This window comes from Artemia sp. Qi Xiang Cuo, chromosome 1 (assembly GCF_049724085.1).
Source record: "Artemia sp. Qi Xiang Cuo chromosome 1, ASM4972408v1, whole genome shotgun sequence".
Lineage (NCBI taxonomy): Eukaryota > Metazoa > Arthropoda > Branchiopoda > Anostraca > Artemiidae > Artemia > Artemia sp. Qi Xiang Cuo.
Window position 1 is genome coordinate 91547252 of NC_142794.1, and position 144179 is coordinate 91691430.

Below are 144179 nucleotides of genomic sequence, written 5' to 3' on the forward strand. Positions count from 1 at the left end.
TTGTGAATATTTTCATGGAAGATAAAAAGTTCTAGTTCAATTTAAAATTTCCTCAACGAAGTGAAGGAAAGTTCAAGTTCTCTTCTGAAATTTTTCAATGAAAAAGAAATTAGTCATTGATCATTTCTGTTTTTCCAAATAATATAAAAATTTTCCACTTTATTTCAGATCTGGCTCGAAGAGAGGAAAAATTTAAAATACTGTTCCAACTTTTTCACTGAAGATAAAAAAGTTCAAGGTCTCTTCGGAATTTTACCAAAGAACACAATTCAATTCTAATTTCTCCAGAGAAAATAAAAATCTTCCACTTCAGTTCTTTATTTCACAAAGACAGTGAAATTTAAAGTTCAATTCTAAATTTTTCGGTGGAAGATAGAAAAAGTAATACCATGCTTGTGAATATTTTCCCGGAAGATAAAAAGTTCTAGTTCAATTTAAAATTTTCTCAACGAAGTGAAGAAAAGTTCAAGTTCTCTTCTGAACTTTACCAAAGAACACACTTCAATTCTAATTTCTCCAGAGAAAATAAAAATCTTCCACTTCAGTTCTTTATTTCACAAAGAAATAAATAAATTTAAAGTTCAATTTTAATTTTTAGGTGGAAGATAGAAAAAGTAATATCATACTTGTGAATATTTTCAAGGAAGATAAAAAGTTCTAGTTCAATTTAAAATTTTCTCAACGAAGTCAAGGAAAGTTCAAGCTCTCTTCTGAACTTTACAAATGAACAAACGTTAATTCTAATTTATCCAGAGAAAACAAAAATCTTCCACTTCGCTTCTTTATTTCACAAAGACATAGAGAAATTTAAAGTTCAATTCTAAATTTTTCGGTGGGAGATAGAAAAATTAATACCATACTTGTGAGACTAAAAATGAAGATATTTATGCAGAGTTTCAACTAGCTATGGCTAAGTTTGCTAAAGACAAGTTATTTTCTTGCGAAAAAACACAAAATAAGAAATATTGATAAATGTACCAGTATTAAAAAATACCTTATGCTCAAAATTAATTGAATTCTTAAGAGTTTCAACTAGCTATGGATTTTCTTCCGAAAACACACAAAATCAGAAGTAAAATGTTCAATGTTACTCTAGTACCTACTCAATTGGGATTAAATGAAGATATTTATGAAGAGTTTTATCTAGCTATGGCTAAGTTTGCTAAAGACAATCCATTTTCTTGCAAAAATACACAAAATCTGAAGTAAAATGTTCAATGTTCCTTTAGTACATACACAATTAGGCTAAAAATGAAGATATTTATGCACAGTTTCAACTAGCTATGGCTAAGTTTGCTAAAAACAAGCTATTTTCTTGCGAAAACACACAAAATCAGAAAAAATTTTATATGGTCCTGTAGTACCTTCGAATTTGTGCTGAAGTGAATATATTTATGCAGAGTTTCATGAATCTATGGCTCATTTTGATAAAGACAAGATATTTTATTGTGAAAACACAAACGATATCAGAAAAAATTTTAAATGTTCCTCTAGAAAATATGCAATTAGTATTAAATGAAGATATTTATGCAGAGTTTCAACTAACTATGGCTAATTTTACTAAAGACAAGCTATTTTCTTTCGAAAACACACAAAATCAGAAAAAATGCTCAGTGTTCCCTTAGTACCTACACAATTAGGATAAAAATGAAATTATTTATGCACTGTTTTAACTAGCTATGGCTAAGTTTGCTAAAAACAAGATATTTTCGTGAAAAAACACACAAAATCAGAAAAAATTTACGATATTCCTTTAGTACCTACGCAATTAGGCTGAAATGAAGATATTTATGCAGAGTTTCAACTATCTATGGATTTTCTTGCGAAAACACACAAAATCAGAAAAAATGTTCAGTGTTCCTTTAGTACCTACGCAATTCAGATCCTACAATGATGGATGTAAAATCTTTGCTAAAAAAATGGTATTTACAGTGTAAATAAAACATATATATCACTTAAGAAAGAGTAAAAAACAAAGAAAATATGGGCCACAAGGATGGTTCTTTGAAGTTGACGGTCACATTCCGCTGGCGCTTCACGACTCAGTCAAAGATTTTGTCTTTCCCTGTATCAATCGACCGGTGAGCAGGGACTCTCTGAGCCCCTACAATCGTTCATTGGTTGAGGATATGGGGATGCACTGGACTCCCTCCAAACAGAAACTGATTGCTGATTTGGACCCTAAGGAGAATATCGTTGTTCACCATGTGCTTTTGCATTGGATGGTGAGCAATGGTTTCAAGATCACTAAAATACACAGGGTCCTACAGTTCAATCAGCGACCCTACTTGAAAACGTTTATCGACACCTTTGTCGATAAACGCTCTAGGGCAAATTCAAAGGTGGAGAAGGAAATGTATAAGCTCATTCTAAATTCAGCGTTTGGCAAAATGTGTGAAAGACTACGGAACAGATCTCACTGCAACGTCGTGACTGACCCTCTAGAGTGTGCACGAATTATTGCCGACCCCAATTTTACATCATTCACGAGCATAGAGGCCGGCATGGTTCTTCTACACAGGCGAAAGCGAAATGTAGTACTGAACAAGAATATCGCAGGCGGTAGTTCAGTACTAGAAATTTCAAAAAAGCTCATGTTGTCGTTCTTTTACAATGTGTGCAAGGTGCAATGGCCACGGGAGGGGAGGTTCAAGTTTACTATGGGGATACAGATTCTCTGCTGTTAAAGGTAAATGGGACTGAATTGGATTTATTGGGTGATTTGCAAAAGGGGGAACACATCAGCTCGCGGATGGATTTCACCAACTAGAATCCATCTCTCTACCCCGAGCTGGTAAAACGTCAAGCCTCCAACCAACTATTAATGTTAAAATCAGAGATAGGGAGTGAGTTGATATCCAGGGGGGTGTTCCCGGGCCCCAAAGTCTATTGCGTGGAAACTCATAGTGGGGAAGAAAAGAAGGCGTGTAAAGGGGTGCCTACACATTTTGTAAAGAGCAATTTCAACATGAGTGTGTACTGAGATTGTGTAGAAAGTAGCCTAGTGCCGAGAGCACAAGTGCTTGTAATTCGCTCTCTACAGTATAGAAATTATACTGTAAGAGTGGAATAGACTGCAAAGTCATGTATATCTGACAAAGTCTATGTGCTTGAGAATGGTGTGAGTGTCCTACCCCACGGCCACTACCGTATTTCGGATCGAGTTGAATGCATTGACTATCGCAATCAACTTGGTCTGGATAAATTAACCTAATCTGACTAACCACCCCTCAACCTGTTTATAAATTAACCTAACTCAACTGTTTATCTAACCCAAGCACTAACCACCACCACCACCACTTACCCATCCTCAACTAACCTAACCCATAGCAGTGATGACAACTTTTCTTTTCCCCACGCGGTTCCCGGGGGAGGGGGGGGGTCCTTCCCGTGGCTTCCCAGGGGTGGGGTCCCACCCGCGGCCGGCCAGCCGTTAGCCCCGCGGCCCGGGTGGGGGGGGACCCACCCCGTTAAATTCATAATCAAGTTCAACTGTGCTACTAGCAATTCCCCTGAGTGTGTGTGTGTGTCTGTTTTTTCTGTTGTACAAAAAGTGTTATTGTATAGAAAAGTGTGTTTAAGTTGACAAAAAAAAAGTGATGTATAGAAAAGTGTTGTTGTTGATCATGGACAAAAAGTGTTTTTTTTTTTATTTTAAATAATGAATTGTACAGAAAAGTGTTTTTTTAAATACAATAATTGCTTATTTATAAAGTGTTATCATTGCCCTGTGTTCATGTTGAACAAATAGAGTTTTCAATTTTGGCCACCGGAGAAATTTTCTCAACTGTTCTTGTTGCACAATTGTTATTATTATTTTTATTGTTATTCATGTTGACTGCACAAATATTTGTTTTCATGCAGTGTCGAAATAAATACTGCCATGAAATATTGTTTTTTTTGTTGTTGTTCTTGAATAGATAGATCTATGGGGAAAATTACTACTTATTCATTGAGCACAAATGATTTACAGTTAGTTACAGTTTGACTGTTGTCCCCAACAGCATGTATCAATTTAAAACAATACTCATATCGGGTCTGGGTGGACCCTAAATGTCGGGGAAAACAACTCTATTAGCTAAAATAAGTCAAAAGTGCTATCACATGTTTTTGGGAAAACCGAAAAAAATAAACTATTGCTATATCCGCTGGAAGGAATCCTCCGAGCAAATAAAAGCAATTGCCACAACCAGACCAAGACAATTCATACGGGGACTTTATATTTTCACTAGTATTGAACCGAACTCATGGCTAATAATCGATGATGTGGCTGAATCTATTGAAGAGGTATCATAGGAAATGCTAGAATTGGTCACCGTTCGCTCCCACCATGAACAAATTTCTATAACCAGAGTTCTACACAATCTGTTTCATCAGAACAAATGTATGAGAACCCTTGCTTTGAATTGCACCGTCTATATCATCTATCGAGTCGTGCGTGATTATATCGAGCGCCTAAAAATAAAAAATCAGATATAACCCCGCGCCCCAAAAATTATGTTGTCAGCGTAAACACATGCGACTAGCAAGCCCAACGGTTACATTTTGTTGGATCTTAATCAGAGCACGCCCGAGGATCTACGTGTAGTCACCGACATTTTCAACAATGAAATTACAGTATATCTTCCGGTGAACAGTAGAAAAGACTATTAGTCGCCATTATGACACTGAAGAAACTACACGAACAACGGCATCTGTTTTCAGTTTTAAGCACTTCAAAAACGTTGCTTAGGAAGGCTATACTCAAACATGGGGTTGACAATGATTTCATTAATCTAATATCTGAACTTTGTTTAAATTTAACTGAGGTTAATTTTCAACTGCAAGATGGTGTTAGAAAACATAAAACGCAACATCGTTCCACTGTCCGCGCCGGGGATTTCAAAAAAAAGGGAAAAAATTTAAAAAGAAAACGACTCCTTCAGGCGGGCGGTAGCTTTTTCACACTTTTACTACCGATAAGTGCATGACTTGAAAACAGTTTTCTCTAGTGAGAGAGAGAGAATCGCAAAACCCTATAAATTGACACCATTTGAACTTGTCCTCTCGCCCATCGAACATTTTGAAGACAATCTAAGCAAATTCATTAACGATGAGAATATTGCCGATGACAAAAAACTGCGTTTACTTCAAGATGCATTGCGACGTGTGGACAAACATAAAACATATCATGAGACCTGCCACCGTCGTCACTGATCCCCCTACACAGGAAATATCTCCTCAAGAGTCTGCAGCAGCACTGCAATCAAAGGAGAAGTAATCGAATTCAATTGTATTGAAAATTGGAAACCTATTGCCATTGACCTATCGAGAACAGAGTAAAAGATTATCATCATATCTCATGTTAGAAACTGGTGGTGAACAATTTCAACTCGAGAGCACAGGGAAACGAATTATAATTCAGGGAAAAAGTTATAATCTAGTTGATTTAATTTGTGATAGGGTGACGAATCGTAAAGGACTCTTATCCTTTGACAATAATCTATACACCTGTCTGTGTGCGATAAACTTTCCGAAAAGTCTTATTGGCAATAAGCAAATTCTAAAGAAACTAAGAGAATATAGTCCACCAACAACAACACCATCATTTAAAAAAGAAGAAGATTCAATATTTGAAGATACTAGCAGCAGCAGCACTGATTTTACAACACCTGTGGTTGCGAGTTAAAAGCAAAGACGAGTTGATTTGCTCACCCGTGTGCAAAAGGGGAGTGGACATTACACTATGTGTTTACACTCAAAATTGATGAGGTTTTGAATGGTGTTTATGAAAATATTGGCAAGGCGATGAATTTAAGTTCTCCCAAAAAGCTTTCCAAAGCTGTCTCCGGCACCACCACCATCACATTGAAAAATGCAAAAGAGTATCTAGAAAATGAACTTAGTTACACACTACATCGTAATCACAGGATTCGAAGTAAACAATATCGACAAACTAAAGCCTTTTTCCCTATGCATATAATGCACTTGGATCTTGTAACTTTAGATACACTTCAACGGCTTTACAATATCCCCTACCAATCCCTTCTGGTTGCAATCAGTATCTGTAGTCGCTATGCCTATGCCATTCCACTACGGTCAAAAAGAGGTGTTGAAGTTGCTAGGGCCATTGAAAGTCTTCTCGAACAGGATTCGTATAGAAAAATTTAATCGGATCGTGGCAGTGAATTTGTTAATCCCCATGTTCAAAAGGTTCTTTTGAAATATAATACAACACTTTATCATAGTCACAGCCCGATAAAGGCTGCATTGGCTGAACGATTAATAAGAACGATTCGTCTATTAATTTCAAGATATTGCACATTGAAAAATACATCTACTTTTATTCATTATTTAGATACAATATATTTTATTTATAATCATCGTCCTCATTGATATCTGTACAACTCACGTCCTCTGGATGTTTAAAACGATGAAAATACCTTTGACACCTCTCACGAGCAATAATCCCCGGGTGAAAAAGAGAAAAAAAAGAATGAAGTCAATGTCGGTGATAGAATTTGCAGTAATAGAGCCACCAACATTTTTGAAACGTCGACATATTTATGGAGCACTGAACTTTTTAAAGTGTCCAAAATCTTGGACACCATGCCCTCGACATATCGACTGCGAGACACCAAAGATGATGAGATTCTCGGTGGTTTTTATGAGTATGAACTGCAAAAAGTTAGAAACACTAGTGAAATGTATCAAATTGAAAAGATATTAAAGAGTCGTACACGCCATGGTAAGAAACAGTTGCTTGTTCGCTGGCTAGGATACAACTCAGATTTTGATTCTTGGGTCAGTGCTGAAGATATTAACAATGCCCAATGATTTCTATGTGACTTTCATGTCCAATTTTTCTGATCCTCTCTACAATGATCGGAATAGAACAAGTGATTTTTGGACGAAACTCTCCCCCACCATCAAATTCGACGATGGAAAGTATGAAGTGGCTCTTGTTGACTGTATTCTCAAAAATACCTATGACATCCCGAGAAAGGATCATAAATATGAAATAAAAATTAGACCCTATGATTGGCCGCCACCACCAGGTGATCAAGAACAAATTCAAAAGATCAGTTGGATGAATTATCCATATATTGAATTACCCTACAAAGAACTCATCTGTATGAATGATTTATGTCATTCTATCAATAAAAGAATTTTCGATCGTAAAAAAGTTGCTTTTCATTTCAACTATTCAAAGGAGGAGGGCAAGATCTACATTAGTTCACCTATTGCCAGTGAAAAGGTTATTCTCAATGATAATCTAAAGGACGTTCTTGGCTTTAAGCTCAATATAATCAATGGTAAAAGTGCCGGAAACACTAATTTCATTTTCGCTGACTACCCGCCTGCCTTCACCACAGGCACTTGTATATTTCTCTACGCTTCATTTGTGGAAACATCTCGGGTTGGTAATTCAAATGTTCCCCTCCTACGAGTTCTTCAAAAAAAAACCAATCAAAAACATATTCATCACTACAATATAAAGCATCTTCAGTATATTCCCGTAAACACTTCCTATTTGGAACTCTGTAAGTTAACACTAAGAACCGAATTGGGTGATCCAATAGCAATTTCAAAAGGTTTGGCTGTGATTACATGCCATTTTCGACCCATCGTTCAACAGCAAGATGTCTCATAAAAAAGTGGTATTCACTTGTCCTGATATTGACTGCTATGTTAATACTCTTGGCCCAAGACAACAGGGCAATGGAATGGACTATTACAAAGGTCACTCGTCAATGTCTGGATACGGTCTTGGAAGTTGGTTTGCTAAGCTCTTTCGCTCTTCGCTACCACTGGCCAGAAAATATCTTTGACCGGCTGCAACAGATTGTACAGCCACGACGCTAGCTGAGTAGAGCTTTGTCAAGGATTTAAAATAATTTGCTATGGAACATATTGGTTTTTGTTCGCGAAACCTTGGCGAGGGATTACATCAAACTGGTCAAAGCTTAAAAATGTCGCGAAACACTTCATCCCTCATCAGTCTCTGCTCAGGATGGACACGTAATACATCATCCCCTTTGTCAAAGAAAAGAAGGAAAAAGCCAACACGTAGTGTAAACAGAAGCCCCAGGAATAAAAGAAGTGCTAGATCGAAACTAGATTTCGTCTCCTAAGATGTCCTACCTACTACAAAAGGATTCCCAGCCTTCCATCACCGCATCATTGAATCTATTCACTTCTCAAAATGTCGATGGGAGTGTTAAGCGTTGATATTATGAATAATAATATCCGTTGAAGCTCCTCTCTTACCATATCCACTGTCAAATTAGTCTCATGAAGACTACTTTAAGGACTGGTATTCAACAGTAATTGATTTACATATAAAAGTCCGTCAATCCGATAATGCAATGCTAATTCGGAGAAATGGACTATCCTATGAAAATTGTATACTATATAATTTATTTCGTCAAATTAGTGTCTACATCAATGGCACGCTGGTGAGCACAAGCAACCATCTCTCAAATTATACAAGCTATATGCAATTCATGCTGATGACACCCAAGTCATACAAGGAATTGAGAGGCGCCTCAAATGTATATGAATATATTACCAATACTGATAGTACATATGCACTTAAAAATACTAAAACTAGCGAATTACATCTAGTCGGAAAAATATATCATGAACTATTTAATATACCCCACTGGTTGCCACCCAATGTTAAAGTGGATATAAAACTAACGCTTGCACCCTCCAATTTCATTTTGAGAAAAGAACTTGCTGGTAATCCCGATGTAAGTATCTCCCTCACCTCGGCAGTACTTCATGTACGCAAACAGCAGGTTATGAGTTCTGTTGCTTTGGCCGTGGAAAACCTGAGAGCCAATGGCAACAATATTAAACTACTTGTTCCTCATACAATCACCAATCAACGTCATATTGCAATGGGCTCACGCACCTTCACCGATTCATCCTTTATCAATGGTGAGATTCCCTCGAAATTGGCTTTGGCATTTGTAAAAAGCGCCAGTGCAATTGGATCATGGACTGAATGCCCACATAAATTCGAGATGTTTGGACTTTCATCTCTTGCGTGCAAAGTAAACGGCATCCCACTCTACAATCTATCTTTTGATAAATCCTATAGAACATTGTACGAGCTGACCATTCAAACTCTAGATCATGATTCGCAACTATTTGAAAATGGTATAACCGAAGATATGTTTGCTAAAACACATGGTATCATTGTACTGGATTTGTCTGGCACACAGGATATGAGTATAGTACGTACAGGGAGTGTGCGTTTAGAGTGTAAAATTACTAACTCATTGGCTTAGAGTATTGCCCAAATCTCACTAAATCAATACGAAACCTATTGGGAAATCACTCCCGAAGGCAGTGTTCTACTAGACTTGGCGCCATGAACACCAGTCAAATAATCAATGTATTTAATATGGACCCCTACATGTCACAGTACAAATCCTATTGTCTGCCCTCGGACTTTCTTTGGAAAAATTCAACGTGTCAACAATACCTTGATTATTGTTAATAGCAGTCCGTCGACTGTGCTGACGGGTCATTGGCTGTGCATCTTTCAAACACTGAAGACGATTGAATTTTTTGATCCTCTTGGTCTACCCTATACATTCTACACACCTCACATCAGCAACTATATTGAGAGCAGTGGGAAAACTATTATTCAAAATCGAAAGAGGGTACAGGATCTAACGACTAAAAGCTGCGGCTTCCATGCACTACTATATTTTGTGTTCCGATGTCGTGGCTATACTTACAAGCAGTTTCTCCACATTTATGTTGACAATCCACGTCTGAATGACTTTCTAGTAGAAAATAACATCTCAGACCTATATAGCATTGATTTCAGTGCCCTAAGAGTAAAGTGCTTAAAAAATGTTTGTTAATTTGTTTATTAATAAAATGCATATATATATATATAAAAAAAAGTCTTTAAATCTACACTATATATGTATACATCTTCTATGTATATACAACTATCTTGAACCACTAATGCCGATAAATCATTTGGATTCACTGTGTATTGATCCTGATTGACTGCAAAGTCCGGGTCACATTTTCTACAGTATAATGTAACTTCACTCTTGTCATATCTCTTTGTATAGTCAATTATACTATTTGCATTCATATTATGAAATTCAAGAGTTTCAATCTGTCTATTTGAAGAAATATCACATACAATGTTATCAAGGGGTGAATCAAATTCCGTCACTGCCAAATAAAAATCCCTTGGTTTATAGTCATTGTTGGTGGTGTCATCACAGCGATGACGTAGAAACGAAATTGTCTTGTTACCCCAAAAGTTGAATCGTAGACCAGATCCCTCTTCCCAGAATAATTTAAATCCACGACGATACCAATCTCGTAGAAATAAACTAAACTCACGTTTGGGATTCTTTCCAATCATAGCGGGGTAAGTATTCTCCCACTGATCACATTTATCATAGTGACAATTGGAGCACAGGTGCCCTCTAAGATGTGAGTCGCACACCTCCTCAAGACATGAATTACATCCTTTAATTTGTACTGCATAGCCTCTATTTAATTTACATTGATTACATAATCTACACTTTTTGCTATGGTCATCTATAATTGTACAATTCTCGCATGGATTGTAACTGCCAAGAGTGTACATGCACAATGTACATATATAGAACAGTTTTCGGTTTCCGGTGTCAAATCTCTCACAGCTAAGGAGAAACTGATACTCTTCGCTCGATAAATTCTAAGAGAGAGAAATGGGGGGAGAAAGGAGTAACTCTTTGACGTTAACTCTTTCGAATGATGGGGGAGCCTTCTATATTGAATCCATTGGCAATGTTTTCAAAAGTATATCCACAATATGATTCTGCATTGTTCCAATTAATATATCAATAAATTGACTATAAGCATTTGAATCACATTTTAAAAGCTTCATACAATAGTCCAATGGGGGAGAATCACTCCTCATTATATTGTCAATTGTTCCCCGACAAGAGAATATCCTGCGTTTAAGAGATAACTCGAGAACATCATCATCCAAAATCAAATGTTTTTCCATAAACACTGGATTTGATCTTGTTCTCTCTTTCTCAAATTTATTCATTTTTCGGTCCTTTCACTCCGACTGCTGACTCTAGACTGACCCTGATTCGTTAGCCATAACCAGAAAAGAAAGGGGACATTTTCGATTTCGAAACAATTTTATTGAATAATTACAACAACAACAAAAACATCAATAATACAGAGCATGTACAATCAGCGATACTGTTTATTGTCTTCAATATGTTTCACTAATGCACTTAAAGCACATTGAAGTCTATTCGCATGTACTCTATCAACTTTAGCGGTGAAACATAATTGATCCTCCATTTTAAATTTGCTCAAGGATATCACATATCTTGCATATACTGCATCCCATTCCAGACAAAGCCGTGATCCTTTCGTGATTTCCACCGAAATGTTTTGTGCTCTTGTACTATTATCATCAACCCCACTATCAACTTCTAATAGGGCAAACATTCCACTCATCGACATCGTCAACACACACAAATATATATCCAAATGAGTAAAGTCAAACCGTTCTTCTTCTTCTCACTCCTTTGATTTCCATTCACATACTAATAGACCTCTCTAAAAAAGACTTGCTTTATCGTCCCTCCGCCCATAATATGTACCCGACTCGCTGAGTGGCTGAGAAGGGGTATGTAACCGACTCGCTGATTGGCTGAGAAGGAAACACGGGATCTAACTGTTTCCTGTTATCGGATCAAAAAAATTCTCAATCGATTATGTAAATCCAGTTCTCGAAAATTCATGTCCCCCTCGAATCCTAGATCAATAACATTGTTCCCGTTAGAATTCAATGTACATGTGCAACCTTCATCCCGGAGTTATTACACATAGAAACAACAAATAAATCGATCTTGGAAAAAGAGGTCATTGAGCGATTACGTAATCTTTCCCCCTAGAGACTCTATGACCATATTGTTTCATAATTCCCCATGCTCGTGAATCAATAATTCCACCATCGATTATGTAAATCACCCCTCATGCCATTACACGTGGCCAAACAACAACAACAACAGATCGATTGACCTTGACACACATTAGACTCGATCGATAATCCTTGAATAAATTATGTCCCGTCGGCATTAAACTAAATTGTAGATGGCAGCACATGTGTTCGTACGGGGCTGGTACCCCCATTTCTACTTTCTTCAGAGTTTATTGTCCTTGATAAGCTACCCTATGTCCTCCTAAATTCAAAATGTAATGTATAATTCTTCCGCCATCCCCATTCAAGATCCCATCAAAGTTTCAGTTGTGTCTCTGAAGCCGTAATTTATACCATAGCCGTTCGTGATCATGAGAAATTGCAGATACGCCTTTTTTTTTACAACGTTAGTCTATAGCGAAAAAAATTAGTATTATTCCTTTTATTAATAAAAGAAAACACTTATGTCAATTTTAAACTAGCAGAACTTAATTAATTATAACTTTTTTTCAAAAAAGAGTTTGTTTCTGCTCGTTTTTGGCTCAAAATTGCTTTTTACTTTTCTTTAGAAAACTTCTTTTTGAGATTTGTTTTTTAATTAATCCCATTAATAAAACCTATGTATAGACAATAGGCAGCTTGTATAATTTCCAGCCCTTTTCCCAGGGAATGTGGGTTTGGGGCCTTGTTATTCCCAGTCACATTTATTGGACTATTTTGAAAAAAATGGTTATATTAAAATTAAACACTTATGTCAATTTTAAACTAGCAGAACTTAATTAATTATAACTTTTTTGTTCAAAAAAGAGTCTTTCAAAAAAAAGCGAGGATCTACATTAAATCAAAGTTGGACAGGAATTGAGTCCAATAATATTTCAAACTTAAAACTATCTGACATTACTATAAATAAGTAAGTGAGGCCTAAAACGATCAGTAATTACCATGAATGATCGAGTCAAACTTAAAAATAATAGAAGTAACCACAAAAAGGAGTAGGGTTAATGCCCCTCCCCCTAAGCCTTTTACAGACCAGATCATCGTTTCCGTATCACAGAAAACAAAATACATTTTGAACATTTTCTCTTTTATAACTTCAATAAATCCAGAATTGTTGGAGCTTCCAGGAATGAATATCATTATACATTGAACAGTTGTTCTACTGTCATTAGTTCTTTTCAGTGATCTTGGTTATTATCGGGGTAAAATAAAAAAAAACAACAAGTTTTTTCAACTGAAAGTAAGGAGCAACATTAAAACTTAAAACGAACAGAAACTATTACGTATATGAGGGGGTTCGCCCCCTAGTCAATACCTCGCTCTTTACGCTAAAGTTCGAATTTTGTTCGAATCACAAATCCCTGAATCACAAAGGCCGTTTAAATAGAATTGATAGCTCTTTTGAAAGTGCTGAAAAAAAACTTTTGCGTAAAGAGCGAGGTATTGACTAGGGGACGAACCCCCTTATATACGTAATAATTTCTGATTGTTTTAAGTTCTATTGTTCTTCCTACTTTCAGTTGAAAAAAACTTGTTTTTTTTTATTTGATTTCTGATCGTTTTTTAAATAATGCTGGGAAAATTCATAGAAATGTCCCTTCCCCCAAGGAAAAATTCTTCATGGAAAGATACTCCTTCGTAACCCCCTCCTCCGACACCCCCTCCCACCAGAAAAAATCCCTCCAGAAAACGTCTGTATACTTCCCAATAACCAATACTATATGTAAACAATGGACAAAGTTCATAGCTTGCAGCCCTTCCCTCGGGAACTGTCGGTGACTAAGTCATCCTCAAAGACATATTTATAAGGTTTTTGACTATGCTGAATAAAATGGCTATCTCAAAATTTTGATTGAGTGACTTTGGGAAAAAATGAGCAAGGGAGGGGCCAATTTGCCCTCCAAATTTTTTGGTTACTTAAAACCGGCATTAGAACTTTTAATTTCTGTTCGAATTAGCCCTCTCACGATATTCTAGGACTACTGGATCGATACGATGACCCCTGGAAAAAAAAACAAAAAAAACAAACAAATAAACACGCATCCGTGATTCAGCGTATCATAGAACCCTAATATAGAAGTTTCACGCTCCTATCTGCAAAAATGTGGAATTTTGTATTTTTGGCCAGTAGAAATATCACGGAAGCGTGTTTTTTTTTTGTTTTTTTTTTCATGTGTGATTGTATCGACCCAGTGGTCCTAGAATATCACGGAAGGGCTCATTCAAGCGGAAATTAAAAGTTATAGTACCCTTTTTAAGTGGTCAAAAATGGAGGGCAACTAGGCCCCCTCCCACGCTCGTTTTTTCCCAAAGTCACCCATTAAAAAATTTGAGATAGTCATTTTGTTCAGTATAGTCGAAAAACAGAATAACCATGTCTTTGAGGATGACTTATTCCCCCACAGTCCCTGGGGGAAGGTCTGCAAGTTATGAACTTTGCCCAATGTTTACATATAGTATTGGTTTTGTTCTAGTCGAGTACAAGGGGGAAAAGGGATCGAAATTCTAAACTGGTGAAGTGCTTCAGGCGGAGCCAGGTGGCTACACTGTCAATCTTTTGAAACGAAACGTTCCAGCCTGGAGGTTTACGTTTCCGAAAGACGTCCCTACTCCAAAAATTTCAAGATTCCTTTGAATCTAAATATACCTGTATAAATCATCTACTTTGATCTTCTTTTTAAACTTGTGCTTCTATCTTAGAAAAAGACTCATTCATAGGTCTCCATGCCACGGTAAATTGATTTGAGACTGTAGGCATTCCAAAATCACAAGGTCTTCCAAATACAGTGGAAAAATTTCTGTGTTCCAAAATTCAGAGTCTTTGCTCTGTGATTTTTCTTTTTCTATTACCTATCTTGTTATGAACTTAATACTTTATTTTTATTAAGTCCTTTAGTAAGTTGTTGTACTCGACTTAAAAAGATGAGGTATAAGTCTTTCAGTTACAAATAATGCAGGGTTTACGTATAAAGTTAACAAGCTATAGTTTAGGGCTCCCAATTTAAGGGCAGTCCCTTCCCCAAAAATTATCCGAACCTGCAATTCGCACTTATCTTCAAAATATTGCAACATTATTTGGCTTAAAGCTGCGCACCTGGAACATCTCATACGCTTCACCCAGTTCTTTTCTAGCACACCCTTTCGAATAAAGCGCTTTTGTAAGCCAGAACTTGTATTGTCGACAACCGGTATCAAGGTAAGTAAGGAGCAACCCGGCTCAATGGTAACCGAAACTCTAAGAAACGGAATTTTTGATACCAGTAGGTTTAGATACATCCAGGAAGTTGTGGACCTCACCAGGGGTGCAAATTCCAAAAATACTTTTAGGGTTAGCGGCTAATGGTTTGTTTCTTTTTTTAATGATGAGAGAAGAAAGATACTTTCAAAATATGGATGGGGCCTTTTTTTTATATCCGGTCACGATGCCAACAAAGGTATTTTTCAAATTCTAGTAGTGGAGGGGAGGGGGCAAAAAATTTGGGAATAACCCCCCTATCTACTGAGGTCCGCTAGCGCACCTCAAAGCGGTGAAGGGGTGTAAACATCACTGAGCTCCCCGCCGAGTAAGGTGATGGCCAACGCGCTTCGGGTGACGGCAAGACTGGGGACCTTGTGGCGTACCTTATCCCCAAGAAACGCTCAATGATGATGACAAATATGATGATAAAAAGCTTGGCTACGGCATCCCCGGTATTATGGTTCTCTCTGTCCTCCTTTATGGATGTGAAACGTGGTCACGTAAAGCAGCCGAAGCGTTGAGCTTGAATATATTCAACCACAAATGCTTGCGCCTCTCAGATAGAATCTCGAATGAAGAAGTAAGGAGAAGATGTGGGGATCGCCCACTTGTCTCTGACATTGTTAAGCATAGGAGACTGAGATGGTTTGGCCACACAATGCGCAGACCAGATGACCATACAAGCAAAAAATGCCTCAAATGTCTACCATTACCTGCCTGGAAGAAGAGGGCAGGAGGCCAAAAGAAGACGTGGCTAGCAACAGTTAAGTCTGATCTGGAGCCAATCGGAGGATTCTGAAAATACGGCGGTCGCTGGGATCGCCACTGGCTGGAAATGGTGGAGCCTGCCACCCTCGAGCGAAACCTATGGAAGGAGACATGTCGTCATCTGCTGGGCGCCACGATGAGTCTGGATGCGGCTTGAACGTGCAACAAGTACAAGTACAAGTACCCCCTATCTACCCTAATTGGCACCCCAATGCTTCATTTAAAGATTTTGTTAAGTTTCCAATTATCTATTCGACTATTTTTAAGAAAAGGAAAACTTCCTGGTGATGAGTAGAATATAAGCAGATCTAAAAGAAGAAATAGGAATAATGATGAAGATGGCGATTTAGAAAACCCTGAACCTTCAGCCAGGAAGTGCAATTGGGGGGGGGAACTACATAAATGACTCAAGATAAATTCTGTTCCTTCAGCCTCATGAGCAGAAAAAGAGACAATATATGTAATTTACGATTTGATAAAGTTGTCATTTGTTATTTTGCGATCTATATACTTCTTAATCGTATTTCAGTTTAACCCTTTTGGTACCCGGAAATAACATATGACGTTGAAATATATTTTATCTGGACTTACATAGGGATATCTCGAAGATCTTAGGGCCTTGTAAAGTCTAAATCCGGCCCTGGTTACGAACTAAGATTGGGTTTAGTTCTATAGGCCAATTTCCAGGGAGATAATAGGGCAAAAATTGTGACAATGTATCTAAGACAAATTTTGGAGCGTTGCCTTGCAAATAGAATTCTTCAAAATCTAAAGGGCACTGGTGTAACTGTTTTTTTCTAGCTTGCAGAGATGCCATAGGCACTATATTTACAATATAGTAATATATATATATATATATATATATATATATATATATATATATATATATATATATATATATATATATATATAATATATATATATATATAATATATATATATATATATATATATATATATATCTCCTACATTTACAATCCGATTTTCTTCTATCAAGAATCAATCTGTGGCAAAATCATTTGGCTTTTACTGCGATTTTTCTCAAATTTTTATTGCTCGCACTAAAACTAGCAAGACTTATTTTTCAAAGGGTTCTGTTTTGTCCCAGAGTACCACTTGTGCGGGTACTATGGGTCAGGGCGGTGGGTAATTCGGGACACCACGATAAATCAATTAAAACTTCGTATATTTTGTGGCATAAAACTGTAAAAATACAATAAACTTATTTAAAAAATTATTCAACAGAGTATTTGGTCAGGTCTGCAATAAAGCTGATCATCTTCGCAATGCGTTTAGTTCCGCCCGAGACCAGTGGAACTGGCAATTTCATCAATACTTCTGAGCTATCAACAAACGCTTCATCGCGCTCTTTCGGAAACGTAAACCTCCAGGCTGGAACGTTTCGTTTCAAATGATTGACAGTGTAGCCGCCTGGCTCCGCCTGAAGCACTTCACCAGTTTAGAATTTCGATCCCTTTTCCCCCTTGTACTCGACTAGAACAAACCAATACTATATGTAAACATTGGGCAAAGTTCATAACTTGCAGACCTTCCCCCAGGGACTGTGGGGGAATAAGTCATCCTCAAAGACATGGTTATTCTGTTTTTCGACTATACTGAACAAAATGAATATCTCAAATTTTTTAATGGGTGACTTTGGGAAAAAACGAGCGTGGGAGGGGGCCTAGTTGCCCTCCATTTTTGACCACTTAAAAAGGGTACTATAACTTTTAATTTCCGCTTGAATGAGCCCTTCCGTGATATTCTAGGACCACTGGGTCGATACAATCACACATGAAAAAAAAACAAAAAAAACTTGATGAATACACTTTCCAATAGATACACTTGATGAAACTTATATATTTGAAATCAGAATAAAAATCTGATTCTTTTTATGTATCTATTGGAATCAAAATTCCGTTTTTTAGAATTTCGGTTACTATTGAGCCGGGCCACTCCTTACTTACAGTTCGTTACCACGAACTGTTGGATGTGATGATGAGAGGATTATCCATACAGTTTTGTAAAAAAAATGTCCCTGGGTAAAGTCAAAAAATCCAAATCAGCTGAAATTTTATCATATATATATATATATATATATATATATATATATATATATATATATATATATATATATATATATATATATATATATATATATATATATATATGATAAAATATCCAAAATTGGTGAGTGTTGACATTCACTGGTGAATGTCCGAAATAATTTATTTTTCTGCTTGGATTTAGTCAGCGTTGTCAGTCAACTTTTTCAATTTAATCCTAGGTTTGATGATAAGTTAGGTTAGGTTACATTTGGTTGGGTTAGCTTAGGTTTTTAACCCATTTCTGATATTCATAACCAAATTTAACCTAGCCTAACCTAACCTAACTGTTTTACCATACTTGTACAAGACTAAAAAGACTGACTCGCAAAGCTAATTGAATCCAAACAGAGAAAAAAGAATTTCGGATAATCACCGGTGAATGTCGACATTATCCAGATTTCGGACATTCGAAGTTTTCTCAATCAAAATAAGCCAAAGTTCTCTTTCAAGGGAGTTATGTCCCCTTTTTTGTTCAAAAATACGGTAAGCCCTAATTCACTCAATCATAGTTGTGCTTTGAATATATTCTATATTATAAGAGTTCTGTTTATTCTTTTACAATAGCGACTTTTTTAGTTTTTTTTTCTGTTGATTGGATTTCAATGAACTGCTCAGCTTTTCTATAGTTAACACGCATTTCTAAATGCTCTAATAAGCCTTAAAGTTACCCAATATTCCGAAGCAGTTCAACCTGTCTTTCATTACATAAAAGGAACAGGATTATTAGAAACAGAAAAAATATTTAAACTAGGTTGTCCCTATTCACTAAAGGCAAAAACAATTATATTCGTTGATGCAGTTGTGTTTTCATGTGACAGGGACAGTTTTTCAAGATTCCATCCATCTTCATGCTAAATTCATAAGTTTGTTTCATTATTTTTTATTTTATATTCTTTATATTGGAGTTATATTCCCCATATGTCCCCTTATTTCCCTTGTATCTAGTTAATACTTCTGCTCAGATACTTATCTAGCTTCTAGGTTTTTCTTATCTGCTAAAGAGAAAGAAACAGAAGAATCGAAGGATCGAGTTATGTCCCCTTATTATCCCAAATGTCACCTTATTCTCCTTGTTTCTAGTTAATACTTCTGCTCAGATTCTTATCTAGCTTTTTTTTTTTTTTTTTTTTTTTTTTTTTTTTTTTTTTTGCTCAAATTTAGCTTTTCTAGCTTTTGGGTTTTTCTTATCTGCTAAAGATAAAGAAACAGAAGAATCGAAGGATCGAGTTATGTCCCCTTATAATCCCAAATGTCCCTTATTCTCCTTGTTTCTAGTTAATACTTCTGCTCAGATTCTTATCTAGCTTTTAGGTTTTTCTTATCTGCTAAAAAGAAAGAAACAGAAAAATGGAAGAATCTGGTTATGTTCCCTTATATTCACCATATATCCCCTTATTCCCCTTGTTTATAGTTAATACTTCTGCTCAGATTCTTATCTAGCTTCTAGGTTGTTCTTATCTGCTAAAAAGAAAGAAAGAGAAGAATCGAAGAATCGAGTTATGTCCCCTTATATTCCCCATGTGTCCTCTTATTCCCCTTGTTTCTAGTTAATACTTCTGCTCAGATTCTTATATAGCTTCTAGGTTTTTCGTATCTGTTAAAAGAAAGCAACAGAAGAATCGAAGAAACCAGTTTTGTCCCCTTATGTTCCCCACATGTCCCCTTATTCCCCTTTTTTCTAGTTAATACTTCTGCTCAGATTTTTATCTAGCTTCTAGGTTTTTCGTATCTGCTAAAAAGAAAGAAACAGAAGAATGGAAGAATTTAGTTATGTTCCCTTATATTCCCCATATGTCCCCTTATTCCCCTTGTTTCTAGTTAATACTTCTGCTCAGATTCTTATCTAGATTCTAGGTTGTTCTTATCTGCTAAAAAGAAAGAAAGAGAAGAATCGAAGAATCGAGTTATGTCCCCATGTGTCCACTTATTCCCCTTGTTTCTAGTTAATACTTCTGCTCAGATTCTTATATAGCTTCTTGGTTTTTCGTATCTGCTAAAAGAAAGCAACAGAAGAATCGAAGAAACGAGTTTTGTCCCCTTATGTTCCCCACATGTCCCCTTATTCCCCTTGTTTCTAGTTAATACTTCTGCTCAGATTCTTATCTAGCTTCTAGGTTGTTCTTATCTGCTAAAAAGAAAGAAAGAGAAGAATCGAAGAATCGAGTTATGTCCCCTTATATTCCCCATTTGTCCTCTTATTCCCCTTGTTTCTAGTTAATACTTCTGCTCAGGTTCTTATATAGCTTCTAGGTTTTTCGTATCTGCTAAAAGAAAGCAACAGAAGAATCGAAGAATTGAGTTTTGTCCCCTTATATTCCCCACATGTCCCCTTATTCCCCTTGTTTCTAGTTAATACTTCTGCTCAGATTTTTATCTAGCTTTTAGGTTTTTCTTGTCTGCTATAAAGAAAGAAACAGGAAAAACGAAGAATCGAGTTATGTCGCCTTATATTCCCCATATGACCCCTTGTTTCTAGTTAGTACTTCTGCTCAGATTCTTATCTAGCTTCTAGGTTGTTCTTATCTGCTAAAAAGAAAGAAAGAGAAGAATCGAAGAATCGAGTTATGTCCCCTTATATTCCCTATATGTCCCTTTATTCCCCTTGTTTCTAGTTAATACTTCTGCTCAGATTCTTATATAGCTTCTAGGTTTTTCGTATCTGTTAAAAGAAAGCAACAGAAGAATCGAAGAAACCAGTTTTGTCCCCTTATGTTCCCCACATGTCCCCTTATTCCCCTTTTTCTAGTTAATACTTCTGCTCAGATTTTTATCTAGCTTCTAGGTTTTTCGTATCTGCTAAAAAGAAAGAAACAGAAGAATGGAAGAATTTAGTTATGTTCCCTTATATTCCCCATATGTCCCCTTATTCCCCTTGTTTCTAGTTAATACTTCTGCTCAGATTCTTATCTAGCTTCTAGGTTGTTCTTATCTGCTAAAAAGAAAGAAAGAGAAGAATCGAAGAATCGAGTTTTGTCCCCATGTGTCCTCTTATTCCCCTTGTTTCTAGTTAATACTTCTGCTCAGGTTCTTATATAGCTTCTAGGTTTTTCGTATCTGCTAAAAGAAAGCAACAGAAGAATCGAAGAAACCAGTTTTGTCCCCTTATGTTCCCCACATGTCCCCTTATTCCCCTTGTTTCTAGTTAATACTTCTGCTCAGATTCTTATCTAGCTTCTAGGTTGTTCTTATCTGCTAAAAAGAAAGAAAGAGAAGAATCGAAGAATCGAGTTATGTCCCCTTATATTCCCCATGTGTCCTCTTATTCCCCTTGTTTCTAGTTAATACTTCTGCTCAGGTTCTTATATAGCTTCTAGGTTTTTCGTATCTGCTAAAAGAAATCAACAGAAGAATCGAAGAATCGAGTTTTGTCCCCTTATATTCCCCACATGTCCCCTTATTCCCCTTGTTTCTAGTTAATACTTCTGCTCAGATTTTTATCTAGCTTTTAGGTTTTTCTTGTCTGCTATAAAGAAAGAAACAGGAAAAACGAAGAATCGAGTTATGTCGCCTTATATTCCCCATATGACCCCTTGTTTCTAGTTAGTACTTCTGCTCAGATTCTTATCTAGCTTCTAGGTTTTTCTTATTTCCTAAAACGAAAGAAACAGAAGAATCAAAGAATCGAGTTATGTCCCCTTATATTCCCCATATGTCCCATTATTCCCCTTGTTTCTAGCTAACACTTTTGCTTAGATTCTTATCTAGCTTCTAGGTTTTTCTTATCTGCTAAAAAGGAATAAACAGAAGAATCGTAGAATCGAGTTATGTCCCTTCATATTCCCCATATGTCCCCTTATTCCCCTTGTTTCTAGTTAATACTTTTCCTCAGATTCTAATCTAGCTTCTAGGTTTTTCTTATCTGCTAAAAAAAGAAACACAAGAATCGAAAAATCGAGTTATGTCCCCTTATTCCCCTTGTTTTCTAGTTAATACTTCAGCTTAGATTCCTATAAAGCCTCAAGGTTTTTCTTATCTGCTAAAAAGAAATAAACAGAAGAATAAAAAAATCGAGTTATGTCCCCTTATATTCCCCATATGTCCCATTATTCCCCTTGTTTCTAGTTAATACTTCTGCTCAGATTTTTATCTAGCTTCTAGGTTTTTCATATCTGCTAAAAAGAAAGAAAGAGAATAATCGAAGAATCGAGTTATGTCCCCTTATATTCCCCATGTGTCCTCTTATTCCCCTGGTTTCTAGTTAATACTTCTGCTCAGGTTCTTATATAGCTTCTAGGTTTTTAGTTTCTGATAAAAGAAAGCAACAGAAGAATCGAAGAATCGAGTTTTGTCCCCTTATATTCCCCATGTGTCCTCTTATTCCCCTTGTTTCTAGTTAATACTTTTGCTCAGATTCTTATTTAGCTTCTAGGTTTTTCTTATTTCCTAAAACGAAAGAAACAGAAGAATCAAAGAATCGAGTTATGTCCCCTTATATTCCCCATATGTCCCATTATTCCCCTTGTTTCTAGCTAATACTTTTGCTTAGATTCTTATCTAGCTTCTAGGTTTTTCTTATCTGCTAAAAATGAATAAACAGAAGAATCGTAGAATCGAGTTATGTCCCTTCATATTCCCCATATGTCCCCTTATTCCCCTTGTTTCTAGATAATACTTTTCCTCAGATTCTAATCTAGCTTCTAGGTTTTTCTTATCTGCTAAAAAAGAAACACAAGAATCGAAAAATCGAGTTATGTCCCCTTATTCCCCTTGTTTTCTAGTTAATACTTCAGCTTAGATTCCTATAAAGCCTCAAGGTTTTTCTTATCTGCTAAAAAGAAATAAACAGAAGAATAAAAAAATCGAGTTATGTCCCCTTATATTCCCCATATGTCCCATTATTCCCCTTGTTTCTAGTTAATACTTCTGCTCAGATTTTTATCTAGCTTCTAGGTTTTTCATATCTGCTAAAAAGAAAGAAAGAGAAGAATCGAAGAATCGAGTTATGTCCCCTTATATTCCCCATGTGTCCTCTTATTCCCCTTGTTTCTAGTTAATACTTCTGCTCAGGTTCTTATATAGCTTCTAGGTTTTTCGTATCTGCTAAAAGAAAGCAACAGAAGAATCGAAGAATCGAGTTTTGTCCCCTTATATTCCCCATGTGTCCTCTTATTCCCCTTGTTTCTAGTTAATACTTTTGCTCAGATTCTTATTTAGCTTCTAGGTTTTTCTTATTTCCTAAAACGAAAGAAACAGAAGAATCAAAGAATCGAGTTATGTCCCCTTATATTCCCCATATGTCCCATTATTCCCCTTGTTTCTAGCTAATACTTTTGCTTAGATTCTTATCTAGCTTCTAGGTTTTTCTTATCTGCTAAAAAGGAATAAACAGAAGAATCGTAGAATCGAGTTATGTCCCTTCATATTCCCCATATGTCCCCTTATTCCCCTTGTTTCTAGATAATACTTTTCCTCAGATTCTAATCTAGCTTCTAGGTTTTTCTTATCGGCTAAAAAAAGAAACACAAGAATCGAAAAATCGAGTTATGTCCCCTTATTCCCCTTGTTTTCTAGTTAATACTTCAGCTTAGATTCTTATCTAGCCTCAAGGTTTTTCTTATCTGCTAAAAAGGAATAAACAGAAGAATCGTAGAATCGAGTTATGTCCCTTCATATTCCCCATATGTCCCCTTATTCCCCTTGTTTCTAGCTAATACTTTTCCTCAGATTCTAATCTAGCTTCTAGGTTTTTCTTATCTGCTAAAAAAAGAAACACAAGAATCGAAAAATCGAGTTATGTCCCCTTATTCCCCTTGTTTTTTAGTCAATACTTCAGCTTAGATTCTTATCTAGCCTCAAGGTTTTTCTTATCTGCTAAAAAGAAAGAAACAGAAGAATCAAAAAATCGAGTTATGTCACCTTATATTCCCCATATATCCCCTTGTTTCTAACTAATAATTTTGCTTAGATTCTTATCTAGCTTCTATGTTTTTCTTATCTGCTAAAAAGGAATAAACAGAAGAATCGTAGAATCGAGTTATGTCCCTTTATATTCCCCATATGTCCCCTTATTCCCCTTGTTTCTAGTTAATACTTTTGCTCAGATTCTTATCTAGCTTCTAGGTTTTTCTTATCTGCTAAAAAGGAATAAACAGAAGAATCGTAGAATCGAGTTATGTCCCTTTATATTCCCCATATGTCCCCTTATTCCCATTGTTTCTAGTTAATACTTTTGCTCAGATTCTAATCTAGCTTCTAGGTTTTTCTTATCTGCTAAAAAAAAGAAACAGAAGAATCGAAAAATCGAGTTATGCCCCCTTATTCCCCTTGTTTTCTAGTTAATACTTCAGCTTAGATTCTTATCTAGCCTCAAGGTTTTTCTTATCTGCTAAAAATGAATAAACAGAAGAATCAAAGAATCGAGTTATGTCCCCTTATATTCCCCGTATGTCCCCTTATTCCCCTTGTTTCTAGTTGATACTTCTGCTCAGATTCTTATCTAGCTTCTAGATTTTTCGTATCTGCTAAAAAGAAAGAAACAGAAGAACCGAAGAATCGAGTTATGTCCCCTTATATTCCCCATATGTCCCCTTATTCCCCTTGCTTCTAGTTAGTACTTATGCTCGGATTCTTATGTAGCTTCTAGGTTTTTCGTATCTGCTAAAAAGAAAGAAACACAAGAATCGAAGAATCGAGTTATGTCCCCTTATATTCCCCATATGTCCCCTTATTCCCCTTGTTTCTAGTTAATACTTCTGCTCAGATTCTTATCTAGCTTCTAGATTTTTCGTATCTGCTAAAAAGAAACAGAAGAATCGAAGAATCGAGTTATGTCCCCTTATATTCCCCATATGTCAACGTATTCCCCTTGTTTCTAGTTAGTACTTATGCTCGGATTCTTATGTAGCTTCTAGGTTTTTCGTATCTGCTAAAAAGAAAGAAACACAAGAATCGAAGAATCGAGTTATGTCCCCTTATATTCCCCATATGTCCCCTTATTCCCCTTGTTTCTAGTTAGTACTTATGCTCGGATTCTTATGTAGCTTCTAGGTTTTTCTTATCTGCTAAAAAGAGAGAAACTGAAGAATCAAAGAATGCAGTTACGTCCCCTTATATTCCCCATATGTCCCTTTATTCTCCTTGTTTCTAGCTAATATTTTTGCTCATATCTCATCTAGCTTCTAGGTTTTTCTAATGTGCTAAAACAGAAGAATCGAAGAATTGGGTTATGTTCCGTTATATTCCCTATATGTCCCTTTATTCCCCTTGTTTCTAGTTAATACTTCTGCTCAGATCCTTATCTAGCTTCTAGGTTTTTCTTATCTGCTAAAAAGGAAGAAACAGAAGAATCAAAGAATCGAGTTATGTCCCCTTATATTCCCCATATGTCCCCTTATTCCCCTTTTTTCTAGTTAATACTTCTTCTCAAAGTCTTATCTAGCTTTTAGGTTTCTATTATCTGTTAAAAAGAAAGAAACAGAAGAATCGAAGAATCGAGTTATATCCCCTAATTTTTCTCATATGTTCCCATATTCTCCCTGTTTTTAGTTAATACTTCTGCTCAGATTCTTATCTAGCTTAGTAGTATTCCCTTAATCTATTAAACAACATCCCTAGGGAATTTTCATTGAGTTTCTACAACATCCTTACCCCTTTTCCTATGAGAGCCCTCTGACGTCACAACATCCCTATCAAAATTCTCATGACAGCCCTGGCAAAATTCGCATGACACACCCTCACTGGTTTCTGCGACAGCTTTGGCAAGATTCCCGCCCCTTGCAAAATTCCCATGACAGCCTTACCCCTTTTTCTATGAGAGCCCTCTGACGTCACAACATCCCTGGTAAGGTTCCTATGAGAGCCCTCGCTTGTAACGTATCCTTGCTTGTAACGTAATGACAGCTTACACCTTACGTAATTATTATGAAACACTGTCATGTGGTACTTTTTTCGCCCGAAACCCCCAAAGTGTTTTTTCTTCTTCATTAACTTAAAGGTGTTACGCACTTTATGTAAGATCAGCGCATCTTACGCATGGACGGTGCATCCATCACTCCCAGATAATACCCTTTTGACATTTTTCGCCCAAAAGCCCCTAGACATTTTCTGTTTTCGGTGTTTCATTTTTCGCTCGAAAAAGCTATCTTATTTTTTCTTTTTTTTTCTTTCTCTAGAGTTCTTGACCCCGCCAGGACTCGAAAGGTCATTCCTTTCCAATGGTACAGCGCCCCAAGCAACTCGTTCATGAAATCATTTCCAGTATTTTGTAGCTGGAACCATATTCTAAAAATAACCTATTGAATGACAGCTAAGATCCCCCCTTTTTTGTCAAACACTAGAATGACGCTTTACTCTCCCAATTTGATACACCCCAGAAGACATTTGCTCTCAAGATATTAATAGCGATAAAACGGAAATGTATCGTTTCTGTACGTGGGTTATTAGATTTCACACCATCGCGACAATACGCCCCTTTCCTCTAGCATGCAATACCGGAGGAATAAGGTTGATATTAGATGCAAATTTAAGGCATGTTTAGAGCTTTTAAGGATAATATCCATTTCTTTTAGTACCTGTTATATTTTCACCTCTTACATGGGAAAAATTCCCTAATGTCTCCACCCTAACTTTTAAGCTGTAATTCATCCCCACAATGACCTTATATGACCCCCCCTAACCCTGACAAGACATCATCTGCACCAAGACATTTTTTCAGGCATTTCATATTAAAAATTATGTCTTTAAATCCCGTGATTCAATTTTTTTTGCAACCCAAGCCAATCATGATGCCCGATAAAATACTTCACACCACCATGACATTTCACCCATGTGACCCCCCCCCACCTCACCCCCAGGGTGATATATATATATATATATATATATATTATATATATATATATATATATATATATATATATATATATATATATATATATATATATATATATATATATATCTGATATTAGTGGTATATTTAAACCAAATTAAGAGGTATTATGGAAAGACTTTTAATGAAATGCACCGTTTCATTGAGTATCGTTAGATTTCACTCCCCCTCTAGCAAAAAATTCATTTAACACCTCCCACCTTATATTTAAGAGCTAAAGCAGGGGTTCCCAGCCCTTTTTTTACTCTAGAGCACATTCTAAAATATCGGTATGGTTGCGGGGACCACTTATTTTAAATCAACAAGCTCCTTCCATAACTTGTCATTTTCCCATAGTTTGTTTTCTTATAGTCATAATGTATCAATAAATAATACACAAAAATGTTTCAAAATGAATAAATTATTTGGCATTTTTTTCAAATTGTATTCACACAGAGAAATGTATTTACAAAATGTAAAGAAAGTAAACAAAACACACAAATACAAGGAAAACATTTAATTAAAATATATAATAAAGTCAATGGAATCTTTGTTATTGCATTTCATTGGCCAGAGCTTCATAATTAGGAGTGTATGACGATAATCCTGTTAGCAGACAATGATAAAGAGAGTCATCGGTGAGTTGAGATCTATATCTTGATTTTATTAATTTCATATTTGAAAACAATGATTCGCATAAATATGTTCGAACCGAAAAATGATTCAATTTTATATTCCGCTTTTTTCAGCAGTGGGAACTTTTCTCTATCCACTGCATTCCAAGAGTCCGCTGACATTAAGGATTTTAGCAAAATATCATTCTTAACGTCCAAAATTTCTAACTCTAGTTCTTCTGTCTTACCTTGAACAAAATCTGCAATCCATACGGCTATTTCCATGACATTTATTTGGCAAGTAAAAGGATTGATACAGAAGGAAACTATTGGTTCATTATTTTAAACTGCAAAGATCTCTCTTCAAATTTTTTTTAACTCTTGAAGATGCTTAATAAATAATGTTATATTTAATTCACTGTCACCTAGAATTTTCTTCATATGTGGGAAATGCACGAGATAATTGATCTGCAGATGTGATATCAACAAATCCTGATTATTTATCACTGATTATTGACAAAACAACAAAGTGTTAAACTTTGAAAAAAAGGCACTGTGCACTACATAAAAAAGAGAGAATCCTATTAAACATTATACTATTAGAAAAAAGATGTTTCTTATAATTGTATCGACATGACGGAACTGAAACAGAATCTTTTATTTCCAGCGGAATACTGTTCCATAATTTCACTCCAACACGTATTTTATAGAAAAAGCTTCTCTTTGCGTGTGACAAATATCCGAGATAAGAAAAAAAATGTGTAGATGACGACATTGGATAAGCATGATAATATGACGATAAATGAAAAAGGACAAGTTGTGTTAGTCCGGGGGGTGCTAGACTATCTAAGTATTTATACATGAAAAAAGCAGTTTGGAGCTGGAAAATTTGTCTTACTGTTAGCACTTGAGATTTAAGAAAAACTTCTTTAGTATTAAGTTTATTAAATTAAATTGACTTTATAGCTCTATTTTGTAAGATTTGAATTCTTTTTAAATTGTAACAGAAAGAATTAGCCCAAACGCAACAACTATGTTGAATTTAAGGAAAAAAAGAGTAAAATATAGGGTTCGTAAAACTTACTGCGGAAGGAAATTTTTAAGTCTATACAAAATCCCAGCTCATCTTGCAAATTTTATAGATATTGAATTTACATGTTCTTTCCATGACAATAATTCATCAATGATTCCACCTAAATATTTAAATTTTGAAACCCTATATATTAAATGTCCATCAGCTGTTAAAGATAGTTCAGTGTTTACCTTTTTAATAGTAGAAACAATCATGTAATTTGTTTTTTAAAATTAATCAATAAACAGTTACCCCTCGTATATTTTGTTAGATCATTCAACGCGCCCTCCATGGTCTTAAAAAGGGTTTCAACACTTAAAGCTCGGAATAATAAAACTGTATCATCTGCGAAGGATGTTGTCAAACAATCTTTCATCGAATTTCCTATATCTGCGGTATAAATGAGGTAAAGGAGTGGCCGTAAAATCGACCCCAGTGGAATTCCGCAAGTTATTAGGTGCTCTCGTGATCTTTTTGGTCCATTTATAACGACCTGTGACCTATCTGATAGATATGACTCAATCCAACTGACAATCCATGGTGGAAATTTTTTAATTCTTTAACTTTCTAACTAAAAGATTATGGTTTACTGTATCAAATGCTTTCGACAGGTCAATAAATAAAGCTGAGATACAAAAACCCGTATCTAGAAAATATTTCACTTTACAAATAAAATTGGTAATCGCGTGATCTGTCGAATGCCCTTTCTGAAATCCATATTGGCTAGGTGGTATAATTTCAATTTCTTCCGCAAATTTACTTATTTTATCATACATTATTTTTTCTAAAATCTTTGAAATAACTGGTTAAATTGACATAGGGCGGTAATTATTTATATCTTCCATATTTCCATACTTATATAAAGGTATAATACGGCTTTTCTTTAGATCTTTTGAAACAATTCTTCTTTGAAAAGACAAATTGATTAAAAAAAAAAATCAAAATATGAGATATCGCCGGCAAAACATGTTTTAGAACTCGTTTCGGCATGTGATCAAATCCAGGAGCCTCTGATGGTCCCAAGGAATTCACTATCTTCTCCAAATCACCTGTGGAAACCGTTCCAATAACAAAAATGCTTCCATAATTATCAAAATTTAAAGAAATTTGACTTTCGTCTTCTATGTCAATATCATTATCAAATTATGGTGAAATATTTTAACTAATTTCAGTAAAATTTTTACAAAAACTATCAGCTATTGATTGATTATTTCCTATTCTTTCCCCTTTCGGGTTAACTATCTCCATAGGGATCTCATTATCTTTATGTTTATTTGGTCTCAAAATTCGATTAATAATTTTCCACATTGAAGATACATCATTCTTCGCAAGTTCAAAGGCATTAAAAAGTAACTCTTCTTAGCATCTTGTTATTTCTTATTCAGAACATTTCGATAACTAACATAAATATCTCGCTTTTCATTTTACGGTTTTTTCAACATTCTACTATAAAGATTGTTTCTGAATTTTATCATGTTTTGTAATTCCTTTGTTAACCACGGAGGTTTAAAAGTGTTTTTCTTTCCCGATCTATTCTCATGTGGTCCCTCAATCTTACAATCTTACAGGTTTAAAATTATTTTTCTTTCTCGATCTTTCTCGTTTCCTAAATGATCTTTTAATTTATTTAAATTTGGTTCATTGAAAACAAATATTTTCTCTTTAATTTTATGATGGTCATTTGAATATCATGATAAATCGCTAAACCACACTGTTACAAATGCAAGGAGATGATCCGAACCTGGCACAATAAGGACATTTGATGATTTCAGCCGGTCACAAATATCTTCACTAATTAATATGTTATCAATAAGCGTGGTCGTGCGTTCTGTAGTTCGTGTGGGGATATTAATTGACAGGAACAAACTAAATGATAGCATAGTTGTTAAAAATTCCGCATTCATATTATTTCCTAGCTCCAATAAATTATGGTTGAAATTTCCCATTAGCATGCACGGCTTTTTACCCGACCCTAAATTCTGACAAATATTCTCAAAATGCTGAGACGTTTCCGTTGGGTTAGAAATAGATGTCCTGTAAATAATAGCAATCCAAATTTCAAGATCATACTTATTAAAATTAACAACAAAAGACTCAAACCGACCTTCAACATAAACACCTAAAGTATCTTCTACACTTACAGAAATATCATCCCGCACGTAAATTCCTAATCTACCCTTCCGCATCTGTGTTATATTTTTATAATAAAAAGAATAACCTCCTAGTAACAAAAATATAAAGGCGAAATTTCACTCAAGAAAGTCTCGGTCAGTGATATTACATCAAAACAAAGATTACTTTCATTAACTGTGGTAAGTAGTGTATCAAACGCAGTTTCAAGCCCCTGACAATTATACGTGGCTACGACAAAATTACTCTATGATTTAATTTGCCTCAGATCACAGGGATCAATATACTTAGAAACCGGAATTTTCAGGTCTGAACTCACTTTCTTATTCCCACCACCACGTTAACAAAGGTCTCGTTCACATAAATTAGCTAAATTAAAGTATTTTCATGCAAGATCAGATAGTCTATTAGTCAGCAGAGACATTTTGAAACAAAAAATTCTCCTTACTGTCACCATAGCAGTTTTGTCACTCTCTTGTCTGTTAGGCAGAATCCTGGCTTCTTGAAGACGCCTCAGCGAGACAACTTCTGATGGGTCCTTAATTCTAACTACTTGATCGCCAGACTTTGCAAGGATATGGCCCTGCACTGAACAAGCATTTCTCTTACCCACTACATTCCTAGCAGCATTTTAGAACTTCCTGTCTAATACGAGTAAGGCTTTTATTTACAAAACATTGCGATCCTTTCAGCTTGCTCCGATTTTTCAATACTTCTCTTGCAACTGTTTGGCTTTTAAATCTGACTTCAACTAGGGGGTTTCTGCTACTACTGGGCTTCCCCAAAATATTAACATCCACAATGTCAGACTCGGACACCAATCGTAGACCTAGTTTGTTTGTTATTAAGTCTAGCACTTTATTTATGGGATGTCTTGTTGTTTCATTCAGACCAGGTAAGTGGTATATAACTACGCAGGAAGACGTGTTAGCTTGATGCATTTCATCGAAGTCATACTGCAGGTTTGACAATGCTTGTGCTAAGAAATCAACTTTAGAGTCCAGCGCTCCGATTCGGTCCACTAATTATACGTGGCTACTTTTAAGTTCCAACATAACGGATGAATAAACAGTTTGTGTTATTTTGTCAAGGTCATCTTGTGAGAGTTTGACCTTACCGAGCTCCTTTGCTGTATTTTTCTTAACAATATCACTAATTGAGTCATTATCCTGTGAAATTTTCGCTCTTAGTTCAGAAATCTCAAGCCGCACTCCCTTCTCAATTCCAAGGCTAGCAGTTCCATGTAAGAGTTTGGATTTTTATTCAGGTCAGCCATTGATTTTTTGATGGATGCATTTTTACTAGCCCCGCATGCCTGTTTATTATTTTCAAAGTCCATCATATTTTTAATCGTAGCAGTTGCTGTTTTACGATCCCCGTACTTGAACACTAGAAATTTCTTTCCGGGACTAAGAACACTAAGTATATTTATTGACCACCATGGAAATCCAGGTAACCGAGTGAAAGCCAGATCTCCCGGCTTCATTTCTGAAAGAAAATTCTCTAGCAATCAAGTCTAAAGATCCAAATAATAATAAAAAAAATGTCTGAATCTGTATGTTTGTATGTTTTTTAGTCTCTATCACTTTCTTTGCCTGTGTGTCTGGGTGGGCGTTTGCCTGTCACAGTGTTTGTCTTTGTTGGTTTGTATGTCTGAATCTATGTGCTTGTATGTGTTTTTATCTCTCCCACTCTCTTTGTCTATGTGTCAGGGGCGGGTGTTTGCTTGTCCCAGTGCCTGTCTTTATCAATTTGTATGTCTGAATCTATATATTTGTATGTATTTACTTTCTCTCTCTCACACTCTTTACCTGTGTGTCTGGGCAGGTGTTTGCTTGTCCCATCGCCAGTCTTTGTTGGTTTGTCTGTCTGACTCTATATAGTTCTATGTGTTTTTTGTCGCTCTCACTCTTTTTGCTTGTGTGTCTGGGTGGGTGTTTGCTTTTCCCACTGTCTGTCTTTTTCGGTTCGTATGTCTGAATCTATATATTTTTATGTGTTTTTGTCCCTCTCACTCTCCTTGCCTGTGTGTCTGGGCAGGTATTTGCTTGCCCCATTGCCTATCCTTTTTGGTTTGTATGTCTGAATCTATATATTTAAGTGTTTTTATCTCTCTCACTCTCTTTGCTTATGTGTCTGGGCGGGTGTTTGCTTGTCCCACTGCCAGTGCTTTTTAGTTTGTATGTCTGACTCTATATATTTTATGTGTTCTTTGTCGCTTTCACTGTTTTTGCTTATGTGTCTGGGTGGGTGTTTGCTTGTCGCAATGTCTGTCTTTTTCGGTTTGTATGTCTGAATCTATATATTTGTATGTGTTTTTGTCTCTCTCACTCTCTTTTTCCGGTGTGTCTGGGAGGTATTTGTTTGCCCCATTGCCTATCTTTGTTTGTTTGTATGTCTGAATCTATAGGTTTATATATGTTTTTATCTGTCTCACTCTCTTTGCTTGCGTGTCTGGGCGAGTTTTTGCTTCTCCCACTATCATTCTTTGTCGGTTTGTATGTCTGAATCTATATAGTTGTATGTTTTTTTGTTGCTCTCACTCATTTTACTTGTGTATCTGGGTGGTTGTTTTCTTGTTCCACTGTCTGTCTTTTTCGGTTTGTATGTCTGAATCTATATATTCGTATTTTTTTTTGTCTCTCTCACTCTCTTTGCCTGTGTGTTTGGGCAGGTATTTGTTTATCCCATCGCCATCTGTGTTGGTTTTTATGTCTTAATCTATATATTCATATGTGTTTTTGTCTCTCTCAGTCTCTTTGCTTGTGTGTCTGGGTGGGTGTTTTCTTGTCCCACTGCCATTTTTTGTCAGTTTTGTATGTCTGAATCTATATATTGGTATGCCTTTTTGTCTCTCTCCCTCTCTTTGCTTGTGTGTCTGGGTGGGTGTTTGCTTGTACCACTGCCTGTCTTTGTCCCTTTGTATGTCTGAATTAGGGCTTACACTTTCAAATCTTAAAATTCGGGGAGTTTCCGCGTACAAGTCTTCGGGATTCGGGGAATTTTCAGGAAAAAACAAAATGGAATTTTATTACAAAATTTTGCGAGCCAAAATGTGTTTTAGCTTCGTTTTAAGCGTCGTGGTAAATCAAGCCTTTTACAGAGTAGGTCTTAGAGCCAGAGCACAGGATTGGAAACCACAGCTGAAAACGCTTATTTCTGATATTGCGGCAAAAACTTCGAAATTGTATTCAAATTTAAAAAAAGTATAGTGAACTGAAAATACCAGCAGCAGTTTTTCATTAAGTCATTAATCTCAGTAATTCATTACTAATATTTAAAAGCAAAAACAAATATTGTTTGAGGTTTCTAGATAGGTAAATTAAATAGACAAAAATTCAACCTATAAGTATGGGACAACATTAAAACTTAAAACAAACAAGAACTAAATTAAACAAGTAAAATTAAACTTAAATTAAAAAGGGAATTTTGATGACAATTGACACATTATTGGTTTTTCATGCTGATTCTAATGTTTTAGGTGATTATCCCCTTCCCCCTGATAATCCCTCCACGGAAAAAACTGAATATACTCCCCTCAGAAAGTCCCCCCGTGGAAAATACCCCCTCGACACATATATTGTTTTCACTGTTTGTTTCTACTATGCTGCCCTCTCTTTTGATTACCTCATAATTAATATATAGTCACCGATTAACCCCCACCTTTCCCAACCACCCTGCAGCCATCCATTTTCCAAATATAGTGCTTATTGCAGTCTCAATTTTATATCAGCCCATCTAAAGCGTGTACATGACAGCTATAGGCTACAAATCAGATAAAAGTTACTTATTCCATTTCTTCACACTAACATTATTTGGCATTATTACCCAATCTTTCATGATAAATAAGTCTGAAAATAATATAAAACTTGACAAGAAAACTATATGATCCAAATAACCAAATTTTTACTTTAAGCTGTAGTGGAAATTTTCTTATGAATAATATTTTTGGGGTTACTTCTATTTAAATCCCTTATTCCCTGACCTTGTACATAGTCTATAGCTAAATTTTGCCTCATTAGGAGAGAGAGGGAGTGTTTCATTTTTTATGGTAGGAAGATTGTATTTAGGGATATTTTTCAAGAAGAAATAAATTGTATCAAAATTTCTTTAAATTCTTTTGTTTTATCTCAGCATTAACCTTTTAATTTTCCTTAAAATTTTAATTTCCTTCGCCTAACTAACAGCTTTGCAAGACCGTAAAAAGATTCTAAAAGTGCAGTTTAAAATATTACGCCCACTGAAAATATCACACGACTGACGAAACCAGAATTATAATTGTGAGGGGAGTGCTGGGTGAACACGTTTGATGATAAAAGGTGGCATGACAAATACAATTCTCAGATAAAAAGAAAAGAACTTAAATTTTACACACCAAATGAAACAAGAATTAAAATGGTAAGAATTCCTGGCAAAAAGATAAATTCCTTCAATATATTATTCGTTCAATCATTTAGTATTAAACATTAATACTAAGCCTTGCATTAAAATTATCAATCTGTTTTATAACGGCCTGACATGGTTCTGTAACTAAATAATAAAGGCTAATATACGAGTTACGCGTCCGCAAAGGTAGTCTCAACAGATACTTTGCATAACAAAAGTAGTAGGACCGAATTTGCTTAATGTCTGATTTCTGAAGCATTCTCCAGAAAGGTACAATATATAGAGTATGCCGCAGCGCTGTTGCGTTATACAACCTAGCTAAAATAATTTTAACGATTTTTTTTTTATTTTTAATGAAATAACAACCGGTAGAATATTAATACAAAATGTGTTACATACATTATTATACATTATTAATATGATTGAACAACTTCAATCTTCAATTTGAACCTGTTCCATAAAATAATTCATCTAGAATAATCATTAATTCATTTTGAGTCATAGACTAATTTTACTGGGGTGTCACTCACAGGTTCAATATGCGTTTCATCTTTGGTATTATTAGGTTCATTGACTATATGATCAATAGTAGTAATAATGTTCACTCGCGCTTTATTTTCCATCAATTCAGCTTTGTATTCATTAGTGATATTGTCTACCAATGCCCTTTTTATTTTGCCTGTGGTTTCACTGTCTATAATGTACCACTGGGAAAGCTGCATAGTGTCTATGAGCAACCATAGAGTACGATTGATGTAGCCGCATAAATGAAAACAAAATTTAAAAAAAAATTGAATAATTTTCTAAGTCCAAAAATTCCATGTCAGAAAAAAAAGAAAGAAAAGTTTTACTACAAACATTATTTTTCTAACAGTAAAATTCACGAGTAACATATCTATATCATTCTCATTTTTATTTCAAAAATATTAAATGTTATGTTTTTTTAAGTATATTTATGTCATTTTAAGTAATATAAAAAAAGTTGTAAAATGTCCTGGATGTAGTAATAAGGCCTCCACTAAGGCGTTTCCACATCTTTGTAAACCAACTGCCAGGACCTTAGCCCGTTATTGATGAATGATCATGGTAATAGTTCGTTCAATCGGCCCTTGGTCTTGGACCAAGAGTTACAACATAGCAATCAATGTCAGGACAAATGAATACCATGCTCATTTTTATTAAATATGATGCAGGTGTGTATTCTTCCAATGTACAATAATACTGTTTGATAATATATACTAAACTATGTTGTGTCAATGAGCAGCCATAGAGTACCACTAATACAGGTGCATAAATAAAAAAATAAAAAAAAGTTGAATGATTTTCAGTCAAAAAAATTTCGAGTCAGAAAAAAAGTATTACTACAAACATTATTTTTCAAAAAGTAAAAGTCACGTCTAACATGTCTATACCATTCTCATTATTCGTTTCGAAAATACTAAATGTGTTTTTTGGGGTTTTAAGTATTTTATTTCCTTCTAAGACATGTAAAAAAAGTTGAAAAAATTTATATGTTACCAAAAAAATAATAAGAAATAAAAGGTAAAAAATTAAACTTAAAGTTAAAAAAATTAAAAATGGGGGGGGGGGGGAGGGGGGACCTAAAAAGTTTGGGGGGGGGGGTATCAGAGGGTGGAGGAGGGGGCCATTGGAGGTTGAGTTCCTTGGTTTTTAGGGTCTTTGGTAGTTGGGGACCTTGATGGTTTAAATCCAAAACCACCTCACTACTTGACTTCAAAGGATTTCTAAGCATTGTTCTAGATTTCTATATTAAAATTTTTTTCTCGGCACCTACGACTTTATTAGTTTCCACTTTTTAGCATACTCCAATACTAAAGAATATTTTATATTATCTGTACTCCTCAATTGGTTCTTGTTTATTATACCAACCACAGCGAAGAAGTGAAGCTAGGTCAAGTCGCAAGATCACCTTGTCACCGCTAACCATTTCCACAGACTGGTACCCGAGACTTTATTCTAATATTCTAACATTTATATCACGTTGCGCGAGAGTTGTCATTCCCTCAGACTTACCTTAACTGGTAAGCAGTTTTAACCCTTTTCCACTTTTATTCAATTCATATAAAAATATTCTTATTAGCCTCATTTATTTTTATCCGAATATTTATGTGCCTAGTTTAGACTATTTAATGTTATGCGATACTGGGCATAATTTGGGTCATTGACCTACATAAAAGACATGCTTAAAAATCTAGCTCTATATTGTACATTTTTATATGACTAATATAACATGTCTGGTAGGCTCGTGTCGTTGTTCGTGTCAAATGTTCTCGTGAAATGTTCGCGTCAAAAGTTCCCCTCAATGTTCCCCTCAAATCTGCACCTAGGTTGCTACTCATAATTTCCAGATCTTTCAACTACGTTGAACAAAATGGCTATCTAAAAATTTTGATTGGATGTGTATGGGGAAATGGTGGGCGTAAAAGGGGTGTTAGTTGCCATCCAATCACTTTTGGCTATTAAAAAGGGCACAAGCCTTTCCAATTTCCAATCAAACGAGCCCTTTTCGAAGTTTCTGCGACAACTCCTTCAATATGAAGTGTCCTGGGCTAAAAAAAGCAAAAAATAGATAAAACATTGTGCTAACATCGTTCTTTACTTAAGCAGCGCTATTGCGCTGCCTATGATTGCTGATACACCATTTTGATAATTTGGATGTATGAAGCATCTTTGATTTAATTCAAAATTAATTAAAAAAAATTCTTAACTGAAAGTAAGGAGCAACATTAAAACTCTAAATGGAAAAAAATTATTCTGTATATGAAGCAGCTGCCCCCTCCTCATTACCTTGCTCTTTACGCTAAAGGTTTAGGCAGTTTGAAAAAAGCTTCCTATCCTAATTAAACGGCCTTTGTGTTTCAGGAGTCGTTCTAAAAAAATGGGACAACTTTAGACAAACTTTAAAAAATTAGACAAAACTTTAAAAAATGGGACGACTTAGTCAAACTTTAGAATAAAGAGCAAGATATTGAGGAGGCGCAACCCCTTCATATACGGAATATTTTCTGTTCGTTTTGAGTTTTAAGGTTGCTCCTTATTTTTAGTTAAAATTTTTGTTTTATATAATGCTTGTAAATCTGGCTCACCTTCCATGAAAATTCCCCCCTGCTCTTATAGTAAAATCTTCCATGAAAATTTCCCCCCACATAAAATACACCCCCCCCCCCTAACCTTCCCTCTGGACAGTTCTATTCTTGCTGGAAATCCCCTTCCCTGTAAAATTTTTTGCGTACGATTCAGCCTAAAAAATTTTCCTTAGCATACTTTCATTTGAAAAAGACTTTAATTTCTAATCGCGTTTTCGGTCACCTCTGAAATCCCCCCTTCCGTGGAATTTTTCCTGAACATTCAAACACGCTGAAAATGGCCTCCGGACAATTCCCCCGGAACACTTCCGCATGCAAAACTGAGTTGGCAAAGAGAAAGTAAGACAAATAAAAAGAATTTCATATAGAAGTTCTGTCAAGTCTCCCCCAGTGCATAATTCTCCTGTGAAGTTCACTCCGTGGATATTTTCCTCCTCACGGAAAATTCTCTCTACGGAAACCCACACCAAGCACAAAATCCCCCCTGTAAAATGTCTGTATACTTCACAATACCGAATAATGTACGCAAACAATGGACAAGTTTCGTAACTTACAGGCCTCTCCCCACGGACTGTTGGGGGCCAAGTTACATCTAAAGGCATAGTTATTTGATTTTTCAACTATGATGAACAAAATAACTATATCAAAATTTTGATCAGATAACATCGGAGAAAAATGGGCATCAGAGGGGGGCTAGTTGTCATCCAATATTTTTGGTCACTTCAAAATCGGATTATAAATTTTAATTTCCGTTATAATGCTCCCTCTTCAAGTCTTCTAGAACAATTATTTCGATACGATTATCCCTGGCAAAAAAAAGCAAAAAAAAAAAACAAATAGCCTAAATACACATCCGTGATCTTTCCTCTGGAAAAAAAAATATATGCAAAATCCCATATTTTTGAATATAGGAGCTTTAAACTTTGACAGTGGTGTTCCCTGATGCGCTGAATCTGATGGTATGATTTTCATTAAGATTCCTTATGGGGGTGTTTGTTTGGGGGGGTGTTTCCTCCTTTTTTGAAAATAAGACAAATTGTCACAGGCTCATAACTTTTAATTGGAAATGCTAAACATGATGAATCTTAGATATTAGGAATCAGCATAATGCGCCAATTGTTTTGATTTAATTTCGCATCTTCCTCAATATTTCTTGAAAGTTTTAACTTAATACTCGTAACTGTTCTTGAGATATTGCGGATACGCTCTTGTGATGACCTGAATGCATATTGGGTCTTTTCATTTAGTCCAATCCTCTCAACATTCGTTGTAATTATTTACTTTGTACCCTTAACCACCCTTAAAATATTCCCCGTACGCTTTTTTGTTAACCTAGATGCAAATAGCGTCTATTTGTTCAGTACATCAACCTTGACATCCCCTGAGCAACTTAATACCCTTAGCCGTTCATTAGCCGTCGCGCAAGACCATATTTTCATTATATAGCCTATACTTAAATAATTGCCAATTTCCAATATTTATGGCCCTTGCCCTTGGGTCTTTAGGGAATCGCGTCTTCCCCATAAGCATATTTGTTGAATCTTTCGACTGTTTTGAACAAAATGACCATCTCATTGTTAGTATAAATATCACTTCTTTTAGTTTTTTGGTTGAAAATAACACGAGTTACTCCTTTCTTACAGTTCATATGCTCCTTACCCCTTACTTCAAACTGTGTAATTTACGATTTTTTTTTCCAATTTTTTTTTATCTCTACCATCTGATTTTTTTTTATCTTATCTCAATCTCTCGCTAAATATAAAATCCCCCCTCCCACTGAAAAAACTGACTTGTTACATGACTTTTTAGATAGAAGAATATAAACATCAAATATATCGCGTAACTTAATTTGGAAGGCTATGAGACTTGTCTTTCTTATGCTCATGAGCACAAATTAAAAAGGAGAAGTAAAGATAGATTTGTAACAAATTTTCTCATTTGACAGTTGCTTACTAATGTATTTTCACCTACTTTCTAACCGTTTTATGAACGGCAACCAAAGTTCTAGTTTTTTCCTCCTCAATTCTGTTTCTGATTGATTCTTATTCGATAAAGAGATCCCCAGTGCTATTGAAGCTTTTTATCATAGAAAATTCTCTGTATGAGCACGAATACACTGCACATGCGCCCCTCGACCTAGGAACAGAAGACATGATTCAGTTTAGAGGAAAGACTAGTGGAATAATGGTAGAAGTTTGTTAAGTTTTATTTATTGTTTTGTTTTGCTATCAGCCTGTAGAATGAGGAGGAATAAGTGATAATTCGGCAATGAGCTGGTTTCCACCCTACTTGACTAGACTAAGATCAAATAAATTATGCTGTGAAGTCAGGCCTACTGACTTCACCAAGTCAGGACAGGCAAGTTCTGACAATGGTGATAAGTTTTGGATTGCAGAATGAATATTACTTATGTAGTAGTACAGGGCATTTTGGCTCAGCAATTTATCAGTCAAAGCCAGGAACTAATTATACAAAATATTATCATACAGGTGACTGCTGTAATAGAGGCTCTTTGATAACCCATGGTTATGATAGTGAACGCCATTGTTATTCAGTATATTATTCGGAAATTCGATTGCAGAGAGGAGTGGATACAAAAACTAGCAGAACTATTTTGTCCGATAAAAGTAGCAGTAGAAGCTTATTCATAGTGCATATAATATCTCAGTTATTATTGTTATTTGTTAGGAAATGGTGCAATTTTCGATCTCAACAGTTCAAGTTTGGAAAAGAGCATGTCCTACGGGTAGCTGCATTAAGTGCTTTTGGACGTGCAAACAATTTGATACAATGGATTAAAAATTTTTCCGTGGTTTTAAGTATTATAGGAATTAACCGGCAACATGTACTGACAAGCGGTGTATTTAAGTCTTTCAAGTCATTTCTTTTGATTATGCTTTTACTGAAAGCAGGCTTGGCTGATGGCAATCGCATAGCAAATGAAATAGAAGACATTTTAAATCCTTGGTTATCCATTGAGCAATACTTAGTTTTAAATACCCAAACAATGATGCCCGGAATTCGGGATAAATGCTTACCTAGCGTACCGAAGCCCGCATGTGATGCAAACAAACTAAATTGTCAACGCCATGTGCGACACGCGCATTCTAAGCTAGACTCAAGTAGTGCCTATCCCAACCTTAATCGAAATGATTGTGTTTCATTTTTGTACGGGTCACACAAAGAATGTATTTGTCATGCTTCAAAAGGTACACAACGTATAGCGGCACTTAGAAAATATAAACTCTTCCACTGCTACAATTATAACCTGTGGGATGTTTTAGATAACAAGGCAAAAAAAGGAATTCTAGAGGATTCTGATTCATGCTTAAGGTCTCTTTCTGCTATAGAAGCTCTGGATGCAACCGCTGGGGCTCTTGTATGTGAATTTGAAGAATTATTGGCTCGCTATGATTGCTCTCAAACCTTCTCAACTATGTCCAACTGTGATCAGTGTAAGGTACGTAAATCATTAAATTATTCGTTGCTTTAACGACTTATTTTTGCTTTTTCTCTTTTCAAATATGTTCTTGCTAGTTTAAGTCTACTTGCAATTGTCATAACCCTCTAAACACAAGCTGCACTAATGGATTTTAAGATTTTAACAAGCACTGAATGTCGAAATTAGACATTAACGCAAACGGCATTTCATCACAAGAAGATTTCACAAGAAGAACTTTTTCACTAAATTTAGGTCGCTGATGGTCGGCCCAATACTCCTTAAGATCTAGAGTTAGGGTAGAAGCCTTCTAAATCTAATACCCTTGGGAATTTGATAAGTGCATAGAATTTTTTTCTGTTTGTATATACGATTCTTGATAGGAAACTCAGGGAAATGTTTTTCCTGTCTTTTCTCCCGGTTTGAACTCCCATGGAAACAAAGTGTGAAAATAAATCATTAGCCAGAGAAGGGAGGAGGTTCAGAAGAAAGGAGGTTCAGGGAGGAGGCTCAAACATTTGTTTCTAGTTTTCTTTCATCCATATTACTGACTTACGTCTCCCTAGAATACTAATTCTTAGCAAGTAGCTATCTCACAGGAAACCTTTAAGCATAGGGGCATTAGCATATGGTCTACATTAAGGGTTTTATTGTCTACTGAAACCAGGAAGCCACATCCTTCTTTTGGATACGGAGGGCCCCAAAACAGGGGCTAAAGAAAACTACTTCAGTTTTACCACAAAACAATGAATTAATTGGCACTGTTCTATTAGCTGGAAAACAAGCGAGAAGGGAAGTTTGGTTAATGCTAATGAAATATAACAAAATAGGGTAAATAATAGGTAATATAATAGTTTAGAAACAAATATCGGCTATATATTTGTACATCAGGTGGGTAGGGCTAAAGCATAACATACATTAAATACGTAACCTAACCTAGGTACCGTTTCCCCCCCTAAAACTCCAAAAACTAAAGTTTAAATTATAGTTCCCGGAGTGAGAAACCCCTTGTTTAGCGTCAGATAGGAATTCACCAGATAATGCCTATTTGATGTTTGCTTTTCACGAGTGGTTGTCTCGCGTGTTTTCCAGCTAATAGAACAGTACCAATTAATTTATGGCTCGAATAGTAGAAATCATCCTAATCTGGTACATTTCCTGATTTGTTTGAATAAGTTTGATTATATTCTTAGTAGTCTCTTAGGCTCATAGTAAAACTTTTATAATTGAAATAACACAAGTGGAATCAACAGAGGACAAAGAGTGATCTCTATTGGCTAAAAGAGTTCAAAGGAGGAATTAATTTATGGCTCTAATAGGAAAAATCATCCTGATCTGGTGTATTCCCCAATCTGACTTAACAAATTAAATTATATTCATAGTAGTCTCTCAGGCTCATAGCAAAAGTTTGTGACTGAAGTCCCACTAGTGGGATCAATATAGGCTAAAGAATGGCCTCAACTTGATAAAATAGGCCAAAGGACGAATTAATCTATGGCACGAATAGTGAATAAATCCTGATCTGGTTTATTACCCGATCTAACTGAATAAATTTGATTATATTCTAAGTAGTCTCTTAAGCTCATAGCAAAACTTTTATAACTGAAATCCCACAAGTGGAATCAACAGAAGACAAAGAGTGACCTCTATTGGCTAAAAGAGTCCAAAGAAGAAATTGATTTATGGCTCTAATAGGAAAAATCATCCTGATCTGGTGTATTCCCCGATCTGACTTAACAAATTAAATTATATTCATAGTAGTCTCTCAGGCTCATAGCAAAAGTTTGTGACGGATGTCCCGCTAGTGGGATCAATATAGGCTAAAGAATGGCCTCTACTTGCTAAAAGAGGCCAAAGAATGAATATGACACGAATGGTGAATAAATCCTGATCGGGTTTATTACCCGATCTGACTGAATAAATTTAATTATATTATTTAATTATATTCTTACAAGTCTCTTTGGCTCATAGAGGCCAAAGGATGGCTTGTATCATAGGCAGCGCAATCGCGCTGCCTAAGAAAAGAACGATGTTGGCATAATGTATTATTTTTTTGTTGGTTTTAGACCAGGGCATTTTGTATAGAAGGAGTTGTTGTAGAAACTTTAAAAAAGGGCTGATTCGATTGGAAATTGGAGTGGCTAGTGCCCTTATTAATAGTCGAAAGTGATTGGACAGCAACTAACACCCCTTCCTCGCCCACCATTTCCCCAAACATATCCAATCAAAATTTTAAGATAGCCATTTTGTTCGGCATAGTTGATTTTAAGATAGAAATCAAGTTTCTGAGGAGGAACCTCCCCCACAGCCCTCAGGGCAAGGGTTATAAGTTATGCCCTGGGGGCATATAAGGTTTTCATAGAAAGCGTTGTTGTATAAACTTCAAAGGGGGCTCATTCGACTGGAAATTGAAATGGCTTGTGCCCTTTTCAATAGTCGAAAGTGATTGGAAGGCAGCTAAAACCCCTTCTATGCCCACCAATTATCCAAATACATCCAATCAAAAATTTGAGATAGCCATTTTATTCAACGTAGTTGAAAGTTCTGGAAATTGGGTCTTTGAGTATGATAGCCCCCTCAGAGCCCTCAGGGCAAGGGTTATAAGTTATACCCTGGGGGCATATAAGGTTTTTATTGAAAGCTTTGTCGTAGAAATTGGAAAAAGGGCGCATTGGACTGGAAATTTAAAGGGCTGATGCCCTTTCTAATAGTCGAAAGTAATTGAAGGGTAACTAACCCCCCTCTCACGTCCACCATTTCCCCAAACATATCCAATCAAAATTTTGAGATAGGCATTTTGTTCAACTCAGTTGAAAGTTCTGGAAATTAGGTCTTTGCCAGCGTTGTCGTAGGAACTTCAAAAATGACTCATCAATGAGGAATTGAGAGGGCTAGTGCCCTTATTAATAGTCAAAAGCGATTGGATGGTTAATGCCCCCCTCCCACACCCATCATTTCCACAAACACTTCTGATCAACATTTTGATATAGCAATTTTGTTGAACGAGTTGAAGGGTCTGGAAATTATGTTTTTGAGTATGACAACCCCCAACAGCCCTCAGGGCTAAGGTTGTAATTTATGCCCTGGGGGCATGTAATGTCATATAGAAAGTGTTGTCGTAAAAACTTCAAAAGGGCTCTTTCGATTGGAAATTGAGAGGGCTATTCCCATTTTTAATAGTCGAAAGTAATCAGTTAAAGAATTCCCCCCCCCCCACCAACGCCCATCATCTCTGCAAATATTTCTGATCAATATTTTGATATGGCCATTTTGTTCGACGTAGTTGAAAGGTCTGTAAATTCTGTCTTTGAGGATGACAGCCTTTTTTATTAGTCGAAAGTGATCAGAGGGCAAATGTCTCCCTCGACGCCTATCATTTCCCCTAACACTTCCAATCAAAATTTTGATATAGCGATTTTGTTAAGCCTATCAGAAAGGTCTGGAAATTATGTCTATGAGGATAACAAATCCTCCCAGCCCTAAGGGCAAGGATTTTAAGTTGTGCCCTGGGGACATAGGGTTTTTATAGAAATTCTGGTCATATAAACTTCAAAGGGGGCTCATTGGATTGGTAATCATACGCTTTAGTACTCTTATTATGAAAAAAAACTTGGCTTGGTGTAATTTCCCGATCTGACTGAATAAATTTAATTGTATTCTTAGTAGCCTCTCAGGCTCTATTTTATAACTGAAGTCATATTAGCGGATTCAATAGAAGCCAAAAGGTGACTTTTATTGGATAAAAGAGGTCAAAAGATGAATTAAGCTATGGTTCGAATAGTAAAAACCATCCTGAACTGTATCCTGACGATCTGACTTAATGAATTTAATTATATTCTTAGTAGCCTTTCAGGCTCATAGCAAAAAATTTGTTGCTGAATTTTCCCTCTTGCGGTCAATAGAGGAAAAAAATGGCCTCTATTAGCTAAAAAAGGCTAAAAAATAAACTAATTTATGGTCGGAATAGTGAAAATATTCCTGATCTGGTTTCCCAATCTGACTTAACAAATTAAATTATTCACAGTAGTCTCTCAGGCTCATAGCAAAATTTTGTGACTGAAGTCCCACTAGTGGGATCAAAGAATGGCCTCTATTTGATATTAAATAAAAAAAACAAGTTTTTTAAACTGAAAGTAAGGAGCGACATTAAAACTTAAAAAGAACAGAAATTATTCTATGTACGAACGGGGTTGTCCCCTTTTAAATGCCTTACTCTTTATGCTAAATTTGTTATTGTTTTAAAAAGTAGAGTTATCAAAAAGAGTCAAATTTTAGTGTAAAGAGCAAGGCATTGAGGCAGGGACCGTCCGGGGCAAATACGGAATAACTTCTGGATTTTTTAAGTTTTAATGTTGCTCCTTACTTCCAGTTTAAAAAACTTGTTTTTTTATTTAATTTCTGATCGTTTTTTAGTTAATGCAGCTTTTATTTGGATGAAAGTTTTACTTTTCTTTTGCTAAACGGATGTCTTTACAATTTAACTTACGTAACTAACTTCTACATTCGTATACTTTTCTTCTGGCAAAAAATACAAAGTTGCAGATTTTTGCACATATGAAGTTGAAACCTATATAAGAGAGTTTTATGATACGCTGAATCTGATGGTGTGATTTTCATTAAAAATCATTCACTTTCAGGGGGTGTTTCTCCCCACTTAGAAAAATTGAGTAAATTTTTTCAGATTCGTGGTTTTTGATAAGTAATACTAAACTTAATAAAATTTATATATTTAGGATCAGCATTATAAACACATTCTTTTGATACATTTATTGACATCAAAATTCCGTTTTTAAAAGTTTCGATTACTATTGAGCTGTATCGCTTGTTTTTTTATTGTTTTTTTATTACGTATATGTTATTACGTATATGAAGGGGTTCTCCCTTAGTCAATACCACGCTCTTTACGTTAAAAGTTAAAAAAATTTTGATTCACAAACCCCTGAATCACAAAGGCCGTTTAATTAGAATAGATAGCTCTTTTGAAAGCACTAAAAAAAAAACTGTAGCGTAAAAAGCGAGGTATTGACTTAGGGGAGAACCCCCTAACATGCGTTTTAATTTCTGTTCTTTTTAAGTTCTAATATTCCTTCTTACATTTCAGTTAAAAAAACTTTTTTTTTAATTTAATTTCTGCTCGTTTTTTAAATAATGCTTGGAAATCCGGCGTCCCCGTCATAGAAAGCGCCCGGACTCCACCTAACATGCAGACCCGTAACTTTTTTCAAGAGTAATCCTAGCCTCTAGCCCCCCCCCCTCCCAAACACATCCTTCTTGGAAATGGTTGTTTACGTTCCAATACCCAATAAATAATGCTAGCAAGTCCGGCGCCCCCTTCATGGCAATTTCCCTTCCCCTATGAGAACTTCCTTCATGAACAGATCCTCCAACATAACCACCGACCCACCCATCCCTCCCACAACCACAAAAAAAACCACCAGAAAACTTCTGTATACTTACCAATAACCAATACTATATGTTAACATTTGGTAAAGTTCATAACTTTTAGCCCTCCCCCTGGGGACCTCGGGGGATTAAGTCATCCTAAAAGACATATTTATCATATTTTCGACCACGCTGAACAAAATGGCTATCTCAAAATTTTGATCGGTTGACTTTGGGAAAAAAATAAGCGTGGTAGGGGGCCTAGTTGCCCTTCATTTTTTTTGGTCACTTAAAGAAGGCACTAGAACTTTTAATGTTCGTTCGAATGAGCCCTCCCGCGATATTTTAGGACCACTCGATCCATACGATCACCCCTGGAAAAAAACAACAAAACAAACAAACAAATAAACACGCATCCGTGATCTTTCTTCTGACAAAAAATGCAAAATTCCACATTTTTCCAGATAGGAGATTGAAACCTCTACAGTAGGGTTCTCTGATACGCTGATTGTGATGGTGTGATTTTCATTAAGGTTCTATAACGTTTAGAGGGTCTTTCCCCCTTTTTTTGAAAATCAGCCAAATTTTCTCAGGCGCGTAACTTTTGGTGGGTATAACTAAACTTGGTGAAAATTATATATTTGAAATCAGCATTGAAATCTGATTCTTTTGATATATCTATTGGTATCAAAAACCCGTTTTCTAGAGTTTCGGTTACCATTGAGCCTGGTCGCTCCTTACTTACAGTTCGTTACTACGAACTGTTTGATTTAAATAGTAAGGAACGACGTTAAAACTTAAAACGAACAGAAATTATTCCGTATATGAAAGGGGCTGTCCCCTCCTCAACGCCTCGCTCTTTACGCTAAAGTTTGTCATTGTTAAAAAAAATAGAGTTGTGAGAAAGTCAAACTTTAGCGCAAAGAGCGAGGCGTTGAGGAGGGGACTGCCCCTTTCATATACGGAATAATTTCTGTTCGTTTTAAGTTTTAACGTCGTTCCTTACTTTCAGTTAAAAAAACTTGTTTTTTTTATTTAATTTTTGAATGTTTTTGAATTAATGCAGGTTTGATTTTTTTGAAAAAAAAAATTTCTGGGGTATATATTTTTATTTTTTGGATATTTTGGATTTTGTTTATGTTTATTCCATAGGTGTCACTACATAGGGGTATGCCAGATTATGGCATGGCGAACTCATATTGCCTGGGTAATGAAATTTAAGTACCGAAACCCATTTAGGCAATGAGTTTTCATCTGATGAGCCCCGATATGTGGTGATCACCTTGGGAATACAATGTTTTTGTAGATTTAAGGTGCTATAGCTTGGTTTGGAACATTGAAGTATACTTATTGATGTTGATTTTGCTCCAATTTGGACTTGATTTTCGGATTGTCGGATTGGATATACTGTTTTGTCCTGGGGAACTGGATGGATGAGTAGGGTATAGACCTTGTTCAAGTGCTCATTCATTTCAGTTACTAAAGTAGGAAGACACTTTTTTTATTTTTTTTTTATTTTTTTTTTTTTTTTTTTGTAAGCCAGGTAATTACCGTAATACACTATTGGCTCACTGCACATGAATAATTAAAAAAATCTGCATATTAATTTTACTTTTATTTGGTTAAATGGCTTTCTCGAAAGTTGTTTAATTTTATTTACGAACGTTTTTATTAGTAATAAATATGCGTAGCTTACGAATTAACTTACGCAACAAACTTCGCCCCCTAGTCAATACCTTTCTCTTTAAGCTAAAGTTCGAATTTTGTTCCAATTCTTTAAAAATGACCCCTTAATCACAAAGGCCGTTAATTAGAATAAATAGCTCTTATGAAAGTACTAAAAAATCTTTGTCTTAAAAAGCGAGATATTGACTAGGGGGTGAACCCAATCATATACATAATATTTTCTGTTCGTTTTAAGTTTTGATGTCGCTCCTTACTTTCAGTTGAAAAACTTTTTTTTAATTTAATTTCTGATCTTTTTCTTTAATAATGATGGGAAATCCGGCGCCCCCTTCATAGCAATGTCCCTTTTAACATTGGGTAAAGCTCATAACTTTCAGCCCTCCCCTCGGGGACTTCGGGGGATTAAGTCATAGTTATCATATTTTCGACCATGCTGAACAAAATGGCTATCTCAAAATTTTGATCGGGTGACTTTGGGAAAAAAATGAGCGTGGGAGGGAGCTCAGTTGCCGTCCATTTTTTTGGTCACTTAAAAAGGGCACTAGAACTTTTAATTTTCGTTCCAATGAGCCTTCCCACGAAATTCTAGGACCACTGGGTCGATACGAGCACCCCTGATAAAAAAAAAACAAAAAAAAAAAAAAAACCAAAAAACACGCATCCGTGATCATTCTTCTGGCAAAAAAAATGCAATTGTTGTTGTTGCTTTTTCCCAAAGGCGATTGCATCGAACGAATGGTCCTAGAGGATCAGCAGAGGGTTCATTTGGACAGAAATCAAAACTTCTAGTGCCCTTATTAAGCGACCAAAAAGATTAGAAGGGAAATTTTACGGAAGGAGGTGGGATTTTCTGGCATGATTTGAAACATATCCATAAATAAAATGGAAAAAAATTCAACTGAAAGTGAAGACCAACATTAAACTTCAAATGAACTGAAATTATTCCATATATGAGGGGGCTACCTTTTCCTCAACCCTCGCTCTTTACACTAAAGTTTGACTATTTTTTTTTACAATTCTTTAAAAAAGACTGATCAGACACAAGGGCCATTGAATTTGAATGAGGAGCATTTTGAAAGAGCTTTTAAGACTTTCTAAGACTTTTTAAGACTTTCGCGGTAAAAACCGAGGGTCGAAGGAGTGGCAATTCCCCGCAATAACGGAATACCGTAATTTCTTTACGTTTTAGTTTTTAATATTTATCCTTACTTTAATTTGAAAAAAACTTGTTTTTCTTATTTAATCAGCATAAAAGACAATTCCTTTTGATGCATACATTGTTATCAAAATCCTTTTTCTTAGAATTTTAGTTGCTATTGGACCGAGTTGCTCCTTACTTACGGTTCGTTACCGCAAACTGTTTAAGAGAAACACCAATTATATTACAACACTGTATTAAGCCAGTACATTACACTGATATACTACACCGACAATTTTAAATAACTTTAGCTCGGTAGCTTCAAGCCTAATGAATTTTAGACGGTTTCTAAGCAGGAATATCTTTGACATATGTATTGTCACCAAAATTGTATTTTGGGGGGTAATGGTTTTTGTTAACACAGGATACTTCTTAATCCATAATTACCATGGATGTGTTTGTATTTTGTAAAATAGAACATTTTGTATGTTTATAGAGGAGCCTGAAACCACAGCTTTAGTAGGCTATTCTCACATTTGTTGAATTTTGAGCCTGAGTTTTTAGTTGAATTTGTTGAATTTGGACCTGAACCCACAGCTTTAGTACTCTCACATTTGTTGAATTTTGAGCCTAAATTTTGATTTGAATTTGTTGAATTTGGGCCTGAAACCCTAGTTTTAGTACTCTCAAATTTTTTGAATTTGTTTTCATTAAAATTGCCTAAAATTGTCTTTTAGGGCGTTTCTCTCTTTTCTATACAATTTGTGTAAAATTAATTAATTAAATTAAAAGTGATCTAAATTTAATAATTATTAAAAGTTATCTATGTCAACTTTTTTGAAAGTAAATATTTTTAGTTTTGTTCTGTTTAAGCTTCATTAATTTTACCTTTTTGAAATCACCCTAAAGCAAATCCTTATCAAGACACAAGCAAGTCATTCTTATTTATTTTTTATTCCACCTTACCTAACGTTTGTTATATTTCGATGGTTTTATCTAAATCACTACAAATTCCAGATTTTTTTTGGCCGTTTTAGACTAAATCTATTCTTCTTAAGCACTGATATATATTTAATCTCTTAAACAAAGGCATTTTTATGATTTTCAAGGGATGTTCTGGGACTAGTCTTTCGTCAAAAGCCTCATTCATAATTTCCAATAGCTTTCAAAAATAATGATAAAATATTTACGATGTTTAAAGCTTAGATAACCGTACATTCTTTTTCTTTGTTGTTAGGAATGATTTTAAAACTTCCAAAAGCACTGGCATTCTGTCACGAAGAAAAAGCTAAACTGTTAGAAGATTTACCTCCTTTTCAATCATGTAAATTCATATCCAAGTATGTAAAGCAAGGGCATATCCAGGATTTATGTTCTTTGTTTTTTTTTCCGGGGGGGGGGGGTACAAAAACTTAAAAAACTAAGAATTTGTTCATATGCATTTTTTTTACGTTTTTAGTCGGACTAAGTCGGACAAAAATTTTGGAGAGGGGTTTTTGGACCCTCTAACCTCCTCCTCTCTGAATATGGCCATGATATGAAGCTAGGATGTGTATTTTGATTTAGGATCAAAAGGAAGGATATAATATTTGTTATGCATATTATTCAGAAATAAAAATTCTTGAATATTTATATTTTGATATTTGCTATGTATGATGACAATTGTTCCTTTTTTCTAGAATTAACTAAAAAAACTTTCCACAAAATAAGTTTTTCAAAGAAAAGTAAAGAACTCCATTAAACCAAAAATGAGCAAAACTAAAATCAAATAATCTACCAAGCATGAAACTAGCACAATTCAGCATCGATAAATAAATGAAACCCAAAACAAACAGAAATAACAATAAATAACCAATTAAAACTCAAAACGAACAGAAATTGACATGAGTTGGGCTCAAAATCCCTGTGCCTTACCAAGGTCGGAACATAATTTGTGCTTTACTACAAAAATATAAATGTTTTTATTTTTATAATTTTAATAAAGCAAATAATATTAACTTTTTGATTACTAAATATCAGTATATGCATATTAAACTGATAATGGACATTCATTTATATTTTTTCAATAAAGTGCAAATTATGTTCTGGCCCTGGGAAGGCCATTGGCATTGTGCAAACATCGTTCTTTACTTAGGCAGCGCGATTGCGCTGCCTATGATATTTGAGTTTTAACAGAACCAAGTTTTAGCCAAACTGCAGGACACTACAATCCAAGACCATTCCAAAATGCGATTTGGGATGTAGCTGATTAAATGGAGGGATTTCATCATTATTTATACTAACTTCAAAAAAAAAATCCACAAAAGAAGGTTTCATAGAAAATTAAATAGCTACATTAAACCAAAATGAGCAGAAATGAAGTCAAATAATTTTCGAAGCGTAAAACTACCACACATTACCATCAATTAATATATGAAACCCAAAACGAAGGAAAATTACAAAAAGTAACCGAGTCAAACTCAAAATAAGCAGAACCTAAGAGGATTAGGGCTGACACCCTCCGTACTTTCTAAAGACCGAAACATAATTTGCCCTTTACTGAAAACAATCCTATTTTCAAACTATGTATTTTTGTTTATCATATCATAACAAAAACATCATAACTAAGATTAGTGAAATAAACGAATTAAAGTCGGTTGACAGTTTATATATATATATATATATATATATATATATATATATATATATATATATATATATATATATATATATATATATATATAATTTTGAGCACTGCTAATCATGATAAACAAATCAAGAGCGAGGACATCAGCGTGAAAATGTTTTTTGACAAATCAAAATATTAAGAACAGACTTGGTAAAAGCTCCCGTAAGCTAGTCGTAATATTTCTAGCCACACTGGCTAATCATGATAAACAAAATCGCGAAGAACAATTTTTCACTGACTGTTAATTGTCTCGTTTCCTTTCTTGCGATTTTTTATTTATTATATATATATATATATATATATATATATATATATATATATATATATATATATATATATATATATATATATATATATATATATATATATATATATATATATATATATATATATATATATATATATATATATATATATATATATATATATATATATATATATATATATATATATATATATATATATATATATATATATATATATATATATATATATATATATATATATATATATAGGCTACTAATATTCATTCCTGAAAGTGCCAACATCGTTCTTTACTTGGGCAGCGTGATTGCACTGCCTATGATATTTGAGTTTTAACAGAACCAAGTTTTAGCCAAACTACAGGACACTACAATCCAAGACCATTCCAAAATGCGATTCGGGATGTAGCTGATTAAATGGAGGGATTTCATCATTATTTATACTAACTTAAAAAAAAAAATCCACAAAAGAAGTTTTCATAGAAAATTAAATAGCTACATTAAACCAAAATGAGCAGAAATCAAGTCAAATAATTTTCCAAGCGTAAAACTACCACACATTACCATCAATTAATATATGAAACCCAAAACGAAGGAAAATTACAAAAAATAACCGAGTCAAACTCAAAACTAGCAGAACCTAAGAGGATTAGGGCTGACACCCTCCGTACTTTCTAAAGACCGAAACATAATTTGCCCTTTACTGAAAACAATCCTATTTTCAAACTATGTATTTTTGTTTATCATATCATAACAAAAACATCATAACTAAGATTGGTGAAAAAAACGAATTAAAGTCGGTTGACAGTTTATATATATATATATATATATATATATATATATATATATATATATATATATATATATATATATATATATATATATATATATATATATATATATATATATATATATATATATATATTATATATATATATATATATATATATATATATATATATATATATATATATATATATATATATATATATATATAAATAGGCTACTAATATTCATTCCTGAAAGTTTTTGGATTTACTGAAGTTAAAAAAAAAAAAAAATATATATATATTTTGTTTCCAGTAAAGTGCATATTATGTTCTGGTCAAATGTACTATTATTATTATTATTTACCAAGGTACTTCGTATGGAAGGAATTGTCATAGAATTTTTGGTAGGAGCTCATCCAATTGGAAATTCAAAGTTCTAGTGTTTTTTAAGTGTCAAAAGGGGTTGGAGGACAAGAAGCCCCGAAAGCTTGTACTTAATACCCTCAGCCGTTCATAAGATATTGCTGATACGTCCTTTGACAACCAACATGCACATAGTGCATAGGCAGCAATAATTTTTTGTTGATATGTTTTTTTTTCAATAAATCCTTCTTCTTCTATAAATGTTTTTATAAATGTTTATATAAATGTTATATTTAAAAAATACAAATGTGATTTTCTTCGATAGAAATTGCAATTTCCACTTTGACTTCATGTATCCTCTGCATCACTTTGGCACAAGATTGCCATCGCACTTCAATATAGTACAAAAATGAGGCATGTAAGTAGCTGCCTTACCGTCACACAGCTTTGTAAATAATCTAACTCATAAGAGACTCATTATATAATTTTATATATAACTTTAAAAAAGTGAGGTATTGAGGAAAGGATGACCCTCCTCATGTATGTAATAATTTTTGTTCGTTTTAAGTTTTAATGTTGCTCCTTATTTTCAGTTGAAAAAAATTTGTTTTTTTATTTAGTTCTATATAAGAGCCGTTTTGTAGAGTATGCAGTGAGTCCAGGGAATGTCGAGTGTTTTTGTTTTAATTAATGCTAAAAGGTGAGTTTTATGTCCTGACATTGACTTTGCACTATATGTATTATTCCACAATATGCCTTTCTCATTAAATTAAAATTGTCAATTATATTAAAATTTCATTGGATGTGGCTTCGCAAGGAATGAGTTTCCAAAAAATAAAGTATCTTCAGTTATATTACTCTCTTCAACACATTGAAAATACCCGATTGAATATGCGGTTTTAGCTACATCTGTACCTTCTTTAACTTTAACCTGCACGTATATAATATGTTTTAATACAGTTCAACTTTCCCCTCAATATTATCTGAAATTGTCACCTTCATACCTTTAGCCTTAGTAGTACTAGTATCACAGCAGTAGTAGTGATAGTATGAGTAGCAGCAGCAGTAGTTGTTGTTGTTTTAATAGTAGTAGTAGCATCAATATTAGCAGTAGCATTAATAGCAGTAGTAATATGCACATATTGCCTTTATGCCAGCTGCACCCCCCAATCGTCATGCTCTGGAGGTTTCAGCTTGATACTCTAACCTGTTCCCAAGATATTGCTGATACACCTTTTTGATAATCTGTATGCGCATGGTGTGATAAGATTTTGCTTAACTTTTCCATCAACATTTCCTGAAATTTCCACCTTAATAGCCTCAGCATGCGTATTGTCTCCATTCCTCTTTATTCTCATAGAGGACTACATATTCAGGCAAATTGATGGATACGGGATCGAAATTGCAGGCAGACTAGTCCAAGATCTCGACTTTGCAGACGATGTTGGATTGATGGAGAAAGACAAAAGCAAACTTCAAGACTTTTCATGCAAGTTAACCAAAAGAGCCGAGCAGTTACATATCAATGCCCCCAAAACCAAAGCGATGTCAGCCACTAACTCACCGATGAATATTCAGCTGGGGACTGAAAGCATAGAGCAAGTCACTGACTTTCCGATATCTTGGCAGCACCGTCTCGTTTAGTGGCGACTCCAAAAAAGAACTGCGAACACGAATAGTCCTGGCAAGCTCGGCATTTCAACGACTTCGACCAGTCTGGAGATCAGCGAAGTACTCACTTCAGCTAAAACTTCGCATTTTCATAAGCAACGTCCTTTCTATCTTTACATACGCGATGTAATTTTTAAAACTCACCGCTCAGCTGGAAAAACGACTCACTGCATATGAAAACAACTGTCTTCGACGTATCCCTAAACATCAACTGGAAGGATAGGATAACAAACACGGAAATTCGCCACTACACAAACCAGCCTGATGTCGCTGATGCAGTCAGGCAACGAAGATGGCACTATCTTGGCCATGTTATCCGTATGCCAAGATCGAGACTACCGAATATGATCCTCCAGTGGCAACCAGACGGCACGCGTCGGCGAGGAAGGCCCAAAAACACGCTTCAAAGGACATATGAGCGGGACAGGAGAGCCCTTCACGCATCCTTAATCTCAGAATGGGAGGACATTTACGCCGCAGCTCATTTGCGAGATGATTGGAGGCTATTAACAGACGCCCTGTGTGCCTCTGGAGGTACAGGAGGAGCCAAGGTCCAAGGAAGGTCCAAGCCTCAGCATTAGTATCAGTCGCAATAGAAGTATTAGTTGTATTAGCAGCAGTAGTAATGGTATTAGTAGTGGCAGTAATTGTAGTAGAAATAGCAGATGTACTATAAGTAGTAGCAGTAGCATGTCCATATTGCCTTTTATTCAATTGGTCATCCCACTTTGTTTTTTTTCGAAAGTTCCAACTTGATACCTTAAGGCTAAGTCATTCCTGAGATACGCCTTTTTGGCAACCTGCATGCACAAAGTGTGTTTTGATGTAGTTCGATATTCTCTGAAAACTTTCCCTGGCTGCCCTTTTTTGGACACCAAGGGTCAAACATGCACCCTTTCCTGATAAGAAATACTATAAGTAAACCATGGGCGAATTGCATAACTTACATAACTTGGCTCTTTACTTAAGCAGTGCTACTGCACTGCCTATGAAATGGGGCCTAAAGGTGCGTAACTAAGACACCTACAAGAGCTATGAACTTTAGAATTGTGAAAATGATTTGAATAAACCAAAAGATTCTATGGTCATTCAGTTCATCGAAAAAGTGTAATGTAATATCTTAAGAACGGCTGAGGAAATTAAATTGAAACTTACAGGGCATGTTAAAGAGATATTTTTGGTAGGGGGGATAGGGGGAGAGATTAGATTTTGGAAATTTTAAAAGTAGGTGTTATTAAGTTACAAATAATATCAGAAGGTTCGTCCAGGTAGGTATGAGGCAATGTAAAGATTTTCATGAATATTCAGTTTTAGTATTTTGCCATTTTAAATTTTATTGTTGTATTTATTTGCTTATTCGTTGTGTAGCACCCCAATAGGGCTTTAGTGTGAATAAATCTACCTACATATTTAGCTATTGAAAAGTGGCCGAAAACATCCAGGCCACTCATAAAAGGCTTAGTGTGTTAAGGTAAGAACTTCAGGAAATAGGGAGGGGGATATTGAATCAAATTATAGTATGTTCAAGACGGTGGTCCAAATGCCGTATCAGCAATATCTGAAGAAAGTCTCAGGCTATTTAGATAAAGCTTTCAGGACGTGTTGAAGGAGAAGTCGAAGAGGGATCAAAGGGCAACCAGCCTTCCTACTCTTGTTATGCTCCCCTTTCAAATTATCAAGGTATGTTCCTGGGGATGCGCGAAAGGGATTTGAGGGCAGCCAGCCCCTGCCAACTTGACCTGTGCAGAGGCCTCATTTCTAAAAATGATTGAAATTTCAAAAAAAGATCGAGTTTGTTCAAAATAGTCTAAAGGTTCAATAGCTATGCCTCCGGGGATGCCAAGTCCTCCACAGTCACTGGGGCAAGGATAGTAAATTTTGAAATTTGCCCATTGTTTACATAAAGAATTTACCATTGGAAAAGGGAGGGGATGATCCTGGTTGTGTCCAAAAAAGCTGAGGGTGTTAAGGTGAAACTTCAGGGAGCGTTAAGGGGATGCTGAGCTAAATCAGAAGGTACTGTGCAACTTTTTCAACAACTATTACTACTACTACAACTACGGCTGCAACTATGACTGTGACTAGTAGTAACTGTAAATGTAACCACTTACAACCGCAACTGGGACAAATTGCGACTGCGACTTCTTCCACTTGTGACTGGTACTAAGAAATGTTGAGGGGGATGTTGAACAAAATAAAAAAAAATTATGTACTTGTCTGGGTGTCAATAGGGCGCGTCATCAAGATCTCTAGAACGGATGAGGGCATTAAATAGAAACTTTCAAAGCATGTCGAAAAGTGCTTTGAGGACAAAGGCCCCCCCCCTTGTCTTTTTAGATTCCCAAACTCCCTCAACAGCGATAAAAATTCTGAAACAGCAACTTTGTTCGAAATAGTCAAAAGTTCCAATAACTATGCCTTTGGGGATGCCATGCCCCCCACAGCCCGTGGGAAGAAAATTTTGATTAATGCAATGTGCCCACTACTTACATATAAAATTTATCGTTGTGAAAGGAGATGACAGTTTGATCCTGGGTACGTCAGAAAAGGCCAAGAGTATCAAGGTGAGACTTCAGAGAGTGTTGACGGAGATTTGAGATTAAATCAAAAGACACTACGTGCATTCAAGTTATTAAAAGGGCGTACCTACAATATCTTGGGAGTGGCAATGGGTATTAAACTGAAACCTTCAGAACCACTATTGCTACTACTACTGTGACTGCCACTACGGCTACTCGTGACTGCGACTATATGTGACTGTAATTATAACTATTTGTGACTACATGTGACTTAAACTACGACTACTTGCGATTGGAACTGAGACTACTTGTGATTGCTATTACTTGCGAATAGTTGTGACCGCGAATGTAATTGCAGCTGTTTGTGACTCTGACTACTAGTTGCTGCGGCTGTAACTACTTGCGTCTCCTACTACTTGCAACTGTTACTGCTTGTCACTGCAAATAATACGACTGCGACTAATTATCACCGTTACTACGACTAAGGCTACTTGATATTGTAACTGCAACTACTTGCGACTATGTCTACTTCCAACTGCAACTATTTGCGACTGCAAATACGAATATGACTCGACTGTTACTATGGGTACTTTTGACATTAACTACTTGTATTTGCGACTGTGAGTGAGACAACTTACGACTGTGACAAATCGTAACTGTTACAGCTACTACTTACGACTGTCATTAATACTTTTAGAAATGCTACTACTACTGTGATTGTGACTGTGACTGCAAACAATACTGAAAGCACAACTATTGTAACCAGAATTATTCAACTAAATCATAAGAGTGTAACCGCATACTTCTTGTCAAAATAGTATACTGCATCCAGGTTGTCAAAAGGGCTTATCTACTATATCTCATGAATGGCAAAGGTTATAAAGTTGAAAATTTTATGGAATATTGAGGGGAATGTTTTGCTGCATATCTATAGTGATCTCATGGACAACTTCGGGTATTAAGCTGAAACTTTCATGAATTGCTAATGAGGCTGTGAAACAAAGTGAAAAGATACTGCCTGCATCCAGGTCGTCAAAACAGCATGTTTTCATTTTTTCAAGGGCAGTTACAAAAAAAGTATCAAGTTGAAAAATTCAGACAATATTGAGGGATATGTTTAATTTAGAGACACTATGTGCATCCCAGTTGCCAATGGGTGTTGCTGCAATATCTCAGGAACGGTTAAAATTACCAAGTTGAAAATTTCAGGAAATGCTGACTGGGGTGTTGAACTAAATCAAAAGACATAATATGCATCCTTGCTTGGAAAATGGTATGTCCTTAATATCCCAGGAATAGTTAAGGGTATTAAGTTGAAACGCCTGGGACATTTTGACTGACGAATGCAGACGATTCGAACTGGACTTATTAGGAGTTTCAGAAACTCATATCCTAGAGGTAGGGAGCATGAAATTAGGTGATATAGAATTTGTTTACTCAGGCAGGAAGGATGGGGTACATAGACAGGGAGCAGGGCTTATGATAAATAAGGAAGCTGCTAAGTCTTGTTTAGGCTGGGAAGGTATTAATAACAGAATACAAATTGATTATTTTATGACTAAAAAGTTCAGGGTATCAGTTATAGTAGTATCTACCACTGTTGAACTGACTGAAGGAGATACTAGTTACTCAGATGAATTTTACTTACAGTTACAGGAGCAAATAGACAGGGTCCCTGGTGGAAATATGGTGTCTTTACTATGAGATTTTAACGCCCAGGTCGGTAGACATAGAGATAGATAATATCCTAGCCTAGTAAATTTTGTGTAGGAAAAGAAAATAGTAATGGCTACAGACTTTTCCAATTTTGTAGGTATAACGATCCAGTTATAACCAATACGGGGTTTGGTCATAAAATGGCCCATAAGTTTACATAGATTTCACGTGATGGTAAGACAGCAAACCTTATTGATTATGTTATAGTAAATTAAAGACTGCCAGGATCAATACAAGATACTAGGGTATATAGGAACGCTGTTATTGATGTTAAAAGTAAAGATCACCATCTAGTAGTGTCTAGGACTAATTTAAAGCTGAAATTTTGGAAGGGTAACTGCCTCTCTGGAAACTGTGATATTGGTAGACTCCAGGATGAGAAATTGAGAGAAAATTTCAAGGAACAGTTGAACACTAAACTCAATAGTTTAAAATTTGACAATGTCGAAGATGGTTGGGATAATTTTAGAAAAACAATTTGTGAAGTTGCTGACTGTGTCTTAGGGAAGAAAGTTAAAGCTGCAGCTAGGAATATTAGTGAAAACTTTTATGTTTAATAGAGAGGAGAAGGGGTTTGTACAAGCATTCTCTGAATGAATGATCATATGAAAACAAAAGGAATGTAAATAAAGGGGAGAAAGCATTAAAATATGAACTAAGGAGGTGTGAAGTGGAGGCCATGGATAAAATTGTCGAGGATCTGGAAGATGCAACTAGACAGAGTAATGGTAAAGTATCGTATTGGCATGTTAATAAATTAAGAGGAAGCAATCAATCTGGACTTGTCCCTGTTAAAGATAGGAATGGGGCTACAATTAGTGATAAGGAAAGAGTTAAAGAGAGATGAGCGGAACATTTTGAGAATATGCTAAACAGAGATACAGTTGCAGGAAAAAACATCGAGGAAAATGAAAAAATTTTGATACCTTGTATATGAAGGAAGATTTGTTTTGTGAGGAAGAATTAGTGACAGCACTAAAAGGATTAAAAAATAATAAGGCCCCAGGTAATGATAGTTTGGTAAATGAGTTTCTTAAATATGGTGGCTCTGAGGTTAGAAATAAGTTACAGATGATTATGAATATGATTTTTGGAAAAGTGGAAGTTCTTAACGATTTTAGTGAGTGATAAGAGTGATAACGATAAGAATGAGTGTCATAATTATCGAGGCATTAGCCTGGTTTCTGTAGTTAGCAAATTACTTAGTAAAATGATACATTTTAGACTTAGAGATGCTGTAGATAAAGTTTTAAAAGAAGAACAGTGCGGTTTTAGAAAAGATACAGGATGTATTGACCAAAGTTTCTTAGTTGTCAAAGACCGTTGGTCCTCAGTTTTATAGATTATGAGCAAACATTCAATTCTGTTGATAGAAGAGCTTTAGCAAAGGTCTTATCCCTGTATGGTATACCAGACAAATACATTAAAGTGGTCAGTGCTATGTACAAGAATAACACTGCTGCGGTTAAGGTAGGAAATGAGGTTAGCAGCTGGTTTTGTATTAAATCAGGATTTAAGCAAGGTTGTTTTCTATCCCCCTTTATATGGATCGTTATGATGGACATTGTCTTAAGGAGCACACGAAAGGCAATGGGAGACCACGGAATCAAATGGGGAGGTAAAACTCTCCTGGACTTAGATTATGCTGATGATTTAAGCATCTTAGATGAAAATGTCAGTAAAATGAATGAATTGTTGGAGGTTTTGAGAGTTCAGGGTGCAAGAATAGGTTTGAAAATTAATATTAAGAAGACTAAGTCACTAAGGCTAGGAATAAGTGGAGATGAAAAGGTACGCTGGATAAGGAAACGATTGATCAGGTGGGCAGCTTTACTTACCTTGGTAGTATTATTGATAAAGACGGTGGGACCAGTGAAGACGTTAAAAGTAGAATAGCCAAGGCTCAAGGTTTTTTTTTTCACAAAACAAGTTTAGAAGAATAGGAAGATAAGTCTGCTAACCAAAATTAGAATATTCGAAGGTACAGTGATGACAATTGTCAAAACTGAAGCATGGGCGATCCAAAAAGCAGATGAAGATTTAATAGATGTTTTCCAGAGAAATTGCTTACGAATTGTTCTGGCTACCTGGCTGACTGACCGTATTTCAAACTGTAGGCTGTACAAAAAATGTGTTTCAATCCAACTTTCTAGGTTATAATGAGAGAAAGGTTGAGATGGCTAGGGCACTTTATGTAGATGTAGGATGACAGATTGCCGAAGACTGTCCTTTTCTGACAACCGTCTAGGGCCAAACGGAAACCAGGTTGTCCTCGTCTAGCGTGGGAGGATGTCAAAAGGAAAAATTTAGGAAATGGAAACTTCTTGGAAGGGTTTAAAGAGAAAGGCTTTGAATATATTGGGATGGAGGAGGAGCATGTGTAGCTGTGTTGGCCTCAGGCAGCTTGGTGCTGCAGTGAGTTGTTAGTAGTAGTAATAGTAGTAGTATTAAGTTGAAACTACCAGAGAATCTTGTGGGGAATATTTAACTTAATTAAAATGCAGCTATATGCATCACGCCAGACAAAAAGGCATAAGTCCAGCATCTCGGAATTGGGTCAAGAGACAGCAATTAAAACCAATAAATTGGATTCGAATATTTTAGTTCTTAAGTCGAAGAAGTGACTTCTATATCAAACAATATTAACTAATATTAAAGTATATTAACTAAAAAAAGAAATAAAAAAACTAATAAACTAATAAAAAAAAAGTATATTAACTAATAATAAAGCTTTGACAATAAGAAACGAACAAAATTAAATTTAAAAAAATCGAAAAGAAGTTTTAAAAGAACTGTTAAACACCCATATTAAACCTAAGATCAGTAAAAATAAGTCCTATAATAATTCAAACTCAAAACGACCAGAATTGCTATCCAAGAATAAAAGAACCCAAAAACAGTGATCTTATCAAAAATAAAGATAACAGATTCTGATTTAGATGAAAAAACAAATCTTTATACGCGTAAAAATTCAATTAAATTTCTAGTCAAACTTAAAATGAACAAAAATTACTACAAACAGGAGTTTTACTACAGTTAACCCTAAAAGTTCTAAAAACGCATTGAGTCATTTGAGTTTTACAGAAAAAATATTACAGTTTTTTTTTATATTTATGACAAATAAAAAAAAATACGTTGAACTAAAATCCTCAAGTACTGAGATTCCCATGAATTAATATCACACCAGGAGACATGGGCGCCCATAAGCTGAATTCCAGGGGGGGGGCAAACTTCGTCTAATTGCTACTTTTAATGCTATATAATAGAAATCTCAGAACAAAAATATAAAAATAAGGCAGCATCATTCAGCCAGGGGGGGCAAGAGCCCCCCTGCCCCCCCATATGGGCGCCCATGCCAGGAGACCAAGCTTCGCTCTGTCTCTGGTACTGGTAAGCGGCAGGCTTATTTACACGTTATTCTCGCTGTCACTTGTGTATTTATGATTCATTGTGAAGCTCGTTGTTGCAAATCTTCGACCCACAGATTTTGTTGCGCTTAATTTTTGACAGAATTTTTTCCCATTCCTTTTTACTTTAGCTCTTCCGATCGGTCTTGTCGCTTTGTATGGTCCACGTTGTAGGAAAACAAATCTTTGATTTGATTTTGTATATTCACATTGAATTTGATTTCAGTTTTCAGAAAAAAAATATACAGCCCTTTTCTGTAAAAATATATACATAGTAAATGCAAGCATATACAATTATTTATTGCTCTCTTAAGAGAACAAATTATATATTAAACATTCAGTTTATTTTCATTAGCTCTTTTCAATCATCGTTATTATTATAATAGCTTATTTTTATTTCTCGTCAATGTTTTGAAAAATTAAAGCACATTGTTGAAAATATGTATAATTAGCCTGGTAGCCTGGAGAATTTAAGCATCCAGGTAGCCTGGAATAATTTAACTTTAAAAATGCTAGGGATTGCAGTTTTGTGTTTGTTTCTATGGTACCTGTCATGCAACGTAGTTTTTTTGGATTTGCTTTCTTTAATACTTGATTCTTTTGATTACTACTTCTTCTACTAACAACTCATTGCAGCACCAATCCCCCTGAAGCCAACAAAGCTACTTACCCTTCTCCTCCATCCTAATATATTCAAAGCCTCTGTCTGTGCATCCTCCCAAAAAAGTTGCTACTTCCCTTAAATATTTTCTTATGACATCACCCCCTTTATTTGGGGATGAACTGCCTTTCCTTTGCCTTAAATGTTTGGTCGACACGCACGATCTTTGGGATTCTGTCATCCTTCATCGGCAGAACGTCTCCTAGCCATGTCAACGTTTCTTTTATTATAGCCCTAGATATTATATATCCAGGATATATATATATATACAGCCCTATATATATATATATATATATATATATATATATATATATATATATATATATATATATATATATATATATATATATATATATATATATATATATATATATATATATATATATATATATATATATGTATATATATGTGTGTGTATATTAGATCTTTATCACATTTTTGTACTGCTTAGCCTGCTGTTTGAGATACGGACAGTCAGTCAGGTACGGTATCTAAAACAATCCTTAGACATTTCCTCTGAAAAGCATCCAGCAAATTCCCCTCAGTCCTTTGGAGTACCCTCGCTTCAGAACCTTACTTGACCACTGTCATCATTTTCTTTCAAATACTATTTGATTGAATGTTAAGTATTTAAGTAAAAAACATTCTATCTAAACATTTATATATGCTTACCTATTACAATCTGGTATGACCCTAAGTGGGGTCCTGGAGTATTATGAGTAATAATCAATTTTAATTATCTGACTATCTTAAAATGTTTACCATTTTATATTTGTGCAATCGTTCTCTAAATTTGCCAGTGTCTTTAGGTTGTCAATTTGCTTAAATTACCACCGTTTCTCGTATGACTGAACGAATTGTTTCGATCCCATGTCAATTTTTACTGGTTTTGATCAATATTAATAAAAATAGCTGACGTTAAGCTTGTATCGAATGCCATATGGACTTAAAAGGAGGAAACATGCCTTCTCTTAATAAGACAAATTAATGTTTTCGAAAGCAAATAATTGACTGAAATATTTTAAATACTCTAAGCCAATTCATTTCGTTTATATTGTTTAGTTATTTCATTGAAAAAACTATCTTGCTATAATTAGCGGAATGATTAAAAAGCTCATCTTGAAGTTTAATTAAAAGAATTGTTTTTTTAACAATGATAATCAACTAGTTGTTCAATAGTTCTAGCTGTTGTCTTGGCAGCTTATCTTGACACCAACTGTACATTGTTTGCATATTTCCAAGCTTCAGCCAATATCATATCTAGTAGCCCATATGTTCCTCTCTTGAGAGTTTTTTGTGTCAGGCCAGTCAAAATCAATAAACCGAGGGAAGTGTCTATCCGGTCTTGTTAGTGAGAAATCAGAATTACGCTGAAGATTATGAAGCTAAAAACATTATATAGCGGGGATGGGTTTATCCAGTAGTTAGGTTTTCAAGGTTATTTTTTGTAGCAACAAAAAAAGTTAATAGTCTATATACATTAAAGAGTAAGAAAAGAGTCTGCTCCCTCTCTCTCTAGCAGGAAGGACGCATTGTTCCGTTTTGTCACCATGAGCGCTAGTCCTGGCTTTTGGCCATCTCCGAGTTTTTTCTGAATAATGTCTGTGCTTTAATCTTGGTCATTTTAGCAGGCTTTTTTTCAGCGCATGCACGAACATATTAGGACACACGGGCAACATATGCATTAAAAAGAGTTGTAGAATAAGGCTTTTTGACTAGCACTAATAGTACATCACAGTAGCCTTGAAACTAGTGTAAATTGGGAGGGTGGGAGTTCAAGCCACTTTGAGTTCGATGGCGTGAACGATGACCCAGGCATGAATAAGCTGGACGATGCACGATGAAGCAGGGATAAGTTGATGCTGCGCGTTTTTTTGTGTTAGACACAAAAGTCTATGAGATTGGCTCTTAAGAAGACCCTCTTCGCAAACTAATGCACAAATTTGATTAAAGAAAGGAAAAATTAAAGAAATTTGACAAAAGAGAAGGCCATTACCTGGACTGACTGAATCGTTGGCCCGTATTTTTAGGTTGAAGGTCCAAGCGCTGCGACGGATATATTCAAAGTTTGAAGGTCTGTGCACGGCCCAGGTTAGCATCGGCTCTGTTCTGGCTTAAGAAGAATATATTATAAGAAATTCATTTCCACAGAAAAAAAAAATTCAGATAAAGTTCAGGAGCAATAGCAAAACTTAAAATGAGCAAAAAATGATTCACACTATAGATGACAGTAAAGAACGCAGTTGAAACTTAAAATAAAACAAAAAATATTGCTTTGCAGTTTATGCAACATATATCTGAAAAACTCTTTCAATTATGCTATCGTTCCCTAAATTTCTAATTATGCTGGTTGCCCAATTTCATTTTCAATAATTTGTAACATGTCCATTTTTCCACTGAGAAGGAAAACATATATAAATTATACTGACTCATGATATTTTTGCTATATATGAAGAATTCAAGAAGCCTAGCATTTTACTGAAAACTGAGCCTGCTTTTGTTTTTTTATAGTACCATATTTTATAATAAAATTTACTAATTATATTTTATTTCATTTCATATTATTAGTACTATAAAAATCAAATGCAATAATATAATAAAAACAAAATAAATAACAATAAAATAAAATAAATGAATAAATACAATAGTAAAGAACAAAAAAGTAAAAGAAAAAGAAAACAAATACATCAGATATTGGAGCCCCAAAAGTTAAGATTGTAGGGGGCCCAGTCAATACAGCAACAATTTGAAATGCGATAAAAATGACCTAAAATAAAGTTATAGATCAATTACATTACAGAAAGTGGCAAAAGCTTACGGGAAGAAAAACGGGAAAAGAGCAAAATACAGAAATCTCATTACAGTCTAAGAAACCCACAAGCAAAATGAAACAATATCAGAATAGACCTCTAACACGAAATATTGGAGGGAAGAGAATTCCATAGCTTAGTAGCTAGATAAACTGGGGAACGCTGGGGAAAAAAAAAAATCAAAACTGTGGAAGTTCGATAGATAGATGGGATTTACGATGGGAAAGGGAAATATGTGAAGATGGTGCTTTTAAAAAAAAAAACTACACAGGCTTGTAGGAAGGGAACAATGCAAGTATTTATAAGCTAGAAGGAGATATTTTTTTTACCAAGGAATTAAATTTTTTATCCCCAGTATGATAACTCAAACCAACAGAGGGGTACCTTGAGGGAATTTCAAACACAGCTTTCACAGCTTTATTCTGGAGGCGTCTTAGTAGAGAAGAGCACGCCATACCCCAAACAGAACAACTATAAGAAAGTCGTGAATTGAAAAACACATAATACAGCGAGACTACTACCTCAGCGAGAAGAAAGCATTAAACCCAGTGGAGGAAACCAACCTGACAAGAGAGAATACCCAGGAGATAGGAAAGATAAGGCTTATAAGAAAGGTTAAAATTCAGAAACACACCCAAAATTTTAATTACCTGAGCTTGGTGGCTAAGGATATTATCAAAATACAAATTCAATACACGAGAAAAAACAACCAGGGAGCGATGACCCGCCATAAACATTACTGTACCACTTTTAGACGCATTAACAGCCATTTCGTTTGCGAGGCACCGTGAGCTAACTTTATGGATAACCCTCTGTGCTAATGTTACGCTTGCCACATTTTCAGCGCAAACAAAAATGTTTATGTCATCGGCAAAGATCACGAATATCACTCTCTCTGACATACCAGTTTCTACAAGGTCGTCGATGAAGAGAAGAAGCAGTTGTGGAGCCAGAATCGACCCCTAGAGAACTCCACTTTTTACAGGCAGTGTGATTTGATACCATCGATCTCTACATACTGATTAAATAAAAAAAAAACAAGTTTTTTTTAACTGAAAGTAAGGAGCGACATTAAAACTTAAAACGAACAGAAATTATTCCGTATATGAAAGGGGCTGTCCCCTCCTCAACGCCTCGCTCTTTACGCTAAAGTTTGACTCTGTCTCACAACTTTATTTTTTAAAACAATAAAAAACTTTAGCCTAAAGAGCGAGGCGTTGAGGAGGGGACAGCCCCTTTCATATACGGAATAATTTCTGTTCGTTTTAAGTTTTAATGTCGCTCCTTACTTTCAGATAAAAAAAAATGTTTTTTTTTTATTAAATTTCTGATCGTTTTTTAGTTAATGCAGCTTTTATTTTGGCTTACCGTCACTGATTAAGTAAAACAAAATTTGCATATTAATTTTACTTTTCTTGTGCTAAATGGCTTTCCAATAAACCAAAACCAATACTATACAGAAATACCAATACAGAAATTATTCCGTATATGAAAGGGGCTGTCCCCTCCTCAACGCCTCGCTCTTTACGCTAAAGTTTGACTCTGTCTCACAACTTTATTTTTTTTTTAAATAAAAAACTTTAGCGTAAAGAGCGAGACGTCGAGGAGGGGACAGCCCCTGTCATATACGGAATAATTTCTGTTCATTTTAAGTTTTAATGTCGCTCCATACTTTCAGTTAAAAAAACTTGTTTTTTTATTTAATTTCTGATCGTATTTTAGTTAATGCAGCTTTTATTTTGGCTCATCGTCATTGAATAAGTAAAACAAAATTTGCATATTAATTTTACTTTTCTTGTGCTAAATGGCTTTCCAATAAACAAAAACCAATACTATACAGAAATACCAATACAGAAATTATTCCGTATATGAAAGGGCTGTCCCCTCCTCAATGCCTCGCTCTTTACGCTAAATTTTTTATTGTTTTAAGAAAATAGAGTTTTGAGAAAGTCAAACTTTAACGTAAAGAGCGAGGCGTTGAGGCGGGGACAGCCCCTTTCATAAACGGAATAATTTCTGTTCGTTTTAATTTTTACTATCGTTCCTTACTTTCAGTTGAAAAAAACTAGTTTTTTTTATTTTAATTTTTGAACGTTTTTGAATTAATGCATGTTTTGATTTCGGCTCACCGTACATGAATAATTACAACAAAATTTTCATATTAATTTTACTTTTATTAGGTTAAATGGCTTTCTCGAAACTTGTTTAATTTTATTTACGAACGTTTTTAGTAGCAATAAATATACGTAACTTACGAATTAACTTACATAACGAAGTTCTATATTCACATACTCTTATTACGTATATTAGGGAATTCACCCCCAAGCCTATACCTTTCTATTTAAGATAAATTTCGAATTTTGTTCTTTAACAATGACCCTTAATCACAAAGGCCGTTAATTAGAATAAATAGCTCTTATGAAAGTACTAAAACATCTTTGGCTTAAAGAGGGAGGTATTGACTAGGGGGTGAACCCAATCATATACGTAATATTTTCTGTTCGTTTTAATTTGTGATGTTGCTCCTTACTTTCAGTTGAAATTTTTTTTATTTTTATTTGATTTCTGGTCTTTTTTTTAAAGAATGCTGGAAAATCTGGCACCCCCTTCATAGCACTGTCCCTTCCCCCATGAAAGTTCCTTCATGGAAAGATCCTCCCACATAAACCCCAACCCACCCGCCTCCCCCACTACCAGAAAAAATCCCCCCTGAAAACGTCTTTATACTTCCCAATAACCAATACCATATGTTAACATTGGGTAAAGTTCATAACTTTCAGCCCTCCCCCCGAGGACTTCAGGGAATTAAGTCATCCTTAAATACATAGTTATCATATTTTCGACCATGCTGAACAAAATGGCTATCTCAAAATTTTGATCGGATGACTTTGGGAAAAAAATATGCGTTGGAGGGGGCCTAGTTGCCCTCCATTTTTTTTTGGTCACTTAAAAAGGGCACTAGAACTTTTAATTTCCGTTCCAATGAGCCCTCCCACGATATTCTAGGACCACTGGGTCGATACGATCACCCCTGGGGAAAAAAAAACAAAAAAAACAAATAAACACGCATCCGTGATCTTTCTTCTGGCAAAAAATGCAAAATTCCACAATTTTGTAGATAGGAGCTTGAAACCTCTACAATAGGGTTCTCTAATATGCTGAATATGATGGTGTGATTTTCATTAAGGTTCTATAACTTTTAGGGGGTCTTTCCCCCTTTTTTTAAAATCAGCCAAATTTTCTCAGGCGCGTAACTTTTGATGGGTAGTACAAAAGTTTCGGTTACCATTGAGCCGGGTCGCTCCTTACTTACAGTTCGTTACCACGAACTGTTTGATAACCATTTGAAAATTATGATTCAAACCACTGGAGCGACATTCCTCTTATTCCATACCTTTCTGATTTCGGCAACAAAAATGGATGGTTGACCATGTCGAAAGCTTTGAAAAAATCCGGGAAAATACCGATTACCTCCAGTCCAATATCTAGGTTCCGTCTTATGAAGCCAGTTGCATCGATTAGAGCGTTTTCCGTAGAGAATCTAGCTCTAAAGCCAAACTGAAAGTCGGATAATACGGCTGGTAAAAGACTATAAAAGAACTATACAAACGCAAAGTTAGCTCTTTACTTTCATCGATAAACTTTTTTTTTCAAAATTAATTTTTGTGTGAGTTCAGGTTCTGGAAATATACGCAATAAATCCCGCAAAGGATCTCTGTGCTACTTAGGTAAAGAAAAAACACAAGTTTAGTTAAAAAAGGGCATCAAATATAGTTTTTATTGCGCAGCTATCTTAAAGTTTCTTTTTGAAAAAATCGGTAATTTTGTCATAAAAAGAGTCGAACGGAAATGAATCCTTGTATATTTGTGGAGTTGTAGATAAAAGATTCAATTATTTATAAAATATTGTCCTGTATAAAATATATTAAGATTAAAAAAAAACAAAAACTGAAGGATATTAAAATAACTTAAGTTGTGTAGTTAATAATTTACGGAGATTCGTGTTATTATTATTGTAATTTATCTGTCTCAATTCTGCAAATAATTTGGAACTTCTCATAAAAAATGATACTATTTTAACTTCCTAAGCCTTAACATTTTAGGAAAACTGATCATTACAATTAAATTGTCATAGAAAATAAAAGCTATAAGAAGGAAATTCTCCAAATTCAAGGGTGGAGGGGGGTAAGTATCCTTTCTCTGCTCCCATATGACGGATCTGAGTGTGACGTCAAAACCGGTGACCAGTTTATGCACACCTTTATGGGCTGGGGGAAGCAAAACCATAATTGCAAAATCTTCATATGGTTGTATATTTCAGCACTGTTACGATTTCCCAATCCCCCATTAGCGTGGGAGAAAAAATAGGTATATCAGGCCTTCAAGCAGTATTTCAAAATCCTCTAAAATATGTTTTAGTTTTTTGTCTTTTGTTTTAGGACAAACATGAATAATATTTACTATTGGTTCTGAACCTGCTATGAATATGAGTAAAAACATACTTATATTTCGAATATTTTTTAAACTCATTTTTCTATCTTCACATGCAAAGGGAACTGGGAGGGGTGGTGTCAAAGGGGCAGATTTTAAGTGTCTGATTAAGGATGCTTGACCATTGAAATTTCAACGATAAACGGGACAAAATATGCCAATTTTTTTGTGGCGTAGGCTATCTCACACTGGTGATGAAACTAAATATATGTATATATATATATATATATATATATATATATATATATATATATATATATATATATATATATATATATATATATATATATATATATATATATATATATATATATATATATATATATATATATATATATATATATATATATTTAATTCACTGATGATTATTTGGTTTATTTGGGTTTATTTTTTTACCAATTGCGGCTTGATGCAACGATGCTCATATTGCTTATGTTTGTTCAGTACTTGGGAGTTTAAATTGTTTAAAAAGTAAAATTTCTTACGTACCTGTAGTGCAGCGTATAATTGAGTGTATAATTGTAGTACTGTAGTACAGTGTATAACTAAAAAGAAACAATTTTCGGGGCTTTCTGATTACTTTTTTGGAGCCCTAGTGACCCCATTTTTCAAGCTAGAGAAAAAATGAGGACATTTTTGGATCGATCAAAAAATTCTCTGTCGGAGAGACACATTGTTGCTGACATTGGCACTTATATAAGTATTTTATATATTTCATGCCCTTGTTCTCTGCACCCCCAACCCCCGCGCTGCCAGGGGTGTATCAGAGAAAAAAAAATGGTTACTCTACACAGAAGTGGAATTCTCAAACTGACTGGTTCTATTTGTACTATCTTATGCAATGCACCCTACATGCTAGAAGAGTTAAAATCCACTTTCGGCTCTTTCTGCTTTCCGTTTTGGCACACTAGCCGCCCATATTGTTGCACCTACACAAAAACAAATATAACATAGAGAATCAACAGAGATTTGCGCATCTAGTAGACCCCTCTTTGAGCCACTTACCGCCAAACTGAAGAAACGCGCTCTAAAAGCGCGCTTTAAGCACCTAAAGCGCGCAAAGTAGCGCATTGTCAGAGTGGCACTGGTTTCCATTGGATACTCTATAGTTCAAAGCCTATTCCTGGAAATGTTAATGCTTTCTTCACCAATTGCACAACTGTTATGCTAAGCTTCCCTACTACATGTAGTTATTAGCTTTCAATTGATCTCTTAGACAGTTTTTTAGGATTGTAAGTTTTTTTTTTTTTACAATTAAAATCATTTATAAGATTTTGCAGATGCTTCCTTTTGATAACCTAGATACACATGTTGTCTGTTTTTGTTTTGTTTAACACCCGCTCAAAATTTCCTGAAAGTTTCAAATTAATACACTTAACAGCTTCTGAAAAATTGCAAATATTGCCCCAAGTTTCCAAGAGAAAACCCATTTTAAACGATTGCCAATTTGTATGCTTATCTTAAAACTTTGTTGAATGACTTTGGAGGTTACGAGGGTGACGGTGTCAGGTAATTATAAGGACAAAGAAGGGAATCTTGTTGCTCCCAAATCTTTTTGGGACGTATTTCCTGACATTTGTATTTTTATACCCCCCAATCGTTGCTGAGAATCGGTAGATATGTCCTTTTGACTACCTTGATTCACATAGTGTCTTGATTTATTGCAGAATCCCCCCTCAACTCTCCTCAAAGTCTCAACTTAATGTCTTGGACATTCCTGAGGCTTTGCAAAAACCTCCGTTTTAAATTACAAAATATTGGTCTAAACAATAGGCAATTTACGATTTTTATGGCCATTGTTCAATGTCCTGCGGGAGTCATTTTATCCCCAGAGGCCTATTTATTGAAAACTTCAACTATTTTTAACGAAAACCACATCTTCGAATTTTCATAGAATGTCTGTGGAGGTTACGGGAGGTGGTGGTTAGAAAAGAAAGGCAAGAGAGAGGGCTGGGCAATCACTTTCGACTCTTACAAAGGACATTGTATACTCCCAATTTCCATTTGATTGAGCCCTTTCTGAATTCCTAACCACCATCCCTTCCATATGAAGTCCAACCGGGTAAAAAAGAAGACAAATTCGAAGGGTCATTTGCTCTTTTCTGCAGGTATCACTAGAGCTCTGTTAATAATCCGATAATAATCAAATAAAAAAAACTAGTTTTTTCAACTGAAAGTAAGGATTAACATTAAAACTTAAAGCGAACAGAAGTTATTCCGTATATAAGGGGGTTGCCCCCTCCTCAATATCTTGCTCTTCGCACTAAAGTTTTTTGTACTTTTTAAAAAGCTTCTTATCATTATCAAACAGCCCTTGTGTTCCAATTCTTAGAGAACAGGAACAAAAAGTCAAACTAGCATTTAGAACAAAATCAAGCATTAAAATAATAAATGTCTAAATTTACGTTTTATCTCATGTGGACCAGACCATACGACTTTCCAGGAACGAATGCACAACCACACGGTATTACTTTCAACGTAACTGGGAAGCTCAATATATGATCATTTATACTCATACATGGGTTGGCTAATTCAGAATTGTCAATCGATGGCAACTCTGGCCCTCCTTTTGGCCAAAAGGAGGCCTCCTTTTGGCCTCCTTTTGGCCAATACCACAAAATGATAGAAAACACCGTTTTCCCTTGGTACAATCTTTTTGGTCACTGAGAAAGGGCACTAGAATTTTCACTGAAAGAAAAAAAATACCCTGATAATCTAGGATCACTTTGTCACGGTCACTCAAGGGGAAACAAAAACAATGAACACCCACCGGGAAAAAAAATTCCCACCGGGAAAATTTTTTTCTTCCGGGAAAAAAAATTCCACATTTTTGTCAATAAAATCTCGAAACGTCTACATTGGGTTGTCTAGTATTTTGAATCTGACAGTGTGATTTCCATTAAAATCGGTTGACTTTTTCGAGGTCTTACCCCCTTTTTTCGAAAATCAGGCAAATTTTATTAGGCTTGTAGCTTTCGATGGGTAAAATTACACTTAATGCGTTTTATACATTCGGAATCAGAATAGAAACCCATTTTTTTAATGTAATCATTGTTATTGAAATTCTTTTCTTAAGAGTTTCGGTTAATGTTCGGCCGAATCCCTCCTTATTTAGAGTTTGCTACCACGAACTGTTTGACATAAATAACGATCCAGTATCTAAAACCATTACTTAATGTTGAAAGACTTTATATTCCCCCTTGTGCGTTTTTCACTTTTCTTCAGCTCCTAAGTCATCTTCCAATTTATTTTATTTTTTCTTCTCGAAAACAAACTTAAACAAAGGCTTTACTGAAATTTTCGAATGCGGAACATGCAAATTAGAGGATGTTTAGCAATGACTTTTTACTAACATTTGAAATGGATAGGCGATCAATCACATGCTTCATTTACCAACCTGATTTAACCAGAGTAAACCAAGGTTCTTCTCTAAAACCAGACTTAAACAAAGATTTTACGAAATTTTTGAATAATTTTACGGCATGCAAATTAGAGAAATAGAGAATAAAAAGAATTTAGCAAACATTTGATCTGATTCAATCAAAAGCTGATTTAACCAGTCGATTTTTTTTCGAAACCGAAATTTAAGAATAACTTTACCGAAAGTTTTATATACAGAGCATACGAATTATAAGATAAGAAAGAAGAGCTTGCATATTGCATATCAATAAAAATAACGATCAATCTCTAGGGGGTGGCAATCATTTCCAGAAGATAAGTACAGGTCTGCTATGTACAAGGCTTTGACCATTGACGGGTGGGTAATGCTTCACAATTGCATCCATAAATACAAAACATTTTTGGGTAGCTTAAAGTTTAACTATATTTCTTCTTTTTTTAATATGAAACTATAACTCGTGCAAAATCCTCATTCTTGTCATAAATGATTCTCATTGTCTGAATACATCAGGCTGATAACCTTGGAATGCAATTCCCCTCCTACCACATTCCCTTATCCCTCAAACGATTTTAAAAGCTTATCTCGCCTTTATTTGTTTTCTCACCTACTGCGACCCCCGTAAGGCTTCTGTTGTTTTCTGGAATCTAATCTCCAGTAATGGTTTTCTGACAAAAAATCGTTCTCTGTAAGAGGACAGGCTTATTTTTTAGCAATTTCAAATTAGGACTACAAAACCGTCTTTCTTCTACTATTCTGGCTCAAAATTGTTAATTAAATTTTTCATATAACATATTCCTATTCGTAGAAGTAAGGAACGTAGTTGTATTTCCTCCTTCCAGAAAAAATCAAAATCTATCATTGGTATCAGTGTACCCAGTCCTCTGTGCAAAGGCTCTTTTGATGCAATTTCTTATCATATTTGTTGACTTTACCTGGGATTAATTAAAATAAAATTTCCTAAAAATATTTTTTTAAAATAACTTTAATAACAATTTTAAACTTAACCTCAGCAGATACAAATACCAGTTAAAATTAAAAATCAAAACGACCAGAAATTACTATTAATGAATAAATGAAACCCAAAAGGAACAGAAATTAAATAAACAATCATAGCAAAAAACATACAACAAGTAATACTATAAATGAATAAATAGATCTTAAAGCGAGTAATGCTTAGATTGAATATGAAAATCTAGCTTAAAACGAAAACAAATATTTTCCTATTAAAGTATAAATGAAACTTAAAACGAACAGAAATTAAATAAACAATCAATGTGAACAAGACATACAATATATATAAATGTACATGAATAAATAAATCTCAAAACGAGTGAAACTTAGACTGAATATGCAAATCAAGTTTGAATCGAATAGAAATAACTACAAACAAGAGTTTGGTTATCGACTCACTGCAGAAGCCTAAAACCTACTGTGTCATTGGCGCTTTATTGAAAACAATTTTTGGAAATATTTTCACCTTTGTAACTTTAAGAAATCAAAAATTAATTAAGATTTTAGGGAATAAATAGCAGCATATGTATATTAAATTGGCAATGCACATTTTTTTCAGTAAACTTATTTGATTTTTTTTCAGTAAAGTGCAAATTATATTCTGGCTTTTAGAACGCATAGGGGTTTTGAACCCTACTCACATTAATTGATGCTCGTTTTGAGTTTGACTCTATTATTTATTTTAATTTTTGTTAGTTTTGGGTTTCATTTATTTATTGTTACTGATTTGGGGTAGTTGTATGCTTGGTAGATTATATGATAATCCGGACGCCAGGTTTTGAAAATATGAACCATACCACGACGGAATGGGGCTGCTACGTGACTTAGCCTACCCTATACCCCCTAAATTGACCATGCGGATTCAAAAATACCAATGGCACTTGCTTGCGAGTGGTGGAATATTTTGGTGTTTCATGCAAGAAAATACATGTTCCACAAAGTTTGACGTGCAGTTTTCCGCTCAAATAGAAATGCCTAGAAGCCATAGAATGTTTTCATAACAAACTAACACGATTAGTTAAAAAAAATGGCACAGTTAAAAAAAAAATGGCAAAGCTTTATGAGTCTTGAACAGTCTTGGAAAGTATAAACAAAATCAAGTTGAATATTAGATATATAATGATATTAATTGTTGAAAGATCAATCAGTTCAAGTTTTTTTTTTCACTGTAATTTTTATTTTCATTTTCAATGTTGTAAGAACCGGAAAATAATAAATTTGTAATATACAAGCAATTCGTTTTAAGTGAAGAACCAAAGACGCAGAAGGCTTTAGTTTTTTACAGTTAAAGAAGGGGGCAGTATCCAAATTTTGCTTGTAGTGAAACTATATTTGTCTTGACCAAACTTGAAAAGAAATAATAAATTAAATTAAATATTTGATGTATAATGATGTGAATTACTAAAAGCTCATAAGTTCAAAATTTTACTGTAATTTTAATATTTATTTTCAATATCAAGTACAAAAGAAAACATTTGTAATATAATTCGTTTTCAGTAAAGCGCCAATGACGCAGTAGGTTTTAGGCTTCTGCAATGAGACGATACCCAACATCTTGTTTGTAGTTATTTTTATTCGATTCAAACTTGATTTGCATGTTCAATTTAAGTTTCACTGGTTTTAAGATTTATTTATTCATTTACATTAATATATATTGTATGTTTTGTTCGCATTGATTGTTTATTTAATTTCTGTTCGTTTTAAGTTTCATTTATACTTTAATAGCAAAATATTTGTTTTCATTTTAATCTAGATTTTCATATTCAATCGAAGCATTACTCGCTTTAAGAGCTAGTTATTCATTTATATTATTACTTGTTGCATTTTTTTTGCTATGATTGTTTATTTAATTTGTGTTCGTTTCGGGTTTCATTTATTCATCAATAGTAAGTTCTGGTCGTTTTGAGTTTGAATTTTAAAAGGTATTTGTATCTGCTGGTCTGAAGTTTAAAATGGCCTTTACTTTTCTTTGAAAAACTTATTTTTCGGAAAGTTTTTTTAAACTATTTTTTGTTCGTTTTTGGTTGCAAGAGGTCTCAAGTTTGTTTTGGCAGGGGGGGGGGGGGTAGTTAGGGTCCGATTATTCTTGACTTTAAAAAACGGTTCTATAACTTTCAATTTAAATCGAATGAGGCTTTTATCAAAGTCTATACGATTACCTCTTTGATAAAAACCTTATAAATGTACAATAGACAGCTTGCATAACTTGTGGACAGCGATTGACAACAATGAATGTATTGAAAAAATAGCTCCGTTAAGGGAGTTTAGACCATTTCACTTGCTGACACAAAGGGATCATGGCTGTTTGGAATTGACCTTAATAGGAATTTGTCTGCCGAACCAATTTTGCATCTATCACAAGAGTATGTATTTTAACCTTATAATTGGATAATTATAATAGATTTTCTATGTGTTCTTCCCATACAAAACCCCTTCCCATAAGTTATAAACCCCCCTTAATAAGTAATGCCCCAGGGCATAACTTACAACGCCTACCCCTGGGCCCTGGTGGGCTGTGTTGACACCGGAGTTTTTGTTATCAGAACTTCGAACTATTTTAACAAAATTTATATCTCAAAATTTTTATCTGATGCATTGAGGGCGTGTAGGAGGGAGAGGGGCTAGTTGCCCTTCAATCTCTTTTGACTCTTAAAAAGTGAACAAGAACTTTCAATTTCCAATCAAACGAGCCCTCTCTAAAGTTTATACGAGCATCCTTCCATAAGAAATAGTACGAAGGATTCGGAGAATCCTTAAATTACAACTGTTGCCCTGAGGGCTTTTGGGGAGTTGTAATCCTCAAAGACCTAATTTCCAGAACTTAAAACTACGTTTAATAAAATAGCTGTCTTAAAATTTTGATTGGATGTGTTTGTGGAAAAGGTGGGCGTGAGAGGGGGGTTAGTTGCCCTCAAATAACTTTCGACTATTACAAAGGGCACTAGCCCTCGGAATTTCCAATCGAATGAGCGTTTTTTGAATCTTTTACGACACCGCCTTCTATAAAAACCTTATATGCCCCCAGGGCATAAATTAAAACCCTTGCCCTGAGGGTTATGGGGAATTGTCCTCCTCAAAAACATATTTTCTATCTCGAAATCAGCTGCACTGAACAAAATCCCAAAATGTTGATTGGATGTGTTTGGGGGAATGATTGGCGTGGGGGGGGGGCTAGTTGCCCTCAAATCACTTTCGAATATTAAAAAGGCCACTAGCCCTTTGAATTTCCAATTGAATATGCCTGTTTTGAAGTTTCTACGACAACGCTGTCTATAAAAAGCTTATATGCCCCCAGGGCATAACTTAAAACCCTTACCCTGATGGTTCTGGGGGAGTGTCCTCCTCAAAAAAATATTTTCTATCTGGAAATCAGCTATACTGAACAAAATGGCTATCTCAAAAGTTTGATTGGATGTGTTTGGGGAAATGATGGGCATAGGAGGGGGGGGAGGGTTAGTTGCCCTCCAATCACTTTTGACTATTAAAAAGGGCAATATCCCTGTGAATTTCCAATCGAATGAACCTTTTTGGAAGTTTCTACCATAGAGCCTTTTAAAAAACCTTATATGCCCATTGGGCATATCTTAGAATCCTTACCCTGAGGGTTGTGGGGGAGAGTCCTCGTCAGAAACATCTTTTCGAGCTGGAAATCAGCTACACTGAACAAAATGACTATCTCAAAAGTTTGATTGGGTGTGTTTGGGGAAATGATGGGCGTAGGGCGGGGGGGGGGGGGCTAGCTGCCCTCCAATCACTTTCGACTATTAAAATGGCACTAGCCCTTTAATTTCCAATCGAATGAGCCTGTTTTGAAGTTTCTACGACGACGCATTTTATAAAAACCCTAAATGCGCCCAGGGCATAACTTAAAACCATTGCCCTGAGGGTTGTGGGGGAGTGTCCTCCTCAAAAATATTTTTTCAATCCGTAAATCAACTAAGCTGAATAAAAATATCTATCTAAAAATTTTGACTGGATGTGTCTGGGGGAATGGTGGGCGTAGGGCGGGGGGGCTAGTTACACTCCAATCACTTTTGACTATTAAAAATGGCACTATCCCTTTGAATTTCCAATCGAATGAACCTTTTTTGAAGTTTCTACGACAACGCCTTCTATAAAACCTTATATGCCCCCAGGGCATATCTTAAAACCCTCGCCCTGAAGGTTCGGGGGGAGTGTCCTCCTCAAAACATATTTTCTATCTGGAAATCAACTACGCTGAACAAAATGGCTATCTCAGAATTTTGATTGGATGTGTTTGGGGAAATGATGGGCATGGTGGGGGGGGGGCTATTTTCAATCCAAACACTTTTGAAAATGAAAAGATGCACTATCCCTTTGAATTTCAAATCGAATGAGCCTTTTTTGAAGTTACTACGACAACGCCTTCTATAAGAACCTTATATGCCCCCAGGGCATGACTTAAAACCCTTGCCCTGAGGGTTGTGGGGGAGTGTTCTCCTCAAAAATATACTTTCTATCTGGACTACGCTGAACAAAATGGCTATCTTAAAATTTTAATTGGATAGGTTTGGGGAAATGATGGTCATGGGGGGTGGGGAAGGGGGCTGGTTATACTCCAATCACTTTCGACTATTAAAAAGGGCAAGAGCCCTTTAATTTCCAGTCGAATGAGCATGTGTTTTGAATTTTCCACGACAACGCCTTCTATGAAAACCTTGTATGTCCCCAGGGCATAACTTAACATCCTTGCCCTGAGGGTTGTGGGGGAGTATTCTCCTCAAAAATATATTTTCTATCTGGGATTCAACTACGCTGAACAAAATGGCTATCTCAAAATTTTGATTGGATGTATTGGGGGGAATGAGGGGTGTGGGGGGGGGCTAGTTGCCCTCCAATCATTTTGGACTGTTAAAAAGGGCAATAGCCCTTTAATTTCCAATCGAATGAGCCTGTTTTGAAGTTTCTACGACAACACCTTCTATAAAAACTTTATATGCCCCCAGGGCATAACTTAAAACCATTTCCCTGAGGGATGTGGGGGAGTGTCCTCCTCAAAAACATATTTTCTATCTGGAAATCAACTATGCTGAACAAAATGGCTATTTGAAAATTTTGATTGGCTGTGTTTGGGGAAATGATGGGCGTGGGGGGGGGGAGGGGCGCTAGTTACACTCCAATCACTTTCGACTATTAAAACGGGCACTAGCTCCTCAATTTACAATTGAATGAGCCTGTTTTGAAGTTTCTACGACAACGCCTTCTATAAAAACCTTATATGCCCCCAGGGCATAACTTAAAACCCTTGCCCTGAGGGTTGTGCGGGGGTATCCTCCTCAAAAATATATTTTCTATCTGGAAATCAACTACCCTGAACAAAATTGCTATCTCAAAATCTTGATTGGATGTGTTTGGGGAAATGATGGGTGTGTGGGGGGGAGGGGCTAGTTACACTCCAATCGCTTTCGACTATTAAAAAGGGCACTAGCTCTTTAATTTCCAATTGAATGAGCCTGTTTTCTACGTCAACCCCTTGTATAAAAACCTGATATGCCCCCAGGGCATAACTTAAAACCCTTGCCCTGAGGGTTGTGGGGGGTATCCTCGTCAAAAATATATTTTCTATCTGGAAATCAACTACGCTGAACAAAATGGCTATCTCAAAATTTTGATTGGATGTGTTTGGGGGAATGATGGGCGTGGAGGGGGGGGGGGCTTGTTGCCCTCCAATCATTTTCGACTATTAAAAAGGGCACTAGAAATCTCGATTTCCAATCGAATGATCCCCTTTTGAAGGTTCTACGACGACCCCTTCCATATGAATTGCCTCTGGGAAAAAAAAAATACTAAATAATAAATAATAAAACATTGGAGCCGTATGGCCTTTACTATAGGCAACGCTACAGCGTTGCCTCTGATTTATTAAAAAAAAGAAATCCACAAAGAAGCTTTCAAAGAAAAGTAACGATCTACATCAAATCTAAGAGAAGCAGAAATGAAATAAAATAATAATCCAAGAGTTACATGAACATAAATCACTATTAATAAATAAATGAAACCCAAAACTAACAGAAATTACAATAAGTAATCAATTGAAACATAGAACAAACAGGAATTATCCCGACTAGGAGTATGCCTAACCAACGTAGCACTCAATATGCCTTCTAAAGACCAGAAAAAAATCAGCACATTGCTGAAGACAGTCTTTATTCTGATCTGTGTGTTGTTGTTTCTTACAATATAAAAAAAACTTAATATCCAAGATAACTGATACGAATACAACGCAGATTGACATTTTTCTTTATATATATATATATATATATATATATATATATATATATATATATATATATATATATATATATATATATATATATATATATATATATATATATATATATATATATATATATATATATATATATATATATATATATATATATATATATATTTCTGACGTTATAAAAGCAAAAATGTTTAAAATGTATTTTATTTTCAGTGAAGCATAAATGAAGTTTTGTTACTTAGAAGACACAGCCGGTTCTAGCCCTACTGCTGTTTGTGGTTGACTGTTCATTTAAAGTTTCACCTGACTATTTATAGTAATTTTTGTTTCGGGTTTTATTTATTTAATGATGCGGATTTTCAATGGTTTTTTTTCAGTTTTTGTTCTTAAGACTGAAAAATTCGGCCCGCTAATTCATTTCTGACAAAATTTGTGAGAAATTTCAATAATATTTCTACTATATAGTTTTGTATGGTTGGGTACGAAAAATGCTATTATAATGAATGATTGAACATCTGCATAACCTCCAGACATATACAGGGCTGAAGACATACTGCCCCTCATCGTGATAGAACCTTTAGTATAGACTTAAAAAAAAAACTTGACATTAATATATTATCCATCAGGAAGTAAATAATAAATTAATACTATATAACAATATTATAAATCGTATTAAAATTCGCTAGCTTAGAGATGACTCTTAGCTAAATTTCCTAAATCGTAATTTGACTAAGCCTGTTTTTCAGGACTGAAGACATGCTAATCACCATAGGTATACAACTTTGAGTATAGACTACTATTAATCGACAATCCCCTTCAGTGCCCTAAATATTTCAGCTTAGTTCCCAAAACTCTTAGAGATACTTCGTAGATAAATCTTTTTGAAAAAAAAAACATGACTCTAACATATAACCCATCGGGAAGTAAAAAGGGTAACGACCATTTCAGAAATATAAACTGAAAACACCACTTGAAAACGGTTGACTTTGTAAAGATTTAGAATATATAGAGTTCTGAGTCCTCTCTAGGAATATATAGACTTCTGAGTCCTGTCTAGGAATATATAGACTTTTGAGTCATCTTTAGGTATATTAAATAAAAAAAAAAAAAAGTTTTTTTTAACTGAAAGTAAGGAGCGACATTAAAACTTAAAACAAACAGAAATTATTCCGTATATGAAAGGGGCTGTCCCCTCCTCAATGCCTTGCTCTTTACACTAAAGTTTTTTATTGTTTTAAAAATAGAGTTGTGAGAAATTCAAACTTTAGCGTAAAGAGCAAGGCGTTGAGGAGGGACAGCCCCTTTCATATACGGAATAATTTCTGTTCGTTTTTAGTTTTAATGTCGCTCCTTACTTTCAGTTAAAAAAAACTTGTTTTTTTTATTTAATTTTTGAACGTTTTTGAGTAAATGCAGGTTTTGATCTTGGCTCACAGTACATGAATAATTAACAAGGGTGGATCCAGAATTTTTTTTCGGGGGGGGGGAGTTACTAACTTTTGACTCAGTATTTGACTAATTTTACTGATTTTTACCTAGGTTTTACTAATTGTCGACTTGTTTTCGACTCGGTCAAAAATTTCGGGGGGGGGGGGGGTCAAACCGGGTAACCCTCCCTCTGGATACGGCCTTGATAATTAAAACAAAATTTTCATATTAATTTACTTTTATTTGGTTAAATCGCTTTCCCGAAACTTGTTTCATTTTATTTACGAACGGTTTTATTAGTAATAAATATACGTAACTTACGAATTAACTTACGTAACGAACTTCTATATTAATGTATTTTTAATACGTATATTAAGGGGTTCGCCCCCTAGTCAATACCTTGCTCTTTAAGCGAAAGTTCAAATTTTTGCTTAAAGAGTGAGGTATTGACTAGGGGGTGAACCCAATCATATATGTAATATTTTCTGTTCGTTTAAAGTTTTGATGTTGCTGCTGTTGCAGTTGAAAAACTTGTTTTTTTATATTTAATTTCTGATCTTTTTTTAAACAATGCTGGGAAGTCCGGCGTCCCCTTCATAGCAATTTCCCTTCCCCCATGAAAATTTCCTTCATGGAAAGATCCTCCTACAAAACCCCCGACCCCAGGCACGTACGCAGGAATTTGTTTTGGGGGAGGGCAATTTGTTTCGGGGGGGGGGGGGGCAAATCCTTCAAACCCATTATTCTGTGAGAAAAATCAGAAAATTATGGGAAAATGAAAAAAATCGTGAGATTTCGGGGGGCCCGGGCCCGGAGGCCCCACTCCCTGCGTACGTCCCGGGCCCGCCCCCCCCCCCACTATCAGTAAAATCTCCCCTGAAAACGTCTGTACTGTATACTTCCCAATAACCAATACCATATGTTAACATTGGGTAAAGTTCATAACTTTCAGCCCTCCTCCCGGGAACTTCGGGGGATTAAGTCATCCTTAAAGACATACTTATATTATTTTCGAACATGCTGAACAAAATGGCTATCTAAAAATTTTGATCAGGTGACTTTGAGAAAACAAGGAGCGTGGGAGGGGGTCTAGTTGCCCTACATTTTTTTTGTCACTTAAAAAGGGAACTAGAACTTTTAATTTCCATTCTAATGAGCCCTCCCAAGATGTTCTAGGATCAATAGGTCAATACGATCACCCCTGGGGAAAAAATAAATAAAAATAAAAACGCACCCGTGATCTTTCTTCTTGCAAAAAATGCAAAATTCCACATTTTTCTAGATAAGAGCTTGAAACATCTGCAGTACGGTTCTCTGATACGCGGAATATGATGGTGTGATTTTCATTAAGGTTCAATAACTTTTTGGGGGTCTTTCCCCCTTTTTCCGAAAATCAGCCAAATTTTCTCAGGCGCGTAACTTTTGATAGGTAAAATTTAACTTGATGAAACTTATATATTTGAAATCAGAATTAAAATCTGATTCTTTTGATGTGTCTATTGGTATCAAAATTCTGCTTTTTAGAGTTTCGGTTACCATTGAGCCGGGTTGCTCCTTACTTACAGTTACCAGGAACTGTTTGATATAGACTTTTGAGTCCTATCTACCAATAACTAATCACTGTGCTTCAAATTTCGCATTGAAATGTTGAATTTTTATCTCATTCTTGCCTTTGTATACTAATTGGGGGAATCTTTATTAGAGAAAAAGGAGGTAAGAAGAAACTTTCCCTGGCTCCTAAGAATTTAATTTTTTCTAATTTCATTTTAAATTGTTCGAGGTATATCATACATTTGAAGATCTTCAAAAATAAGAAGGCTATTAGGATCCCCCCCCATAAAAGTGACTGATATTATACAAAATAATGTTTGAAATCAGATATTGAAAGTACACATTTCAAAGATAGGGAACATGCTTTACCTTACTTAAGTGTACAATATTTTCTTACTTAAGTGTACTTAATTTTCTTACTTAAGTGTACAATATTTCTCCAATTCCCTCGTTTGTACACCAATCGGTGGGATGCTTTTCCAATCAAAGGAGTTAATCTGGGTACTCCAGACCTCCTGAATGCTAAGAAATTTAATTTGTTTCAATAATTTCTAATTTTTTTTCATTATAGTCTTATCGTATTTCTACTCTTCTTTGGTTTGATGTGGCTCGTAAAATTTCTTTGAAAAAGTCTTTTTGACAATTGTTTTTATACTTAAAGAGGAAACTACACACCAAAACTCCTTGTTGAACGTAAAAATTTTTTTGACACCTTGGTCTTTTTTTACTGATTGGGAAGGCACTTGCCAGAGAAAATCTGGTAAGGAGGGACTTCAGAGCCCGGCTCCCAAAAAATTTTGGGGTTTTTCAGGGTCTGGAAGATGAGTTTCTAAAAGTCCCAATAGTGTCGAGGTCAAAACCTCTGAATTCCTCAGTCCAAAATGAGTGAATTTCCAGCACAAGCAATCTCAGGCCTATCACCTCTGACTCATTAGGCTATATATTCTGCCTACAAATATTATGTTACAATGGGGAGGCAGCCCATAACAGATAACATGGCTAGAAAGAGGTGATTATAAAGATTATTAGAGTGACTTATCATAGCAGATTGTTTATTGACTTTAAGTACAAAGAAATAAAAATTAACAACAGAAAATAAAAAGGTCAAATTTGTAAATGTCAATTTTTTTCATTTAGTTAAACTATTAAAAAGACGCTGTGTGCATCCTGGTTGTCAAAATAATGCATTCAACATGACAGGAACGGTTAATGCATGAAGTTAGAACCCTCAGGTGATGCCTAGGGAGATTTTGAAATAAATCGAAAAAAATATCCGATCAAGGCTGCAGCGATAGCTGCGACCTTGATCGGCAATTGATAAATTATGCAAAGTGGCAATTATGTTTAAATTACGGCATTTTTTTCAAAACATTATTTAAAATTTTGGTTACTATGGAGCGTACTATGGCTTGAGCTGTCATAAGAATGTAAGGTGGGTGGATTCTATTTATAAGGTTTTTGAAGTTTTTTTTTACTATATAGAAGGATAGTTTGCGTAGTAAAACTTTATTTTAAGACAGTCATTTAGTGAAGGTATTTTCGACCTTTTGTCATTAAATAACTGCTCAAGCGAATTACAGCTGTTTTATGCACCGAGTATAATTTTTTTTTTTCATTTTTTTTCGTTGGTACTAATTTTTTTCCGTTTTTCCGTTGGAAAAAAAAGAATTTTTTTCCGTTGGAAAATTTTTTTTTCCCGTTGGTACTAATGCGATGGTTTGCAAGAAAATTCCCCAAATTGGCGTAGTTTAGCCTGGTTAGAAAAGTATTTTAGAAGTGACTATGTTTTCAGAAATTTGATTCACCTAAAGTAATATAGTTAAATCATTTTAATTTGTAATTTTACATATATATTAATGTTTTGATGTAAGTTCTGTTACCATTGCCGATACTCTTATACTTTTCCGTCTATACATCTTGTAATAGCTTTGTTTTCACTTTTAGTTCTTAATATTTATTGCAGCAATTATTTTGTTTTATCACAATCATTTGTCATTACAGCTAATAAGTCGTCCAACTAAAATGATAATTTTATTATCTACTAATAAATTGTTTTATTCTCAAAATAATTGTTTGATGTTTACGTTTTATGATTTGCTTTTCAATACAATTTTTTCAGAACTTAAGTGGGCCAATTGAAACTAATAAATTGGCCATTCAGTGCCACAGGTCATAGATTATTGACCTCCGGTATACTGTATTGGTGACAGCTCTCTTAGAAGTTGCAACATACAACGAATTAGTGAATAACACATTAGGACCTAATTAAAATACGAACAAAATTTTATTTTCTAAATATATACAAATTATTACGCCACAGTTTTTTACTGTTTTTTACAGTAAAAATTCGTTTTTACCTGTTATATCTATAATATAAAAAAAATATTTTATACAATATTTTATAAGATATAAAAAAAATATTTTTGCCTCGGATTCTGACAATAACAATATCTGTGGTGTGCTTTTTATTGAAACTTGTTGTCATTATCAAAGAAATTAGTCTCTTTTTGAAATTTCGACAAAATCAAAATCATTCCCAATTTTTTTTTCTTTAAGTTACATCTGGAAAGAAATAGCAATTTTCGAATCAGTGTAAAATTATCAGTCTTTTGACTAGACCGTCTTATGAATTTCTTCACCACATTCTGTTATTCACACTTATTTCATTACACCAACTGCTACGACCTTGATCGGCAGTTAATGCTTCTGTCCTCAGATGTCTTAATTGGTTCAAAACATACTCGCTTGCGAGAACATTCATAGACAAGATGGATGCGTTAAGACATGGCTGCTTATAACCATTGATTTTGGCATGGTAGTCGGAGAAAATCTTTATGAAGCCAAACCTTCATGTTCTATCCCATTTACAACCGCGTTTTTTACTTAATTTACGCTTTTAAAACTTTTTTGTGCTATAATGGTCCACCAGAGTTAGCAAATAAGTTTAAAATTATTATATTCACTGACATTTGCATGGAAAATGGAAGTGATAATTGCACACTTTAGTTTACAACAATTGTGTGAATTAAAATTCGTTATATATTTGATTTAGAATTCATTATATGTTTATAATGCTAAAGTTTATGTTACCAAATGACACATGCAATTTTGCATATTCCACATGACAAGCCTAAAACATTAACTTGTACAGAAAGACTTAGACACTTACATCACTAGACAATAAGACACTTTCATTGGTTTCATTAAATAAAAAAAAAAGTGTTTTCGACTGAAAGTAAGGAGCAACATTAAAACTTAAAAAGAACAGAAATTATTCTCTAATATGAAAGGGGCTGCCCCCATCCTCATTACCCCTCTTTTTGCGCTAAAGTTTGATTCTTTATCACGACTCTTCTTTTTAATGTTGAAAACCTACTTACATTTCGTTACCACGATTCACCAGGCCAAAATTATGATATCACTTAGATTTTTTATTAGAGAATCGTCTAAACTTACTTGAAAAACAGGGGATTTGTAATATTTTTTGTATTTCTTTTGTGTATTTTTGTGCTATAATGGTCCACCACAGTTAGCAAATTAGTTTAAAATTATTGTTGCTTGTTTAATTTTACTTTCGCTAAGACCAACTCAAGGATTTGTAATATTTTTTTGCATTTCTTTTGTGTATTTTTTACCATATTAATTAATATAACTAATAACATTTTAAGTAAACCATGAAATGCCAAGAACCTGAGAGTATTTGCCAAATTTTCAAAAAACGGAGAAAATTCCTATAAAACGGCAAGTGATCTTGGTGGAAACGGCATCTTCAGATTGCCCACATCAGAGGATTATCGTATCGATCTAATAGTCTTAGAACAAGGGAGACGGGTCGTTTGAAAGGAAATTAAGAGTTTTAGTGTCCTTTTTAAGTATCTTAAAAGATTATGCCACAGCAAAGTACTGTTTGCTTTTATTTTGTTGCACAGAAATTAAGAATCCTGATTCGGCTTATCAATAAAAAATTAGCAGAAAACACAATATTGAGCTTCCCAGCTTCAAAGGCAGGAATTGCCTTCATGTGTGTCTCTTGATGTTTGCTAAGCTTATGCACGCTGTGCATAATTACGCATTCGATATTATAGAGGAGGGCCAGTAGGTAATTGCTTAGGAAAGGGAAGCGTGCCTGATGCCTCAAAAAGTGTGTCTTTATGACCAACTTTTCTAAGTTGCCACACATTTTTAGATAAATATAGAAGAGGGTATTAAAAATGGAAGTAGAGGGTTAGAAATTAATCTCTAATCTCGTGTCAACTGGCCCTAGCCTGAATTTGGGTTCTGGGATGTGATTGCACTCATCGTGTTGGGGAAAAAAGTTCCTTGTAGCAAAATAAAGATTACATTCACATGCTTTCCGGCACAAAAATCAGAGAGTTGTGTGGGCGGGTGTCAAGAGCGCTGTCAGGGAATTTACCGGGAAGAGTGAGCGATGCATAGCCAGGAAATTAGTTTTTATAAAAGTTCAAAGGTAAATATTTGGTTTTGTGTTTATTTTTTTTATATATTAAACAGTTCATGGTAACGAACTATAAGTAAGAAGTGACTCGTACTATTAGCAACCAAAACTTTGAATTTTGAAACATTAAATTTGACAAAATTTATTTTGACCAGCGTTAAAAAAGTACAAAGGGACCCCTTTCACTTCAAGCACTATTCAGCATGACCTAAAAGTTACAACTTAATGGCCTCAGCCGTTCCTAAGAATGTTTCTAATGCGCCCATTTGGCAATCACCAAGCACATAATGTGATCTGATTTTGTTTAACATCCTCCTCTACATTCTCTGAAAGGGGTCGTAAGTAGATGTGGTAGCAGTCGCAAGCAGTAGTAGTCACAGTTGCAAGTTGGAAAGTAGTCACAGTCACGGTCACAACCAGTTTCAGTCGTAACCAGTCTTATTTGCAGCCGCAATAGTATAAGTAGTGTCCCTGAAGGTTTTAAAGTCAATACCCTTACCCTGTCCTAAGGTATTGCATAGACGCCTTTTTGATAACTTGGATGCGGGAGATTTTTTTTCTTTAGCTCTACATACCCTTCAACATTTTCCAAAACTTTATCCTAATAACGTTAGCCTTTTCGAACAAACCCAGGATCAAACATTACCCCCTTTCCCAATAATAAATCTTGCTTGTAAGAAATGGACAAATTGCCTAATTTACATAACATTCCCTGAGGGCACGGCAATGACGTATTTAGAGGGGGTCAGGTGGCCTGGGCAACCCCAAAATTCCCAAAGATTTTTTTTTAAGAGTTTGATGTCTTGCTCAAACTGAAAATATGAAACATGGTTGACAATTATGCAGCCGTGAAGGTTACAAGAATAGAAACTCCATTTTGGAATTTAAGGTCATGGAATACAGTTATATTTCATCAAAACGTAAGAATATCATTTATTCGCTTTTTAGGTCGGAGTCTGAGGAAAAAGGCATCTCAACTGTGTTAAAAAAAACAATAAAATTAGCAAAAAGGGAAGAAGACATAGGAGGAAGGTCTGTGGTCATTTTGAATGAAAAATACGAAAGCCAACTAATGCCAGGTCCATTTCGCAAACTATTTCGCCAGGTCTAATGGTAAAAGCCAACTCCTTAACTTCTACCTAGTTCAGCTTCATTCTCCCTCTGATTCTTGTTAAAAAAGTGAGTTCGATTCTTCTTTAAGCTTTTGCTGATCTGCAGATGGAAAATTTAGATCTACTTGCCCACTATGAAAATATCGATCTATGCAAGTCCGTATTAAGAGAGCTAGTGGAAAAGGATTTCCCTTCTTTTTATGGAAAAGCAGTCCAGACAGCTGAAAGTTTTGGGACACTCGCCTTAATATCAAGATGCCAACGTCAATGATTCTCCGCTTCAGACACTTCTCTCTTTTAAAAAGACTTTGTCTTTCCCCCACAACTCGAGCAGAGCTTTTTGTCTGAGACTCCTTTCTTGATTAGCCAACTGTCTGGCAAGCCAAATAGAGGTCTATAGGCGAGTGTCGTCATCACATAGAGTTTCTACATCTCTTGGCGCGTGCGACAGCTGCTTTTTCCAACTGTGCATTTAATCTTCATTGTCTTCTCCTTGTTACCAGACATCTGCAGAGCATATATTTACCACACTAAAGCAGCTAAAAACATACCTCCAAAATCAGAGAGGAAAGGACAGGTCGAATAATCTTGCACACATGTATATCAATTGCAACGTCAGGGTAGATACCGACGATGTTTTGAGCGACTTCGGGAGGAAATCAAGACGGATTAAAATATAAGAAGTATTAACATTGCTTGTGTTGTTTTGTATCTGATTCAAGGATTAGCAAGATTAGAGCTCTTTAATTTGGTTAATTGAACTCATTATTTTATCTTCTTTAGTATAATAGTGATAAATAAGCTCAAAGGGGTACTATGGTAGTAATACACGTAGTTGCTGGTAAGTTTCTAGAATTACTGTAGATTTTAGCTTGCGACCCTCCCCCCCCCCCACGGAAGGAAATTCTAAATGTGCCACTTGCTATTGGGGCAAGGTATCCCTGCAGGCATAGCTCTTTGACGTTGTGACTATTTTGAATAAATAGACTTCAAGATTTCTTGGAGTGTTAACGGGCGAATCTAAAAGAGAAAGAGGGAAGTGTGTCCTCTGTTTCCTTTTCCACACACCTTTCAGCATGCCTTTAAAGTTCCAACTCAAAAATATTAGCCGTTCCTAAGGTATTGCTGTTGTGTTCTTTTGGCAACCCTCCTCAGTATAGTATTTTGGCTTTCTTTGATATCCCCCTCAACATCTTCTAAAAGTTTTGTCTTAATCCATAACAGGCCCTAAAAGTTTAAAATTAGTTCTCCTTGTCGTTCTTGAAATACTAAAGATACGCCTTTTTGATAAAAAGAATACGCATAGTATCTTTTGATTTAGTTTAATAGGCCCCTCAATATTCCCCAAAGTTTCACCTTAATACCTTTAGCCTTTTGGAACACACCCAGAATCAAAATAGCCCCTTTCCTAATGATTAATCAAAAAAGACTTTTCCACAAAAAAAGTTTTTTTAAAAAAAGTAAAGAACTCCATTAAACCAAAAATGAACAAAAATAGAATCAAGCAATCTACTATGCATACAACTACCACAATTCAGTATCAATAAATAAATAAAACCCAAAACAAACAGAAATTAAATTAGACAACAGAGTCTAACTCAAAACAAACAGAAATTGATACGATTGGGGATCTGAACCCCTATGCTCTCAAAAAGCAAGAATATAATTCGTACTTTACTGAAAAAATTCTCAAATGAATTTACTGAAAAAAATGTGCATTGTCAGTTTAATATACATATCCTGTTATTTATTCCTTAAAATATGAATTAATTTTAGATTTCTTAAAGTTATAAAAATGAAAGCATGTCAAAGTATTTTTTCAATAACGTACAAATTTTATTCTGGCTTTTAGAGAGCATAGGGGTTTTGAACCCTACTCATATTGATTTCTTTTCGTTTTGACTTTGTCTCTGTTGTTTATTCTAATTTCTGTGTTGTTATTTTCTTTTATTATTCATTGATACTGATTTATGGCAGTTGTATGCTTGGTTGATTGTTTGATTCTATTTTTGTTCATTTGTGGTTTAATGGAGTTCTTTACCTTTTTTTGGAAAAACATTCTGTGGATTTTTTTTTTTAAATTCATTTCTGTTCGTTTTATATTGATATAGTGTTTTTAGGGGAAAAGGATGAGCCTCTTCTAAAGTTAAACAACCATCCCTTCCATAAAAACCTTAAATACCCCCTGGGTATAACTTACAACCCTTGCCCCTAATCTCTGGGATTTGTTTCAACCCCAAAAGCCTTGTTGTATGTTATTGAGAATATATTGAATAGAATGGCTACCTAAAAATTTCTATTAGATGCATTTCTGAACAATACCACGTGTGTGTTTGTTTGTGTCGGGGGGGGGGGTAGCCGCCCTCCGGTAACTTTTACTCTTAAGAAGAGCACTAGAGCGTCTGATTACCAATCCAATAAGCCCCCTCCGAAGATTGTATGCTTTCTATAAAAACCTTCTATGCCCCCAAGGCATAATTTACAACCCTTGCTCTGAGGGCTGGGGGGATTTGTTACCCTCAAAGACATAATTTCCAAACATTTCAATTACGTTGAGCAAGAAGGTTATCTAATAATTCTGATTGGAAATGTCTGGGGAAATGATGAGTGTGGGGGGGGTCACTTGCCCTCTGATCACATTCCACTAATAAAAAGGGCACTAGTCCTCTCAATTTCCAATCGAATGATTCCTTTTTGAAGCTTCTACGACAAACTTTCTATAATAACCTTATATGCCCCAAGGGCATACCTTACGATCCTTGGCCCGAGGGCTTTGGGAGGAGGGTTGTCATCCTCAAAGACATAATTTTCAGACTTTTCAACTACGTGGAACAAAATAGCCATACCAGAATGTTGCTTGGAAATTTTTGGGCAAATGATGTGCATGGGGGGATAATTCTCCCTCCGAAAACCTTCGATTATTAAGAAATGCAATAGCCCTTTCAAGTTCCAACCGAATGAGCCCTTTTGAAGTTTTTACGACAACGCTTTCTATAAAAACCTTTTATGTCCCCAGGGCATAACTTACAACCTTAGCCCTGAAGGCTGGGGGGGGTGTCAAACTCAAAGACTTAGTTTCCTGACCCTTCAACTACGTACAACAAAACGGCTATACCAAAATGTTGGTCGAAAATGTTTGAGTAAATGATGGGCATGGGGGTGGGGGTGGGAGAGGAAATTTGCCCTTCGATCGCTTTTGACTATTAATAGCCCTCCCAATTCCCAATTGAATTAACCCTTTTTGAAGTTTCTACGACAGCACTTTCTATAAAAAAGTTTATATGCCCCCAGGGCATAACTTAGAACCTTTGCCCTGGGGATGTAGGGGTTTGTCATCCTCAAAGACATAATTTCTGGACCTTTCAATTATCTTGAAGAAAATGGCTATCTCAAAATTTTTATTGAATGTGTTCAGGGAAAAGGTGGGCGTGAGAGGGGGCTGGTTGCCCTCAAATCACTTTCGACTATTAAAAAGGGCACCTGCCTTTTCAATTTCCAATTGAATGAGCCCATTTTGAAGTTTTTACTACAACACTTTCTATAAAAACCTTATATGCCCCCAGGGCATAACTTACAACCCTTATCCTGAGGGTTGTGGGGGTGGGGGGGGGGGTGGAGTAGGGATTGTCATCCTCAAAGACATAATTTCCGGATCTTTAAACTACGTTGAACAAAATGGCTATCTCAAAATTTTTATTGGATGTTTTTGGAGAAATGATGGGTATGAGAGGGGGATTAGTTGCCCTTCAATCAATTTTGACTATTAAAAAGGGCACTAGCCCTTTCAATTTCCAATCAAATGAGCCCTTTTTGAAGTTTCTACGACAAAACTTTCTATAAAAATTTGTATGCCCCAGGGTATAACTTAGAACCCTTACCCTGAGGAGTGTGGCGGTGTTTGTCATCCTCAAAGACTTAATTTCCAGAACTTTCAACTACGTTGAACAAAATTGCTATCTCAAAATTTTGATTGGATGTGTTTGGGGAAATGGTGGGTGTGAAAGGGGGTTTAGTTACCCTCCAATCATTTTCGACTTTTAATTAGGGCACTAGCCCTTTCAATTTCCCATAGAATGGACCCTTTTTGGAGTTTTTACGACAACGCTATCTATAATAAATCTTATACGCCCCACGGTATAACTTAGAACCCTTACCCTGGAGGTATGGGGGGACCTCAGGGATGGAGGTATGGGGAACCCTCTCAGAACCCTCATGGAAAGTGTTATAAGTTATGCCCTGAGGGCATATAAGGCTTTCAAAGAAAGTGTTGTCGTAGAAACTTCAAAACGGGCTCATTCGATTGGAAATTGAAGGGTCTAGTGTCCTTTTTTAATAGTAGAAAGTGATTGGAGGGCAACTAACCGCCCTCTCACACGAATGATTTCCCCAAACACAACCGTTTCTATAAAAAACCTTATATGTCACCAGGGCAGAACTTACAACCTTTGCCCTGAGGCGTTTGGGGGGTTTGCCATCCTCAAAGACATAATTTCCAGAATTTCAACTACGTTGAACGAAATGGCTATCTCAAAATTTTAATTGGATGTGTTTGGGAAAATGGTGGGCTTGAGAGGGGGGTTAGTTCTCTCCAATCACATTCGACTATTAAAAAGGGCACTAGCCCTTTCAATTTCCAATCAAATGAGCACTTTTTGGAGTTTTCTACGACAATGCTTCCTATAAGAACCTTATACGCCCCCAGGGAAAAACTTACAACCTTTGACCTGAGGGTTATGAAGGGGTTATCATCCTCAAAGACCTAATTTCCAGAACTTTCAACTACGTTGAATAAAATGGATATCTCAAAATTTTGATTACATGTGTTTGGGGAAATGGTGGGTTTGAGAGGGGGGTTAGTTACCCTCCAATCATTTTCGACTTTTAATTAGGGCACTAGCCCTTTCAAATTCCCATAGAATGGACCCTTTTTGGAGTTTCTACGAAAACGCTATCTATAATAAATCTTATATGCCCCAGGGCTTAACTTAGAACCCTTACCCTGGAGGTATGGGGACCTCAGGGATGGAGGTATGGGGAACCCTCTCAGAACCCTCATGGAAAGTGTTACAAGTTATGCCCTGGGAGCATATAAGGCTTTCAAAGAAAGTGTTGTCGTAGAAACTTCAAAACGGGCTCATTCGATTGGGAATTGAAGGGTCTAGTGTCTTTTTTAATAGTAGAAAGTGATTGGAGGGCAACTAACCGCCCTCTCACACCAACTAACACACCAACACAACCGTTTCTATAAAAACGTTATATGTCACCAGGGCATAACTTACAACCCTTGCCCTGAGGGGTTTGGGGGGTTGGTCATCCTCAAAGACATAATTTCCAGAATTTTCAACTACGTTGAACGAAATGGCTATCTCAAAATTTTAATTGGATGTGTTTGGGCAAATGGTGGGCTTGAGAGGGGGTTTAGTTCTCTCCAGTCACTTTCGTCTATTAAAAAGGCCACTAGCCCTTTCAATTTCCAATCAAATAAGCCCTTTTTGAAGTTTCTACGACAACGCTTCCTATAAAAACCTTATACGCCCCCAGGGCAAAACTTACAACCATTGCCCTGAGGGTTCTGAAGGGGTTATCATCCTCAAAGACCTAATTTCCAGAACTTTCAACTACGTTGAATAAAATGGATATCTCAAAATTTTGATTACATGTGTTTGGGGAAATGGTGGGCGTGATAGGGGGGTTAGTTATCCTCCAATCACTTTCAACTATTTAAAAGGGTACTAGCTTTTTCAATTTCCGATCAAATGAGCCCTTTTTGAAGTTTCTACGACAACACTTTCTATAAAACCTTTTATGCCCATAGAGCATAGCTTGCAAGCCTTGCCCTTAAGGCGCTGAGGGGGTTATCATCCTCAAAGACTTAATTTCCAGAAATTTCAACTATGTTGAAAAAAATGGCTATCTCAAAATTTTCATTGGATGTGTTTGTGGAAATAGTGGGTGTGAGAAGGGGGTTAGTTGCTCTCCAATCGCTTTTGACTATTAAAAAGAGCACTAGCCCTTTTTGTTCCCAATCAAATGAGCCCTTTTTAAAGTTTCTACGACAACATTTTCTATAAAAACCTTATATGCCCCCAGGGTATTACTCACAGTCCTTGCCCTGAGGGCTATGAGGGGGATATTATACTAAAAGACCTAATTTCCAGAACTTTCAACTACGTTGAACAAAATAGATATCTCAAAATTTTGATTGCATATATTTTGGGAAATGGTGGGCGTGAGAAGGGGACTGGTTGCCCTCCAATCACTTTCTACTATTAAAAAGAACACTAGACCTTTCAATTTCCAATCAAATGAGCCCTTTCTGAAGTTTCTACGACAACACTTTCTATGAAAACCTTATATGCCCACAAGGCACAACTTACAACCCTTGCCCTGAGGCCTTTGAGGAGGCTATCATCCTCAAAGACCTAATTTCCAGAACTTTCAACTACGTTGAACAAAATGGATATCTCAAAAAATTTTTGCATGTGTTTGGGGAAATGATGGGCTTGAGAAGGGGGTTAGTTGTCCTCCAATCATATTCAACTATCAAAAAGGGTACTAGCCCTTTCAATTTCCAATCGAATTAGGCCTTTTTGAAGTTTTACGACAACGCTTTCTGTAAAAACCTTATATGCCTCCAGGGCATAACTTACAACCGTTGCCCTGAGGGCTGTGGGGGGAAGTGTCCTCCTCAAAGACATAATTTCCAGATCTTTCAACTGCTTTAACCAAAATGGCTATCTAAAAATTTTGATTGGATGTGTTTGGGGAAATGGTGGACGTGGAAGGGGTGTTAGTTGCCTTCCGGCCATTTAAAAGGGCACAAGCCCTTCCAGTTTCCAATCGAGTAAGTGTTTTTAAAAGTTTCTACGACAACATCTTCGATACGAAGTGTCCTGGTCTAAAACCAACCAAAAATACATTGTGCCAACATCGTTCTTTACTTAGGCAGCGCTATTGCGCTAACTATGATAAATTCTGTATATAAAAAGAAAGGCAATTTACAGGATTTACAGTTCTTGCTCCTGGAGCTAGGGGGGGGCATTGCATCACAAGAGGCATAATTACCGGAATTTTTGATCGTTTTGGACAAAATTGGTTTCTTAAAATTTCGAACAGTGATGAGGGAAGGAAGAATACGAAAAGAGCAATGGGGCTCGTTGCCCTCCGATAGTTATATTTATCCCCCCCAATATCCTTTGAAATTTTCAACTTATACTCTCAGCTATTCCTCAGACATTGCTGATAATCCCTTTTGATAGCCAACATGCTTTTGACAAAAGCTGTGGGGGGTTATTTCATCCCCATAGGCATAGTTATTTGAGCTTTAAACTATTTTAAAAATGATGGCTGTTTCTAAATATCAATCGAATGCTTTCGGTATGAGAGTTACTAAAAAGGGCATGGGAAGGGAACTCGCAGCCCTCGAACCACTTGTCATCATTCCCCTTAACATGTCCTGGATTTTTCAACCTAGCACCCTCTCTCGTTTTAAAATATTGGAGATCCTCCTTTTTTATAAACTGGATACATATACTACCTTTTGATTTACTTTAACATACCACTCAGCATTCATCAAAGTTTCTCCTTAACATAACCTGTTTGGATGCCCCAAGAATAAAAAAATTACCCTTTTCGTAATGTCAAATCTTGCATGTGAACAAGGGGCAAAATGCGTAATTTACAGTCCTTGCCCCGGTTCTCAAGGGGGCAGGGTATCCCTAGAGGCATAATAGCTATTAGACCTTTTGACTAGTTTTACAAAATGACCGTTTGAAAATTTTGGTCAGTCCTCAGTAAAGGGGACAACTAAAAACTTATAGGAGGGGGAGGGGGCTGGTTGCCCTCCAAGCTCTCTTCAACACATCTTGAAAGTTTCAACTTAATACCCTCAGCCGTTCCTAAGATATTGCGGATATTCCCTTTTCCAAACCAGTCAGCCCATAATGTATTTTGATTGTGTTCGGCATAACTTTCAATATTTCCTTAAAGTTTCTTATTAACCCCCTAAGCCTTTTTCTAGCCCCAGGACATACCCTCTTTTTAAATAAAAATCCTACGTCAGGAATGGGTAACTTGCATAATTTACAGCCCTTGACCAGGGGGTGTGGGGTTGTCAACCCTAAGGGCAAAGTTGTTTGAACTTTGGACTAATTTTAGCAAAATGGCTATTTCAAGATTTTAATATGATCCGTAGGGGGGAATGGGTATAGGGGGGGGGCTGGTTGTCCTCCGATCAGTTTTTAATCTTAAAAAGGGCACTAGAACTTTTAATTCCCAGTCAAATGTTTTTTTTTTTTTTTTTTTTTTTTTTTTTCTTTTTTTTTTTCTTGTTTTTTTTTTTTTTATTTTGTTAGGAGGGTTTTCTCCCGCACAAGCATTGCTTCAGGGAATCGATGATGTATATATTTTTTTTTTTAATAAACCCATTGTTATTAAAATGAGCCCCCTCCAAAGTTTATAAGAGCATCACTTCCATAAAAAACATTATATGTTAACAATGAGCAACTTGAATAACTTTCAGCCCTTGCCACGGGGTCTGTGGAGGGGTTTTATCAACCCAGGAGGTATAGTTAGTTGACTTTTGGACATTTTGGAACAAAATGGTTTTTGAAAAATTGTGATCGAATACATTTGGGGGCAAAAGATGAGAAGGAAGGGGTTGGTAACCCTTTGATTACTTTTGATTCTAAAAATGAGCAATAGGACTTTCGATTTTTAATGGAATAAGACCTCTCTGAAGTTTGTACAACTACCCTTTCCATATGAAGTGCTTCTGGAAAAAATAATAATTTATTGAAACCCTATGACTCTTTTCTGTATGCAATACTAGTGTGTTGCCTCTGATATAGGGCTCCATTTTTCATTGAAAAACATTTTTGGAAACTTTTTATTTGATTGATTCATTATATTGTCAACATTTCGCTGATGTTCGGTTTAAGTTTCTCGAGCAAATCTTTTCACTAGGGGTGTCCCTGACGAATGTGAACAGACAGGTCAATAGGTAAAGGCCCCAGGGAAAAAGAAGGAATTTGAAAATGTATATCATAGGCAGTGGAATAGTGCTCCCAGACCAATAAGACTTCAATATTTTATTTATTTACTTTCCTTTTCTTTTCTATATGCCACTTCGTATAGAAAGAGTTGTTGTAGAAACTTTGGAGGGGGCTAATTTGACTGAAATATGAAGTTTTTTAAGAGTGAAAAATGATTTCAGGGTAGCCAGCTCCCCTACAACGCTCTTTTAGCTTTCCCGCTACAAAATATATCTGATAAAAATTTTAAATTGAATTTGAATTTATTGAAAAAAAAGAAATATATAAGTGGGTAATAAGTTCCACAGCGTTTTACATACAAATTAAATAAAAAAAAAGTTTTTCCAGCTGAAACTAAGGAGCAACATTAAGTTATTACGTATATGAGGAAGTTAACCCCCCTTGTCAATACCTCGCTCTTTACGCTAAAGTTCGAGTTCTGTTCCAACTCTTTAAGAATTACCCTGAATCACAAAAGGCTTTAATTAGAATAAATAGCTCTTTTGAAAGTAGTAAAAAAAACCTTAGTGTAAAGAGCGAGGTATTGACTAGGGGACGAACCCCCTCATATACGCAATAATTTCTTCTTAATGTTGCTTCTTACTTTCAGATGAAAACACTTATTTTTTTATTTAATTTCTGATCGTTTTTTTTTAAATAATGCTGGGAAATCCGCCCTCCCTTCATAGAAAATTCCCTTCCCCCATGAAAATTACCTCCATGGTAAGATCCTCCCACTTAACATCCTAACCACCCCCCACCAACCAGAAAAAAACCCTGAAAAAGTCTGTATACTTCCGAATAATCAATACTATAGGGCCGTTCTTTTACTCATCTTTGTGCTAAGATCTTACATGTTTCGACAAAGAACGCTTGAAAGTTAAATCTTAGCGCTAAGATCGTACATTTTATAGCGTTCTCTTGAAAACTCCTTTCATAATTCTGCTCTGGTCAGCGGTCTAAGAACAATGGTGAGTTTATCATCAAAGTTCTCTCATCATTGTTCTATATGGCAGAAAGATGGCGTCTTTCACACTTTTTGCTAACATCAGTGAGCTGTAAGATCTTAGAACAAAGATGAGTTAAAAAAGAACGGAAATCTTTGCAGAAAGATGTGAGATCTTAGTGCAAAAGAACGGGCCTTATATGTAAACAATGGGCAAGTTCATAACTTGCAACCCTTTCTCCAGGGACTCTGAGGGATTAAGTCATCCTCAATTCATTTTAAGACAAAGTTATTAGATTTTCGACCATGCTGAACAAAATAGCTATCTCAAAGTTTTGATCGGCTGACTTTGGGAAAAAATGAGCGTCTAATTTTCTTAATCACTTAAAAATGGCACTAGAACGTTCAATTCCCGTTAAAATGAGCCCTCTAGCGATATTTTAGGACCACTGGGTCGACGCGATCACCCCTGGAAAAAAAAAACAACAAATAAATACGCATATGTGATCTTTGTTCTGGCAAAAAATACAAAATTCTGCATTTTTTCCGATAGGAGCTTGAAACCTCTACAGTAGGGTTATCTGATACGCTGAATTTGATGGTGTGATTTTCATTAAGATTCTCTGACTTTTAGGGGGTGTTTCCTCTTTTTTGAAAATAAAGCAAATTTTCTCAGGCTCGTAACTTTTGATGGGTAAGACTGAAACTTGATGAAACTTATATATTTGAAACCAGCATAAGAATCCAATTCTTTTGATGTATCTATTGGTTTCAGAATTCCATTTTCTAGATTCTTGGTTACTATTGAGCCGAGTCGTTCCTTACTTACAGTTCGCTACCACGAACTGTTTGACAACAACAAAAACAACAAACACTTCAACTTAGTTTCACCCGTAAGGCCCTATGGCGAGAAAAAAAAAGGGAGGGGATTAAAACGAAAAATCAAACAAATACATCCATTGAACATTCTTAAAATAATGCACTCTCGTCACCAACCTAAACTACACAAACAAAAGAAATAAATAAATAAATAATAATAATAATAAGAATATTACAATAAAATACAAGCCAGGCAGAGGAGTAGTACATGATTCCATCTACACAAATAAACAGTCTTTGAAGATGACAAACCCCCCACAGCCCCCAGGGCAAAGGCTGTAAGTTATCTCCTGGGGCATATAAGCTGTTTATAAAAAGCATTGACGTAGAAACTTCAAATAGAGCTCTTTTGATTGTAAAAGGGAAAGGTCTAGTGCCCTTTTTAATAGTCGAAAGTGATTGGAGGGCAACTAACCCACCCTCTCAGGCCCACTATCTCCCCAAACACTTCCAATCGAAATTTTGAGATAGGCATTTTGTTCAACGTAGTTGAAAGGTCCTGAAATTATGTCTTTGAGGATGAAACTCCCCCCTAAGCACTCGGGGCAAGGGTTGTAAGTTATGTCCTGCGCGCATATAAGGTTATTATAGAAAATGTTGTCGTAGAAACTTCAAAAAGGGCTCATTCGATTGGGAATTGAAAGGGATAATACCCTTTTTATAGTCGAAAGTGATTGGAGGGCAACTAACCCCCCTCTTACGCCACACATCCAATCACATCCAATCAAAATTTTGAGATAGCTAATTTTTCTTTGCAATTGAAAGTTCGGAAAATTAGGCCACCCCCCACAACCCTCAGTGCAAGGATTGTAAGTTATGCCCTAGACACATATAAAGTTTTTATAGGAAGTGTCGTCGTAGAAACTTCAAAAAGAGCTCATTCGATTGGAAATTGACCGCCCCTGAATCCCACCATTTCCCCGAACACATCCACACAGCCCCCAGGGAAAAGGCTGTAAGTTATTCCCTGGGGGCATATGAGGTTTTTATAGAAAGTGTTGTCATAGAAACTTTAAAAAGGGCCCATTCAATTGGGAATTGAGAGGGCTAGTCCCCTTTTTCATAGTGAAAAGCGATCGGAGGGCGAAGGCCCCCCCCCCACCAGGTCCCTTATTTCCCCAAACTCCTCCGATCAAGATTTGATATAGCTATTTTGTTGAACGTAGTTGAAGGGTCAGGATATAATGTCTTTTAGTATGACAACCCCCCCACAGCCCTCAGGGCTGAAGTTTTAAGATATCAATTTTTTCAGCATTGTTGAAAGGTTTAGCAATTATGCGTAGCAATAATTGTAGTAGCATTAGTGGCAGTATGCAAATAGCATCTTTGCTTTTTTTCAACATCCCCTTCAACACACGATAAATTTTTAAGTTAATACTATCAACCGGTCATGAATCATTGTTGATGCGTCCTCTTGACAACCTTAATGGGCATAGTGTGTTTCGATTTACTTCAATACAGTTACAATATTGTCCAAAATTTTCGCCTTAATACCCTTAGATTTATTATTTGTAGTAGTAGCACCAGTAAAAATAGCAGTAGCAGTAGGAGTACGGTTAATAGTAGTAGTCTTATAGTAGTAGCGTTAGTAGCAGTAATAGTAGTTGCAGTGATAGTAATAGTATCAGTATTCGTAGGAGTAGAAGTATTAGTATTATGATGCAAATAGTTTCTTCTGGGTAGTTCAACATCCCTGCAACAATCGTTGTAAGTTTAATTTCACACACGAGACTGTTCCTAAGATATTGCTGATATGGTCTTTTGACAACCTGGATATGGATGGCAGGTTTTCATCCGTACAACAGAAATATTCTCTGAAAATTTCACCTTCATACCTTCATAGATTGTGAATTTTGAGCTAGCCAGAAGACACTGTGTGCATTCATTTAATGCTGCTTTTAAGGTTACTGTAACTAAAGATACTAATGGCATTAAATTGGAACCAACTGTCAAAGCCAAATACTGTTAAGGTTAAATCACTATTGCACCGTCTATGTTATCTTCTCACACTTATTTCAGACAAAGATGAGGAGATAAAAATGCACATTCTGTGTTTTTGTTTATAATAAAACGTCATAAGAGGATGAAAAACAGTCTGTGCATATACGCAGTTGACATATCTAAAGCTTTTGACATCATTTTCCATTCACAATCATTAGTTGCTTTATTAAACAATGGAATTAGCGGTTTTATTTACGCGTACCTTTGGAATCGGTACCAGAATTCAATAGTCTGGATTCGTTCTCGTGATGGAAAGACGAATCCCTTTCCTAAGAAGTGTGGGGGTAAAGCAAGGCTCAGTCTTAAGTCTGTTAACTTTCAACAACGTACTTAGAACAGCAATGACAAACACCCCATCCATTGCTATTGATAGCCATACTGATTTTTGTCACCTGTTGTAAGCACATGGCATACTTGTTTTCGCTAAAAATTGATCTTCAAATGGAAAAAGCGAATGAGGCTCTTCAGGCCAGTTTTTTTAAGATGGCCTTCCTATTGAACCATCGGAAACTGAGTCCATGATTGTAAACCCCAGTGAAAAGGCACACTCAGAATCCCTAAAAATACTCTCCATCGCTGGTCCTTGTTCCGACTCTCTGAATTATTTGTTCCTGGTTCATCAAAGTTTTCCTTCTGGTTCATCAATAAGAGTGACGTAACACTGGTAAATAATGAGTTAAAAAAGAAACCCTGCAAAACATATGGTCTGCTGACAAAAAATGAAGGGCAATTTGACAAATATACGTTAGGAAAGTTCTACAACTCCATGTTTTTCACAATTCCGTTTTGGAATTTCTTCTGTGTAACTGAAAAAAAGTCAAATTTTACATGTATGGTAAGTATTTTATTGGAATCCTTCTATGGTTCAGAGATTCACAAATTTCCAAAAAAAAAAAAAAAAAAAAAAAAAAAGAAAAAAAAACGTATCACAATATATGTAAAAGAAGACGGAGTAACTGTTGGTTCAATTTGAAGACTGGTTCAATAATACACTAGAAGATTTTCCGCTTAACCATCTATTGCATACGATGGGATAGACTAATAGTTCCTGTGTCTTAATAATGATTTAAGTTTATAGTTGTTTTTTTTCTTCGTTAAATATGTTTGTCACTTTACCACATAGTCGATAATTATTTGGTTCTTTTTTCCTTTTCGCTTGTTTGTTCTATTTTGCTTTTTTTTTCTTCTTTCTTTCTCTATTCATATTCCTCTAACACATTTTGGTAATTTAACAGCATAAGGTAACAATAAACTATTATCGTTATTCAACTCACTTAAAAATATAAGCCCCCCCCCCCAGAAAATACAGTGGCGAAATTTAGTCTTTTCAGGCTGCTTGATTAAATTGACATATTTACTTTTAGGCTGCATATCGTCTATGGACCTGCTCAATGTTTTTACCGTACTGGGCTGATGCGGTTTCGGTAAAGCCTTGTAGATCGTTTTGTCATCAGGTAGAACGCCTTTGTCCATATTTTTTACCAGCAGACAAAACAGGTCCCGGGAGTCAGTACGCAGGAGAACCCTCTTATATGTGCATCGGTAAGCTATTTTTTTATATTGCAAAATTCCGTACTTTTAAATTAAATTGGTGCCCCTTGGTTGACTTTGGCTAGTTTTTTCCCTTTGTCAATTGCTGTTTTTCCCTTTTTCAATTGCTTGAAGAATACGAGTAAGAAAAATTCAATAAAGACATGGCTACTCAGAAATTGATGATAACCAGGACGGGAGATTTTAATGTTGTCTAGGTCTAAGTGTTTGTCTGTCGAGTAGCGGTTTTATAACATTTTTCGGGTTCCCACCACGGTAGCCAAGGATTTCAGAGAAATAAAGACCAATACCCCAAGAGCATTATTTGTCTCTATGTTGTAGTCTATTGTACAGGCTATCAATGCGTACAATTCGTAATTTGTATGTGATCAAGTAGTTAATCCGGCCTAGAGTTTGGTAATTCGTTTATTTAAATTAAATTATAAAAAGAGGGGCAAGATCTAAACTAGGGAGGTGGGAATTATAGCCCAAATTTCCATGTAGAAACATGCCATGTTTTCTAGTGTATGCTTATAATCATGTCTGAGACGAGTTGAAGGACACTGTTCATACTAAAAAGAAAAAAACTAAAAAACAATCAACTTCTGTTGTCAATGAAACTCGGAAAAGTCTACGCTTAAGCCGATCCTAGTTCGATGGGCAGTATGTACCAACACAGGCATAATTTAACTCGAGACACAAGCAGTTTCAAAATCAAAAGGATGAAAATTCACCTTGAGTTGGATTACAACTGCTCTCTCAGCTTCCCAGAGGTAAAAACTTTTTTTTAGTGAATATATTGCTATGGATTAGAAAAAGGCAATGTGGGTCTCACAAAACAAACAGTTCGTGGGCCACTAGTTACCAATAACCTTAAAATATCGAGAAAAGGATCATACATAAAATTAGAAGTCCCGGTGCAACTTTTAAGCAGCAAAAAAACATTTTGCCACATAAAAGTGGGGGTTGCTGCAATTTTTTAGGCGCATAACAACAAGATTACAAAGATCTCCCTTAAAGTTGTAACCTATTTAAATCGTTTGTGGCAAGAAATTTCAATGTGCAGTGTAAAAGACAAGAATAAAAATATGTAGCCGATTTCGAGGCCAAGCCCCAGTACAACTACGCGGCAGCCTTTTATATATTGATTCTCCTTGTCACTTGTCTTCTAACTGCAGAGAATATCAACATTTTTGGAAGTCATGGGCCGGACCTCGCCACGACTACGTGGCAGGCTTGTATATGTATAAATAGATTCTCACTGTCGCTTGATATCTAACCGCAGACAATGTGAGGCTCTTCTCTATGTCATAGCGTCATTATAGGTTCGATACAACTACCCTAGGAAAAATACAAATTCTTCCTTACAGTTGTGATTTATCAAGTTTTTGTGGCCAGAAATATCACTACGCCAGTTTTAAGAAAAAATAACTTCTAACCACAACCTGTTCTTGATGCCATGGTGTCAACATAGGTTCAATACAACCATCCTGGGCAAAATAAAAGTTCTTCCTTTAAGTTGTGACCTATTTAGATCGTTTATGTGGCCAGAAATGTCAATATGCCAGTTGAAAAAAAAAAGAACAACAACAACTATTTACCCGAATTTGAGGTCGGTCCCCGGCACGACTACGCGGGAGGCTTGTATATATTTTTTCTCATTGTCGCTTGTCTTCTAACCTTAGCCAACGTGGGCGTCTTCTTGATGTTATGGCGTCACTATAGGTTTGATGCAACCACCCTGGGAAAAATATAAATTCTTCCATAAATTTGTCGTCTTTTTAGATAGTTTTTGTGTCCAGAAATGTCAATATGCTAGTCTTGAGAAAACAAAACTATGTAGTTTATTTTTAGGCCGGGCCCCGTGAATCGGCATGTGGCAGGTTTGTATACACTGATTCTCGTTGCAGGTAGCAACCTCCAAATGAATCACCTTTGTTTGTTACACTTTACTCGGGAAAATGGAAGGCTCCACAGGGAATGCATATAACGTTGAAGGGTCCCAATGACTTGTAATTAACATTTGCATAGTTAATGGAATCTTAGTAGGCTTGCACTGAGTTTTCCGCCGCATATTAAAGGTTGTTGGCGTTGAAAATTGCGATGGCGTTGTTCTTCTGACGTAAAATTTCTTTCTTCTTATCACTTGTAATTCTCACTACCGCTTATCTTCTAACTACATATTTCTTTGTTCTCGCCGTGACATATATTTTAACCACATATTTTTTTTGTTCTTCACTTTCATTTTTTAATTCGTTGTACTTCTGGTCTAGGTTATTCATTTTCTGAAATTGCTGAAAATGAATTTTGCAAAAGCAATCATTATGCTTGGTATTTTTTTTCTTAGGTATGTTTCTTGTATAATTTTGCCTGCATCGTAGTCACTAGAAACGATGCAGCCACTATTGAGACAAATATGACGCATGTATGCTCTTTTTTTTCGAAATATTTTTTTTGTAAACGAATTTTTTCGAACCCGTGACCTGTATAGATCGTTTTCTTAGGCCAGAAAATACCAGTATCCCAATTTTCAGAAAAAAAAAAATACGGAGCCATTTTTAAGAAAAAATACATAAATAAATACATATATATATATATATATATATATATATATATATATATATATATATATATATATATATATATATATATATATATTATTATTATTATTATTATTATTATTATTATTATATATATATATATATATATTATATATATATATACAATTATGTACGGAGGTTGACGCCACTAAATTCAAAAGTTTACCCTTACGATTTATGTATTGTCATTACCAATGCTGGTCGAAGTGGACATTGATGTCATTGAACCGTACATTGAGGTTAACCTTTACTGGAGTCGAACGTAACTCAAGAAATGTTTTCTCAAGTAATTATACTTGCCTTAATTATTTTGTTACATAATTTAGTACAATAAGGTGAATTCCATTACGCACACCCTCTGAAATATCTAAGATACACAAAAGCATAACTATTGTATTTTCCTTTATTTTTAAGTCACGGGTGGTGAATCTGCAGTCTCAAGTGAATTAAGGAATTTTTGAGGGAATTCAATTACTCCTTCTAGTTTATCCTTCATAGAATCATATTTTTTATAAGATAAACTAAAAAAAACTTTTTCCACAAAATAAGTTTTTCAAAAAACAAAGAACTCCATTAAACCGAAAAAGAACAAAACAGAACCAAATAATCTACCAAGCATACACGCGCCACAAATCAGTAACAATAAATAAATTAAACCCAAAACAAACAGAAAGTAAAATAAATAACAGATTCAAACTCAAAACGAGCATAAATTATTATGAGTATGGTATTAAACCCCTATGCTTTCTAAAAACCAGAATATAATCTGTACCTCACTGAAAAAATTCAAATGAATTTAGGCCTACTGAAAAAAATGTGCATTGTCATTTTAATATACATGTGCTGATATTTGTTTCTTAAGATCTTAGCTAATTTTCGATTTCTTAAAGTTATAACAATGAAAACATTTAAAAGAATTTTTTCTGTAAATTACAAATTATATTCTGGCTTTCAGAAAGCATAGAGGTTTAGAGCCCAACTCATATTAATTTCAGGTCGTTTTGAGTTTGACTCTGTTATTTATTTTAATTTCTGTTTGTTTTGGGTTTCATTTATTTATTGATACTAATTTGTGCTAGTTGTATGCTTGGTAGATTATTTGGTCTAATAGAGTTCTTTACTTTTTTTGAAAAAATTATTTTGTGAAAAATTTTTTTAAATTAATTTCTGTTCGTTTTAAATTGACATAGTCTTTTTCAAGGAAAAAGATTCAGCCTCTTCTTTTGGTCGCTTTTGACTATTAATAAGGGCACTAGCCATCTCAATTTCCAATTGAATGAACCCTTTTTGAAGTTTCTGCGATAACGCTTTCTATAAAAAACCTTATATGCCCTCAGGGCATAACTTACAACCTTTGCCCAGAGGGCTGTGGGGGGATTGCCATCCTCAAAGACCTAATTTCAATAAATTTAAACTACGTTGAATAAAATGGCTATCTCAAAATTTTGATTGGATGTGTTTGGGGAAATAGTGGGCGTAAGAGGGGAGTTAGGTACCCTTCAATAATCTTCGACTATTAAAAAGGCACTAGCCCTTTTAATTTCCAATCGAATGAGCCCCTTTTGAAGTTTCTGCAATACCGCTTTCTATAAAAAAAACCTTATATGCCCAAAGGGCCTAGCTTATAACCCTTACCCTGAGGGCTCTAGGGGGGGGGGGTCTTGTCATCCTCAAAGACCTAATTTTCTAAACTTTCAACTACGTTGAAAAAAATGACTATCTCAAAATTTTGATTGGACAAGTTTGGGGAAATTTTGGGTGTGAGAGGAGGGTTAGCTCCCCTCCAATCACTTTCTACTTTTAAAAATGGCAGTAGCCCTTTCAATTTCCAATTGAATGAGCCCTTTTTGAAGTTTTTATGACGAAGCTTTCTATAAAAACTTATATGCCCCCAGGGAATAACTTACAACCCATGTCCTGAGGGCAGTGGGGAAAGGGGTTGTCATCCTTAATGACCTAATTTCCAGAACTATAAACTACGATGATTTTCATTCTCTTGTGAGGCAATAGACAAATTTTGCATTTATTTTACTGCATTTATTTTATATTTGATTTCCTTATTTACTAGCCTCATAACTATAAAACGGGATCTTGCATCCTAATATCTCGCATCAATCTCACTCGTCTTCTATTTACAACACCCGTTGGTTCCTTAGATTCATCCTTTGGTTCTTTAGATTCATCCTTTGGTTCCGTAGATTCATCCCTTGGTTCCATAGATTCATCCTCTGGCTCAATATTTTCATCCTTTGCTTCTATAGGTTCATCCTTTGGTTCTTTAGATTCATCATTTGGTTCCGTAGATTCATCTTTTGGTTCTGTAGATTCATCCTTTAATTCCGTAGATTTATCTTTTGGTAGATCTTCTCATGACCTACCTTTGCATCATTTTCTTGCTTACATTTTTTGATGTTACATTTTCATAATCTATGTTATTTCTCTTTCTGTTTGTATCTTTCACATCATTTTCTTACTTACATTTCTCCGACGTCGCATTGTCATGATCTTTGTTATTCCTGTTTCTTTTTGTGCCTTTCGCATCATTTTCTATGTTATCCTTTTTCTTTTTGTTCCTTTTTCATCATTTTCTTACTTACATTCTGTCGACATTGTATTTTCATGATTTATGTTATATCTCTTTCTTTGTACCCTTTACATAATTTTCTTGGTTATATTTTTTTGACGTTGCATAACTTTTACATCACTTTCTTACTTATATTCCTTTGACGTTGCAGTGTCATAATCTATGCCAATTCTTTTTCTTTTTGTACCTTCTGCATAATTTTCTTGCTTGCTTTCTTTTGACGTTGTAATCGCAGGATCTATGCTATTTCTATTTCTTTTTTTTAAATCATTTTCTTGCTTACATTTCTTAGCCGTTGCACTGTCAAGATCTACGGTATTCCTTTCTAATTTTGCACCTTTTACACCATTTTATTGCTTCCTTTTCTTAAAGGATGTATTGTCATGATCTACATTTTATTATTTATCTTATTTCTATTTTACATGATTTTTTGGCTTACCACCTGAACTATCAAACATGATAAGACTAAGAGGACGACCCGAACAACGTAACGTAAATTTACAATGAGTGAAAATGAAAAGCCTGGACCATCAAATGAGACTAGACATATCCGAGCTTCTAAAGTAAAGGCCATTGAAAAAATGTCAAAAGTAATGAAATTCAAAATGAAGAAGAAAGATATGTGCGGTTAGAAGATAAGCGACGCTTCGAAAAAAAAAATAAAGAAAAGGACATTTGCGTTTAGAAAACTTGTGACAGCGAGGATCAAATGAATTAAAAACGAAATTAAAAAAAAAGACTGCATGGATACTACAGCCAAAAGTCAGAGGACTCCAAGTTTTCTGTCACTGTTTTCGGCAGAGGGAAATTTAATGGGGCATTTTTGATTGTATTCGACGGAATTTTTAGGGGTTTCAGGCAGTTTTTTTTAAATTCCAATATGCCATTTCCACTTCGACCTACATTTGCAATGACAATACATAAATCTTAAGGCCAAAATTTCTTAGTGTCAAACTTTGTACTCCTGTTTTTAATCATGGTATGCTGGAAGTGGCATTTTCTGTTATTAAAAGAAAACATAGCTTACAAGTTCTGCTACCAAATGAAAATATACGAAGAACATATAATGCTCTGTTGAAGGAAACATTGACAACTGGTAACAAAGCATCTTATTGTTAGAATATTTTGTATTTTTCAAACTAATTAAAATAGGAATAATTGTGTATATATGTGTTATCGGTTATAATCGGTTATATAATTTTTTTTCTTGAAACTGGCATATTAACATTTCTGGGCATAAAAATGGTCGCAGGGAGGTTTGTATTTTCCCAGGGTGGTTGTATCGAACCTATGACGGCGCTATGATACCAAGAAAGAAGTTCACAATGTCTGCGGCTAGAAGACAAGTGACAATGAAAATCAATATGCACAAGCCGGTCGAATAGCCGTGCCGGAAATTAGTTGCTCCACCGCTGGTTTCCCGGTACTTACTCCCTTTAAACGAACAATTACTGTGTATTTTTTTATTTATGTATTTCTGATTTTTTCTCGGAAATGCCTCCATATTTTTCTTGGAAAATTAACAACCTGTAGTTTTCAGGCCTGAATTAACTATTTAGATAGGCCACTAGTTTTATAAAATTTGTTTAGATCCTCAAATTTCGGAAAGACTATTCATACGAGAAACGTCATGTTCATGAGCACATTTGAAGAGAATAAATTAAGTAATTTCCTCCGCAGGATGATCGTATCGTTTATAATATCTATTTTTCACCGTAACTGTGTGAAGTCATTCCTTATATAAAACCACGAAACACATACAGGAAAAAGCCAATAGCTTTTTTTTAGTTGGAATACTAAAAGATGAACCACGGATAATCAAATAGTAAATTCAGTCAAACATGGCACTATATCCCAGAGAAGCAACTTTTCAGAAGATGCTTGCGTTATAAGTTATAGTTTGTTGTGTTGCTATAATATCAAAAAGTAGGAAAAGTAGGAAAAAGCTTTTTGGCTTTTAATTGGAATAGTTATGGAATAATTAAAAACGAACAACGGAGAATCAGATAGCGAAATCAGTCAAACATGGAACCATATCCCAGAGAGGCAACTTTTAAAAAAATACTTGTGCTATATTATCTTGTCAAAAGATAAGTACGTGGTACCGTCATGAATATGATGATTTAGTTTTTGGCAAAAATTATGCTTAATTTCAAATTTCAGTTATTATGTGCTAGAGTTCCTTTTTTAATATAAAATTATCTTACTACGTGCATACGTGTTTTTTATAATGCTGAAAATTATGCATTTTATATAACTGTATCTGTGTGCTTTTCATAATTAAAAAAATTGAATCTTTTTCTGAAAAAAAAATTGCTTCTTCGTATGCAAGACGATTTTACATTGGTAAGATATCGATGAGTCTTCAAAGTATTATATTATCGTGACAAAATATAATTGTTTTGTATAATCATACATATGACGATTTAGTCTTGGTCCAAAATTGCATTTTAGTCTTATATTTCAGTGACTAAGAGCTAGAGTTTGTTCTTTACCATAAAAGTTTTTACTAAGGGACGTGATCGTCTCTTAGTAGTTTCCTAGCTACCGCTGCAAGCCGGATTCGTCATCCCGTACTATACAAAAATGCCTTTTTTCTATAAAATTCCTTTTAATTCAAAATTTTTTTTTTTAAATTGCAAAAGGCACTAGATGTATCAATTTTCTTTTAAATGAGGCATTAAACAGCTCTCTATGATGTTCTAGCACCCCACTAGCAGCGGAGAAAAAAGGATGCTTTCAAAGCATAATATTATGGTTGCAGCCTTTTTTTTTTGTTTCAAGCCAATGGATTTTCCTTGCTGTTCAAACTGGGGAGTGTAAGTTTCCCTTATGGTGTTGGGACAAGGTGGTTCAAAAGGGGAACTTTGTGTTTCGATCTGACAACCATTTTAGGAGTTTTGATCTATTTTTTACTACAAGACGTGATCGTGTCTTACTAGGTTGAAGCTACTGCTGCAGCCAAATCAGCATTATCAATAAGATTGACCTACTTACCATCATTCAATTATTATGCTATTTTATGAGTTATGTTATGATTGAAGATCGTATTGGTTATAACTAGTTATAAGTAGACCAACCTGGGTAATAAAATCCCCTAATATGTTTGTCCCTTAATATCTCTAAATCGTCTAATATACTTGCAGTAATGCTGCAAAGATTTTGAATTTCTCATAAAAAAGTATACTTTCATTGTTTTTATTTCTTGGCCTTATGCATTTTTGGAGAACTGATCGTTAGAAACGACAATTGCACAGTCAAAGTCACAGGGTCAAAAACCTGATACAGGATAATCACAGTCCCCCAATATGAACAGAAAGGATTTTTTTTTCCATAAAAGCAGTGAAGTCTCTACTTTTTTCCCTTCTTCTTCTTCGTTTTTTCTTCGCCGCTAGTGTAGTTCTAGACACAGAAAACCTATTCCAAAAATCATCTTACCCAGGATTCAAGCGTATGATGCTAGAGCAACAACAATAGGCATTAACCATTAGAATAGCATGTCCTGTTAAATAGTGTTTGCCCAATTCGTTTTGCATTTTCCAATCGATTGCTTATCACGTTCTTAAAATTTGCCAACAACAAGATAACCAAGAACTTGAAGTTCTATCACCATTCAATCCATCTTTTTGATACTTTTTCTAATATTATTTTGCACAAAAACACATTTATTATTGCTGCAGCGAATTATATTATTATTGCTGCTGTAAACGGCAAACCACGGCTCATCCATTTTTAACCCAAAATTAAAAACGGGTTTGAAAAAAAATGGCATGTGAGAAAAATGTGTAATTTCTAACTGGTTCAGTGGTGGTAGCTATAAATTTGTCTTGATAGTAAAATTTTAAATCCACAACAAATGTATGGGAATAATGGAAAAACATCATTAAAACCCTCATAAATGGTGTCGGATATAAACAAAAATTACATCATTAGTATTGCTATGGCAGAAAACACTATAGAGGGAACTCAATTTCTATGGCTTGAACAACGAGGAAAATCACATTTTTTGGATGGATAGTAGTGACGTGTCCTCTTTTCTTGATTTTTTTTTCCTTCTTCACCACTAGCGGGGCACTAAAACATCATAGAAAGCTGTTTAAGAACTTATTTAAAGTAAATTGCTACTTCTACGTGCTTTTTTTTTAATTAAAAAAAAAAAAAACAGATTTCTTGTGCTTTATTTTCTTGTGAATAGCCTCACCAGATCAGACTTAGTGCTTTTCAATGCTTCTTGATAGTGGACAATGTTCCTAATTTCAGCTTCTAAAGTGAATTTAAATATTCTTCCGTCTGCTGGCATGAGATTAAGAAAGCAGACATAACAACATAAGTTAATTTAAAAATTTCTTGTGAAACTGAACTGTGAAAATGACAAAACCTTGAATTTTGAATTTTCCGCTATAATAAAAATAAGTGATAAAGTAGCTTTGTTCTGATCATATTTACTTTGCTTCTTATGATTTTACCTCTAAGAATTGCATTTTAAAACTTGTCAACGGTAATATCTTTCTTAAAGAAGCGAGAACTTGCTCCTTTTGCTGCCCCTTGATAACCCCTTGATAATATCATGCATTGAAATGGGGCCTCATGTGAAAAGTTCAGTACAGTAGTCACTCCATTTCCTTTTCTTCATTTTTCTTCTGACTGTCGACCCGGTAACAAAACTTTCTTTGGATTTCAGCTTGAAAACTGTAGGGGTGGTAAAAAAGCAGGAGGAAGGGTGGGTCAGCAAGTAGATTTTGCCAATGTATATTTAAAAATTAACTATCCTCTTTCGTAAAGGTCGAATCTAAACTGATCCCAACAATCTTCGCTCATAGTCTTCATGGATATAGAAGGATTCGATGCACCAGCCGAAATTTTTATTTTATATAATCTTCCTGAAAAAAAAGCATGTATTTATCAAGAACATTAGATCCAAATTTTTGGAGACCGTGGTAAATAGTGTGTTATATTATTAATTAAATATTATTATATTTAATAGTAGTATTATATTATTAAATAGTTGAAATAGCAAGCTCTTAGGTTTTAATGTTGTTTTAGCTCTTATGAATACTTCGTTCGATAGTTATTATAATTTTGTGGGGATTTTCACTTTGATGTTTTACCTTAAAGAAACTGTACTTAGGTATTGATTAGGTTCCAAATATAATTTCTTAATATTTTTCCCCATTCTGATTTATTTTTACTATGTATCTGTCAATGATTTTCTGAGTTTCTTCCCTCTAAACAAACGTAGGGGATAGTAGCGGAATCTTCTTCCCCTTTTGAAGTAAAAACTCTCCTAGTTGGCAATTGAACACGTAAAATTGTTTTTTTGTCATCCTGAATTTCAAATTTTCTAAGGGATTTCTTAAGCAGTCAACAAATTGCACAAGTTAATTCAAATGTAATTCAAAATCCTCCTCTTGAGCAAAAACTTCATCTTGATCTGGAATTCTGGAAACTTCATCTGATCTATCTAAAGTTCTCCCTCTGTTCGAGATTGTAAATCAAGATGAAAGCTTCATCTTGATCTGGAATTCTGCCTGTACGATATAGGATGCATCAGTACTTGTTACTCTATCTAAAGTTCCCCCTTTGGTTCGGATTATAGATTAAAACTGCACGGGTCCAAAAATAGCAGTCCTCTACGTATTTGCTATTATTTTGGTTGGGATTGGAATTATTGTCTTGATATTCTTCATGTATGTTCAGACCTAAGTTTGAGGGATAGGTAATTCTAATTTACTTGAAGTTCCAGGCCTAGGGCCTGTCTGGGTCAAGGCATCCCCTGAGGTAAAATTATTGGGCCTTTTGATTATTCGGAAAAAACAACATTCTTAAGTTATTAGACGTAGGACGCTGGCCGGTTGCCCTCCGATCACTCTTAACTCTTAAAAACGGCACTAGAGAATTCAGTTTTCAAGCAAAGCAGACCTTTTTGAAGTCTTAATAACCACCCCTTCTATACAAAGTGGCTGGGTGTAGGTACAAAAGAATAAGAAATAATCCATTACAGGTATAACAGCCAGCACCAGAGCCTTGCCTCAGATAGTTTTGATCACTCCGTCAATATTTCATCGGCTACTATTTAAAGTTTCTGTGCTCTTATTTTTATATATGTTTTTACTATTTCAGACAATGATGTACTTGAAACATCCTCACAAGCGGTGTCATCATCTTATTCAGCTGGTGGAACATGTTACAGGCCATGCACTTTGGATTATACTTTTGAGCCAAATACTTCGCCTATCTTTTGCCGAAGCTTTGACACAAAAGAATGTAGTGAAATTTCTAATTCAACTTGTCTTCCCATTGATTCATCAGCCAAATCGTTATCCTCTAGAAATTATTGTGTTTTTTATCCTTTAGTCATGTTAATTCTAATCCTTCATCGTTATTAGGGATTGAAATGATTTTCGAAAAGAGTATTTCGTTAGCAAAGTACAAGGTACTCCAATATTGTACAATTTTTATTCTTCAAATTGAAAGGATTTGTTGCGTTTATTGTGAAATATAAGATTGCATGCTTCTCTAAGCTATTTGAAATATAATACGTACATTTAGTATTCTGAAAAGCAGCAGGGTATATGCAAACATGAATAATAGTTCTAATAAAATTTAAAGGTTAATTCTAACTCGTGTTTAGGCTGTATAAGAAATATAAGTACCAATATGTCATCTTTTGTAGAAAAAAACTATTTTAAGTAATATCGACACTTTGCCAATACAATTGACCACATTTAAAATTTTTCTTTGGAGAATTCAAAAATCGTCAATTCTCTGAAATTTTACACCCATCATCCTTACAAAACAAAAAAAAACGTTGAAGGCTGCTTTCCTACATATTAGATCGGTTCAATAAAAGTATGTTAATAACTCAAGGTTTCTAGTTACATCATTCTATACATTATTATCAGACTAAAAAGCTCGAACTGACACTTTTTTTATGTCAAAAGTTGCAATCCATGGCTGAACACTTGAGGTTGATTGTAGTCACTTTGTTTCTTAAGGAATTTTTCCCTAGACTCCTAAGAAGCATTTCTTGACTATCCTTTTAGCTTTAAACTGGGGACAATGTAGGCCTACACATTGATGAAATTTTGGAATGCCACAAAAGAGAAAATGTAAAGAATTAAAAAGCTAGAAATAATATTATGACAGAAAATCGGACGAGAATCAAAAATATGTGACTGCAATATCAAACAGCAATCATTTACATAACAATATAATATATAATATGCAAAAAAAATACTTAGTAAAAGTATTCTCATCTATTATGTTCCAAGATTAGTGACTGCAAACGTTGCAACCTTATACTACAACGTTATGCACGCCATAACGCATACGGTACAACACATTACTTGCTGCTTTTTGTCAAAGCTGAAGCTTCTACATCGAGTGAAAACACAAGATGATTTATAAAAGTAATGTATATGTATATCTCTGATGTATATCTGTTAATGACACACAACCAATTATACGACTTAGTTTAACCAAGAACAATGTCCTTTAAGGTGCCTTGATAACAAATGTTAAGTGCAGGTCCATTGATACTAGTCGAAGTGGATTAGAAATTGAACCTTATTTCAGAAGACATAAACCACCTGATTAGACTGCCGTTTTTTGCAGTTTGTTTCTACAGGTCCGTCCAATTCATATTTTAATTTCATTTGAAGATATTTTTCTATAAGGTCCTTCCATTAAGTGTGAGTCCTCTAGCCGAATTTCACTAGCACGGTCAGTGTTATTTCTTAGATGTAAGTCCTCTAGTGGAATTTCACTAGCACGATCAGTGTTATTCCTTCCAATTGCTATAAGTTCATCCAGCATAACAAACTAGATTTCAAGAGATCAAGTAATTTGAGATTTGCCAAGGCTGACCAATAAGGATATTGTTCATAAAACTATTATTCACTAGTGCCTTTTGACTTATAAGAAAAACAGAACACTTTAAAAGTTTGACTGAACACTAAACTTTTGCCACTAGAATCATCCACCATTACCCACAACCATTTTGTCACTGCTGGGTTTTACAACAGACTGAAACAGTGAAAAACCTCATTGAATGCATCGAGGGTCATTGAGCCCTTTCCATAAGAGGAATTTCAAAGTTTGGCTCTACTTTTTTCATTGGTTTGAATTGCCAATCTTCCTCCAAACACCATTTCAAAGCCTTTTTAAAAAAATTTCGAAGTGTTTTTATTTATAAACTACTTGAACTATAAAGTACGGAAAAAAAGTAAATTTGAAAAAGTTTGAAAAAAACTCCTAAAATTTGTCTTGTTTTTTTAACGTGTAGGCTACATACACTGCTAGTTTACGCTATTACGACAGGACTATTCCATTGATATAGGATCTAAAGGTAGTGCCAGAATTCTGTAAGAATCTACACAAACAGATTCAAATAGATGAAACACCTAGAAGGGATAAAAAAAAACATCTTTATAATTTGAATTCAAAAAATAAAATGTTCCATAATATTTCAAGCCATTATTATTTTTGATGCAAAATGACTTTTTGATTTTATTGGCCAAGACAATTTTGGTTTTGAGTTTTCTAGCGGACTTACCTTTTTCACGTACTGTTTTCTATTGCCTCTTATTACTTATTTCTTGAACATATTAAACATATGTTCAAAGTCTATTTTATTGAAAATTGTTTAAAAATGAAGGATCTATGAGGTTTAGTTAAGGATAACTACAAAAAGGCTATGACATAACCCTTTTTTTCTGTGATGACCCATTGTGACGGTGTGGTGGTGTGTGAAATAAAGCTTAAACTTTCGATTTAAAACCAAAGAAATGTTTCTATTTATAACATTTTAAGAAAAATTCTCATATTAGCTGTTTTTTTTGTTTACCATCAAAAATATAAACAATGAAGACACATAATTAGGGTTTTCAATCGTTTAAGCTTAGAATAGTTTTATTCTTCTGTATTACAAGTTTTGGCCATATCAAGCAAGAAGTCACACACGTTACTAGCTGGGAGTTTTGAGAAATAGCCTCCAAGATTTTAAACGAAATATCTTTAATAAATAATATCGAAATATTAGTAAAAATATTGGCAAAATTCGTAAAACAGTGGGAAAGCTCATGAAACAAAAAAAAAAATTAATCATTGAGCTTCCACTCAAAATTTAGACATGCCTCTTTGCTTCTGGTACCATAGTGCTTCTCGTTTTAAATCATAGACTGGAATGTCTAATAGCTATAAATTCAATACTAAGATTCACAATGCATAAAATCGTGTTTGAAACTTCCAATTAGGTTGTATTTTGTTTTTTTCTAATAAAATCGTTGTAGAATCATGCAATTTTGCGGTCCTTTCCCTCAGATTTATAATAGTGATGATACATTTTATTTGTTTTGTTTAGTATGAGTTAGTTTTAAATTATTGTGCATACACTGTTAAAACTAGTATGGAACCAATTGTTACGTGTTTTGCCATTCGTTGCGGGATAGATTTTGCACAATTTTAATGATGTTTTACGAAAATGAAAATTTTTACAGATTTGGTTCATTAAATAAAGAACGAATTCTGGTCCCTGTCTACTCTTGGTTTTAATAATACGATAGGATTCAAATTTTAAATGTGTCACTATTCTTATAAATGTCTTCACTATTTTTATTATTATTCATTCCGTTGTCGCTCAGAAAAAAGACCCGTGATCATATAATACTGGGGTTCTAGGAAATGAGTGACATGATTTTTTTTTTTTTTTGGGTGGGGGTCTTGAAAATATCTACAAATGGTTAAATCAAAGATGAAGTATTCTTTCAACAACATACACTCTGGTGTATTTGGACCATATATATTACCGAGTGCCACAGTTGCGTCTGTCATCTTTTTTTCTCTATTAAGAAGCATGTATCCTGGCAAAATGGTCAGATTTGGTAACGCAATAGCACTGCCTAAGTAAAGAGTAAAGTGGGCACAATTTTTTTACCAAGGTAGATTACCAAGGTACGTCGTATAGAATGAGTTGTTGTAGAAACTAGAAGGCGCTCATTCGATTGGAAATTGAAAGTTCTAGTACCCTTTTAAGAGTCAAAAGTGACTGGAGTGCCAAAAGCCCCCTACCAAACACCAATTCTCCCAAAGACATCGATCAAAATTATGATATAACCATCTTGTTCAGCATAATTGAAAGGTCCCATAACTTCGTCTCAGGATGACAACACCCCACAGGCCTTGGGGAAAAGCCTGTAAATTATACAACTCACCCACTTTATACATTTAGTACTTATTATCTGGAAAGGGGGGGGGAATGTTTGACCTTTTGCGGAAAAAACCCAAGGAAATTAAGATAAAGCTCTGAGGGAATGTAGAAGGGAGCCTTGAACTAACTAAAAGCACACTATGAACATTTGGGTTGTCAAAAAGGCAAATCTCAGTCGTAACTTTCTGGGAATGATGAAGGTGGGATCAGTGAACCGAAAGGCAATATGTGCACTAAACTACTACTAATACTACAACAACAACTACTACTACTACTACTGCTACTACTACTCCTAGTTCTCCTAATACTACTACAACTACTACTACTGCTAATACTACTACTACCACCACTTCTACTGCAAACATTATTTCTATTGCAACTACTACTAAGACTGATCATATTGAGGTAAAAATTTAGCTAATGTTCAGGAAGAAGCTGAATTAAATTAAAAGAAACTGCGTGCATACTGGTTATTAAAAGGGTACATCAGCAATATCTTAGGGGCGGCTAAGCATATTAATTTGAAACTTCCAGGACTTATTGCGGGGATGTTCTACTGACCAAAAAGTAACACATGCAAACTACTACTAATACTGTTAATAATACGGCTACTACTCCTAATACAGCTACTAACACTACCACTCCTACCACAACTATTATGGCTCCTATAACTGCTAAGGCTAAGGTATGAAGCTGAAAACTTCAAGGAATATTAAAGGATAGTTGAACTAAATCAAAAGAACCCTGCGGTTGCAGATTGCCAAAAGGGCGTATATCAGGAATGTTTAGGATATCAAGATGAAAATTTCAGGAAATGTTGAGGGGGAAGTAGAACTAAATTGAAACAAACTATTTGCAAACAGGTTATCAAAAGAACGCATCATTTTGGGTCCAAGACTATTCCTTGGGTCTTGGACCCAAGGAATGGTCCAAGAGAATAAGCTAAAACTTTCAGAACATTCAAGGGGGATTTTGAACTACTACTAATACTACAACTACTACCATTATTACTGCTACTGCTACTAAGCCTACTACTACCACTACTTCAACTTCTACCAGTGCTACTACTGCTACAGCGGCTACTACTACTGAATCTAAGGGTTGGTTAAAGTAGAAAATGAGGTTAGTAGCAGATTTGTATTAGATCAATAGTTCAGCAGGGTTGTGTTCTATCTTCATTTATGTGGATTATTTTTATGGACTTTGTCTGAAGAAGCACAGCCAAGGTATCAGGAGAACATAGAATAAACCGGGAACGTAAAAATCTCCTGGACTTAAATTATGCTGATGATTCAAGCATTCTAGATGAAAGTGCTAGGAAAAATCAATGAACTTTTAGAGGTTTTGCGAATTTAGGGTGCGAGATTAGGTTTGAAAATTAATGTTAAGAAGACAAGACCCTAAGGCTAGGAATAAGTAAGGATGAAAAGGTGATGCTCGGCAACGAAAAGATAGATCAAGTGGAACACTTCAATTACATAGGTAGCATCATAGGCATAGTGCTGCCTAAGAAAAGAGCAATGTGGGTACACTGTATTTTTTCTGACCAAGGCACTTCATATAGAAGGAGGTGTCTTGCACTCCAAAAAGAGCTAATTTGACTGGAGATAAAAAGTTCGAGTGCTCTTTCAAGATTCAAAAATGATTGGAGGGCAGCCAGCTACCCCCCCCCCCCCACGCTCGTCATTTCTCTAAGCACATCATGTCAAAACTTTGACATAGCCATTTTGTTCAGCATAGTTGAAAAGTCTAGTAATTAAGTCTTTAGGGATTTTATCCCCCCGAGCCCCCAGGGTATTAGCTATAGGTTATGCTAGTTGCCCATTGTTAATATATTAGGTTTTATGAAGGGGATGGTCCAATGAACTTCGGAGGGGACTCGTTCGATTGAATATTGGTAATTTTAGTGCTATTTTTAAAAGTCAAAAGTAATCGGAAGGCAACTAGCCCCCTTACCTATTTTCGCCAAATGCATCCGATCGAAATTTTTAGATAAACATTCTGTTCAAAATAGTCCAGAGAGCATATAACAATGTCTCCAGGGTTGACAAAAGCCACCAGAGCCTGGGGGCAAGGGTTATAAGTTGTACCCTGTGGGCATATAAGGCTTTTACGGAAATGGTGGTCTTATAAACTTTGGAGGAGGCTTATTTGATGGGAAATTGATAGTACTAGCTCTCTTTTTAAGAGTTAAAAGTGATTAGAGGACAACTGGCCTTCCACCACACTGTTTTTTCTACGAATATATCTCATTGAAATTTTTAGAGATTCATTTGGTTCAAAATAGTCCAAAGATCAAATACTACGCCTCCTGGGTTGAAACAGACCCCCAAGAGCCCAGAGGCAGGGGTTGTAAGTTATTTCCTAGGGTATATAAGGTTTTTATTGAAGTTGAAAGTTCTATGGCCCTTTTTATGAGTCAAAAGTGGTTGAAGGGCAACCAGCCCCCCGCCATGCCATTCATTTCCCAAAAAACATCCAATAAAAATTTTGGGACAGCTATTTTTTTCCAGCATAGTTGAAGGATCCAGTAATTATATCTCAAGGGGTGTCATCCCGCCAGCCCTCAAGCCAGGGGCTGTAAAATAGGCAATTCGTCCATTATTTACAAAAGTATTTGTTAATGAGAAAGTTGGGTATCTTGACCTTTACTTTCCAAAAAGACGAAGAACATAGAGGTGACCTTTTCAGATAATGTTTTGGAGAGTGTTGAACTAAGTCCAAACATGTTAAATTCTCTTCAACATGTTTTTTAAATTCTTGATAAGCATGCCTAAGACTCTAGGCAGACATGCCTTTCCAAAAACTAACCTGACAAGTATGTGTCAAATAAGAGAGTCATTCATACTCCTGCCATTTACCTGTGCCCCAGCCGTTTAAAAATTGGCCTCTCAATTACTTGGACTATCTGTCTTGGCTTTTCTCTGTCTACAATTACCCAGCCCAGTCTTCATGCAACCTATGCAACCTATTGCCCAAAATACTTGATAACTTCAATTCAATTCAAAGGCAATATTTGGACACTACTACTACTACTGCTATTACTGCTACTGCTACTGCTACTACTAATACTGCTATTAATAACTCACTGCAGCACCAACCTGCCTGAGGCCAACACAGTTACGCACGCTTTCCCCCATGCCAATCTATTTAAAGCATCCCTCTTTAAACCCTCCCAGGAGGTCCCCATTTCCTTCCAATCTTTCTTTATGTCATCTTCCCACCCCAACCACTGATGGCCTGCTTTCCATTTAGCCCTTGAAGGTTGCTCAAAAAGGACATTCTTTGAAAATCTGTCATCTTACATCCTCAGAACGTACCCAAGCCATCTCAATCTTTCTTTTATTATAGACCTAGAAAGCGGGATAAAACAGCATTTTTCGCACAACCTACTGTTTGAAATACGGTCGGTCAGCCAGGTACACAGAACAATCCCTAAACAATTTCCCTGGAAAAAAATCTAGTAAATCTTCATCCGCTTTTCGGATCGCCCATGCTTCAGAACCATATTTGACAACTGTCACCACTATAGCTTCCAATATTCTAATCTTAGATCGCAGACTAATTTTCCTATTCTTCCAAACTTTTTTCAACTGTGAAAAAACACCCTGAACCTTGGCTATTTTACTTTTAACATCTTTACTGTTCCCACCGTCTTCAATAATAATACAACCAAGGTAAGTGAAACCAGGGTAAGTGTTGGAATACAACCAAGGGAAGAGGCCGTCCTAGCCGATTGGATTGGTGCGCTGGATTTAAGATTCTTTATCCGAGAGGGCGATGGTTCGAATCCTAGTGTATCCAATTATTTGGTTTGGGACGGGGGTCAGTGGCGTGACTCTGTAAGCTCAGCCAGAGTGGACCCAGCTCTAAATGGGTACCTGGAGAAATCTAGGGAAGATAAACACGATGGGTGTGCGAAAGCAAAGGATGGTTGGCCCCCAACTCCCCATTGCACCTCCTTGCTGAAGGGCTAAGAAACGGGATCAGCACCGCCGGTACAGACTGTAAAGTCCAATGCTGTATTCTTTACTTTTTTTTTTAAGTGAAACTGCCCACCTGATCAATCTTTTCGTTACCCAACCGAACCTTTTCATCTTCACTTATTCCTAGCCTTAGCGGCTTAGTCTTCTTAACATTGATTTTTAGACCTATTCTAGCACCCTGATCTCGCAAAACCTCTAACTGTTCATTTATTTTGATCACACTTTCATCTAGGATGCTTAAAGTACCAGCATAATCCAAGTCCTGGAAAGCTTTTCATTCCCATTTGATTATATCCCAGTTGCCCAAGACAGAACAAGTTTTGAAAGAAATTGGCCGGTACGATCTTGACATCCTTGCCCTGTCCGAGGTATGATGGCTTGGTTCAGGCGTCGAAAAGTTGCCAAGTGGACACAGCATCATATTTTGTGGACCAGAGTTAAGGAGAGAACACGGAGTTGCCCTTATGATGACGAGAAAAACTAGTCTATCCCTTTTAAAGTGGCAGCCAGTTTCATCCAGAATTCTTACCACTAGGTTTGCCAGCCATCATTTAAAACTCTCTGTGGCGGTTTGTTGCGCACCCACCAACGAAGCAGGCGGTGATGAAAAGGAAGAATTCCACAGAACCCTGCAGTCAGTTGCCAGTGATATCCCTAGACATGACATAGCTTGATTCGTCGGTGATTTCAATGCAAAAATTGGTGATGACCACGAATATTGCCCCCAGTCTATGGGTTGCCATGGCCTCGGTAATCGGAACGAAAATAGCAAGCTTTTAATCGATTTTGCGCTCTCGAATGACCTAGTTATTGGTGGGAGTTTGTTCCAGCACGTGAGTCACAAATGGTGCACCAGCCTTATGGACGTACGTTCACATAGTGGAGCTGATACAGGGTCAGATTATAACCTGTCAAATTTATTGTCATGATTGCCAAATTTAAAGTCAAAATGAAGATAAATGTTAAAGAAATACCCTATCCAAATCCACCTTTTGACTCGGATGAACTACTTCATAGCACAGCAAAAAGAAATTTTGTGATCAAAATTTCAAATAGATTCGAATTACTATCCGTTCCAGAAACTCCAGACCCAGAAGAACTGTGGGAAGCCGTGAAAAACTCCTTCCATACGAGCGGAGACAGAAATACTAAAAATTTTGAGATAGCCATTTTGTTCAAAATAGTTGAAAAATCAGATAACAAAACTCAGGTGTCGACACAACCCCCCAGGGCCCGGGGACAGTATTTTTAAGTTATGTCCTAGGGGTCTAAATGGTTCTTATGAAAGGGATGCTCGTATAAACTTCAGAGAGGGCTCATTTAATTGGAAATTGAAAGTTCGAATTCATCTTTTAAGAGCCAAAAGAGATCCGAAGCGACTAGCCCCCACCACTCCTTTCTTTTAAAAACTCATCTGATGAAAATTTTGAGAAAGCTATTTTGTTAAAAATAGTTCAAAGGTCGAATAAGAAAATCTCCGGTGTCGATACAACCCCCAGGGCCCGCGCGTAGGTGCTCTAAGTTATGCCCTGAGGGCATGTATGGTCCTTATGAAAGGGATGCTCGTATAAACTTCATAGAGCGCTCATTTGATTCGAAATTGAAAGTTTTAGTTCACTTTTTAAGAGTCAAAACATCGGATGGCAACTAATCCCTATCCCCCGCGCCCTTTCCCCCAACCCCATCCGGTGCAGATTCTGAGAGAAAAACTCCTGTGTCGACACAATCCCCAACGGTCCGGGAGGCAAACGTTGTAAATAATGCACTTGGGGCATATATGGTTCTTATGGAAGGGATGCTCGTATGAACTTCAGAGAGGGCTCATTTGATTGGAAACTTAAAGTTCTCTCTCGCTTTTTAAGAGTCAAAAGAGATTGGAGGGCAACTAGCCTTCCCCCTCCACGCCCTTTTTCCCCAAACCCATCCGATAAGAACTTGGAGAGAGCAATTTTTTCAAAATGGTTCAAAGATCATATAACGAAAACTTCAGGGTCGACACAATCCTTTTAGGTGCGGGATAGGCGTTATAAGTTATGCCTGGAGGGGGGCATATATAGCTGTTATGGAAGGGATGCTCTTATAAACTTCAGAGAGGGCTCATTTGATTGGAAGTTCTAGTTCAGTTTTTAAGAGTCAAAAGAAATCAGAGGGCAACTATCCCCCACTCCCCCCTTCCCCCAAATGCATCCGAGGAAAATTTTGCGATAGCCATTTTGTTAAAAATAGTTTAAAGGTGAGACAACGAAAACTCTGGTGTCGACACGACCCCCCAGGGCTCGGGGATGGGCATTCCAAGTTATGCCCCCGGGGTTGGGGTTGGGACATAATTGTATGGTTCTTATGGAAGGTATGTTCATATAAACTTCAGAGAAGGCTCATTTGAATGGAAATTGAAAGTTCTCCTTCAGTTTTTAAGAGTCAAAAGAGATCAGAGGGCAACTAGGCCCCTCATGCTCTTTTTTCCCAAACCCATCCGATAAAAATTTTGAAATAGCCGTTTTTTTTAATAGTGCAAAGGTCAGATAACAAAATTCCGGTGTCAACACAACCCCCCAGTGCCCGGGGGCAGGCGTTGTAAGTTATGTCCTGGGCCCCTCTATGGTTCTTATGAAAGGGATCTAGTTCACTTTTAAAGAGTCAAAAGAGATCGAAGGGCAATTAGCCACCCCCCACCTCGTCCTTTTTTCCCTAAACCCATCCGATAAAAATTTTGAGATAGCCATTTTGTTGAAAATAGTTCAAACATAGCATAATAAAAACCCCGAGGTTGACACAAACCCATTTTTTTACTTGGATGTTGTTACTTTGATACTTGTTTTGGTACTTTGATTAACATTTGGTTTGGAAAAAAAGGTTGATTTTGAAATAAGGAATTTTCAAAAACTTGAAACTTTTTGCAATCAAAAACGAACAAAATTCAATTTAAAAAAAATATTTCGAAAAAGAAGTTTTTCAAAGAAAAGTAAGGCCATTTTAAACTTTAAGATCAGAAGAAACAAATACCAAAGCGAACATAAATTAAATAAACAATCATAGCAAAAACCATACAACAAGCAATAATACAAATGAATAAATAAATCTTAAAGCGAGTAATGCTTAGATTAAATATGAATATCAAGCTTAAAACGAAAAAAAAATATTTTGCTATTGAAATATACATGAAACTTAAAACGAAGAGAAGTTAAATAAACAATCAATGCAAACAAACATACAATAGATACTAATGTAAATGAATAAATGAATCTTAAAAAATGTGAAACTTAAATTGAACATGTAAATCAAGCTTGAAACGAACAAAACTCACTACAAACAAGAGTTTGGGTATCGCCTCCTTCTCTCACTGTAAAAGTCTAAGACCTACTGCGTTATTGGCGCTTACTGAAAGCTATGTGTGTCTTGAAAAGTATTGGAAAGTATAGACAATTTTTTTTTTTATCAAAGTATAAAACAGTATATATTGTATGTTTGCTTGCATTGATTGTTTATTTAATTTCTGTTCGTTTTGAGTTTGATTTATACTTCAATAGCAAAATATTTTTGTTTTGAGCTTGATTTGCATATTCAATTTAAGTATTACCCGCTTTAAGATTTAATTATTCATTTATATTATTACTTACTGTATGTTTTTTTTGCTATGATTGTTTATTTAATTTCTGTTCGTTTTGTGTTTTGTTTATCCTTTAATAGGAATTTCTGGTTGTTTTGGGTTTGTATTTTAACAGGTATTTGTGTCTACTGATCTTAAGTTTAAAATTGCCTTTACTTTTCTTTGAAAAACTTCTTTTTTGGATTTTTTTTTAAATTAATAGTATGTAAATAGTGACGAAGACCACACTGCCTTTCCGTCATAAAAAAAAGAAGGTAATAAGAAAATTTTTGAATATAGTAAATAACACGGTAGTACAATCTACTTTGATATGTTGGCTATATATTCAACAGCCGTCATGAACAAATTTAAAACAAAACAAATGAAAAGAAAACAAGCTTATTTACTCAAAAAATCATATAGATAAAACAATTTTTTTACTAAAATAAAAAACACTATAGGCTATTCTTTAAAAGAGTCTAGGCTTCCTCAACTTACATAGGTTCAGCCAAGACTGATAAAACAAAAGAGGTATTCATTCGAGCTATTTGGACTTTGTTGCCTGTCATGTAAACGCAAATTCCGTTGTGCATTATTCTCGTTGGTAGTTCGTTATGATTCTCACTGTTTCTCGTCTTCCAACCGCCGATTTCCCTGTGCAGAATTTTCATTTCCGATTTGTTGTGTTTCTGCTCGTTACATGTCTTCTAACCACAAATTTCGTTATGTTTCATTTTCGTTCATCATTTCCTCAAATATTTTATCATACCTTTTGCTTTAGCTGTTTTGTTTAGTTTTCGGTATTTGACACGTGGCACACTAGGATATATGTGTTTCTCGTTATAGTTTGTTTTCAGCCACATATTAATGTGAACTTATTTTCCATCTTTTTCCCCAATAACTATTTATGCTTTAGCTTCATTTTAACATAATTCATTAGCAATCAGGCCTTTTCCGTTCCATACACACTCTGAAGTATCTAAATTACGTATTAGCATAATTAACTTGTTGTTTTACTTTTTAGTCATGGGGTGGATAATAAGTAATTTCTAATGAATTAAGAAATACTGGTATGAATGCTGGTAAGAAATACTGGTAAGAAATACTGGTAAGAAATATACTGGTAAGAAATATACTGGTAAGAAATACTGGTAAGAAAAATACTGGTAAGAAATACTGGTATGAAAGTATCTAAATTACGTATTAGCATAATCAACTTGTTGTTTTACTTTTTAGTCATGGGGTGGATAATAAGTAATTTCTAATGAATTAAGAAATACTGGTATGAATGCTGGTAAGAAATACTGGTAAGAAATACTGGTAAGAAATATACTGGTAAGAAATATACTGGTAAGAAATACTGGTAAGAAAAATACTGGTAAGAAATACTGGTATGAAAGTATCTAAATTACGTATTAGCATAATCAACTTGTTGTTTTACTTTTTAGTCATGGTGTGGATAATAAGTAATTTCTAATGAATTAAGAAATACTGGTATGGTTCCTCCCTCCTGTTTATTCTTCACAGAATAATCGCTTTTTTAGGATTTGTGTTCTCCTGGGAGGCAAGCAACAATCTCAGCATTTATGTGACTAATTTTTTAAGTGGTGCTGAAATAATGTGTTCCATCATTCCATTATAATTTGATCACAAACGAAAATGATACACAGCAAGATCTACAGTTAGAACACATGTGACATCTAGCATCACCGATCGATCAGAAGCATTCAAAAACTCATCAAAATCACAATGGAATTAAGGAGAGCATTATTTTAGCGCCACTAAAAAAAAGTAACTAAAATTAACGCTGAAATTGTTGATCGCCATCTAAAAAGATTACAAATCCTATACAATTTTTGATTCTGTAAAGAAAAACGCGAAGAATGACTTGAAATAATTCCAGGATTCCTTAATTCAATTGAAGTTGCCGATTTGCCGCCCCGTAATTTAAACCTAATGAATAACAAAATAATTATGCTAGTCGGTAATTCAAGTATTTTAGAGGGTTTGTGAAATGGAACACACCTAGTTGCTACTAAAAAAGTCATTATGGCAGAAATAATCACTGGGAAAATGTTGGAAAAGAAATTCATATAATCTGTATTTAAACAAAACTGACAGCAATAGTCATGCACATATACAAGCCTGCCACGTCTCGAGCATCAGGGAACGAGGGAAACAGCTAAAGCAAAAGGCATGAGAAAAGTCTCAGGTAATGGTGAACAAAAATGAAGCACCATGAAATCTACAGTTAGAAGACATGCGGAAGTGTAGCGCATCCTAAGTGGAAATAATTCCCGACGAAATTTGTGCTTAGAAGACATGCGAGAACTAGAACCAATCAATCGAACAGGAAGTATTTGTTAAGTAATCAAAATAAGATAGAATGACGGTGCTAATTATTTAATGTCTGCCATGTCCCGAGCATCAGGGAACGAGCAAAACAGCTAATGCAAAAGACATGAAAAAAGTCTCAGGTAATGATGAGACAAAATGAAGCACAATGAAATTTTGGTTAGAAGCCAAGCGACCGTGCAACGCGTCCCAAGCAGAAATAATTTACCACGAAATTTGCGCTTAGAAGACATGCGAGAACTAGAACCATCAATCGAACAGGAAGCATTCATTAAGTAATAAAAATTAAAATAGAATGACGGTGCATGTTATTTTGTGCTGCTCAAAACAGAAGAAAATAAGATTAATTAGATTGGCGATCCCCTCCCAGAAGAATATGAATTCTAAGAAAGTTATGATTCCCTGAAGGACAAAAGAATAAAACGATAATTATGTTAATGTGTAATTTAGATACCATAGAGAGTATGTGCAATGGAACACGCCTTGTTGTTACTGAATTATCTAAAAATGTAATTAAAGCAAAAATAATCTTTGAGGAGAAACCTGTGAAATATATTCACATTAATCTGTGGTTAGGAGACATTCGACAACGAGTATTGTCAATCCAACAGGAAGGATTTGTAAAGTAATCAATGTTTCATTGGATTGAAGGAACATTATTTTAACGGCGCTCAAAAAAGAAAAAATAGTAAAATTAATGCCGAGGTTTCCGATCACCTCCCAGGAGAACATAAATCTCATAAGAGTTATTATCCTGTTAAGGCTAAACAGAAATGAGGAATTCAACTCGTGCTAGAATTTCCACCTATGTTTTGCCACCTATGACTTAAAACTAAAGAATCACACAATAATCATGCTAATGTGCAACTTGGATTTTCTTCAGATGGTATGTCCAGTGGAACGCGCCTGATTGTTACTAAATTATGTTATAACGTAATTAAAGCAGAAGCAAGTACTGAGGGAAAGGCTGGAAAAGAAGTTAATATTAATCTGCGGTTAGAAAATAGACGAAAGCGAAAATCACATATTTACAAGCATGACGAGTGTTGAGTAGCGAATTGAAATAATAGACCCCTTATTGCCCAATTTCATAATTAATCGGATAAAGATGTTTTGGTCTAGCGGGACTTAGAATAGATTTTGAGAAGCTATTGTGCTGAATTGCCCAATGACATATGCACAGAAATTGAAAGGGCATATTCTAAAACGCTAAAAAACAGTCTTTAACGACGGAAGGTAAGCCTTAAATTTATCTGTAGGCCTATATATATTTGCTACAAATAGGTAAATATTGTGACAAGTTAAACAAAAATGCTAACACATCGAATGAAATAATGAACCGTTATTGCCGAATTTCCAAATGACTGGATGGAAGATATTTTTGCCTAAATGGATTTGGAACGAATTCATAGAAGCTATTCAGCTAAGTTGACCAATAGTATATGCATAGCAATCAAAGGGGAATATTAAAACACGTCGGAAAAAGAATTTCTAGCAAGGGAAATAAATTTTGAACTAGATACATAGAAAGTGTGCTACACTATTTTTCTGTGAGTTTTCATTTATCCATACTTGTGCAAGTTTTTTATACGGAAAAACTTGACGAATGCAAGATAAGCTAACAAGTTTTTGCTTTCATTTCCAATTTACCCAAACATACGGGACTTCACGGAGGGATAAAGTTGTAAGTTTAAGGTGTTGCGTAAAGTATTTTCTGAGGATTCCAGTTTATCCGCACATATAAGAGTTTATTTGTGCCCTAATACATACGGGCCGATGCATAAAAGCCTTATATATGCAAACGAGCTTTATAGTATTTTCTGTTAATGGCAGTTAACTAAGCATTTGAAGATTTATATACAAAGTAAGATGTCCGAATCACCAAAGCTAAATAGTCTCAAAAAAAAAAGAAAGAAAGAAAAAAAAAAAAAAAAAAAAAAAAAAAAAAGAACAGATGCAAGAAAACCACACAAAGAAAATCAAATGATACTTTGTTTTGTTATATATTTTATTAATCAAGCAGTAATTACAAATGAAAAGAATTGTCTTTGTCTCTTAAAAAAGAGGTTAAGGCTATTTCAATCTTTTAAATGAGTACTACTAAGGTAATGATACAATAACCAATATCCATATTTTATTCCATTTTTTTTTTTTTAATTTTAAAGGAGTTTCTAGAACATTAAAATATAAAAGGTTTGTACGTAAATTTAGAAAATAATTTCACTGTAAAAAAAAAACTGCGTAATTTTTCTGTTAATAGTTTTTTCAGTAATTAAAAATTGTGTTGGTGTTTCGAACTTAAAAAACTTTAAAAAAAACGAATATAATTAAGGATAATTTTGTAATTACAATCAATTTTTTAATTTGATTATAAGTATCTGAAGCTCTCGATAGTCTAATATCGGCTATGAAATCAATAGATTTTACTATACAGCTTCAATTCTCTAAGAAACTTGAGCAAGAGTACTTTTGAGTAAAGCAAGAGATTTCCAGAATTATTCCAATAGATGGAAATTCCACGAGCAGTTTATTTGAAACAGTAAACTGCTTGTGGTAGAAAATTACTACAGCGAAGGAGTAATTTCAATTCGTTTCCACTTTCAAATAGGGTTTTACATTCATCCAATTTTTTGCTTTTTTTAAACAATTTTTTTTTCGTTTTGAGGTTTTAAAAATTGTACACAATAAACCCTGCAAAAATATTTTTCAGCTTAGGTGGAGTAATTACAAAATTCGGTTTGATTTTTTTTTTTTTTAAATAGGGCCTTAAATGTATTCTCTACTTAAACCCTTTCTTAAAGCCTGCGTGTTTCCCATGCGAAAAAGTAATTTTCCTTTTTTTTCATGATGGGTGTAAATCTCCAAGATATACTAGTACAATTTCTAAGTTTAACATAAAATTTAACGTTTAACAGTTTTAAAGTTCAAAAGTTTAACGTTGCTATTCCTGAGTCAATCCTGCGTGGTGTCCCTTTCAAGTTTGTACATTTTTTATTGTATGGTTGCTGTTGTCTGGTTTAACCATGGCAAGCTAAAAAAAATGAGATAAGTAAGGCTAAGATATGGTTTTCTCGGGTTTCAAAGGGAGGGGGCTCAAAACCTTCGATCATTTTGTATATTCCAGCAATCGAATTTCGTCCCTGCGTTTTACTTCGAAGTTGACTATGATTCTCTTCAGTTTTGATCATAAATCATGGTTTTTGGTGCCGGACGACTTTTAGAAGACGCACACACAAGAAAAAATAAACTAGCTGCAAATAACCTTTAAAACATTCAAGTAAAATACAATAAAAATATTCGCAGTATCTACCATCCCAATTTCAAACAGCAGAGGCGGTAGGGGGGGGGGGGTTGTAGTTTCAGCTCATTATGAAAACAGGATAAAAACTTGTCATTTTAAAAATTGAAAATTTGGTTCTAAAATGTACTTTTGAAAACATTCAAGCACCAAAATCAGGGTTGCAGTGGCAGCTGCAACCTAGTAAAGAGCGGACAACGACCCATAGTAACCAAAAGCTAAAAATCGCGTTTTGAAACAAACTGCCTTGTGAAAAAAATTGCCATGGACACTAATTCAGGAATAGTAACTGTTATTTTAGTTCTAGGAGTTCTAGGTATTTTAGGTCTAGGTAGTTCTTTTTTTATTTTTATTTCTTTTGTTTAATATAATATTACTTCTCCACAATGGTTCAGTTCAATGACTGGCTCTGGCTTCGGTTCTGAAGAGGACAAGTCATGATTAGTTTGTAGACAAGTTTGAAGTAAAACCATCTTGGTAGTATTAGGACTACAGACTAGCTTTAGAATTTGTATCATAGCTTAAAATTCGCTGTTGTATAGAGAGAAATAACCAGATTTCCAGAGTTCATATTATGTCTTATTTGATCCTCATTTCAAGCAATACTAAAGCATATTTATTACAATTGAAGATTGTATATTATTCCCTGTTGGTATTATAGCTGGTGAGACCAAAATACAACCTAATATAAAAAATATTTAACTTTACACTGATGTTTTTTAAGATGATTCATAAAAAAAACTTTTTCCACAAAATAAGTTTTTCAAAGAAAAGTAAAGTTCCATTAAACAAAAAATGAGCAAAAATAAAATCAAATAATCTATCAAGCGTGAAACTACCACAAATCAGCATCGATAAATAAATGAAACTCCAAAAGGACAGAAATTACAATAAATGACCGGATCAAACTCCAAACGAGCAGAACTTAACATAAGTTGGGCTCAAAACCCCTATGGCCTCCCAAGGCCAGAACAAAATTTGCACTTTACTGAAAAAAATATAAATGTTTTTACTTTTATAACTTTAATCAATCAAATAATACTAACATCTTGATTACTACATATCAGTATATGTATATTAAACTGACAATGCACATTCATTTGTATTTTTTCAGTAAAGTGCAAGTTTTGTTCTGGCCTTGGGAAGGCATAGGGGTTTTGAGTCCAACTTATGTTAATTTGAGTCCAACTCACTGTTGGTAGTATAGCTGGTGAGACCAAAATACAACCTAATACAAAAAAAAATATTTAACTTTACACTGATGTTTTTAAGATGATTCATTAAAAAAACTGTATCCACAAAATAAGTTTTTCAAAGAAAAGTAAAGAATTCAATTAAACAAAAAATTAGCAAAAATAAAATCAAATAATCTACCAAGCGTGAAACTACCACAAATCAGCATCTATAAATAAATGAAAACAAAAACGAACAGAAATTACAATAAATGACCGGATCAAACTCCAAACGAGCAGAACTTAACATAAGTTGGGCTCAAAACCTCTATGGCTTCCCAAGGCCAGAACAAAATTTGCGCTTTACTGAAAGAAATATAAATGTTTTTACTTTTATAAATTTAATAAATCAAATAATATTAACATTTTGATTACTAAATTATCAGTATATGTATATTAAACTGACAATGCACATTCATTTGTATTTTTTCAGTAAAGTACAAGTTTTGTTCTGGCCTTGGGAAGGCATAGGGGTTTTGCGTCCAACTTATGTTAATTTCTGCTGTTTTGAGTTTGACTCGGTTATTTATTGTAATTTCTATTCGTTTTGGGTTTTATTTATTTATCGGTGCTGATTTGTGGTAGTTTCACGCTTGCTAGATTATTTTATTTTATTTTTGCTCATTTTTTGTTTAATGGAGCTCTTTACTTTTCTTTGGAAAACTTATTTTGTGGAAAAAGTTTTTTACTTAATTTCTGTTCGTTTTATATTGACATATCTTTTCAGGGAAAAAGAAAATAATACTTTAAATCTTTTTTTTTAAGGCTTCATATTTGGCCTGCTATTTGTATGCAGGAGAAAAATTTTCAGCAATTTTTAAAAACATACACCCTTTTAAAAATCTGGACACAAATAGTAATGTTTAACTTAGTTTCATACCTCCTTTAATTGACCTGAAATGGAAAACTTGATACCATTCGCAAAAAAATCTGTTTACTTTCTTTAATAGCTTGGATACACTTACGCTATTTTGATTTTGTTAAATTTTCAGAGCAGAAGTAGCCCCGAAAGTTTTAACGTAGTACCCTCAGTTGTTCTTGGGATATTGCTGAGATACCTTATTGGGAATTAGCATCAATACTGAACGTTTTAATTTAACCTTAAGGCTACATTTAGTTTTTACACACAATGGGAAGATGGGATTATTGGCGTTGGAGGGGGACTAGTTTCCCTACAATTGTTCTCGACTATAAGACAGGGCATCAGCACTTTCTATTTTCAATTGGAAGAGCCCTTTTCAAAGTTAGCAAGACAACTCCTTCGATACGAATTGCCCTGGTCTAAACAACAACAACAACAACAAAATAATACATTATACCCACATGGATCTTTACTATAAAAATTTCAAACCTTACAATCACTTTCGACTGTTAAAAAGGGCACTAGGCCTTTCGATTTTCAATCGAATGAGCACTTTTTGAGACGACAACACTTTCTATAAACACCTTATATGCCCCCGGGACATAAATTACAACCCTTACTCTAAGGGCTGTTAGGGTGGTTGTCATCCTCTAAGGCTTAATTTCCAGAACTTTCAACTATGATGAACAAAATGAATATCTCAAAATTTTGATTGGATGTGTTTGGGAAAATGGTGGGCGTGAGAGGGGAGTTAGTCGTTCTCCAATCACTTTCAACTATTAAAAAAGGCACTAACCCTTTCAATTTCCAGTTGAATGAGCCGTTTTGAAGTTTCTAGCTTGTTTTTTGTTTCCGTTTTGTTTCTGAGCCGTTAAGTTTCTACGTCCAACACCTTCAATAAAAATCTTATGTTCCCCCAGGGCATAACTTACAACCCTTGCCCTGAGGGCTGTGGTGGGGATGGGGGTTGTCTTCCTCAAAGACCTAATTTCCAGAACTTAAAACTACATTGAATAAAATAGTTATCTCAAAATTTTGATTGGATGTGTTTGGGGAAAAGGTGGACGTGAGAGGGGGGCTAGTTGCGCCCCAATAACTTTCGACTATCAAAAAGGGCACTAGTCCTTTGAATTTCCAATTGAATGAGCCTTTTTTGAAGTTTCTACGACAACGCCTTCTTAAAAAACCTTATATGCCCCCAGGACATGACTTACAACCCTTGCCCTGAGGGCTGTGAGGGGAATTTCCTCCTCAAAAACATAATTTCTATGTGGAGATCAACTACGCTGAGCAAAATGGCTATCTCAAAATTTTTATCGGATGTCTTTCGGGAAATGGTGGGCGTGGAAGCGGTGTTAGTTGTCTTCCAGTCACTTTCGACTATTAAAAAAGGCACAATCCACTGCAATTTCCAATTGAATGAGCCCTTTTCGATGTTTCTACGACATTTTCTCCGATACGAAGTGCCCTGCTCTAAAGGAAAAAAAAATAATACATTGTGCCAACGTCGTTCTTATATGCCCCCGGGGCATAGCTTAAAACCCTTGCCCTGAGGGTTTTGGGGGAGTGTCCTCCTCAAAAATGTATATTCTTTCTGGAAATCAGCTACGCTGAACAAAATAGCTATCTCAAAATTTTGATTGGATGTGTTTGGGGTATTGATGGGTTAGTTGCCCTCCAATCTCTTTTGACTATTAAAAAGGGCACTAGCCACTCCAATTCCCAATCGAATGAGCTCTTTTCGAAGTTTCTGCGACAACTCCTTCGATACGAAGTGCCCTGGTATGGAAAAAATAATAATACATCGCAGGAACATCGTTCTATACGTAGGCAGCGCGATTGCGCTGCCTATGATTTTAATTGTATACTGAAAGTTATTGATGTCACAACTGATGTAAGACTATGGAATGCTTTACAGATTAGTTTATTGTTGTTAGGCTACATACTCCCTTTTGACTCCAAAACCAATATTCCTGTTTCTTATGCTTGACTTTTGTGTTTTCAATAAAGCGCTAGTTTTCTATAGCCCTAGAATTATAGGGAAACATTATTAGTTTGTTTTTCTGTATTAGTTTTATTCATATACATTAAATAGGCTGTGAAGTTGTAATTGTTGTCAGTTTTAAATTTTAACTTCGCGCTTTACTTCCCTCGGAAAAATTTTGTTTTTTAAAATGAATCTTATACATAGACCACACATTTGATAAAGCCTGATTTTTTTTTGAAGAGCTATTGTATTTGTGATGAAATAATTCAAAAATAAACTCGATCAGATAAATAAAAACGTGATCTATCAAGAATCCGTGCCTTTTCCCTTATTTAAGAGCCTCTCTCCATTTTTCAATGTACTTACTGAACTGGCTTTCCTGTTGAGTTTTGGATAAAACGGCGCCGGCTCTTAAGAACTGAATAATTAATTTTTTTTTTCTGATGGAAGTGAAAAGGGAGGCTGAGTCTGAAAACTAACTAAATTATGGTCTTGCAGGTTGTGTAGCATATATCTACCAACCTTGTTTAAATAAACTAACTCGTGCTATTTTCCAATATTTGAAGAACTATGAAAACTATCTTCTGGCTGGGAGCACAAAACCAATGCAATAAAACAGGATTAGGGGGGAGTCCTCAAATAGCTTGCAGAATATAAAAAGCTAATTTATCACGCTCTTAATATTCTTTCAAAGGCCATGAGACCACTAAATTTTGGTATAAAAGCTTAAATATATAAAAACAAGAAAATAATAAAAACAAGAACAAGAACAATCCCCAATAATAAGAACAAGAAAAACCGGTTTTGTGAGTGATTCTTACGTCACTTTTTTTTACTAGACGATCCAGTCGAGTCAGCGGTTGCAAAATAATGGAAGGAGGATCTTTTGAAAGTAAATCGCCATTTCTGGGTTCTTCTTAAGAAAAAAAATATCTTGCAACAGTTAAGAGCAGCTACAGTTAAACCCAATCTGATTTGGCATGATCTGATCTTCTTCATCATTTATTCCTGATCAACCATCATTTACTCATGGTTGATCAATAGTCTTGGTAGTCACTGTAATAGTTAGGTACATAAGCGTCAGGTTTGTTTATTTTATGGTAAAAGCATGAAATTTGGCAGACATGTGCAAAAAATATATGGAGAATCTGACTGGGGGCACCACAGTTTATATAATTATCCAGTATGATCTTTCCCTATCTCACCCATTATAAAAACCCGGACCGAGGTGCGAGTGCTCCAGAGAACGTTTTTGCAGATATAAACATAAGCGGCATCAGATCTTTTCACGGGTAGACAAAGAATAAACACCTACGGAACAAGTACTGACAAAACGACTTGGCCGGCTCAACCAATAAGTGGACAATAAGTGCTGAAATAAGTGGGAGGAGCTTTTTGTTCGCACCGAGAATGAAGAGCCAGAAATCATCTGCGGTAAACTTACCGGATAATTATATAAGCTTTGGGGGGCACAGTCAGATCACATTTTCCGACGCGATTATCGTGCCATTTTGCACTTTTTCGCACGGGAAAAAATAGCTGACTTTCAGAGTGGGAAATTTCTCCGATCATTTTTGATTAATTTGTCTCTCCTGATCCCAAAAATGTGCTTACATTTTTCTTTTGACTCCTTGTTACTGAGTTATCATCATTTTCATCACTACGCTCCATACACTTCTGAGTAATTTCCGCTTTCTGACTTTGTATATTTCATCGTAATCGCATAAAACTGGTGAACATGTTACGGAAAACATGAAGAATCAACTAAGTTGCAAATTCAAACTTGTCTCCACGGTTCCGCGCTACATTGCGTTTTTCTGCGTGAAGAAAAGCGAATTTTGAGAATGAGCGATGACCGAGTTTAAGATCTCTTTTCTGACTAATTCGAGTCTCTCGATTCCAAAAATGTGGTTATTTTTGCAATCGGATTCTTGGTTCAGGATTTACCAGTTTCATAACCAGGGTTTCTATGCCATACTCTAACAAGAAGTCATACCCTCCCTATAAAACTCGGAAGGAGACCATGCGTTTTTGACTGTAGGTAATTAATTACCTTTTCAGATTTCCTCAATAAGCTTTCAGTAAAAAAAAAATCATTTATTCAACTCAAACAGATTGACTTGAGAAACTTGAAATGTAAGAAGCATGTTATTATGATGATAGAATGTAGAAAACTGAAATACTTCAGGTATTTCAAAATAGTGAAACAATCACATGGATCATAGGAATTAATTAGCCAATTTCGACTTTTTCCATCATAAAGATTGCTAAAAAAAGAGAATGAGGTTCTCACGGATAGGATACAGGTCGAAATCGGCTTCTGACAATGAAAGCTACAAAAAGTGCACTACTGATTGTACTGATTATCACAACCTTTGCACGAGCAGCGATCTGTGCATTTAAGAGAAGCTTTTGCACATTTGCACCTGTTTTTGCACTTTGTTTTACAGCCTTATTTGAGCAGTTCTTTGCCAATTGTCGTTGCCTCAGACAGATTAGTCTAAAAAGGTTCCCAGCTTCCCCCATGCTTCACCCAGCCGCATAAACCTGGATCCAGTGGGAAAAGTTTTAGACAACACGATGATGCCGATATCTGGGTCTGCAAATAAGCGCGTTTCGTATGCTGCTCAAGAGCAGCCGTTGTTGGGGGACAGGCATTCCATTCCGGCTGTTTCTTTGTGTGAAAAGCTCGACAAAAAATGGAAGGGTCGACTCTTGTTCTCAGTTGATGTCAAAAAGTCACGCCAGTTCATCCAAGGAACGAGGGTTCGGTCTGTGATTTTCACGGCATAAGACGAAGTTCCTCTGTGTTCACGCGCTCCGTTTTTTAGGCTGTCGTCAGTGTAGATGTCAAAGACGAGAACAATACTTTGAGTGTCGGTTTGGGACTGTTGCTTTCTAATGTAAGCAGCGAAGTTCAAGCGAGCGTTTTCACCGAAGCTAATTCCAGGCTTAGGGACGATGAGGTGTACTAGAACAGTCCCCTCTAGTACAATTGAGTCTACGGTTGGGAGACTACTGGGCAATGGCTCTTCAAGCTCTGCCATCAAACAGTCAACTATGTCAGATTTTTTTTTTCCAAACCGTAGCTTTGTTAAACCTGCTAGTGATACGAGGTTTCGAGTCGCATTTTTAAACCCGCAAATGGTCCATTCATTCAGACCAAAGTCGTCAGTTGCACATTAAGGTGAACCAAAGTTTATAATGTAGGAGTATGAAAGAAAGTCTACACCCGGCGATGATGAAAGTAATTATAACTCAGTAACGGATGTTTGGATATTAAAAGTAGGCACATTATCAGACTCAGTATACTCGATTTAGAAATGAAAGATGCCCTGAGCGCATCTTCTACCTTAGTATACAGAAAAGAGTACGACCCGCGATGATGAAAATGACGATAATTCGGAAACTACTGATCTGGTTTCAAAACTCCAAATCCTTCAATTTCAAAAATACACGGTTTTCCGCGCAGAAAAACGCGGTGAAACGCGGAAAAACTCGCTCAGAAAATGTGATTCTGTAAAGCGCTAGTTTTCTGTAATGTTACAAACATAGGAAAATATCCCCAGTTGATTCATTTGCATTAGTTTTATTGATATATGTTAGATAGGCTGTGAAGTAATAATTTTTGCTCGTTTTTAAGTTTCAACTCCGCTCTTTACTTCCCTCGGAAACACTTGTTTTTTTTAATCAATTCTATATGGATGCCCCTTGTGTTTCAGAAGCTGTTCTTAAAAACTGGTACAAACAATCTAACTTTAGTGTTAAGAGCAAGGTTTTGAGGAGGGGGCAACCACTTCATAGACAGAATAATCCCTGTTTGTATTTTGTTTTAATGTTGCTCCTTACTTTCAGTTGAAAGTACATGTTTTCTTTTTAATTTAATATCAGAACAGTTTTCAAATATTGCTGGTAAATCTGGCTTACCTTCCATCAAAATTCCATCCTCTCACGGGAGACTCCTCCTCGCAAATTCACTCCCACCTAAAATACCCCTTCCCCCAGAAGAATTTCTTCCTGACAATTTTATGCTTTCTGAAAATCCTCCTCTGTAAAATGTCTTGGGGACGATTCAGTCTGAAAATGTCTCCTTAGCTTACTTTCATTTGGAAACACTTAAATTTTTATTCGTTTTCCTGATCACTCCAGAAACCACCCCTACTTTTTCCTGGAAATCCGAACCTTCCGGAAATAGTCCAAGAACAATTCCCCTGGAACATCTCCACATGGAAAGTTTTAGTCGGTGAAGAGAAAGTAAGAGTAATAAAAATAATTTCCTATGAGAAAACTTTCAAAACAAATTTATCCTCGAAATTTACTCTCCCCACATAAAAAACTCTCTTTGGAAGCTCACCCCAAGCACAATCCATCCCCCCCCCCGAAAAACATCTGTATACTTTTCAATAACCCATACTATCCGTAAACAGTGGGCGTATTTTATAAATTATAGGCCTCCCCCACAGGCTGTGGTAGGTCATTTTACCCCTAAAGGCATAGTCATTGGATCTTTAAACTATGCTGAACAAAATGGCTATCTAAAAATTTCGATCTGGTGACTTTGGGAAAAACGGTAAGTTTGACCACTTGAAAAAGGCACTAGAACTTGTAATTTCTGGTCAAAAGAGCACTATGGCAATTCTCTAGGAACACTGGTTCGATATGATCACCCCTGGGTAAAAAAGCAACAAAAAACACGCATCCGTGATCTTTTTTCTGGCAAAAAATGCAAAGTTCCACATTTTTTGTATATTGGAGTTTGAAAGCTCTACAGTAGGGTTCTCTGACATGCTGAATCCGATGGTATAATTTTCATCAGGATTTCTTGACTTTTAGAGGGAGTTTTCCTCCTTTTACGAAAATCAGGCAAATTTTCTCAAGCTCTTAGCTTTCGATGGGTAACAGTAAACTTAATGAATTTTATGTATTTAGGATCAGCATACTAAGCTAATTCTTTTGATGTGTCGTTTGATATCAAAATTCTGGTTTTTAGAGTTTTGCTTACTATTGAGCCGTGTCACTCCTTATTTACAGTTCGTTACTACGAACTGTTCGATTTCTACTCTCTTTTCTTCCAGGACTTACAGCAGTATTGCGGATAGATATTTAATTGTTCATTTCAAAACTACTGCCTCTCTCTATGCACCTCTTATAAATTTGTTGTAATAACTCCATCGTAAAGTAGTATATGGCACCTACCGGAGCGGAAATGCAGGAAGTATTTTTTCAATGGTACCTTCATAACCTCAATCGTTTGAAATCCTTAACTGGAGATTTACAATCCCCCCTCTCGTATAATCCCACTCCCAGCCTCCTTTATAAGTGAAAACAAGAAACTATATTTTGAAAAATAACATTTTTGCATTTATTAAAACAAAATAGCAATTTTATTTCCATTTTCAAATCCTCAAATATATTGTCGACAAAATATCCTTCGGACTCCTTAGCTACGGTGTGTGACAGTGTGGGTCAGATAGACAAGGCAGAAAGTATTACATATATTTAATGTATTTTTTTGCGGAAATTGCAATATATAAAACATGGAAAACAAAGTTGTTCAACTAAATCATCTAGCCTGCCCTTTGACTTGCAAAGGCAAGTCGTCCTTGGGGCGAGCCAGAAATAGAAGCAATTTTGTATATAGGTACATAATTCCTTGGTGAGTTGCTCCGGGAATCACCGTAGCGATGAGAAAAAAAACCATCCAATGAATCCACTATACTCCTTCATGCACCTCAAACAAGAAAAGAAGAAGAAAAAAATAATAATAATGTGAGTAAATATGCCATATAATAGCTTACAACTCAAAAATATAACACCATTTTTCTATAACTCAATTTTGAAATTATTCTTCAAACCCTTTTATGTCATTAATTATCGGATTACTGCTATTTCATAATGTTATAAGTAAGACATAAATGACAAATAATAACTTAAAACCCATAATCAGAATACATTTTGTCCTAAACTTTATTTCTAAATTCTTCAAACCTTTTTATTGCATTAATTGTCTTATCATTACTATTCCATAATTTTACTCCTCGATTAATAAAGGAGAACTTAGACCTTGTAGTGACGGCTATAAGAGCATAAAGGGCCTTGCTGGTTCGAGTATTATAATTATGGCAAACAGACCTGACCTAAAACATACCTGAGAAGCATAAAGGTAAATTATTAGTATTGCACTTAAACATAAATAGCAGGTGATAAAAATCCTGGAACCCAGCAGCTGGTAAAATTTTTTGCCTACCATATTCCGATCTAACAGAATTACTATAGGACTTATTGCAGAATCCAGCATGCTGGACTCTTTTTGGTAGTAACAGCCACAAAATAAAAAAAAAGAAAGAAAGAGAAACCTGAGTAGAAAAATCAGAAAAAAAAGCTAAAAAATATGGCATCAAGCAGGTTAAGAAGGACCATTCCTGTCCTTTGAAGGTGTGGTTGCCCGTGGCAATCAAAAGCTGTCCCGGCATAAGCTTGAATTTTTACGGACAAAGAGTGCGCTCAAAGTTAAATAATGCTTTACATTACTTTTTCACTGTTCAACTTATGGCATCACTTTGAAGAACTTGAATTGGATTTACTGCTTACGGAAACGTCCCTAACCATACCGAAGAGCAATATAAAATATACGGATGTATTATAGAGAAATAAAACAATCCCAAAATGCTATGTGGGACAAAATGTGTGAGTTTTCTAAGTATCCCGATGCTCCGTGATAAAACTTTTG

General features: G+C 35.3%; 1 protein-coding gene across 1 annotated transcript; it reads left to right on the top strand.

Annotated features, from left to right (window-relative positions):
* Positions 1–40323: 40323 nt before the first annotated feature.
* Positions 40324–119443, top strand: Mid1 (calcium-permeable channel component Mid1). The gene is made up of 3 exons (XM_089087755.1): positions 40324–41635; positions 104587–104764; positions 116057–119443. The coding sequence occupies exons 1-3, from the start codon at positions 40547–40549 to the stop codon at positions 116320–116322; spliced, it is 1533 nt and encodes a 510-aa protein (XP_088943881.1). The 5' UTR covers positions 40324–40546; the 3' UTR covers positions 116323–119443.
* The last annotated feature ends 24736 nt before the right edge of the window (positions 119444–144179 follow it).

What these genes read in the sequence shown, in the direction of transcription:
- Mid1 (XM_089087755.1), top strand. Translation starts at nt 40,547, where the DNA reads ATGGTGATAAGTTTTGGATTGCAGAATGAATATTACTTATGTAGTAGT. An exon ending in CCAACTGTGATCAGTGTAAG is followed by an intron (nt 41,636 to 104,586) that starts GTACGTAAATCA and finishes ATTTACTTTTAG; the next exon opens with GCTGCATATCGTCTATGGAC. An exon ending in ACCCTCTTATATGTGCATCG is followed by an intron (nt 104,765 to 116,056) that starts GTAAGCTATTTT and finishes TTACTATTTCAG; the next exon opens with ACAATGATGTACTTGAAACA.